The following is a 144,179-nucleotide window of genomic DNA, read 5'->3' as shown; positions in this document are numbered from 1 at the left end:
CTTGTATAAAGGCAACATTTGTGGGACTTTATCATAGTGTCTCAGTTGTCACTCCCTTATTATTCACCTGATACATTGTTTTATTTTTTCATTATCGAGCCTGATAAATTAATATTTCTCCCAGCGCTGTCGGCTGCATGAATTATCATTAACACGATGAGTGAAATGTCAATGGTGGCGCATGTGAAGTGTGTCCCGTGATTTCATGAGGCTAATAAGAGCATCGATATAAAGAGAGATGAAGAGGGTTTGGGTTTGAGAGTCTCTCAACTCCGTTTCAAGTCTGATGAGGTTAAAGTCGCTCATGTCCCAATCCACAAAGCCGGGAACTAAGCCTGCAAGAAGTCATCAAGGAAAATCTCACACCGTGTCACAGCCAGTGTGTGTCATGCTGGAGCCTGTGCCAGTACATAAAGAAAATCTTGCGCTTCGACTCTTTCCATTTGCTTTGTGATTCACCCTATTAGCCGCATTACTACAATGACACATGCTTGGACACAAGCATAAGTATTCCATGCTTGTTTTATGGGGTGGCACATTCAAAAGTAATTATGTTATGTCATTGTTATTCAATCTTATATTTGTTCTGGGCTTCTTTAAAGCTGCTCTTTTAATTGTAGTATCCATGTGATCAAACAGCCAAAGGTCCAAAGCAACATTCTGATAGTGAATTTAGTCCATAACTCAGTTCAACAAAGCTAGTGACTTGTGGACACCACCTAAGAGAACATGATAACCAGATCCTGGATAAATCGTAGGCAATGAAGGACAAGTTACTAATACTGAGACTATGACTTTAATTTATAAAACTGCTACTTCAGCTGATCTTTAAATTTCAGTAGGGATGCATCCACGGGCTACATCAACACATTCTTTGTGAGACATGTTTACTTTTTTGAGCCTGAGCCAAAAAAAAAAAAAGAAAACTGGGACACTCGCTTCATTAGACGAGGGCAAGAGATAAAAATGCTGTGCAGTCTGACATAAAGTGTGACACCAGATCACTTGCAGCTACAGCATGTTAGCAGCTCTACAAAGCTGCATGTATCATTAACTGCTGAGAGCGGTTTGCTCAGCTAACATGCTCCAGGTAAAGTTTACAATGTTCTCCAACTAATCAGACTGCACGATAGCCTGCTAACGTTTGCAAATTAAAAGTAAACAGAGCTACCGGGTGATGGGAATTGCATTTGGTTTGTAGATATTACATTTTCCCAACGGCAATAGTTAGTTGCAGTGCAAGTTTTTTGAACAACCAAAAGTGAAGTAATTCCATTCAAAAGCCACATGAAGAGCAGCAGCCATTCTTTCCTGATAAATGGTCTTGATTATTTAAACAGATTGTTACACAGTAATTCTTTATGAATCAAGCTGACAATGCCATATTTCCAAACAACACCACTGCATTGGAGCAAGCACTTTAGAAATTACATCATTGCTAAACACAATGATTCACATGGGCTGGTCCCTTTTATTGCCACTGTGGTTGACTCAGTAAACGCAGCCCAGTGAGTTCTCCCAAAGCTTCCAGCTGCTTTGTGTTCGAGTACCACTCAAACATGACACCGTGGACTGTCATAGTGTGTATCATGTTATTCGCTCCTGGGTGCAGACAGTGCAATCTTTTAACTACAGTACGTGGCGATCCATGGGAGATGTGCACTGACTTACTATCACAAACCTGATCTGCTCTGAAACACCACCAAATGGCTCTTGAGTAAGGGCTCTCACTGGATACTCGTCGTCCTTTGTCAGTGCGCTGCACTTTAATGTTTCTATACCACCAAGCAGCACTTAAACACTTGGGTCAGGCAGTTCATTTGTGAGATACTTCAGTAGTGTGTGTAGCTGAGGAAGAAGTGAATGTTGTGAAACTCAAAATATTTCACTACAAACTCATACAGTAGAAGTTTGAAGCAAAACTAAAACTGGAAGCACTATGAACCAAAAGAACTGGTTCCTCATTTATAGGGCACAGCTCTCCAGACACGACGGAACACCCAGCTGTTTTAGCTGCACGACAGCACACGTCAAGAGAAACGAGTTCGCTTGGAAAGCACACTGTCTTTTTCTGCTTCACTTTTCAGCACGAGCAGCCTTAAAATCTCAGAACACAGACATGATGGTGCAGCTCTTGGTTTCAACATCCTCTATTATAAATCTGGAATTAAGAAGTGGTGGTTTTGACATAACCAATTCATCTTGTTTGTCTGAAGTGTTACTCAGATGTCTCCAAGCCCTGAGGCTAACTGATGAGTTTGTATATTGTTCATGAGTGTGTGTGTGTGTGTGTGTGTGTGTGTGTGTGCGCGCAGCTGGGATGAGAAGGTTTTGATGAAAACAGCAGATTAGAAAGGAGAACAAAGAGCAGGATGTGTGAGGTTTTGTTGACTGTTTCTTTTCTAAAAAAAAAAAAATATCATAATTAATCAAGCCAAGTAAAGTCTTCACAGCCTACGTCAACTCTGCTAAAAACAAATATATGACAGTTTTGAAATAAAATTGTGTAATTTGTCTTTCCTCATTTTTATTCTGTACTGGAAATGATTTATAAAACTTCCTGTTCCTGCTTTTGAACCTTACGCAGCAGTTTCACCATGCACATTAGTAATTATTAGAACATTTCTGCGTAAATACTTTTACTTGCACCATACTCACACTTCTTGAGAGCCTGCAAGAGTTTTGACATTCGAAATAAACCGGTTGTGGTATATGCTCTGAAAGCCTTAAGTGGGCACGTGAGTGAGGTCAGCGCCTCCTGGAGTGAGTCTGGTTATGAAACAAGAAAAAGGCCCAGTTTTCCAAAGAAGGGACAGCAAAAAAAAAAAAAAAAAAACAGACTTTTCCTGGCTTAGTCATGTAAGCCTGAAGTCATCACTCACAACAAAAAAGCCCTGCCAACACATTTAAATGAAGCAACAGAAGCTTCCAAATAACTCAAACCCACACATGGGCAATGCAACAGTAAAATGACTACACTTTCAAATCCAGGAGCTACCACAAATATTTCAAGAGACCCTTTCTTTTGAGGCTTTACGGTAAACAATTTCCTCCAGCCTTATATGAAAAATATGACAGTTCCTTCCCTGAAACTGTGGTTTGCTGGGAAGTAGAGGAAAAATTTGATTATCCAAAACACTGAACTACCTATGATGTCTGCTGCCCTCAAGTGGCAGAATACATTCATTACAGTCATCAGTCACTATAAAAATGAATTAGAAAACCCCCACACTACTTCTTTTGTGAAGCACTTTCCACAACACATGACAACTATTTAATAATAGCATGTAATTGCAACACACTGCTAACTTTGTCTTTGTGCACCAAAAATACTACACATGTGCATTTTTGCAGCATGAGAAACCACCACAAACTCCTCCAGCAAGTAATTCCAAATAAATTTATTTTTAATTTCATCCCCTGTACAAAGTAAGCATGGAGTCTTCTGGACGCCGACGTGACTGAGCTGGAAACACAGATGGGCTGTCGATTTCCATCCAAACAACAGAAAAGATTACCTAGGAGGGAAAATAAACAAGAGCTTGATGAAAATAAAACCTAATGCTGTTAGTGGTCAGTAATTACCTGTTAACGTTTCCACTTTTGATATTATTAATTGTATGCAGTCCTGCATAATTATCCTGTTAAACCAAACAAATTCCAGGACAATAAACAGCTCATGTTAGAGGAGTTGAAAGGTCGTACCACAAGTCTACTCCAGAGCCTTGACAATGGCTTCATTGGCCTCTATGCCGATCTGAACTTCTGCCCTCGCTGCCTCGTCAGTTGTTCCAGCCAAATCAGCCTGGGCCTTCTCTAGGTTGGCTCTGGCTGCCTGAAAATAGAAAAATAGAACGTGTGACTATTTAAAAAAAAAAAAAAAAAAAAAAAAAGCAACACTATAAGATAACAACCAAAAGTCCAGCTGCATATTTTTAGAAACAGTTATAGATTATTTATTTTTCCATCTTATACCACATTATTACAGTAGTGTGCAATATCAAATACACCCTCATCATCTGTGACTATGAAAATACTTCAAGACAGGTCATCACCCTCAAAAAAAAGAAAAAAAAACATAATAGAGTATGCAAAACTCTAAATCATCCAACAAACCCCTTTGAGGATGACTGGGATGTCAGGATATCAAAATGGGGAAAAAAAAAGAGCTAGTCTTAAGTGAGGAGAAAGACAAGCAGGGAAAATCCCCACTGCCTCTTTGCTCTGAAAGCGCCATTTGTCACAGTCGCGATTAGAAACGAGAAATGCCAAACATAGCTGGAAGTTAGGGGATTTGACACATCTGCTTTAACTCAACAGTGACTGACCTTTCCCTCCTTATTAACAGACCAGACCCATGTGCATTGTTACTCCAGAGTGGGAGGCGATGAGGAAAAATTAACTCATTTACTGCTATGAAGTCAACTTGACAGTGACTCTGGCACTGCCCAAGGTCAAAGACGCGACACCTTCGAGGCGAGTGCATGATAACGCAGCCTAGCATTAACAAGACTGACATTTAAAAGAGGACTCAACACTGACGTCCGACTGAAACGCCGATCTGATGGATAATCATCAGCTGGGAGGTGCCGAATGACCCAGCAGATCAAATCAGAAGAAAATAATGTAGCGTGGGATCAAAGGATGGTCTCTGCTGTCAAAGAGCACGATCTGGGTGGATAATTAGGAATGATACAAGCCTGAACAAATCGAATATATAGATACCCATCACACAAACCTCATTAAAGCATAAAAGAGACAAAGAACTGACAACCCACTTATGAATACCACTGTGTCAATACTGGTGACACTGTTAAAGAGTAAAGAGTGTGAAAAGAAAAGGAAACCTATTTTAAAACAAGGCTTTCAAAGCTTTCTCACTTTCACAGCTTTTGACAGCGTTTTAAGAACAAACGACTGGCTCCCACCATTTGAGCTCACAGTGTAACACCTGGTCTCCTGACTTGCAGCTGCAAACTTTATTCATACACAAAAGGAGAAGAAAAACAAAACAATCTTTTATTTATCCAGCTCCATAAAAAAAAAAAAAAAAAAGTAAAAATCCAAATAGGGCTGGGCCATATTATACCGTTCACGGTAATACCGGTATAATGTTAGGCAACGATAGGAAAATGAAATATCGCGATAGAATGGGAGTAAAACGCGCATGCGCAGTGCCTTTGTTTTCATACGCACATGGCCGATTGTTGAGTGAAACAGATGAACCAGAATTGGTTTGTAAAAATGGTGCAACTTCCGTGATGTGGAACTGGTTTGGTGTTTGTCCGTCAGATACACGACAAAGAACATTTTTTTGCAGAACATGCAAGCAGCTGTTGTTATTGTCATATTTGTCGGACTAAGATGCTCTTAAATCTGGGAGTAATCTGGGTCCTAAACTCCGTGTGCTTCAGGTCAAACAACACTGCAGCATCACTTAGAGTTAAAAACTGTCTAAATTCTTTCATCTTTAATAAAACGATCAGCATTGCTGCTTTACCAGGTGTAACTATGAAGTTTAACTTCCAGGCATCCATGAAAACTAAAGTTATTACATTTAACGGAGTTAGACGTTAGCAGGAAGCTAGCGGAAGTTAGCTCGCTAGTTTCGCTAGTTACCTAAGCATGATATAGCATGTTCTGACTGAGAGATTTCTGAAAAAAATCAAACGTACAGTTCTGCTATCACTTCCAACATAAATGAAGACAGGAAACTAAACAGCAGTGACGTTTGTAGGGTTACTGAAGTTGGGCTAGCTGGTATATAATGATGTGCTACGTGATCGCTAGCGACACAGCTATGTTAGCATAACATAAACAGTGAAGCTGGAGGACGAACACTAACACTTTTCCACTTATAAAAGTTAACATGAAGGTTCTTCATGGTTAGAGACAAATGCAATCGCATGGCAGGATGTTGTAAACGGACCAAACTTCAGTCAGGAGAACAACTGAGATAATCCATCCACAATATGAGGTTAGTCATTAATAGACTGCAACAACATGGGAATAGAGCAGCTGCCAGAGAATTCAACATTAATGAATCAATGGTACAGAAGTGGAGGAAGCAAGAAGAATGAGTTTAATAAAGTTTGATTTATCTGACTGCTTTGTTTCGCTTAATGTGCCTTATAATCCCGTGCACCTTATGGTCCGAAAAATACATACTGCACACTGCAGTTTAATGTTGCAAAGCACTTCAGTGGATATTATACATGGTTATGCTCAGGATATGTCAGCCCATTTCTACTGGAAATGCCTTTTGGTTAAACTTTCAGCAAGGAATTTGCATTTGCACTGTTACATTTTTATAAAGCTTTAATGTACATAAAAACCAGCTTCTTGTTTAAGTGAAAATAAATGGAAGGTTGTCTTTTTGCGCTAGTAATGTTGTGGAGTTGTATTTTGTCTCGCATCAATTATATCGTCGGTTATATCGTTATCGCAAATTTTCAAATATATATCGTGATAAATATTTTTGGCCATATCGCCCTGCTCTAAATCCAAAGTCAAACAGAAAAGAGCTGGTGAGGATTACAATGCTCAAAGACAATTCAGGTACAAAAATAGCTGCTGCACAAAATCAGAAGCAAAACTCAAGAGTGCAAAAGCAATTCAGAGTGTAAAGAAATAGCAAAAACAGCAACCTGTTCATTTAAACAACTTATTTAAGTTCTAACATCTAAATAAACTGTTAGAGCAGGCACACATATTTGTCTTCAATGAAACCAATTTCAAAAAATACTGAGTGAATTAACACCAGAGCACAGAGTGATCATACAGTTCAAACATGTGGGGGGGGGGTTTATATTGTGAATAGGGCTGCCACGATTTGTCGACTAGTCACGATTACATCGACTATCAAAATCGTCGACGACTGATTTAATAGTCGACGTGTCGTTTGAAGCTTTGTAAGATCGCAAAAGACGCAGGAATAATAGCAGGATTTAAGAGTGTAATAACGGACTGAAACAGAAGATGGCAGCACTGCACGTACAAGGATTCCAGCTGCCGTTAAACCCCGAAGAAGAAGAAGTAGCTGTGTCCCAGAATTCATAGCGCGGCCCAGCTTAGTTTCCAACAATGGCGGTAGCTAGTTGTGTGGATGCTTTAAGCATCCACACTATTGAGTTCCTCTTGGGACTTCCGTACACTTTTTGGCACTTAACTACTTCCACAATTTTCAGTCGATTTTCACCGTTCAAATTTTAAACTATTCTGCTATTTCTGCTAATGTGTGCTATGTCTTTTGGTATTTTTCACTATTATACTTTTTAAAATATTAAGCTTAATTTGTCCCATTGAAATGAATGGGAAACTTCTGCAATTCTGCTAAAATTTGCTTGTTTTCGAAACTTAACTACTTCCTCATATTTTCACGTAGAACAAGCATTCAAACTTTAAAATGTTCTCAAATTATTGGGCTATTCAGGTATAAATCAGCTTTTTCAAATCTTTTACCGTTTTACTTTTATGCCTCTTAAAGTTTTCAGTTGCAAAATTGTGATTTTTCACAAAATACATGCGTTGTTATGGTTGCTATGCACTTGGCTTCCAGTGTGCCACTGAAGGTTTTGCAGTCTTCTCTTCATGTCCGAACAACTTCTTGCTACTTGCTCAATTTTCACTCAACTTCCACAAATTATACATCAAAACGTAGGTATTTTTGCTGGCTTTCCGAAAATGTCACTATCATTGTTGTGGGATTTATAGAATTTTGGCAAATCTCCTCAGACCAACACAAAGTCGCAAAACTCTCCATAGAAAGTCAATGGAGAGCTTGTTCAAAATCACCGCTTGATTTCTGTAATGAGAGGCATATTCCAATCGTCATATCTCCTTAACGAAGCAAAGTTAAGACATAAGGCTTGTCCCAGTATATCTTCAGACACTCCTGACGCTCACAATTCAAGAATTTTTTTCTCACCTATTGCCGTTCTGAAATGAGTTAGACTTGTTTGAGAGTAGGAAATTTGTCCTTCGCTCAGATTTCTTCAGATTTCAAACTCTGGAAATGAACCACTTTTTTCTCTCGTCATATCTTTTTAATGGATTTCCACAGAGACCTGAAAATTTCCATGATTGTTCACCAAAGCCTGCTGTCTCTTACGGTGAAAGAATGATATCGATACTCCAAATAGATTTAGAGTTAGAAAGCGTTGTTTGAGGGCAAGTCAAGGCAGTTTTTGCTTTGCTCTACTCAGTTATGGTGCATTAGAAGTCAAATATCTTTAATAATTCATATTTTAATGATAAATTGTCAACACTTTAAGATTCCCCCATCTCTTCTGAACAAAACGGTGTAAGAATGACCGTTCTAGCCCCTACGGTTAGGAAATTATGGTCATTTGTTTGAGGGGAGTCGTCATTACGAGAAATAGACTGCAAAAATCCTGTGTCTCTTTGTGCTGCGTGCACCTGTTTTGGCGGGAAAAAGTGCACAGGCTCTCTGATTGGTGGATTCAAATTGAGCAGCTCCCAGGCTGCTTGACTGAGCATGAAACTTGCTTCTCTCTCCCTGTGTGTGTGTGTGTGTGTGTGTGTGTGTGTGTGTGTGTGTGTGTGTGTGTGTGTGTGTGTGTGTGTGTGTGAGAGATAGAGAGAGAGAGAAAGCCTTTTTATGGGATGATCTCATTGTAAGATTCAAATTCAATATATTTAGACTGGTTGACTGAATTGGATCTTGTGTGTGTGTGAGAGAGAGAGAGAGAGAGAGAGAGACCCTCTTTAGGGCAGCATCTCATTGTTGGAAAAAATATAATATATTCAGACTGGTTGACTGGCATAGACCCTCTGTGTGTGTCTCTCTCTCTGTGCATTTGTGTATACATATTTGATTTTGTGTGTATCTGTTGGCTGTTCCTTCTTGTTTTTTAAATTTATTTTTATTTCTTTATTTTTTTTTCACAGGTGAATAACAATTAGTTTTGAGGGAACTTAACCATGTTCCGTTTTTTTTTCAGCTTGTCATCTTACATTTTCCAGTATTTTCACTTAAGTTATTACTATTCTGTTCAATCATAGTATTTGTTCTAAATCATTGTTATTATGCTATATTGTAGTATTTCTGCTAAATCATACTATTTCTACTATACTATATTTTTCTTTCTAAATATAGCATTTCTGCTATATAATTGTATTTCTGCTATGTTATAATATTTGTGCTAAACCAGAGTATTTGTGCTGAAACATGGTATTTCTGCCAAATTATAGTATTTCTGTCAAATTATAGTATTTGTGCTGAAACATAGTATTGATTTAAAATTACAATATTCATAGTTCAACACAGTGTCTCTGGTAAATCACAGTATTTCTGCTCTGTTGTACTATTTTTCTAAATCATAGTGTTTCTGTAATGCTTAAGTATTTTTGGCTAAATACATTCTTTCTGTTATCTTATATTATTTCTCCTAAATTCTTGTATTTTTGAGAAGTTATCATGTTTCTGGTAAGTTACAATATTTCTGCTAAGTTCTGGTATGCTATTGTATTTCTGCCAAGTATTATGTTTCCTCTAAGATATTGCAGTTCTGCTAAGTTATTCCATTTTAGCAAAGTTCCTTTGCTTCTGCAAAGTTTTTACAATTTCTGCAACTTTTCAGCCTTTTCAGCTAGTTTTTGCATACAGCTTCAGCTTTAAAGCATCCACACTGCATTTTCGCAGGAAATGCTAATTTTTCTAGTTAGTTTTAATATTACTCTTATTATTCTTTCTGGGTCACAAAATAAACGTTTAACATATTTTCAGGCGAGAATGTAGCTGTGTAAACCTCAAATATCGGCTCAGTTTATCAGGACACCACATATTTTCAAAAGCACTCCGACGTTTTCGGAGACGTCTGTTACCCACTAGCTCGATAGCTAGCCGGGGGCTAGGTCACTAGCGCCGTGAGAACACCGGACTCCCGGCAAATTGTTTTCAAACCCACCGCCGTCTTTCGCGACTCAGGTTAAATAGATATGAGTCACTTAGATAAATTAAAAATGTTGTTGTTTGGCTTTTTTTTTTTTTTTTTTTAGTATTTTATTTGTTCCTGAGTAAATCGGTTTGGCTGAGATTAAAGTTATAGTTTTTACACAGCTGAATAAACATCAAGCAGACAGCTGATTATCAGAAGTGTGAGATGCTGGAGAATTTACTCCGGTGTCCTGTTATATTTTAGATAGCAAGGAGTTTATTAAACTTTACCGAAACAATCTGCAAATTTCATTAAAATTGAATAAACTATCATCTTGTCTTTATTTTTAGTTAGCACCTTAAAAGCTTAAAGCTGTAAGCTAATGATAGTTATATAAGCTGTAGTTTTACGTCCAGTAGATGATGATCTGATTAGTCGACTAATCGCAAAAATAATCGGTGACTAGTCGACTATCAAAATAATCGTTTGTGGCAGCCCTAATTGTGAAAAAGCTTGATGGGAAGGCAATTTAATGAATACCAATTATTTGTGTCGAACTGAATCTCAGTCCTTATACACAAAGGCTGACTTTATACTCATTACATGCCACAAACATTGATCATTTTTATTTATAACTTGTTAAAAGTCTGAGATATGAGGGGAGCAATGCACCTATTGGATAATTGGTCATTAAAGTAAATACAGAGCTGCGGATTGCAATTATAGGATCACCTGTGCAATGTCACACAATCAATCAATGAAGCTTCTTTAAATACTGACCTTTGGGAAATCTTGTGAAGCTCAATATGAGCTGGCTTGCAGTGGTGACAGTTTCATAATGACCCTTGCTTTTGTGGCATTTATTATTTCAAAGCACAACATTTACCCATTAAGCCACTGACTGACGTTTTCCCATTATAAAGACCACCTACGTGATACAACACATTACCTTTATCTGTTTCATTCTGCAGACTTCTTGGTGCACACAGAAGTATCCTCACTCAGCTTCCCAATCGAATTTCAAGTCAATTATTGCATTATCTTCTTCAAGTACCAAATCACAATGCGAGTCACCTCGAGGCACTTTACACAGCATAGTGAAGAGCTTACAGTGCTACAGCAGGAAACTCCCACAACACTCTGCTGAAACAGAGTAATGGAGGGCAGATACTCAGCTCAGTGGAATAGCACAAACCATACCCTTCAAGGCTTTTTCTTTGCACTGTGAATGAAATGTCACAGTGAAGGTCACATTTAACATGACGCTTTCTATCATACGCATTCTTGCATAAGTGTAATTTCTCTTGGGTACATTTGTGTACCCAAGAGAAATTACTCTTGGGTACATTTGTGTACACTGTGTGCTAAAATAGTCATTCATTGATGTGCAGCTAGAGCTTGAGAGATGGGGATAAAAATGGTAACGGTATTCAGACTTGTTCAGTTTTGGAAAACTAGTGCATTATAGCATATTATATATAAGGAGAATTGAATCTGGCTTCATTAATCTGCACTCAGTAATGTAGAATACCAAAATATTCTAGGGTTTTTTCCCCCTTTCAAATTTATATATAATTAAAAAAAAAATCAGGATGAGCCTTCTGTTGATTGGACAAAACTGTGTGTATGTAAGGCTCCCACAGCTTTAGTCCAGCATAAAAATCTAACACTAAGTGAGACCAAGTCAGATCGATATTAAAGTAGTCAAATATAGAGAGGCCCTTACAGAGAGCTAACAGAAACTGGTTCACCTATCAGGATGCAACTTACTCAAAAAAGTTGAGAGAAGAGTGGATTTAGGACAAGTGACTGAGAAGCCCAACCAAAGCTCATACTTGAACCTCATAAAAGATATGTGAAGAACCCCGAAAGTGACAGTTCATAGTAGCATTTGGCCATCTGCTCCATGTTCCAATTGTCTTGGTATCACCCAGGGTGCCAGAGGAGGTTAACGTACCCATAATGCACATGTGGCATAAACACACGTACATATAGAACAAGTTTACATAGAGTGATGAATTATTTAGTATTACAGTAAACAGATAACATACATGGACTTAATACTATTGAAGCTGAGCAGCTGCAACAGTATCACATCTTAACATTTGCTGGTTCTTTGCCGTTTTTTCACCTTAGACCTGTAGTTCTACATCATCCAGTTCTTTTCCATGTATAAAAATCATCTCACCTGCACCTCTTCACGCTGCATCGTCCCCTCCCGACACACAAAAGAATTTTTCCAGAGGGGGAAAATTGAAGATGATGAGACTAACAACTAGGGATGGGTACCGGTATCGGTTCTGACATAAACGGTAGTAACCAGACCGAAAAGCAGCGCACATTTCGGTGCTTTATTTCAGTGCTTCTTTTTCCTGAGCTGTGATACACTTTAGATTCTAGCCAATCATTTTACGTTTCCGAGGATAGTAGGCGGGTCCAGGTACGTACGTTCTTTTAGAGCAGAGCTACAGATTAAAAATGCCCAAGGCGAAGCGGTCAAAAGTCTGGCTGTACTTCACAGCAAAAGATGCAAACTCAGCAGCCTGCAACAAGTGCTTTAAGCTGATACTGTGATACTGTCAAAGGAGGTAACACCTTGAATCCGATGAAACACCCGGCGACGCATAGCGGTTTTTTTAAAAGCCGAAAAATGCGCTGTATTTGATAGCTTGCTGTGAGACCTCACACCGTGCACATCTACTGCGGGTGTGGTAACTGTTATCGGACCCGGAGTTAGCAACATCCCCCAAAAACCGGACGAGTACAGTCCTGGCCCCTAGCCCTGCCAGTGTAGCAGAAATGATGACGGATGATGATGGCAGCAGCAGCCGTTCTTCTCTGCGTGAGTAGCTTAATGTTGTTCGTGTATAATTTACGTTGAGTAGGCTAATCACGTTATTAAATTAATGCATGTAAGGTGAACTAGCAAACATCATCATAGCTACATGCTGCGGTCTTCTTGTTTGATGGCAGATACTCCCTTCACCCTGGCCAAAAAGGCTAAAATGACCAAAGAAAAAGTGGAAAACATGAGAGGTTTTTGGACAAAGTTTGTGTTTTTTCCATTGTTTAAGCACTGCTTCCAGCCAAGAGTGATACCATATATGCCCTCTAGCTGCAGAAAAGGCTAACATTGTTATCTTTTTACAAAAAAAACTGCTGAACATGAGAGGTTTTTGGACCAATTTTGTGTTCTCCATTCTTTAAGCACCGGTTTGAGCACCGTTTAAGCACCGGCACCGTTTCAAAAGTACCGGTTTGGCACCGGTATCGGATAAAACCTAAACGATACCCATCCCTACTAACGACTATTATGCTCAAATTCAAACCACCAGTCAGGAATCTCCTCCTGTTTTCTCTCATTTGATAATAATGAGGGGTCAGTGTAGCAGCTCCACACACATTAATTTCAAAGTTCACATTATACTTACTGCAATGTCCAGCTGATCGAGGGGAAAAGCTTCCTCGGCAAGCAGTTGCACAGAAGAATCCGCATTGACCGTTACGGACCCACTGCTTACTGTGAATATATACACGCACACACACACAGTGTAAGTATCCACATGGAATTTGTAGTCACCTCAACTACATATGTACCATTATACTCAATGCAGTGTGGAAGAGCCCCATAGCATCCCTGATTCTTACAATTTTCTCTCGACCAGTTTTAATCACCTCACCAGATTCTCAAATTTTTAATCCCATCATACAATTAGCTGGTTTATCTATAATTGTAACGTTCTCCTCAGGTGTAATGTCAGCCAAGTGCACTCCCACATTAATAGTATTTTGTTTAGATGTGATAAAACACTTTGTTGTTGTTTTTGGCATCAACAACAGCCAAAAAGGAAAAAAGGAAAGCAGATCTTTACCCCCCCCCCCCAAAAGAAAAGAAAGTGAACATGGTTGACTGTAGTGCGGCACAAGTTGCTTTCCCTTTATGCTGGACGCAGGCTACAAACCGCTTCATAGTAGACAGCCTGATAGTGTTTTGTTAAATGCTCACACTGTACAAAACAAGTGATCTATGACCAGTGGGTAATCACAATAAAGTGTAAGCCTTCACTGTAGCAGTCATTAATAACATCATATTAATTCGATAAGATGGTAGTTCTTCCACCGAGAGATTCAGTGTTACTGGGTGCAATAATGGAGATAAAACTGTATTATTGCCACAATGGTTAATTTAAAACCACTAAAGATTAAACAACGGTCATTATATCTGGGCATCTGTTAATTCTCTTAATTTTGTACTTTTGAGATAATTTTCTTTTCTGCTTCAAAAAATGAGACTAAAACCAAAATAAATTTATTACTATGACTATAATCTCTCTCTCTTTGATTGGATAAGTAGGATCTTGATCCTTCTTTGTGGGTCTGTCTGCAGTCATTCACTCATTTTTCCAAAGGAAAATCTTACCGAAGTATTTGGCAGAAGAGCCATCATCATTAAAGACTGTGACAACACCAGGCCGGAGCACCTGCAGGGTGGGTACGTGGGCAGGGAGGATACCGAATGCACCGGTAAGCGTGGGGACATCCACCTGTTTCACACTGGCCTCTTTGAAATAAACCTGCAACACACAATAATAACACTTTTAAATTAAAAAAATAAATAAAATGAAACATTACACCACCACTTTAACAGAGAGCTTCAACCCACATTAACTGACAACAATTAAGTAAATATCCAGATGCAAAACTAAGAACCAGACTTTTGAAACGAACAGAGCATCACAATAACCACAAGTCTTTTTAATCCATATTAACGCATCATGATATAACAAATTTGTCTTTGCGCTTGACTTTACCTGTTGGATCAAAAACATTGTTTATTCACATTCAGAAGGTGAAGTGAACTGCACTGACAAGCTCGTCCCACCGACATGCACTTCAAGGTTACAGTTTAGTATTTAAAACACAAGGGCTCCTTAATAGTGTCACTGAAACTTATTGCACTCCTAAAAAATGTAAATGTGTTTTTAAAAAAATGGATCCGGAGTCTTAAGTAACCGTGAAGAGAGCAATGCTTTGTGAAGGACCACACACTGCTTGTCAAATACGGTGAATGACGGCTAGGCTAGGCTACACCAGCTTAACCTCCAAACACAAACGCTAATTTAAATGCAACCGTGCATGTACTGCTCGGGGACACAGCGAGGCCAAGGACCGGCACCAATCTGTTACACGACCCCAAAGGTGCAATTTCATTAAAAAAAAAAAAAATTCATTCGGTGAGCCGATTAAGCTAGCTGGGCCTGAGAAGCCTAGCCGTTATCGTTAGCCTAGTACCTGTGTTGGTGAGGCGAACGTGAAGGACATCTGCGGGGCACCGGAGGCGGCCTCGGCGTAGCAGCGAGTCTGCCTCAGCACAGGCAGAGCACGGCGGAGAAATCTTGCTGCCATCATCCTTGAAAATGTTATTTTTGTGAAGCACGAGTGAATGACAGGGATCCCCAAGCCCTTGCGTGAAGGCAGTCAGTGTGCGCTTGGTAGGACAAGGACGTCGGGAGGCTACCCATCAGGCTTTGCTGCGACGTAGAGGATGCAGGGTAGTGTAGTCTTGGGGGGAAACAACAACAACAACAAAAAAAAAACCCCAATTGCGTTAACAAATAAAGGTCTCCCAGTTTATCCATCGTTTAAAAATACTTTGAATCACCTCCTTAGTCCCGTATGCTTTCAGTTCTAGTTGGGTAAGGTACCCTGTCTTTTACTATGCAGTAACACACAGTAAAACAGATTTATTCGGTTTGTTTTATTTGATTTTTTTGTAGTATATTTGTTTACTGTTGATTTAGCACAGTCAATATGGTGTATATTTAGCATAACATGTATAGAACTGGGATAAACTGAGGTTGTTTTGAATGTGCTAAATGTGTATTTCAGCCTTTCAGCTGGTATTCTTGCTGGAGTTACTCGGGGAAACATTTCGAGATTGATTGGGGAAGAGTGGTTAATGTGAGAAAAATAGTGTTTTCCATATTTACTCATTAATAAATATATTTATCGTTCAATATTGTTAAATATATGCATCTATCAGTATTTATTGACAAATAAATGTAATCCCCATTGCGTCAGGAGATGGCGCCAAACCCCTGTAAAAAGCCTGCAAACCGGTGTGTCGCCAGTAAACGCCTGCCAGTGTCTCTGTGTGTTTTTAATGTCAAACATATTTACATATATTGATATACAGAATGTAGTCAGTATGATTTATGAAGGGTTATACATAAAATTAAATAAAAATGGGTCGTTTTGTAAGTATCTTAATGATCCTGCATTAGTTTACCTCTGTGTCCTTGATTATAATATATCCAGTCCTTTTTGGCCACTATGATATCTTCATAGAACTGTTATGTTATATTTTTTGGAATTTGTGCTGCCCTCTTGACCAGGTAGTTCTAGAAAAAACATATTTGCAGTGTCAGTGAGACTTTTATCTGGATATATGAAAGTCCCTTTGCTATAAACTGATTGCAACTTCTGCCTTGTGAGAGGACAGTTCTTACTGACTCAAAATGAAAGATATGACTGTCTCAGCCACATGTTTGACGATTAAAGGCCAACGAGTCATTATCTGGCAAATACTGTAAATCACCGAAACCCACCGGTAGCTTGGCCGAGGGATAAAGTTTAGTTGTAGTATTCCACTCGCAGGGTTCCACAAACGCAAGCACACACACACACTCGCGGGCGCGAGTAAATGAGATCATATGAGCCTACTTATGCTTCAATAATTTTTCTCACTCTAGAGGTTCAGTGAGTGCATTTGCCAAAAAAGAAAAAAAAAGAATAAGTAAGCATAAGAGACACGTTTCCTTGACTGTGTGACATGGTTTATATTAGCACAGAGCAGAGACACTCGGGCTTCCCTGACTCCTCTAACGCAGCTGTGGAGACTAAACTGTGCTTCAGGATATTTCTGACATCCGTCCCTTGGGCTTTACCTCACTCCTTTAGTCACGTGATGCGCCTCTGACTGGGTGGTGGGCGTGTGTTAAGCGGTGGGGTTTCATTCATAAATACTTTTAGCCTTAAAGTCCACATTAAAGTGATCACGGAAGAGTTCCGCGTTATTGACTTCGCCCCTCCACTCCCGCATGGACCAGGATAGTTGGGTAGGTGAGTGCTTACCGTCGCCGCGTGCCTACTTTTGTGTGTGCTCGTGCACCCAATTCAAAATCGTGAGCTGCCTTTCTCCTCTCTGTACACCAAGATCTATGTAAACGGCTTTGTTGTTTTCTAACCAGTTTTTAAGGGTGGGCTTCATTTCCTTCGATAATGTGATTACACTTAGAAAAAAAAGAGAGCGAGATTGTTATCGCTCAAACCTTCAGTAGGAAACATCTGCCAGAGAAAATCCCCATTAATTTGTTCCAGGGAAAAATATTGCCCTTTGTAGCTACAAGAGACAGCATTCTTTATGCTTTTTCTACTGCGGCAATCTATTTTAATAAACTACTTATTACATGATTTAAATAAAACGATATCCATGCTTTGTTCTATGGAGGACGGAAACGAGTTAATATTTTTTAAAGATTAAAAATATTAAAGTGAAAACGATGCACTGTATGATAGCAGTATTGCACTTGGTAATGCTTGAATTTTGTTAAGCATGACTGGATACTGACTGGTATTGCTGGGACACCTGTGTCTTGCCATCTGCTATGGGAATACTGCTATCATCGGGATTTGCAACAACGCAAAAGTAAGCAGTCCTCAGTAAAGTGTGAGGATGCACTGATTTTCAGCTTACCTTCATGGATTTCTTAATTTTTGAGTGCAGGTCAATAAAAGTAGTATATCTGTTGTTTACTTCCTGTTACCAAAGACGTGCTGGGAGAGGTTTTCATTGCATTTATTTTAAATTGTAACTAATTTTTGATGATGCTTAATGTTTTAGGAACATCCCAAGAAGATGTTTCATTAATACGAAATCCCTACTATTTGTGTCTTGAACAATGTGCATCATTCTGTGTGTTTGTTATCAGCCATGCAGCACTACCGTCCTGTTGCTCTGAGGCCAGTGGGTCGGCCCTGAGGGGGAACACCGCTGCTCAGGCTCAGTTGGCTGGGTGCGCTGTGGTGGCTGAGGATGCAGCAAGGGAGCTGAGGAGGAGACTCCTGAGCTACAGCCTGGCACACACATTCAGAGCTGCTACTGCTGCTGCTGCGTACTGCCCTCCACCAGGGTAAGATTACTGTCTGATAGGAAGCAGGATGTGGTACAGTACTGCAAAGGAAAGCATTCTGACCACAGACTGATGTGCTTTCTGTAAAACTATTCATGCTTGGACAGTGGACGCAGGGCTTTAGATGGGCTGGCAGAAAAGAGCTCGGCTATAGCTTACAGGTTGTGGTGCTGAAGTTGAGCACCGCAGTGACTGGCAGGCGAGCAAGGCGTGCTGATTGCTGCTGGCATGTTGCTTCTCCCTTGCTGGGTGAGTAGATCCATCCAGGGTTAGTGTGTGTGCGTATGCGTGGGCGTCTGGTGCAGCAGTAGCAGAATTAATGGCTGTGATCTGTAAGAGCAAGAGCCAGCAGCGGTAGTGGAACTCAGCTGCGGGAGCCAGTATTTAGTAAGAGTTGCTGTTTCTCTCTGTTCCCTGTGTGTGCGTGTGTGTCTGTGTGTGGGGGAGGTAGATAGAGTCTTTGGACTGATATGGAATTATGGGTGATGATTAACAGCCAAGATGCTAAAGCTTACATGTTCTGTTGGACTCGACGCATGCGTACAAGAACAACATACCCATTTGGTTTCTTCCTCTTCTTCCAGTCTTTCATGACTGTTTTGAAAAGATTGTTATTTGCTGTCACTGGCTGTCACACAGATTACACATTACAATAATTTCCATGTTATTACACACCAGCCTACATGGCTGTTTTAGGCTTATATGCTCAGTATTTCTGGATTTATTGACACAGATAGAAGGCAGCACATTTGGAGGCTGACTTTGTGATTTGATGCACATCTCCAGTTACAGTCATTTCCTTTGTGTATTTGTGTGTGTTTGTGCATGTGTTATCTCTCAGGGGGACTCTCTAGTTGGCCTGGACCATGAGCAATGAGTCTACCGTCTGGAACAGCCTACCAGAAAACTCCACAGTAAGTCTGCCTTTCACCAATGGCTTATTCTCAAACTTCCTGTATGTCCTACATGTGTGTGTGTGTGTGTCTGTGAGACGCCCAGCACCAGAACCATACTTTCCCCCCATATTCTCTTCTGGCTGGATGACCGGCTAATGGAGAACATCCTGACCTGGACCTGAAATAATTAAATCTCTGATCTAATCTCAGCTTTGATTTCCCCTTGCAGAGAAATTACAGTGTGACGTCAGAGTCTAATGCTCATTAACACTTGCAGAGTGTTCTCCATCGCAGAGCTCAGAACAATACTCCACCTATTCATCATGTTTCTGAAATCAAGTCTATTATCCTTGTATCATTTTGTCATCTATCACTTTATTAAAATACTTTAAAGTACCGTTATGCAGCTGACATGAGCCAAATCAAACTTACGACGGGAACACATTTTTGCTTTTAAAACAGAAGGAAAAAAGTAAAATTTAACTTCAGTGAAGTGTCTCCTAATGTACGCTTAATTCACTCAGCTGCAGTCCTTGCTGTGAGAGCTCTCCCATAGCTAAAGGTACACTGTAGACAGGTTAATAGCCCTGGCATGTATTGATTCATTGCACTGTCGTATTTATAGATTTACTTTATGCAGACCAACCAAACAGCAGGACTAAATCAATCCCGTGGACTCCACGGTGCGACTGCGAACGTAAAACGCCTGCAAATCTAGTCTACTACTGAGGTGTCAGGCTTTTCATGTTTCAATGTTTCAAACCAAAAGACTGTAAAGCATTCAAAGTAAACCTGCACGGTGCACACTTCTGCATGGCGTTGCATATTTGGTGCAATTTCTGCCATCAGGCATGATCTGTATGACTTTATTTTAGAAAGAGTAAAAATAAAAGGTGAAAAATCATAGTGAGAAGAGTGGAGGTGTGACTTTTTTTTCCCTTTGTACCTCTGTCTATCAGCCCAGAACGACACAGCATTAATCATCAGTGAGTGTTTCAGTGCCTACTTTGGCAACACAGGAAACTTCCCTTCTCTAATTTGCAACATGTTGCTCCCTCTTTTTAGACTCAGGAGATCCCACTCGAGGTTGAGGAGCAGCAGGATGGTTATGTGCTCCTTCTGGTGATCCTCTCCATCTTCTTGGTAGGAACACTGACATTCATCTCTGTCTTCCTCTTCGCTTGCCGCCGTGGAGGGAAATGCTGTGCCAGGTGGGACACAAAAATTATGTATGTCTTTTCTCGTAAAATAAAATAAAAAAATCTATCTATCTATCTATCTATCTATCTATCTATCTATCTATCTATCTATCTATCTATCTATCTATCTATCTATCTATCTATCTATCTATCTATCTATCTATCTATCTATCTATCTATCTATCTATCTATCTATCTATCTATCTATCTATCTAAGAACTAATAACCTTATAAGGCTTGTGATGCCCACACTGTATCTCAGTGCGTTTGATTCACCTGTGGTTATTTTGAGTTTAAATTTTATTATAATATTTTAGGCTGTTGCTGTTGTCACTGTTAGCACCAAGCAACAATACCAAACTCTACATCCTTGAAAATTTCCAAAAACTTGAAATCAACAGAAAAAAGAAAAAAAGAAAAGAAAAGAAAAAAGATTCAGGTGCACAGGTGTTGTTTTACCGAGCAGCATAAAAGTATTTTGTTCACAGAGACTGCTCTCATGCTTTCATGCAACTGCTATTTCGAGACAAACCAGTTCTTCTATCAAATCTGTATACATGCATAATAGATAAAGCTTATTGCAAATGACGCTAACAGCATCCTGTAATATTATCCAGTTCTTCACTGTGACGTCATTAACAGGCAAAAAGTGAGCCATCAAACAAATGAAAGCATCTTTGTAACACAAAAAAGCTATATTGCAGTAGGTGGTAAGAAAATAAATGTTGCCCTACTGTGACATCTCAGCATGTTAAAGCAGAACAACTCATTATACGATGTCTTCCATTTGAGTGTTGAGACTCCCATGAGGCTGCTATGAGAACACCTTAGTGGAAAGACATTCAATATTCATGCTTATTTATTTGCGTGTTTATTGTACAGCAAGATGGCTGACCCTCGAGACTTTTTGTCCATCTCTACAGCAGCACACATTATCACGTATACTTGAATACATGAGTGCACAGCACCTAGATGCAGATAAACAAAGAGCTCAGAGGCTGAGGCATGAAAAGCCTGGGAGAGAGCAAAAGGAGAATCGGACAGACCAGTACAAATGATGAGTGTAATAAGATTTCATAGCCGCCATCGGCAGTGATTAATCTTACGTTTCAAACGAGTGCTGTGTGTGCACCGCTGAGAATATGTACACACAAACTCACGGGCATACCCTGAACGGGAAAGGAGGAGCCACAGAGGAAATGAAAGACAAGGAGAAGCACAGATCTGAGTGGAAAGAAAATTCCCTTAAGTCACTTCACACCCACACAATGCACACCAACATACACCCACCAACATACACACACACACGCACACATACAACTTGCATCTCTGCACCACTCTGGAACAGCTTTCAGTTTCTTTTTTCTGCCTCATCAACTAGACCCTGTGTATGGGATTTAAGCAGCACTGTGGAGGATTATAAGCTACTAAAAACAAAAATTATAAGCTGTTAAAACAAAAAAGGGCTGCATAAAGATATGCTTATAGAGTAATAGACACTCTATCTGCTAAACAAAATGACCTTTATTGTGCATCTCCTCTGTGTCCTTAAAGATGAGTGTAAGTGTACAATCCAATAAAGCATCATGCTTTATCAGTTCAAGAAGTCCCCTGGCTCTGAAGGTTATCAAGTTACTGGCAATGATTTAGGCCTTCATTGATTACACACTCGAGCAGGCCATTTATAAAAAAAGCACAGTGGACTTTCAGTCCTAATAACTTATTCTGATAGTTCTTTGATCGCTGAATTTGTAAGCTGTTCACATGCAAGTGTATTAATAAAGCACAAGAACTCAATGTATAAATGTAACAGTGACTCAAGTGAGAGGCGTGACACTGAAAGAACTTTGCAACAGCAATGATGATGGAGTATAACTTCCAAGGAGAAAAACATTGTTAAAAAACATATTTTGGGACCAAAAAACACCATTTTAAGCAGCTTGCATCAGATTTGACTGGAATCGCAGTTTTTCTGTCCTCCACACAAAACCATGCGTACGCATCTTCCCACTCCAGCACTGTTATTTATAAAAGAAGTACATATGTATGTTTTTGAAACAGTATCAATCCTTTCATGGAAATGTGTAATATTTCCATGAAAGGGGCACTCTGTCAGTGCGCCCCAGGGCAGCTGTGGCTACAATGTAGCTTGCCATTGCCAGTGTGTGAATGTGTGTGTGAATGGGTGAATGACTGAATGTAGTGTAAAGCGCTTTGGGATCCTTAGGGACTGAGTAAAGCGCTATACAAATGCAGGCCATTTACCATTTACCATAAGGGAAGCAGAAAAAACCTATTATGCTAAATTCCCACTCAACATTTAAATTCTTGGACTCTTCTAGAGTAGTTCTCAATAGTCCTCATTTGTCTTATAATGTGTCTTGGAGCAGCTTCTTACTTGATCATCTGTCTGAAATCAGCTGCTTTAGCTTCCTCATCCCTTTGAGCTACCTTGTTTCTGATTGGATGACCCTTACAAACAGAGTGTTTCACTTCTGTAGTCACGGCCAGAGCTATGTGCTTTGGTTGACCATATTAAGTATATCTACTCTGACCAACATCACACAGAGCCAAGAAAGAGAAAACTGTCAGAAACAGAGGGGATGGAGCAGCCTGAGAATTTGGTGCACAGGGTTTACTTGCACATGAACAGATGCTTATTGCTTAATATGAGCAGCCATTGTAACAGCATAATTGTGACAAAATGAGGTAAGCCATAATATGTTACATTTAACATACACAGAGCATGCATTTTTAATTTACACCTGTTCAGACACATACCTCTATTTCAACAATTAAAATGTACCATTAACAAATGTTAATGTGAAGAATGCAGTATGTAATAAATTCTGTGAGGTTCTTATTTATTTATTTATTGGAGGGATAAACTGTACATATTTTAAATAGCTGCTTCTGTAGAAAATTGTTGAGCATAAGGATGAAGGATCTCTGTAGTCTCAGAAAAATTCCTTTTTTTTTCCTTTTTTTTGAACTTACTGAGTTGACAACTTGCATTACTTTTCTCCTTTCAGAATTTTGTTCTATTTGTGATAGCAGAACTGGGACCACCTAATATAACACAGGGACTTTTCTCTGAATTTTACATTTGGTGAAAATATGCTTCTTCTTTGCAGTTGTCTTATTAGCCTTCGTCTAATAATCTGCAGTGGAAACAGCGCTTTTACATCATGAGTGTTTACAACCTTCCATGGATAAGGACGGAGCGAGGCTTGTGCACACGTGACCATTTATGGTGATGGACTTGTATAAAGGAAGGCCACGCATAAGTGCAGTTTCATAAGTCTGACAAAAAAAATGCAACATTTCTGCTTTCGTGCAAAGACACAGTTTTAAGTGTATCACCACAGACTGCCACGCATGTGGCCCCAGGTGCATTATTTTGACTAAGCTGAAGGTCAGATAGTAACACTGATCATAAGGCCTTGTTCTGTGGTGTCCAGAGTGCCTGCCTGCATCAGCGGGGTCCATCAGATGAAAGACAGACTTCAGGGGTAATCATGTCACTGCATTGATCTGAATGTTTTTGTGTGCCCCAGGGCCAGCAATGACCCTGAGAAAACCAACAACACCTACTTGGAGGAGTCTCAGCCCACCCATGGTAAGAGAAAAAAGAACTAAAAAAAAGGAAGGAGAAATGTGAGGGAGGGCTAGAGAAGGAGACAGGAGAGAAAGAGGCGAGTAAGTGAGTTAGGGAGAAGTAATGGAGATGGGGAAGCTGTGAACTGGAGAGATGGGATGGTGGCATGGATATTTTTATCATGTCAGCACAAATGTGTAATGTCTATTCCATTAAAATATTGTGATCTCATCCCAATTAGCTGAAATGGCTGTGCAATTCCAGGAACACATTTTGACATTGTGTTACCAGTGAATGCTATCTGTGTCAAGTGAACAAGATATATTAGAGGTAGCATGTGTTTTGTACCACACTACTTTTGCAGTGCATTTAGTTTTCCAGTATTTGGGGGGCATTTTATAGTTTTATTACACAGTGCAATAGAGGAAACGAGTAGGAAGAGAGGTACCCATGGGGACTTGAATCAGACACGTTTTCTTCAGCGCTGTAATATGCTGTGTATTCATCCTGATGTAATATTAAACACCGCTCGTTACATGAACCCAGCACACGAGTCTATGTAATTCATCCCAGGGAGGACATGAATGCTTTTGCAAAATTTGAAGGCAATCCATTAAAATAACTGCTGAGACACAAAACCACACTGACACATTTCACAGAGGTCTAAAAAACAGGAGATGAAAGTGGGAACTTCCTCTGGGGAGCATGATTCTTACAAAGTTTGGCATCGGCCCATCTTAGGTAGAGAGCAATTTTCAGTGAATGAATTAAAGCTGTATCCTGTTAGTCAGATTGGAGTAAAACACACCAAAGTCAGTGGGATCCATAAATGGTATTTCCATATTTCACTTTGTACTAGTGCAGTTTATTCACTGACTGACAGACCAGCATTACAGCTGAGCTCACACACTTACTTCTATTCTTCTATTGTTTTGTCCTTGTGCTCTTGCTATTTATGTAATTATCGTTCTCCTCTTCCTTCATTCTGGGCAGAAATCACCATCAGGGTGGATGAGTCAGACTGCCTGTCCATGGCCAGTTCTCATGACCAAGAAACAGAGCGTTTCCTCTCCACGGGCCCCACAGGCCGTCGCGTCTCCTTCAATGAGGCTGCGCTCTTCGACCACGGCAAGAAAACCCAGGAGAAAGGCCGCAGGTTAGAAAGCCAACACAAACAAAGCAGCCCACATTTGCAAATCTCTGTGTTGTTGAATCGGCATTCACCACTCACTGATGTAGGTTCACGCCAGTGCTTAATTCTTTGTGGGCTCAAAGTATCTAAACCTTTTACTGTGTCCCACATGCGTTTGTTACTTTAGAGTTCAGAATAAAATCAGTCTGCATTATGTATGCTTCGGACACAAAAAGCTCTCACCCTTTGTTATTACTTCACTGCCCTACTTTTCCCTTAAAGCTCCGACTCTAAAATACTGATTTTTCTTTAAGCCTAAATCTAGAAATCACGGTAGTTCTAATGGGTTTGAAGTCAAATATCTCCCCTTGGTCGTTTCCCTCTTATACAAAGATAAGCTTCATGATTCAACACTCATGAAGAATTCATGCAACTCATGTCAGCAATTTATAGTTTTTTAGTAACTCAGCGTTCTCCACCTCAGGTACACTCTGACGGAGGGTGACTTTCATCATCTGAAGAATGCCCGGCTCACAAACCTCCACATACCTCCTCCGGCCCTCAAGATAGTCACCATCCACGAGTGCGACTCTGCAGAGAACACCATCACGATGACAACGCGCCCTGTTGCTAAGTCAGCCCTTTCCATCTTCCAGGTGACAGCCTTGACCTGCCATTCGTACTGATGTAACAATAGTCATTAGTATTCACCAGGGCCAATTAAAACATCTTTTATTTGGTTCAGGTCAAGAAAATCCGGCAACCTAATGAGTCCAAACATAGGGTTCAGGGATCATTTCAACAGACCCAGCATTAATTTTCCATTTAGGTAAAGCTGGGATGACAGCCTAGAAGGAAATCTGTCCTTGAAATTAATTGATATTTGTTACTTTAACACAAAAAATAAACTTTTCTAAAAGAATGTAAATGCACAGCAGTTATGCATAAGATAACAAAGTCTAGTTTTATTTGTGCTTTCCTGCAGCCAATGCTGTGTCCCTTGCCACAAACAGCGTTGACCAGCCTAAGTGTCAGTCCAAGCTGTGCCCTCCCTGGAGATGCTCTCAACTCTGTGGTGGACAGCACCAAAGAGCCAAGCTCCACTTCTGTGAGTGAAATATATCAATATATATTATTCTACATCACCTTGTTAATATGTTTTTGTACAAAGGATGGTGTCACACAACATTTTTATTGCTGAGGAGCCACACAGTAAAGATACATAAATCCAAAGGCCTTCTAGATGCTGAGCATGCATATAAATGATTTGTAAGAGGTCGTGCGATGAAAAAAGTAAACAAGGCATTAGTTTAGAATCTAGGTCAACATGGAGTTTGTGGAATGAATATTTAGTCATTTGTAGAGTGATACATTTTCTTAAGTCAGTCAGTCTTTACACCCACAAGCCAGTCAACAAGTGAGTCATCCACACAGACGTTAGAGGGTCACGTAGCCTGAGGGAGGACCAGCAAGAATGATGGCTGATGGGTAAACAAGGAACATCACTGTCGGATAGGATTTTACACAGACTACTACTCTTGGCAGGTTTTCTCTTTGACTATGTTTTTCTCTGCTCAGATTGAAATGATGGGAGTGGGGCCTCGGGGCAGAGGCAGCAGTGTCAGTGTGGGAGAATCAGCAGTGCTGGGGAGCGGTGCCTCTCCTGCTGGTGGCGGTGCAGGCCAGAGGCCCGTGTTGCAGTTCCTTACTAAACTGCGGCGCCATGCTAGTCTAGAGGGGGCCAGTCCCTACTTCAAGATCAAGAAATGGAAGCTGGACAGCAGCCAGAGAGCATCGAGTCTGGACACCAGAGGTAATGGATGGTATCTCTGTGATATTCTTTTTGAGAAAAATCAGTACCAATGCAGCAAGGAAGTACAAATAGTTCTTCCTGGTTCTGGACTTTTATTTTTTTGGTTTATTTGTGTGTGAAGTATTTGTGCCAGCTTTCTCTCTTGGTAAACATACAATGGTTAAGCAGCAGGCTTTAGCAACCAACTGTGAGCTGCCTTTTGACTGAGGTGGAGATGTACACACAAGCATAATAGACAGATGGCTCAGTGACGCAAAGATTGGTTGTTCCAAATCAATTTGAGCCCCTGAGTAAATCCTCCACACCGATCCTCCTTATTCTATATACACACTTGTCTGCACGCGCCTCTTCTGTCATACCAAGGTACCCAAAAACCCCCAAAACATCACAAAATCTTCTCCGCAGTTAATAGAAGCTTTCTGCTGAATTAAATGTTACTTCACTCCTGCTGTCATACACCTATAACTCACAGCTCTTTCTTCATGTGTGATGCGAGCCAGGCTCTCCAAAGAGGAGACAGTTCCAGCGCCAGCGGGCCGCCAGTGAGAGCATGGACCAGGATGACAACGATGCACATCATATAGACCTCATCCAATACATTGCCCGCACCCATGACGTCACCTATCGCCCTAGCCAGCCCACCACATGCCTCCTCTCGCCTCCTTCGACACCACCCCCCTCCCTCGGCAGGTATCTTTAATTCCCTTGCCATTCATCCCGTCCACTGCTTTGCTGCCTTGCACTCATTTCTTTATTTCAGCAAGAAAACCTGTGCTAACTACTTGTAGTAATTTACAACTCAAAGTCCTAATTCTCCACCACAGTGCGTTAACACAAAAGTTCCTAAACTAAATAAAACTGTAACTTATCATCTTGTCTTTTTTTAGACTAATTGTTTTTCTATGATCCTTAATTAGATGATATCAGACAATGCAGAGTTAAGTGTGAACACTCTGTAACCAAAGTCTGATCTGTCTTTTCAAACAATGCCATCAGTTTGAGCCACATGGAGAGGATTCCTTGCGGAGAATTGGGACGTGGGGTTTATAACAGGCACACGAAACCATTTCATTGCTGACTTGATAATGTAATGATGTTTTCAAAAGTACGATTATAATATAAGTTTGCAATTATAGCAGTGCAGGTTTTTTTAGGGTTTTATGTTACGCAACAAAAACTGCTAATGCTCATACATATTTTCTTACATAACTATTTATTTTCTTACACTGAATATGAAACAAATCAATGTTTTTGGTGTACATTTGTTTTATTGCTGAAAATAAAATCCATTTCTGTGAACAAAGAAATGCAATGATTCTTATGCTCATTTCCTCAGGTCATGTTATGCTCCGTGCATTACGTTTATTAAAATTCCCTGCCCTAAGATGAAAGCACCTTTCCAGAGTTTAAGCAGTTTCAGCTGTTCAGCTAAGATCACTTTAGAGACATGCAGCTGCAACCATTGCAAGTCATGATAATCATTCTGTGCTCTGTGAACACGACCATGTCTCAGATTAACATCCTATTTAGGTAAATGCTCACTGACACTTGTGTTGCATGTCTCTTTGTTTCTCTTCTTCCTCGTCTCTTTATTTCTTTTCATTTTATCTCATCTCTCCATCCCTGTGTGGATACTGCAGGGTAGAGGTAGAGGTGATGGTGGAGCCCAGCTGCAGCCATGGAGGACCAGGGGTGATTGGCCTGTCCCCTGATCCCCAAGAGGAAGCGCTGTCCTTGGCTAGAAGGGAAAGTGCAAACCAATCCGACCCCATTGATCCCCAGGATTCCCAGTCACTTTACAGAGACATCTGGACATTACGTGCAACTCTCGAACAGTACGCAGCCTCTGACCAGAGCAGCAACAATGACAGGAACTCAGTCTGCAGTGATGCTGACAGTGTGTGTTCACTTGGTGGACGAACAGACACAGAAAGAGGTCTCCCCAGCTACCCATCCCAGGATTTAGGGGATGAGGGAGAGTGTGGGGAGGATGACAAGGACTTCTTTGTCTATATGGATGAGAAGATGGAGGTGAAGGAGTCAAAAAAGAAGAAACAGAAAAGCACAGACTCAGAGCGAGGGAGCAATGATGGAGAAACGGGGACTCGTAAATTACTGCAGATGGACAGCGGCTACGCGTCGATAGAGGCTCCGTCTCGAGGTCCGGAAGATCTGCGACTGTTTGGGAGCAGCAGCATCACCAGCAGCCCCAAAGACAGAACAGCCCACGAGAAAAGGCATCATTTCACCAATGCAGGGCGAACTGGCACGATAGGTGAGAGTTTTGAATCTCATCTCTTCGAGGAGGAGCCTGAAGATGAGTTGTTGTTGGGTGCCAGTGGAGGAGTTTCCACCGAAACAGGTGCTGGTTCACTGGGGTGGTTTCCATATGGTCATGTGCTCTCTCCTCGAGAAGCTGCACAGCTTCCACCTCAGCATTTAACCCTGCACCGCCGAGACTACAGCATAGATGAGAAGACAGATGCGCTCTTCCATGAGTTTCTCCGCCATGACCCTCAGTTTGATCAGCAGGAGTCCCCACTAAGAAAGCACCGGTCCCGAATCCACCTACGCAAGCAGTGGCAGCGCCACAAGCAGTGGAGCGATCCTGGTGTCAGACACTTCCAGTCCTCCTTTGAGAGACAGCGGACGCCTCTACGGAGGGGTGACAGTGTAAACTATCCCCTGGACACAAGCTACCACAGTACGCTGCCCCGCATCGTCAGTGCTCCTGACGAGGAGACGAGCGATGGGACCAGCAGCACACCTGAAACTCCAAAGGTAGAGCTCACAACATCTGAGGATGGAGAAAAGGTGCAGGGCGCCCCTGTCAGAGACACTGAGGACCACACAACCTCTTCCCCTTCACCTCTTCATCCCTCCATTTCAGAGAAAGACGGAGGACTGACTGAGCTGCCTGACCCTCAGGATGACAGCAGACAGTCTAGCCACCCCTCTGAACCCCCAGATGAGCGTTCACGTCAGCTGCTCGACTCGTCGGGATACGGTCCACAAACCATCACAGCAGAGCTAACAGACAAACTGAGTGCTAACCTGGATGAGAGGTTGTACACGGGCCTTCGCAGGACCAAGGACACGGCTACAGAGTGTGTGACCGTGACAGCCACACACGCTTCTCCAGACCACAGCCCAGTGTAGCAGGGCTCCAATCGTCCTCCTCATCAACCTCCTGTCTGCTAATACACTCATTTCTTTCTGTTTGGTTTGTCTTGCTTCAGTTTCAATTAAACACCAATTCCCAGATAACCGTAGATACAGCTGATCCACCAGAAATGTATCCACTCTCTCCCTGCAAGTGTCAGCATTACAAAGCTGTTGAGTCTTCCCATTTTACAGCTCACTAACATCAACATATCAAAAATCATACAATTTTAGAAATAACTGCTTCCTCATTAAGTGTTTCTTTGTGTGTGTATTCTCTTTATGCCTCTTTTGCTGTCTTTCTGTCTCTGCTCTCCAGTAAAAGTAAATCAAGCTGAGAGCTGCTATGGCCTCTGTACTCCTTGATCCACTGTGAAACCAGGTGCTATTAGACAAGTAGAAGGCTAGTGAAGTGGACAAAACAGTTACCTACCAGTGCTGTGAGAGTAAATACTGTAGTAAAAACATAGTTGTGAATTCAAAGATTGCTTAGAACTATATGAATCATAAATTATCTTGATGTGGCCTATTGCAGGGCAACACAGACCCTTTAAAAAAGTTAAATTAGTTTAGTAGGCTTAGTTCCTTTAAAAAGATTGACCCAAATAAGGAAGACGCTACGCTACATGGAGTTATTCAGAGTGGTTGTTTAGATCAGTGGTGTCCAGCCTGTTGGTTGACCGGATGACAGAAAAGGTCAAATTGAGGACATCCTCTATCACCAACTGTGTGATTGAAAATGCTTCTCGGCTTTGTGACACATTTCTTGTTTACTTGTAACTTTTTGTTTAATGAGCAGTAATATATTTTTGTATGTCTAGCTTGCTTAGATGACAGCGAAAACTGACAGTGCGGCAGGTTTAAAAATGAGACGTCCTGCCTGCCAACAGGAAGAACTATCAGACTAGACAAGATCCAGCACTCTGGTGCAATGATTCTTCATCAGTCAAAGATCCATCAGCTATGACTTTTATTACTTTGGGCATCACTGCACTAAGAATGAGAACAGAGCCAGAGTTGTGTTTAAAGCCATGATAAGAGAAATTACATAAAAGCTATTAGATATGAAGCTACAACTGAATTAATCAGGCAGGCATGTTCTCTCATGCTTACAAAACAAGCTTTATTTGTCAACATATGACATTCTAATTTCTGCCCCCCCTCCTCCTCTAATTTTCTTGAGAAAGTTGACAGTGCAGCAGATTCCTCCCTCGGGGGCTTTATGGCTTCCTGAAAGGTCATAAAACTATCAGAACAAAGTGTCTGTGTTTAAGTCGACTTTTTCTCTCTCTTATTTAGCTTTTTTTGCAATAAAAAACAAGCTGTAGTTGTGTCTAAATTAAACAAAAAAAAAACATCATCAGATTAAGCTTTTTAGGCAGAGAATTCAATGCAGAATATGCATAAAAGGGAACACTGTAGATGATGGTGTTGAATATTAATTGTACAAGGAAACGGGGAGTCCTCCTCGGGTGCCCCGTCTCCCTTTACTCCCTTCTTTGAGGTTGGTGCCATGCAGGCAGTTGAAAGGACTGAAGTGAAATATCCGAGCAGACAACATTATCCTCCTCTGTTTGTTTGGGTGGATGATGATGATGATGCTCCTTTACAGTCTGCCCAAATTAGATCTTTCTCCTCTGTGTGACAGGAGTCTCCTAAGTGGACTCTGAGGCACAGGCTGAGTTTCCTATTACAAGAACAGTGACTGAGAATAAAGGAGATGAACTCAAATAAAGAATAGGGAGCCTAGTGCTTTTTTAATTGCTCTTGTCTTCCCCCCACCCAACCACCCACCCTACACACACACACACACACACACACACACACACACACTGAACAATTATGTCACAATTAAAACCACAATCCCCTGGAGCAATTTTGTGCCATCAATTATTGTTCTTCCTATGTTGGTGCTAGTTAGTAGGAAGGGAAGAAAATATCAACAAATCCCCCTTTCAGTTAGGATGGAAATGACACCTCCATGCTGATAATTATTCATCCCATCCTGACAGTTAATCTTAAAGAGGAAAACCGCTATGTTTTCCACAAAACGCCCCCCAAAAAGCCAAAATGTCTCAAACGTGAGTCAGTTTGAGACAACAGCAGCCACAAAAGAAAACGGCCATAAGGATTGAACTGAAATCAGTGCATCTGTACAAATATTACAGTTTGCTGTGTATACAAGCACAATATCACAATATCTAGACTGTATCAATATCCTTTATTAGGTTTAGGCAGATATTATATAACTGGGGACACTGTGGTAAATGGTGTTTGTATACTAACCAGTAGCCTGACAAATGCGTTGATGCATAGCAATGTGTTGGTCTGCATGAGTTCAAATTTTAGTGCAAATCTTCATGTTTTCTCAGACTAATGGTACCGATCCAGTCCATATTTAATGCTCAGTTGTTTAATGCAGAAGTCAAAACACTGGTGTGACTAGAGATTTTGTATTTTATGGGATTTAAGAGTCATTCTAGGATGCTGTAAACAACGAGATTTTGTGGAATTTATCTCTTTGAAAGTAGAAGTATTTCTGTATTTCTTGCTTGTTAGTAAACTGCTTATTTTCTCAAAGGAAAAAAGAAAAGATACATTTTCTTAACAACTTTGCTTTTGATGATCTGAATCTATTGAGCCTTGAGGGACCAAATAATTTTCAAAAAGTGTTATTTTAGGCTTGTTTTCCAATCTGTGAATAAATGAATGAAGCAAAATTGGTTATAGCGTGCCTCATTTCTAGGGAATGGTTGTTAATCAAGGCATGGGAAAGGATTGCAGATAAGGTTCCCTCTCATGAATCTCATTTCATGTTTTTTTCCCTGTTGCTTAGGCTCATATTGATTTCTTGCCTCTTCTTATCACTTCCTCCAAATAATTGGGGAGTAAAGCCAAATCCTCTCTGTGATCTACAAAGGGAACTTTTCAAATGGCTGCCTTCCTCTTCACACCTTATAATCTGTCCTTCTGGTATACAACGTAGACTGGAAACGGATCAGTAAAATACAAAAAAAAATCTGTCCCACTGCTTGGTGGTTGGGTGGAAGACACAAAAGTTGATCACAACTCAACACGTAGCCCACACAGCATGTTAGAAACATACTGACGGTACAGAATAACAAAGTTGAGAGATCGCAATAGTTGATCTGTTACTGATATGTCCATTCAAAACCCTAAATGTCTACCTCATGGTGCAACAAAAGGAATGAGCAGAGTAGAGCTGCTTCCACACACGATTTCCAAACAGTGGGGAGGATCACTTCTGAATATTTTCAAGAGGTAGTTTCATTGATATGCATGATGACCGGTGGAAATATTCTGTGCAGACCATGTTGGAAGCAGGACAGATGAAAAACAAAGGGGCTACTAACTGCAATATTCTCACACTGGCCTGATCGGACATTAGTTAGATTATGGACCAGGAAACTGGCAGGTTAAAGGCCATTTCGTGTCCAATGCTTCTAAATTGCACCTTTGTGTTTACAAGTGCTGCTCTATTAAGTAAGTTCAGGCCAGAAGTGCATCTGTGATTCATCCACAACAGCACAGTCGAAGAATTCTCAAAAAAATAATCTAATAACTGTTGAGATGTTTCAGTCATGCTCACCAGATGACCTTTCATGGACTGACGCCACAAAAACAAAATAGTGGCATAATATTTTAATATTATAGTTTTGTTTTTTTCTGTTGCAATCTTAATTAAAACCACATGACAACTAACCATTGCAAGTACTGCTGGAGGAAAAGCATGGCTCTGTATACATTTTTGAGGTTGGGGTTAACTTTAAGGAAACCTCCGGTGAACTTATAAGACTGGGAAGTGATGAAAAAAGAGCGATCCAGATTAATGCAAAGTCTGTCTCATCCTGTACAAGCTGGTCAGAGCAGAAGTCACAAATTATCTTGTCAAAGTTTGGGATTCCGCCAACCCACCAATCAAACCATGTATCACAGTCAAAGTAAAGCAAACTGCAGAGTGTTGCTGGCTGAGGTGGAGGAAACTGCAGGGAGAAGAGCAAACAGGCTCCCAGTTCCCTGCTTCAGTAGGCATGCATCTTAAGAGGCATGAAGAAATAACAAGTCAGGGGCTATATGAGTGCAGACAGTCATATTCTCATGATTAAAATGTTCTACAAGTACTGCAGTAGATATAATGCCATCACTTTAAATAAACACAGAAGAAAATAACCAGTCAAAGCAATAATAAACTGAGAACCAGTGTGACTGTAGTCTGTGTTTTCCTCCCTTAAGCAAGATTGTTTCATGTCATTTGTCCTCGTGGAAAAATACAATTTTCATAATGTACTGTCCTTAGTCAAGTAACTGTCAGTGTGTTGATTTAATACACATCACTTTGTGCTTTATAGTGACAGACAGCAGGGAGAAAAGCACAGACTATAAAAAGTGACATTCATTCAGTAAAAAGTGGGAGGTGAATGTGAAGCTTTGGGGAGTCTGACATTAATCTGCTCTGAAAGAGGGAGACAGCTTTGGTCTCTGACTGCCACTCCTCTGCGCTTTTTTCACTCTTTTGCATCATCCTAAAGCTTACCACCACGGTCCCCCTTATATTTGAGCCATTCACTGAGCCAGACATCTCGGGGTTTCCTTCCGTAGGTGTAGACACTTCATCTTCGATGCAGTGTGGCTAATCCAATGAAACATCCTTTGAGGTTGTTCAAATGGAGTATCCATTTCCAAATCTATGCCAAGTCACCAGCCACCAAGGGAAAAAAAACAAACAATTATGCATTTGTAGTGTCTTCATGTACTAAATGATTGTTTCACATTTTGCAGAATGAACAAAATTCATAATCAGCTAGGCAAAGTGGGACAGTTCATCCAAAGCAGTCTAAAAACTAATCGAGAAGTTCAGTGTTAGCTCTTTGACTTTGAAATGCACTACTATGTCATTTACTCTACACTCTACTTTTTACTTTGCCAATCACATAGTAGCAACTCAGTGCATTTAGGCATGTAGACATGGTCAAGACGACCTCCTGAAGCTCAAACCAAGCAGAATGGTGAAAAGAAGTGATCGTCAGTTCTCTGGGCAAAAAAGCCTTGTGATCAGAAAAGAATGGACAGACTGCTTCAAACCACTCATTATAACCAAGGTTTGCAAAAGAGCATCTCTGAAAGACCAGCACACAGAAAGCAGAAGAAGAACACACTGGGTGCCACTACATATAGGAAACTGAGACTACAATTTGCGTGACCTCATCAAAGTTGGACAATAGGAGATTGGGAAAACATTAGCTGGGCCCCTTAGTACCAACTGAGTGTTGTTTAAACACCACAGCATACCTGAGTTGACTGTGCCCTTTTATGACCACAGTGGGCTCATCGTGTGATGTATGCTACCAGCAGCATGACACATCAGAAGCCTATAATCATACCAAACTGGTTTCCTGAACACAACAGTGAGTTCACAGTACTCAAATAGTCTTCACATATCACCAGATCTCAATCCAGTAGAGCACCACTGGGATGTGATGGAACAGGAAATTTGCATCATGTGCTGCCAACAAATCTGCAGCAACTGTGTGATACTATCATGTCAACATGGACCAAAATCTCTGAGAAATCTTTCCAGCACTTTCTTGAATCTGTGCGACCAAGAATTAAGGCAGCCAGTCCGGTACCTGCAGGGGGTAACTAATAAAATGGCCAGTGGGTGTACACTGAACTTAAATACCTTCAGATAGACGCAGGCGCTGCTGTGGGGAAATAACTTGTGACCTTGTGTGCAGAGGACTGTGCCTCTTGCTTCTGTGACTTATTTTTCATTCTTGCTGTGTAAACACGAAGCTGGGTTTGATATTATCATGGAAACCTGTTGATTCTTTGTCACTGGGATGTCTAGCAGACTGACAGACTACAACATGTGAAAAAAGATGCTATGAGATGTTTCAGCTGTCACAGTTTGTTTCAAACTGGTGCAGTAACTTTTCGTCCACAAACACACAACTAAACACAACCATACCATCTAGAACCACAAATAGTGACAGCAAATAGCGTTCCTTACTTTGTGCCCTTGCTTCACACATCCACCCACTCGCTGCACAATTACCTTACACACATGAATGAACACATATTGGCCACCACAATTCCCTCAACCTCCCTGCCTGCTCTCTCACCAACATAAGAAGCCTGTCAGGGAGATGCTCAGTATTCAGGGATGGTGCTAAGAGGAAAACCCCGTCTCTTCCTCCCTCCCTCCTACCTCATCGCTCCCCTTCATCACCACCGCCACCATCACCTGCTCCTCTGTTCCCCCTCCACCCACGCTTTCACCCCGCCTTTCTCCCTCTCACCAGATTGCCTTTTAACAGAGCGGCTCCAGGCATCATTCGAATGTGCGAGCGATGCCGATGACTCATCGGGTTACTCTTTGCTCACGATTAGACGAGTCTTCTCCTTCTCACTTATTATATGTGGCTAAACAAATGTGATGCCAAAAGCTGATAAGTGTGAAATAATATTGCCTGAGCAGACCCTGGCGGTGTGTTAGACAGCCATGAAGCTGAAAAAACAGGTTTCACTACTACAGTGTTGTTTTGTGAATTACCCAGTGAAAAAAAACAAAAAAGGAACAGTGACATTATCAGTTTTATTGTAATAATTTCCTTTTTCTTGCAATTATACAAGAAAAAGGTGTTTCGATATGAATATAACCGCTCTCTGAAGAATATGAAGCACCTGCTTGAAAATACAAGCTTGGATGATTTATCTCTGAAGCTTAAGAAGAAGCACATACGCTTGTGCAACAAAATGAGACATTTGAGCGAAAATATTTTTTTAAAAAAGATAAAAGAAAACAAGAAACCAATAATAGCAAGAGAGCCAGGCAGACAGGGAGAAGGATGATGGGAACGAATAAGTCGGTCAAACCAAAAAAAGTGAAGAAAGTAAAGAGGAGAGCAGGAGAAAACCCTAGAAAGCTTATTATGCACCATCTCCGTCCCACGCATTCTGCCTACGCTCCCTCTCTCCACCGCCTCCTCTTCCTCCTCTCCTTGTTCAGGATTCTGCTCCATGCATCCCTCCCTTTCCTTTCTCAGCTGCGTCATCCAGCTCTTCATTGTGTGCACACCCCCACCCTCCTCCTACCTCTCTGGGGACGGAGCAGAACTCTCCACAGCTTAGCTTTGTTATTACATGCTGGCTGAAGCGTTTGGGCTTTTTGTTACAGCCGCTATGCTTCATGATGGGTTGAAAGACAAAAACACACCCACACACATGCAGACATTATTGCACACACTGGAGAGGCATTTATTTATCAACCGGCATGTAAAATCCGTTTAATTTAACAGTAGTCATGTGTTTCGATGCTTGGTGAAAGATCCCACGCGAGCATTTGGATGCATTTTTTTTATGTTTGTGTAAAATTCAATTTATTCCTGGAGGGCGGCTGAAAAAAAAAAAACCCTGAATGTTGATATTTTCATTAAATAGTTTGAATGAGAGGGTCTCATCATCTGTCCTCTTCATGTGATGATACAAACTCTTTTTTATACTGACCTTGAACCTGCATCTGCAGATTGAGCTGTTTTTCTCTCATGATTATGAGTTTGGGCTTGGTATATCAGCCTGTAGACTTCTGAGTAATCCTCACTATTTAAATATCACTGCTTGTATGCTGTCTTTGCCTCCTTTGTCTACACGACTGGTGCTTCCAAAACAGCTCTCACTTGTCACTTGTTGGGGCATGAATGAAGGGTCTCTCAGGGTGTCTGGCACAGGCTGTTGAAAACAAATTCTCTGGGTACCGTGGGTTGCAGAGTGGGACCCCACTGGGATGTGGGGAGGCTGGAGGCTTGGCTTTATTATGTTTCCTATTTTTAGCATAGCATGCATTTGGGTGGGTTATATATGTAAAAGCAACACCCACAATATGAATGCCAGGACCTAAAGATGTCCCATGAGAAAACTACATTATAATAGCACAATCAGTGCTATTTATTTAACCTATCACACAAGCCCCAAGGCACCGAGTATGATATGAAACCTGCCAATAAGAAATTAATTTTTCACTGCCCTCAAACAGACAAGCATACAAATGGTATTATTACTATTTTTACATTTGGCCAGTGTAAAGATATTTAACATAATGATGGGTATACCTTTACAAACTGATCTGATGAAGGTTCGCTTGGTACCCAGTGTGAGCTGCTACCCAGTTTATTCCATGAATGTGCAGGTGTGAGTCTCACATGCAGAGCAAAATCTAGAGTTTCCGGTTCAAATAAGGTTGCTGTGGACATTCATTAGATGGCTTGAAAATGTTAGAATTCATCTACAGCAAAGTGAAATCCAAGGAAACCTGATGGAGTAAATGAGACTCACCACTGGTCTTTTACGCACCAGGTGAAAAGAAAAAGGAACTGACATCATTAATGACAGGCCACAACTAGATTTTCTGTTATATTTAAAGCACCAAGCAGTGATGTCATTTGGTGGAAGGACACCTGTTATTGCTCTTAGATAGCAATAAAAATGCTAACAGTGTTTTGCTTCAAACAGGCCAAAGTTTAACCCAGAAACCACACTCCTATCTAATTTACATGAAGCTGATTTATGCCTAAGTACAAAATGTGCTATTATAATTTGTAGTATTCGCAAATCCGTTAAAAACACTTTTGCCACACAAACGTAAGCAAACAAGTCAAAAAGAATGGACCAAAACCAAAAGTAATTTTCTAACACCAGGTGCAAAGTATGAAACCAGACAGCATTTGTGAATCACCTCAGCTCTCACTATAAAAAGCTCTTTTCCAAAACAGCATGTCTTCACCCAAGCTCTGCGACAATGAAGTGACAATGAGGCGTTTGATGATTAATTTCTAAAGCAGGGGTGTAGTGTTAATATTCAGAGACGCAGCTGTAAACTTGCAAAGTCCTTTTATGGGAAAACAGGAAATAATTTCCGGTAATGGATATCAAACAAAGAAAAGAAAAATCTCCTTTCCAAAAATCATCTTTATTCAATCAGAGATAACAAGTGTTCTTGGACTAAAATGAGTGTTAGGTGCCCCCTTCCTCTTTCTGACACCACCCGCCTCCTTCACAGTGTGCTTCTCAGCTGTGGGTTTACTGATTAGTCAGATCCATAAATAAATAATCAAAGAGTAAGCGGCGACATTCCGCTCGCCCTCATCATCAGCCTGTGCTATCAATCATGCACATCACAACACAAATGACACAGTGGCCTTTTTAGATCATAATTTTAAGTATATTAGAATACTGGTGACAACTGAGACATTTAGAGACATTTTTTTCCTTATCTGGTGAATTTTTAGAGTTGGAAGAACTCGAAAAGTGTGTCTCAGTGTACGTCCGTTGATGGCGGGAAGGCAGAGGGACAGTGGGATGAGGGGAAAAAAAGAAGACAGAGGAACATACAGTCGGTGTGAGTGTGACTAAACTGACTGCAGCAGAATGACTCACCCTGTTGCTATGGCAACCTAAAGACACGCTCTCCTCTAATGTGCGATTTCAACAACTGGTGGATTGACGGCTAACAGGGGCGGGGGGAATGTACATTTATGGAAATCACTGAGGGAAAAAGGGTTGCAAAGGGCAATGCATGGGTGCAAGGAGCAGACATAAAGCCTCTACTGCAAAAAAAAGCAAGCGATATTAACAAAACCAAAGGCAAAATGCCCGGCACCTCTCTCTCTCCCTCTCTCTGTGAGTCTCTCAGCACTGCAGTATGAAACCCAGCGGCTCCTTCTCCTCCACTGTAGTGGACTGCTGTGTGTGGGTGTTAAGCTTGAATGCCCTTGGTAAGTAAAAGTCATGTAGGATAAAGTCTGGCCTCCCACCACAAAACTAAAACCCCTTTAGATTTCATTTCCAGCCAGAATTTTCTGGTGATTTGTAACCACTGTAGCACTTCCTCTAATTCACATTCCGTCACCTCTGGTGATGCACAGACGAATTTAGCTCAGTAAAATAGCAAATATAAATATCCATAAACGTATTACTTAAAGAGAATGTAAAGAAAAACAATGGTTAAACATAATAAGTACTGAGCAGAGGATGTACTCCTGTCATTTCAGACACCAGACTTGCTCAGTTGACAGAGTGATAACAAATGACAAAGGTAGGAATGTAAATCCATTCTTATATCACGATGTTTTAAATTGCTCATCACTGACTTCATGAATATTTTACATTCCCCCCACCATAAAAGCACAAAATAAAGCACACAATTAACAACAAAACAGGAATAAGATGATGGAATCTGATTTAACAATTTCTAAACAGCTACCGGTGCACAAATATACCAAAATGTTTAACATAAATTATAATATGGCACAGCCTCTTGAAGCAAAGACTTTCTTCTTCTCTCGACTGCTCTGTTTAGGAGTCACCACATCATCTGTCTCCCCCCAATTTATCCAGGCTTTGGATCGACAGTAGCAATACGCTGGGTTATGGGCAGCCTCAAAAGATACTTTTATTTCTCAAAGATATAACCTTCTGGGCTATAATTGATGAAGTTTTCATGTTGCAGAGAAAGTTGAATGGAGAAATAAATAAAAGAATTTATTCCAGTGTGATGCGTGAAGCAAATCACAAAGTCCAGTTTTTGTCCTCAGATTCTTTGTTCTCTTCCTCTGCCCTCCCCTCAGCAGGAAAGAAGAAAACCATGATTACTCTTCCACCTTAACAACACACCCCTCCCCCCAAATCATTTCTGTACAATCCCTAAATTGTGTTGAAATAATGTGTGCCCTCAGTTCAGACTGAAGAAGAAGTAATCTAATTTCCTACCACCACATAAACAAGACTCCAGTCTGACATACTTAACCTGCAATTAATTGGCAATAGAAAATGAATCAGACCATGTCCCTCTTCACGTCCTACCATTCTGGAGATGGGGGCGAAAAGAATGATGGTCCTCATGTTTAATTTAATTGGTTCCTGTGTGCACACAGTCACATTTCCAGGCAGCTCATTAAGCTCTCCTATGGAAAAATAAATGTTCCAATTCAAAAACTAACACAATAAAACTAGACAAGATCATAAATAAATAGATATAATTTCCCATGTGACCCTCAAGACAGGTCTAACTTCAGCTGTATACTGTAATGCAGTGAGGCAAACATGTAATAACAGCAAATAAAAGGATTATTCTCTATGACTTCTGCCCGCCTACCACAAGAATACGCTGCCTGGATCTGTGATTGAGGACGCTTGATTATAAACGAATCTGAAGAGACTGTTGTAATGTAGCCTTTCATCACCACGTTTGACTCACCGCAATAAAGAGTCACTGCAATAAGAATGCTGAATCAGAACGCTCCTATAAAAGCATATTTGCATAAAATCAAATAAAGAACAGTGTTGAAGCTTTTTGATGGAGTATTCAGTCAGAGATGATTGATGGCTGTGTGTCTACACGTGCTTGAACGTGCGCTTGTGAGTTCGTGTTGGCTTGCTTGGAGGGCTGACACCGGCACCATGCTGTAATTAGCCAAACAAGAGACAATGACATATTGAGCACTGCTAGCACCTTCTGTTAGTCAGCCTACATATGTCTCTTCAGGCCATAGCTGCTGACACAACTACATTTAGAAAATAATTCAAATGTAACCCAGTGCATGCATCAAAGATGCTACGCATGACTGTGATCTTTTTCATTAATCTCCAAGTAGGTTTCCTAAAGAGAAGACTTTAGCAAAGACTTGGTTCCTTTCTTATTAGTTAAATCAAAATAGCTGCAATCATAAACTGAGCAGCATGCAAATGTCTGACTTCTTTTCTATAGGCAAGAATAAAAAAGTGTAATGACTTCAATGATTGAAGGGAAAAAACAATAAACAACATCTGCTTAATGTTAATCGATACATGATGGATTTTTGTAAGTAAACAGTGTTCACCTCTTTTGTTTAGAAGTGGTAAACTCCTGCAATCGTCCCAGCATGAGCTTATTTACTGCAAGCCCAAGCAGCTCCTTATTTCGAATTATCCACTCCTATTTAAGCCATTCCTAACAGCGCGTATAGCTATTATTAACCATTGTGGGTTGACGGTTATTTGCATACTGCTAATAATCAAACTACAGGCCTTAATCATTTCTTTTAAATGATCTTGAAGCCAGAATAGCCTGTAGACATACAGGTAATCAGAGACAAACACATCATGTCTCTTGTTTCTAGACACTGAAACAGATAATCATTACCAACTTGTCATTAGACGTGCTCCTGTGAACCTATCTCCTTCATGATGAAGTGTCTCATCACGAAGCGGTGGGGGTGTGGGGGTAGAGCCATTTTCCTACAAGAGCTCCTTCGTGTGATGAGAACAAAAGGTAGCTGCAAAAGCTAGGAAAGCATGGCGGAGAAAAGGTTAAAGGATTTAAGTACAGAGCAACAAAAGTGAGCCAAGGAGTCGGGAAACACTGAAAAGGGACTGAGAGGCTGCGTGTGCGACAACTGAGTGAAAGATGAATGAGACAGCTGAATACGTGTGGGGAGACACATTTGGAACAAGACTCAATTCACTGCATTTATCTGTGCAAAAAGGTCTGGCACAAACAGCAGGTCTAGACAGCTCTCTGCAAAAATCAGGTCATATTATGTAACGGTGACTGTTGATGTTGAGTTCATATATTTTCCTCAAAAAATGCTTTCAAATATTTTTTGAGCTCTTGTGGTTTTCCTGTTTGAGTTAAGTAATGCGCAAAAGAAAAACAAAAAGCTGAAAAAGGGGAAATTTTCTTCTATAGCATAAATAAAAACCAGCTACAACTCTTGTAGCCTAGACATGAAGTGGTTTGTATCAGTGTAAGTAATAATGAATAATAACCATAATAAAGACCTATTATGCACAGTTTTGATTACAAGCTATGAGAGACAAGTTATGTAACAGTTCCTCTTGAAAATTTATTACAAATTAACATTACAGTGGTTCAGTGTTCAGCGCTGCCACCTCTCAAGAGGGTCCTAAGTTCGAATCCTATAGGGGCTTTTCTTTGTGGAAGTAGCGTGTGCTCTTCCTTTGTGTGGTCCGACTTGACCCCATCCAATCCACAGACATGCGTATTAGGTTAACTGGCAATTCTCTGATTCTATTTCTAATTCCATTTGCTGTGGGTGTGAATGTTAGCGTTTCTACATGTTAGACCTGTCCCATGATAGCTGGGATAAGCTACAGTGGCAGCAGTACTGTGGAACTATCCTCTTAAGATTCTCACCAAAGAACAGCTTCTTTTCTTCCACAAAATGATCAAAAGTATGAACAAAGACTTAGAACAAATAGATATTTTATTCAGTTTTAAGAACTCTGTGATTTTCACTTTTCTTTCAGAATTTTTTTTCACAAAGCAGTTTTATAAATAACACGTCTGCAGCACCGACAGCACATCAACTCTTTGGCAGCTTGTTAGAAGATAAAAGTCAAACTTACAGGTCCATAAGGGCCATACAGACAAATACGTGCTCGTGTGTGTGTCATGCAGTCACCCCGTGACAAATAAAAGAAAGGTAGAAATGACTTTTTTTTTTTTCAAACAAGGGTCGTGACTGGTGTCATCTCATCATGAAGTGTGCTCTTGCTCTTTTTTACACATTTCAGACTGTCCGCTCACGACGCACCGACATGAATGAAGCAATGAAGCTTCTGTGGTCTTAATGAGGGGCTTGGTAGAAACAATTGGGACCCATTCAGATTCCTCCCCCTCACTCATATGAATATTAACTTTGTCATTCATGATCATCAAAAATACATTTGAAATTCAGAACGCTGTCACTATACGACACGTGTGCTCTGTAGGTGGCTTTCTCCTCTTATGTATCATTCAGTCAAAAAATGGCCTGCCTGTCCTTCCTCTTACCAGAAATATCGAATAAAGAAGACTACAACATGTAACACACAGCATCCTCTCAGTGCGAGCAGTGAGTAATGTTTGGCGATGGAGGGATGTAGACCTTTAGTTTTGTAACAGCTCAGAGAGCATGAGTGATGCCAGCTGAGCCACAGGGGCATAAGGTAGGTAGCTGCGAGTGACTGTGTGTGTGTGTGTGTGTGTGTGTGTGTGTGTGTAGAGAGAGCTTTTTTATAACAGTGTAAAGTAGTATGTGTGTATGCGTGGGCAAAAGCGTGGAAGGTGTAAGTGTAGTGAAGAGTGTTTGATGCGTGGGAGGAGCGTGTGTATGCTTTCATGTAATGTAGATAGTGATGTACACACCAAGCAACGTTGGCTTCTTTGTGCTGCTGTCACATGTACAGTCCATGTCTCCTTGCTTTGTTAGAGTCGCCGCTTTATTTCTTCCCTCAATTGTCAATACCTATTATTTCCAGAAATTACTTTTTCTTCCTTTTTCCTGAGACTAAGAACTCTTCTTCCCACTCCCATTTCCAGAGTTAAACAACTTACTCCACCACCTCCACCACTGCAGTTATATAAAAACATTTAAAGGGGCAATTATGTGTGACTTTCAGCAAGTTCAACAATGAATTGAAAATATTTTCAGCAAAACGATCGTTGGGCTTATGTCATACTGTACCTGGCGCTTCAAGGTTTAGTTGGCTTTTTTCTCTTTCTCTCTTGTTAAAAAAGGATTTGAGAGACAAAGGCAAATTTTCACCCTTTCCATGTCCATTTCAGGATCTATATTCTGTGATGCCACCAATTAAGAGCTTTCAGATAGCCACGTGAGTCCTAGCACGCTATTTTTAGATTATGTTTTCACAAGCATGGATGCAATTTTTTGGAGGAAAATGAGATTTAGTCATACTGTACTGTTTTTAAAAGAAACACACAAAGAAAAAGATTGCTACCGTCATCAACAGCTATGGAAGTGGGGATGAGCAAATCTTTGCCAGGTGAAGCTCTGATTTGTCACAATCCTTCCACAATTTCACAGACATATGGTGGTTTGTGGTGGGGGTCAATCTTGAACAAAATTAAAATGCTTTTCACTAGAAAAAGCATGCTCTTTTATCCTAGAAATGTACATTTAAATGAAGCAATTCTTTAATGCTTTTGCTAAGTAAAGCAAGTCTTCTTATAGCTTCTGGTTAATAAGTTGCTGAGATAGATGGTGAACAAACTGACTGTAAGCAACCACTGCTGTTTTGAGCCACACCTCCACCATGACTAAAAATACCAATCCTCCATGGTCAACAAAATATGTTTGGCAACCACAACAACATCTTCAGTGTCTCACTGAACACTGTCTCGCTATGTAGTGGATGACCCACACATTGGTCCATGCAGTAAGCTATTATCAGTTTTAGAGGCTTTGTGCTACCCTGTCTCTACATGAAGTGACTCTACAATGGGTTGTGATCATTAGAAGGATTGTTATTTCCTGCTGAATCTTCCTTTACTAGAAAATACCAATTAAAATGACATTCCCTCTGATAGCAGTGTAACACTGAAGGCTTCTGTCTGTAGCCAGCAAACATTTTCCACTTTAAGAGGTGAAGGGCTTTTGCTGCCAGTCATTAATACTGCATAGACTCCAGCATGGAGCCTCTACTGATGAAGTCACCCCTAACATTCATATTTACACTGAATGGGGTAATTAATTCTAAAGACCCATCTGCCCTTTTGCTTGTTTAAATATTTATACAGCAGTCAGTAGTTTTTTTTTCACCTACAATTTATTCCCGTCCACTGTTGCTTGCTCTGCCTACGTCTGCAAAGAAACAGCTCCCATATATGGCAGACAAATTGATTTAATTCTCCGGAATAATTCATTGTTGTTAATGACCAGAGAAGTAGCCAAAGGAAGTTCATCGATCAGCTTGTCAAACATTATTCTGTAACCAAAAACAAGCTGCAAATATCAAGAGCTGTAAAATTAAATCATGCTGGCAGTGACAGTAACCACTGGTAATATCATTGTACACATACTTGACTAATGGATGTGTTTGTTTTCGTGACTTATTCGTGTTCAGACTGAATGCAGTGAATCAAAGTTTCCGAGCTGTCACATGGCTCTCAGTTCTGAAAGTAAGAATCAAAATCTTCCCTCCTCTGTTTCATTTTATTTATCTGTTTCTGACAGCTCTCAGCATAAGAGCAGCAATAGATACACTTCAGTCATTTGTTGCCATGGTAACTGCTGCCAGCATGAGCATCAGCTTTTTTGCAGTCAAGAGTCTTTAAAGGGATAGCTCGCAGACACGGGCTTGGAAGTTGGAAAATTACAATGTGAAAATGAATGTTTAGATGCAGTTGGACAAAATAATATCACCCTTCATGCCAGTGTTTGTTTGTTTGGAAAACTGATAAGTCCCTACAGCACCTGAAATAGTCTTACAAAAGCATTTATATGAAAAAAATAGCTAAACTATAATGTGTAATATTCCTTACTACAGCTTAGTTAGCAGTTTATAATCATGCAAAGCTTTTGGGAGAGATTTCAACATGTACTTAAATAACATAATAGGCTGATATTTCATATCTCCAACATCTCCAACACTGATTAACATTGACCAACAACTACAACGTTAAAATCACTAATGGGCGAGACGAATAGCATTGATTATCTCATTACAATGCAATAATCTGCTGGGAAACTTTAAGTCCTGCCTTTTATGGAGATGTTGCAGAGCAAGTACACCTCCAACAATAGTGAACTGCTCCAACAGGACAGTGCATCGCAGAATAGCCAAGAGTGGCTCAAAGAACTTAATAAAGAGCTTAAAGTTTTAACCTGGTTTTAACCAGGATGCACAATTGGACTAGGAGGTGGTAGGTTTGAGGGAAGGCCTCTGTGTATCAGGATTCACCCGCAAAACAACAAGGATCCACTTCCAACATCCCACTGCCAGACATTGTTTTAGCATGAGGGACCTTCCCAATATTAGGCATGTGGTTTTAATGAGATCCCTGATCGGGTTAATGAGTGTATACAGACTACAGATGCAACTTATGAGTGTTTTCACATTTGCACTGCTAGCGCCTTTGGAGCAGTGTGAAAACTGGCAAACGTGCATTCAGAGGCAGAGGGACGAGATTAGCACAAATCAAAAACAAGACAGCCACAAGACCTACGTTTACTGTTTGGTTAATTTAGGCACCTGAGGAAATTGGAAAGCTTTAGGAAAATAAGTTAAAATAGACCTCCATTTTTTTGTTATTATTACCACAGTGCAACCAATCCTTCCATGAAAAGGCGATGCATATTATATGTAAATACATGGATTTACATAACAATTGCCTTCAAAAATCAGCCACTATTTTTTTCTCTGGTGAGATCAGGCTGAAAATTTATGTATTTTTTGGGGGGAAGCCAATAGTGTCATGCTTTCATGTTTGAGCCATGGGATCTTGCAGAGTCTGGCATAATTTGCAGCGTGTGATCTAACAAGTGGTTCCTGCTGTGATACCAATACACTCGATTTCAGCAGAAAACAAGCAACACAAAAAGACACCAAAAACTCCAATAAGCCCCTGTTTACAAAAGCACACACACACACAGAAATGTACCGAAGTCTGTCATTTTTGGAGCTTTTGACTCAGGCCTGCATGAGGCTGAGTGACATTGCTGCTTCAGAGGCAAACAGGAGAATGATTACTTACTTATGCTCTGTCTTTTCTTGAATCACGAACCTATCTGCAGGGTCATACTGGAGCATCCTAGAGCAAAGGAAAGAGGACACTATTTTATTTCTGTACAAAACCACACTTTGAGTTCTCTTTTAAGAAGTTTCCACATAAAGATGTTTTATTCTGGGTATATTATTATGGCTACTACATACTTTGTGAGAAATGTATTTCATAATGTGCAGGTATATTGCTCACTTATGTAGGAAAAACATGCAATGTGTGAGACTGAAGCCTTCACATTAAAGACCGCCAACAGTTCTGACTCATATCTAGCACCTAGTGATGACACTGATGGAAATTAATATATTCGCAGCTAAAATTAAAAACATTGATGAGTACTGAAATACCACCTAAATATCCACAAGTTATTTATGCTATAAAATGTCTGAGCACCTCCAGATGACTGGATCCTAAACTCACAGAGGTATTGACTTCTGGTCCATGTTTGATCACCTGTGATTGATTAAAAAGGAGGACATTAGGGAGGTCAGAGAGCAATTTAGCTTAAATGACAGCGCTCCAGTCCTCAGGGATTTTATACTCTGCTTTAATTTGAACTAATGAATGTTACTATTTCAAAAGTATCCGATGCCATGGAAGAAACTCATATTGCACATCATTTCAACAGTGCTTTACTTTTAAAATCTGGTGAAGCTGAGAATATTATTATGACTGTTGATGCGCTGTTTTCATCAGGAACCTGAAGTATCTTTTTTATCAGTACTGGAAAACAGTTAATCCCCCTTTTTTTAATGTGTGCTTCCTGTTGTTCTTTCCTAATTCACTTCCTGTGTTTGGTATACATTGCAATGAGTTTTGAGACTTTACCCCTCTTCGCATTACATAATTCTTCACCAACAGTGCAGGAAGTGACTACAGTAAGTGGCAGTTAGCTGCCTACAGTAACTGAGTCATATTGAGTTGAATAGCAATTAGCTGGACTGAATGTGGCACCTTTAAATGAGCCCTGACAAACACTGTTTGTTTAAGTGAGCTCTCAGTGCAACATAAGGCAACTTGAAGTGTAAAGAAGGCAGATGGCTGCTAGCACATCAGTTGCAGTCACAATCAAGCAGGGTATGTAGATCAGCACGTTTGTGCTATAGCTGTGATCAGTACCGGGCTGGAATTTGACATGTGTAGTGCAAAAATTTACTTTGAAAGATTTTTTTCAAATAAAAACATTAAACTCTGTTCTATTATTCTTGTTGTTGTTATTTGGTTTATTATTTGATTCGTGCATACATTTTATTTATGCAAGGGTTTTTGATACACCAGGGGTTGAGTGATATAGTGTAAAAATGGATGCTTTAAACTCTGTTTCACTCCCTGTTCACACAATTACAAATCAAATTTAGGTCAAATAGAGGCCAAACAAAAGATAAAGGACCGGTTTGATTCTTTAAACATTTATGTGAAGGATATTCTTCACATACTAGAATCTTTTTCTTGCATGGACTAAAATAGTTTGCAGACACTTGCTTTTATTGATATCTAAATAAGAAGATATAAAAAAACAAATCAATCTTAATAAAGAGCAATATCTGATCAGCTGCAGCGTCATCTACCATTGTGCAAAGAGTGGAGGCCAGAATAATGTCTGGCTGTTACAGCATATGTTCTCCAATATATGCCGAAAACATATGCTGTTCTTTGCACTTTGTTATTCCAGATGGATTTGGCAATATACACTCCTGGAATAAAAATGATTCTGACACTTTATATAAACACACACACACATATGTATATATAGATATAGATATATACACATATATACACATATATACACATATCATCCCCATGTAACACAGTTGAGGGGAGTTTTGCCTTAGCAGAAATACTCAATGACACTATCTAAGTTCCAGTAATCCAGTAAAACAGTACTCATTTTCATCACACCATGACAATAATTTGACACAAATTATATTGGTTGTCTAATATTTTGGATATATTGCTGATAATATACTGGCTAAATTAAGTATTCAGTATCAACGGTGGAAAAGGCACTCAGCTAAAATATTCTTCCAAAAATGTCTTTACATGACAGATCAATCTGAAATGTGATGTCAGGGGCATATAAGTCTGTTTTACAAGCTTTTATAAGTCCTTTTGAATACAGAAGCATATGACATCTATGGAGAGTATAAAGATTTCAGGTTATTAAAGCCCTCGGGGTAAAAGCAGAGCCATCCGGAGCTGCACAGAGTTAGAGCTAAACAACAGCTACTCTGACACCGAGGGAGATCCTTAGTCACGACTGCATCAGTCTCCGGTTCTTGCAGAGTGAGAGGGCAAAGAGAGGACTCAAGTGAGTGGAAAAGGTGACACGGGGGCAGGAGGGAGGCCAGGGGGGAGGGAAGGAGAAAGGTGAAGAGGGAGCGAGTGCAGTTTATATGAGCGGCGCGTGCACCAACATTAACTCGCCCCATTAATGAAACGCTGGAGGGACTTCTCATGGGCAGCACTGAACACAGGAAGGAAGCAGAGAAGGAGAGGGCTAGAGCGGGGTGGACGAGGAGGAGGAGGAAAGTTGTGCATGCAGACGGACACAAGGTTTGATTCTATCCAGCCTTGTCACTGTTCCTGGCCTCATTGCCGGTTCAATCAGTAACAAACATTAGGAGTAAATTGAGTGGATAGATGATGCAGCTGCTTTCAGCCAGTCTGGGGCGAACAGAGCAATTACCACTGCTGGGCTGTGTTTAGCTGTGTGACGTCCACACCAACACTGTATGACTGAAGACAGGGCAGCGGGTGGAAGGAAGAGTATTGGGTGCATTTCTTTCTACACATCTGATTCGATATGTGTAATGGCAAGAAACAACATGAGTGCCTTCATTTATCCACACAGGAAAGTGTTCTTCTCAGTGACTCAGGAGTGCATGCCCTTTCATATGTAACACGGTACAGTTGATAAGTTGGGATGCAGCTCACGCACTGACTGTAATAATGTCACTGAAGATCAAATCGTGGAATTTCTGGGGGGGGGGCACAATTCAGAGACAAAGGCTTCTGAACCTTAGCCATAGTCCCCATGTAGAGAGTTATTTTACATGTCCCAACCATTAATTAATGACATGGATGTCAGCTGTCTTCCTCCAGGACAGAAACTGAAACTGTATGGTTGGGAAAGTCAGCATGTGGGACTTGACAAGAAAACCAATGAATTTAATGTAAGACTGCTTTAATTTCCCAAAACTGCTGCCTAACGGCCATTTTAATAGCCCAAGATGAGTGGTGAACCTTACAGGCAGAGACAGAGGCTGAAAATTTAAGACACATGTGAGAAGCGCCATCTTGTGGTACTTTTTATCAATTACCCCTGTAAATTACTGGCTAAAGGAAGAAAAATAGAAAAGACAGCAACAGCTTCATTTAATCATATACATATAATATAATAATACATATATTATAATAAATTTGGTCCTAGAGTTGATCACAACTTGCATTTCAGCAGATAAGAGGAAAAGCTGTCTGCTTTCTTTACAATTTTCCTCATTTATCCCCACCTCAACTCCTTTACCTGAAGTCCTGTCCTGATTTTCTCATTGCTGATTGGTTCCTGAGTTTCTTTGTTCCTTAACTGAATTCACCACAGGCATTATATAAATAAGGAGTGCATCCCTTCCTGTTCCTTTTCACTCCTAGGTGGGGCAGCAACTGAGGTGTGTTTATATCCTTGGTTTCTTTAGTTAATTAAACCTGTTTTTGAAGAAAACAGGTCTCACTTTGTTTTCTCTTTCAGTCTAGCAGTCCATGTGTGACTTTCTCTTAACTTTGAAATAACTTCCTGATTAACACTACTAGTTAGTCATATTTCTCAAAAAGACTCATGTTTCAAATGCAATTTGTAATATATATTTTTGGGCATGTTGTCCGACACTGTCCTATCAAACATCGGCTAAGGCTGGAAAGCTGGGAGAAAAGCATAAAGAAGACTTGTAGAAAATGGCCTCAGGGTGGATTTGGAAGCAAGCTTCCATATTGGCCTTATGGAATAAGGGTTGTTCTCTTTGCAACCCAGTGAGCTAAAGTGGTATCAGTGGAATGCGTTTTTAATTACTTTGTTATTAGTTGGACATGGGGATACTTAGGCTTCCTCCTTTTTTAAATAGAAAGTTGTTACTTTGTTGCATATTGTTTGTTATACAACATAACACAATGTCATTGTTGCGTCAAGTGTAAAACAATATTGAGCAGAACTGAGTATATGCATCAGAAAAGCCAAAATGGGATGTTTCTCATCTGGGGATGGAGGGACAGAGGAGGCTTACTCTGTGGTCATATATATATATATATATGTGTGTGTGTGTGTGTGTGTGTGTGTGTGTGTGTATGTGTGTGTGTGTGTGTGTGTGTGTGTGTGTGTATACACATTTTTACAAATTAAATAGTAAAAAAATAAAATAAAATAATAATAATAATAATAATAATAAAATATATAAAATATACAGAGTTGAATATGTGCAAAACAAGTGGCATTTATATACAGTGTGGAGTGCATAATGTTGAAGTTCCAGTAGTGAAGCTGAGGTGTCTATGACGTGTTCAGCAGTCTGATGGCCTGATGGAAGAAGCTGTCTCTCAGTCTGCTGGTACGGGACCGGATGCTGCAGAACCTCCTTCCTGAGGGAAGCAGTCTGAACAGTTTATGGCTGGGGTGACTGGAGTCCTTGATGATCCTCCCCGCTTTCCTCAGGCACCGCTTCCTGTAGATGTCTACACACACATATACATATAGAACATCTATGTACACAAAGCACTTGAAACAGATGGGCTACAGCAGTAGAAGACTAGACTGGGTGCCACTAAGAACAAGGAAACTGAAGCTAACCCTTACCAAATTAGATACAATACAGTAGAAGATTGGGGTTGCCTTATCTGAGTCTGGATATCTGTTGACATTCAGATAGTAGCATCAGAATTTGGTATAAGCACAATCAATCCCAGTGTGGTGGTGTGGGTAGAATTGGTACATCTTGAGGCCCATTCTACCAACTGAGCATTCTTTAAACTCCACAGCCTGAGTATTGTTGGTGACAATGTACATATTTATGACATTAGTGCATCCATCTTCCTATTTACTGATTCTGCTTCCAGCAGGATAACGCACCATATCACAAAGCTCAAGTCATTGAACATTGTACTCAAACTGCCTCCAGTCACCAGATCTAAATCCTATAGAGCAGCTTTCAGATGTGGTGCATTGAGAGATTTCCCGAGAAATGCCTAGAAATCTGCATCTGTGCGATACTGTCTTGTCAATATGGATCAAAAACTCTGATGAATGTTTCCATTACCTTGTTGAATCTATGCCACAAAGAATTAAGGCAACTCTGAAAGCAAAAGGGGCTCCAGTGAATGCATATCCCTAGTTACAAGCTAAATGTGTGTGAGCAAAGATAAAACCCTGCTATATTATATACACCAAACCACTCCACTAGATGGCAGTGGTGTGTTTTTTTAAAAAAGATTTTTTTTGGTGATCTACAGAATGACACCGAACCCCACACCTGCCTTGTCGGGGATGTGCTGACAAGGCAGGTGTTGACTGTTCCACGATGGAAACAGTCTACGCTGGATTTTTTTCATGGTACTCCAAAGAGCCCTGCCACTTGAAAAAGACTAGAATCCCACAAAAATGGGACACATTAAATTCTCTAATAAAAATCATACAGCGGATGCTCCAAAATTCCCACCATCCTGTATTCATTGTATCACTCAGCAGTGATGATCCAAACCATATGAGGGGCTCAGTGGATCTGCAGAAACCCAGCAAGGAGGCAGGCCACCCACAGCCATTACTTGCTGCGCTCTTTTCGTCTTTCCTCCCCTCCTAGGTCACGCAGCATTCCTTCGTTGCCCTGGGGATCTCCGTTGAAGAAGCCAACATCATTCACGAAGACTCAGATACTGCAGCATATGCTACCTCCATTTCCCCCTCAACCATCAAAAGGGAACATTAAAAATAAAGCTGTGACAGACAGATGGGCAGACTCGCATAACTTTGTCATTACCTCTCAGTGTCAGGGGGTGAATGAGTGCAGGAAAGGAGGAAAAGCAGAGCAGATGTCCTGATCTGACACAGTATTAATATAGATTAGGCTCTACTCGCTCCTAGTGTGCCATTTCTAAAGACTGGGTGGTGTTACATGAACATTGTTGTCCCTGCGCTTGACAGATATTGTATATATGTCCACATTTTTTAAAAAAAATTTATTGAATGTTTTCAGTCTCGCTGCTTGTGGCTGTCTGTGTTTGATCGTAGATTAGCAATGAAAGGACAGACATGTATGTCATAGTTTTGTTTATTGAACTTGATATATTGCCCAAGGGCAGACCACCTTCACTCCCACTCTTTCCTTCGTCTCTCAGTATTATTCTAACCGCAGCTGTACAGCGAAACATAAGCATTCATTGATAAACCCAGACAGTCAACAAAATAAGGAATGACAGTGCTGGCGAGGCAAATTGCTTCATGTATTCGGATTTGCTAGATACATATAATTATAGGCACTGGATAATAATTTGTAGCTTTGTTGTGGGGAACTTTTGCCTTCTGCTGGATTTACACTACAGAAAGAACAGTTTAGGGTCACTTCAAAAGAACAATGAGATAAGAAATAAGTGTGTCATTTCAATGGGCCATGTCCCAAAACCACACAGAGCAGCCGATAGAAAGAAAAAGGAGAATAAGTATCTCCAAGCTGTGCCCCATTAAAGGCTAAATGAAATTATACAAAGTAAAACATATTGGACCCCAACGGGCAACAAAAAGGTTACATCCAAAGGTTCATCTTTTAATTAATAGTATATAAGGAAACACTGCTGTCTTTAGAAAAACTTAATGTTTTATAAAGAAAAGGCTATTAAAAAACAAGCGCTTTTCATGATTTTTATTATTTAGTGTGGTGTAAAAAGGTTTTGTGAGGTCATATAAGTGCCCTCCGTCTAGTGCTGCAGGGCATGGATCATTTCCCGACTCTGGAAATTGAGTCAGAGTCAAACTGTGTCCTGCCCTGGCTTATTACTGGCTGAGAGGATCGCCCATCCCAGCAGCATAAATATTTATACAGAGGGGGAACGACATCACTTATTCACAACACATTCATTCACTTAAGGCAGAGCTACTTGCAAAGTTAACTCAGAGTGATCAGCTCTATTTGCCAAAGGACCATCACCTTTTCTTCTAGGTGTTTGCTGAGACAACCTTTTGAGAAGAAGTTTTTAAACTAACTCAGAATACACAATGAACGTTTTGATTTCAGTTTTGGGGGTGATTCTCGCTTTCTGTCAGATTGGGAGGAATCCTGTTAGTGGTGAGTAGATGTTTTCCATTTTTTCCATATGTTGAACAAAATGTCCTATGCTTTAAAAATCATAGCAGAAATGTTGGTAAAATGATCACTGTGAAAGAAGGATTTTGACAAAACCCCAATCCATTTTTCTCCTGTTTTGCATGTACATTTTTGTAAATTCGAAATAAGCTATTTACTACTGATATGTGTTAAAAAAAACCCTGACATATGTAATATATAGTGTTCTAGATGGTATAATATTTTTAAAAAGACAAAGATTTGTGACAAGACTTATGAAGTGTGATTGACAATCGTTCATAATAACACGATACACTTCCTAAGTGTTTCTGTAACAAAGATAAATATTCCTATAATAATTAACATCTGTTATGGCACCATCTCCAGCTGGGATGTGCTGGCTGCAGCAGAGTCAAGATCAAAGGTGCGACATGGTGCTGATGAGAGGGGTGACCAGGGAGGAGTGCTGTGCCGGGGGACGCCTGGACACAGCGTGGTCCAACACCAGCCTGCCCATGAATGAAGTCAGCCTGCTGGGCTTCCTGGGTATTGTCTCCTGTAAACCATGCAAAGGTAAACAAACCATTAAGAAAGTAATGAGTTGCATCTGCCAAGTATAAGAAGCAAGTTGCATGTACTGCTCTTAGTCACTGCCATTAACTGTAAAAAGATGCTGCCTAATTCTTAACAGTCATATTCTTTCGAATATTTACTGCGCTTGGTCTGCTACTGTAGTTAGTTTAAGGTGAGTACATGGAATAACAGCTGATACCCTAGATATAATTTGCGCACTTAAAAACAAAGCTTAAATATCATTGGGTTTCGATTAATACACTGGGGATTCCATTGCATAATGTAACAATTGTGTCTCTTGGAGAGAGAAGGTCCATTTGAGTCATTTGTGAGATATTTACACAATGAGTTCCCAGTGCAGCTTTCTAACAAATTGCAGACGAGGATCAAGGAGAGGCATTATACAAAACTCCAGCTGTCCTGAGAAGCTTCCTGCCATGGAATTTCTGCAAGGTTCATTCAGGTTCGCTTGCAGATAAATTCTGTTTTCATAAGCAGAACTTGTATGTGAACAATGTTTTTTTCTTTTCTTTCCATGTTTAATAAGTTCCACTAAAAAGACAAGACTAGCTACTGGCATTTTTGGATACACTCAGCCCCATGTTTGCCTTGGTGTGTCACATGGGTCATCATGGAGAAGTTGAGATGTGAATTCTGTTTAGATAAATTTTAAATAAGCAGAAAGAACACAGTTAAAGCTTTGTTAAAATGCCTCTTGCATAAAAATAAACCGCTGTAACTCATGGGAAATTAATGAGGCTGGTGGAAACCAAAGCTAGTTAAAAAGGAGTCCTGTTTTCTTTCACAAACAGGAAAATGTTTTCCTGCATTCTGAAATTTGCCCAGACACCTGGGAATCATAATGTCCTGCGCTATTTTGATAGTCTGGATTTCTGTAGGAGGAAAACATCAATATTTTCAACCATGTTGTGTCATGCCAAATAAATAACAAGCAATAGCTAGCAACTCTGGACATTAGTGGCATATGCAGAGGACATGAAGAGAAGGTGTACAGACAGCAAGACAGAAAGGGAGAGATTGAAATCAACCATAGAAACAGACCAGGGGAGCCGAGCAATGAAAACACAGCTTTGAAATAAAACAGGATATTAAAGTACTGTTGGAGACAGGAAATAAGTTCCCGATTGTTTACAGAATCCTCGGGACTCGGAGCTCATCAGGAATCATCTCCACAGACTCAGAAACCCGGGAAGAGACCTGTATGCACTGTTTCATGTTGATTTTGCGCTAGGATTACAGATCGTCCTGTGCTTTGACATTATGAGGTGTCGGAATAGCCTGTAGCTTCCTCGTTTTTCAGCCCGTAAACTTTCCTGACAGCTTTTTGAACTCCTTCCTCACAGCCTCCGCACAGTCTGTGTGCAGCCATACACAGATCTGTTATGAAAACACGCCAGCCTCACATTCCATCGGGCGAGACACCTCTGTGTGTAACGGTCAATAAAGAGATGTGATTATTATAAATATTGTGCAAGGTGGGAATTGTGTTGTGATCTGGGAAAAAACCCAGGTTTCCAGCTTGTTTTGTATGAAAACGCAGGTGAATCACCTGATGTCTGCAGTCTTGTTAATACGGTAACATTACACTGTGCTTTTGTAGAGACATGTGAGGGAGTCAGATGTGGTCCCGGGAAAGTTTGCAAGATGAAGACAGGAAGGCCTCAGTGTGTTTGCTCTCCAGACTGCTCTCACATTACCCGGAGGCATCCTGTGTGTGGCAGCGATGGGAAGACATATAAGGATGAGTGTTCTCTGCTTATGGCGCGCTGTATGGGACACCCAGACCTTGAGGTCATGTACCACGGAGAGTGCAGAAGTAAGTTCATCCTTCCCTGGAAGCTAAGCTGTTTTGTTCTTAAGCATTCCAACAATTCTGTTGCCCTAATGCCTTTTATTTTTCTTTATTTCCCCAGAGTCGTGCTCCAGTGTTGTGTGTCCAGGAACTCACACCTGTGTGACCGACCAGACCAACAGTGCTCACTGCGTCATGTGCCGCACTGCACCTTGCCCAATACCCATGCCGTCTGAGCACCGTATCTGTGGTAATGACAACGTCACTTACCCAAGCGCCTGCCACCTCCGCCGGGCTACCTGCTTCCTCGGCCGCTCCATAGGAGTCCGCCACTATGGGCACTGCAACAGTAAGATTGCTCAAACACCTGCCAGCTTCTACTTTTTACCTGTCTTTACATTGCTGTGACATTGTTTGCTACAATAAAGTCATTTATGGCTCTTTTTTTGTTTGTTGCAGGTCCATCTCGGAAATTTCACATCTTGGATGGCAGTGAGGAAAACGCAGTCTAGATGGTCGATTCCTGACGCAGCCCCTTTTTGTAGGATATGACCCGATCAAAAAACATTTTTGCTCCACTAGCTTCCCATAAGGAACTTTTTTTTTGACAATCACTCCCCCCTCCCCCCTTTCTACATATTAATGGTAGATGTGATATGAGACACCTCTGTTGGAAGAGAGGTGTTTAATAACACACACATGCCTCTAAAAAGCTATTTTTTGTTAACTATGTTTCAGTTTGGAAAGTGGAGGCAGATGAATGCGTTTGTCATGAGACAGATATATCTCATGAGCTCTTTGGGAGATGTGTGCATATTGTAAATAGAATACCAGTACTATTTATTGGAGAAGGTATTAAAACTCTATTTATGTTTTTTAGCCTGGTTAAAAAAAAAAAAAATGAAAGTAAAAGAAAAAACAAAAATAGTATACTCTATGAAAGCTCTTTGTGGCGGGGCGTGGCCTGCGATGCTGTGCAGGGAAGGTGGACACACCTGCATGGCATGGCAGGCCACGCCCTGCCACACTCATGCAAAAAAAAAAAGTATTTATTGTTTGTTTTTTAATGTACATATATATATATATATATATGAAGTCACTGGGTTTGGCATTTTACAAATATTTTACAGTTTTAAAGACTCCATTCCCCACAAACAAACATTTTCCCTCAAGTTAATGGAAAGCAAAGCTAATTTTTTCGAAAGCTGATGCTATTTTGTCGTCTGTTGATGTGGGTTCAATTCACCACAAACAACAACGTGGCAACTACAAGTTCAGCTGCATATACTTCATTTAGGGTGGTGAGGACGGGGTTCAGTCTAAACAAATCTGTATAGTCTCTATTCCCCCCTACACATGTTTACTCTGAATCCCAGGCCAAACTCTTGGCCACCCGCTGATCACCGAAATTAACAGTTTTGTTGTGTTTCTGGGAGTCTCACAAGGCTGTTGGTACAACCCAGAGCCCTCTACAATACCTCCTCTGTTGAATGCTTTTTTTTGTTTTGTAAAATATTTTTTGTACGTCATGCAAGTTAGTTCTGATGCTGTTTTGCTGCTTTGATTTGTTTTGAATTTTTTTGTTTTTTGTTTAAATAACTTACAGGACAGACACATGTAATTAGCAGCGCCTGACTTAAAGGAAAATTAAATTTGTCTGGGAATGAAGTACAATTTGGACCAATTGAAAATACCTGATTATATTGCCATCAGAGTCAATCTGCAGAGTCAAGTAGTCAAGTGATCCAATTCAACATATTAAACTCAAAGCAGATGCCTGGATACTCTAAACAGCCTTAATAGTGTACTTTGAAACATGTTAACTTTCCTTCTGTAAATAACAATCTCAAGTGTACCACCTACCCGTGTACCTACTGTGAACTTTGAATGACAAATGCATTAACATATTTTTGTACTGCCGTTGTAAAACAACTTAAAGTTTCATGTGTCACAGTGCGTCTTCTTTCTTTAAAAATCAAAATGTTCTTTTCCCAGCTGCCTTGTTATACCTTGTTATTGCCTCAATTGTAATTTAATAACAATACTTTACGCATGTGAAACAGCATCTGACATGTATTTGATGATAAATAAATTTTTCTTAACTGTGTCACCGTCTTAATCACTTCAGCCAAATGAGATCATACTTGCACCCTTAAACAGAACTCATCAGCTGGGGTTTAGGGTGGTGGATCAGGCTCCAGCAGCCAGACAGAGGCTGTCAGTTTATGTGTGCTGTGGTTAGACCTCGTCTTCTGTGCGTGCAGTGGGTGAATTGCCTTTCTGACATCCCTCGCAAGGCCACATGCGAGAGGAAAGAGAATGAAATCCAGCCTGTCCAGCTTTCCTCCCGTCTCCTCAGGGATATCCCCCGTCCTAGAAAAGGCGGGACGGGTCAGGGGGATGAAGGGTAAAGGAGCTAAGGTTTGAATGTTTCGAAGCGCTGAGGCCTTGATACTGACTCACTTTCCTGTATAAAGTACCTCCCTTGTTTTTCTGTTTCTAGCCTTCCTCTTCTGAATCCTGCACTCCGCCATGCAGCAGCATCTGGTTCAACTTTAGGCAGATGTTTATATTCCTGTCCAAGTACCCTTTTATTACACTGGGAATGGAATTAGATGTTTTGTTAGTCCAAACAGGGCAAATAATAATGCCACAGCAAAGCTGTTGCTGTGCCCACTCGTAAAATGTGTTGCTTTTTCAGAAATGTACATTTTAACATCGTTAGTATACTGTGTATAAAAAAGACCCAAACTAATTCAAATAATTTGACTCTGGCATTCTTGCATACACATATTGGTCAGTGTAAGGAAGAGGACTCCCTTACTGCATTTATTTATATTGTATTGTCTGTATAGCACTTTAGAGCACACCTTTCACTTTATTAAAAGCACCTTATCAAGCACTTTATGAGCATTGCACTTTAAGCATGGATTTGCACACAAGAAGTTTAAATATTTATTGACTATTTATTGGGAATTTTAAAATCAGTTGGTGGCCTTGTTTCAGATCCTGCACAGCTGCTCCTCGTCAAGGAATGTGGTGGTTGTCTGTCAGGAGAGAAGAATGGTGATTGAGATTGTGATTAAGGTTTACCAATAAGGAAAACTAATGCAAATGTGTGTGTGAAATCTAGGGAAAAGTGTTGCAAATAAGCGTTTGTAAGTTAATGATTACTCACCTTTCTTGCCTGTGTCCTCTTCAAGGTGTTTGGGCAAATGTTTCCCCGGGGGTCCAGACACCATTTAAAGGTTCCGGGAGAGACCATTGGTAAAGAGAGTGTGGTGAATCTTTTTGTGCTTGGGTTTCTGGGTTTTTATAATATTGGGTTTGGTGTAACATTAAAGTGTGAAATATTTATTAATATGTAAATGTGAAAATGTATTTATGTATTTATTTATTCTTATTGATATATTGTATACTGTGGTGGAAGGTTGGGATTTAAGAATTTACCTGAGAGTGGAATAATGGTTAAGTCTGTGACAGCTGAACATATTTAAGGCTGCCAGTTGTCATTAGAGGATGGATTTTTTGTGCTGTGAAGAAGCTCGACAACTTAATTGTTGTAAGGAGAGCCGTAGAGCAAATAAATACTTTGTTCCACTACACTTGCCTTGGTCTGTCTCACTGTGTTTCCAGCCGCTAAGGGCTGCCCTGTTACAGTCAGCTTTTGTCATCGAGCAAACAGCCATGATCTCACTATGGTTTACTAGAGTTTTATAGACAAAAGAGGTAGCTAGTGTAGCTACTAAGCCAGTTTAGTTTTCCATTATTAATGTGGAATTCACGTTGCCGTAGCCAAAGTAAAGTAAAGTCTATCCCCAGCTCTGTATGGTGTCAAAAAATTTGAAAATATTCTTAATACTGTCATCCCAGGTGAAAAATTCTGCCTTCTACTTGCGAAGAAAGTTGGAGTGGAGCTGAAACAGCTTGCATTTTCTATATGTTAATATATTATAACTTTTAACCAACTAGTAACATATTTGTGTAATAAATATTTTTTTAAAATTCCCACAAATTTGCCATCTATATTATTTACCCCACCAAACTAGTCTCTTTTTTTAAAGTTTAAAATATGGCACCCCCACAAGAATTTGTAATGAATGTCTACCGCAATAAAGAATTTGCCACACTTTTGAGGTACATATGTTGACATACCTGTGGTCTCCCCGTAAAATACACAAGTGGAAAACACAGCGAGAGAGGAGTTTTGGTTCACGTGTGCTGACTAACTACGCTCATTTAGGTACATTTTGTTTAAAACAAATTTTAAAAAAATGTTGTTGTCATTATGACTGTGTAACATCTTCACCAGGAACAGCCTGGACATCATTACCACGTAGGCCTCCAGCTGATGTTGGATATGATGGGCCTGTGTCATAGCAGTGGTGGTAATAACATAACCACAGAGTAAACCTATGAGCCATTTCAGAGCAATTCTAATTACATCTACCGCTGACCTCAGGAATGCTGTGCCCACTTTGCTCCATATTTCATTCCTTTTACTACATGTTATGGTTTGTGGTATATCCAAAGAGGTGTTAGCCTTGCTTCCCCTGGAACACGGTTTTGTGTGTGTGTGGGTGGGTGTATGTTAGTGTGTGTGGGTGTGAGTATGGATTCATCTCTGCTGTTGAAGCTCACCTGTTATGACCAAGGGAAAAGTCATACACGTTACATCAGAGCCCCTTGGTGAGTTGTTTATATCCCTCCAAACACATGCGGCTATAATGTGACGCCCACACTGAAATTTGAAGGATGCGTCATTATCCTGTTCTGATATGTCGAGCTTCTTTCTCAACGACGTCCACATGGTATCATTTCCTCCAACTTGCATTACTACTTCCAGTAACAGCCAACATTTAGATCTGAAACAATGTTGTGATGAAACCCAGTGCTGTGGAGTGTTTTGGAGACCACCCACTCTCTGGATCGCGCCACTGGATTGTAAACATCTCCATCCCACAGCTGAAACTAATAGATATCAGATCCATCACTCCATCAGAAAATATCTGCCTCACACATTATTTCCCAGAGTTGTTCTGTTACATGACGAGTCTTTCAAATTTCCACATGTGCGCAATATTTTACGTCTGACAATAGTTTATTATGCTGACACAATAGCCAGTGCATCAGCCTTTTAGTTTATACTTTTAAATTACAGATGATGTTTTATATATTTCTTGGGAAAGCTTTTTGCTTTTTATTGCTTATCTGGAGTAACATGTTCTTTAGAAGCAAAATAATCTATCTGTCAGGGAACATATCACTGCTGATTATAACTCACTAAAGAGCCTTTATAATAAACAGCAATTAATAATAATTAGGCAATGTTTAGAAGTTTTGTTTCATGCCGTAGAAGTGTTATTTCAAAGCTGATTTTCAGAGATTATTTGTGGATGTCAGGTAAAGACAATGATGTCCAGAAAAATTCCCCAAAAGTTCTGAGAAACGTCTGCGATCACCAAAGCCACTTTCTTTGAGTCATTTGAGGCAACAGTAATGTAAAATTGCAGGCAAGTGTAGTGCAAAACAACAGCGTTATCCAAGTACTGATCATCAACAACAAATCAGCAGAGTTAGGAAGTTGTGTAAATGCTAATTGTCCCAAATTATTCCTGGTGAATTGTTTCACTTCCTCATCATGACCTCTGGCTTCTCTGTGGGCTCTGCGTGTGGTCCGGCCCATATGTACTAGGAATCACAGGGAGAAACCGGACAAGCAAAATATACAGTAAGATTCTCTGCAAAATATAATTCCAGACATAATTATGAAATATTGATCCCTGATGAGTTCACTATTATATTCAAAAAACTATTGAGGGAATGTCTAGTCGTGGTTTTTAAAGTCTCTGGGAGCATTTATGCTGGGAAAATAGGCGCTTGTTGTTTCTCTGCCTTGACATTTGACAAGGTACGTAAATTAGCTCTGGTTTGGGTTTGTGCTGAAATATCACACTGCACAAGTGAAAAGTCAGTCAAGTGTGATAATGGGGCTCTATTACATTCCTAACCTTGACTCAAATGAAGTCCAATTGTGCTGTTTGAGGCTTGGAGAGCTACCAGACCACGGCCAGTTTCACATCAGCTTTTCAGGTGGCTCACTTACAGAAACAAGAGTGAAATACCTTTTTTTATTAGCTTTGGCCAGCTACCTGCTTGTTTATCATGGAAAGTTGGATAGTTATGATGGAAAATTGCTTGAGCATTTATGTGCTGTCGTGTGTTACAGCATACCATGTAAATTCAGTAAAGATGAGAATGGAAAAGTTGCCTTTTCATTTCATTTCTCCTGCTCATTAGGAACTTCTGCAATAGCCACCAGGACACACCTAATTAAATCACCTGTTCAGAGAACCTTTGTTAGCTGAAGAAAAATGTACCAATGACAAGCTCAGGAGATTCATATGGCATCTATTCCCCAGAATGCTAAGCTTAACATCTTATAAACAAACAGATGGTTTAAATGAACTGACACCGTGTTTAGCGGACACTCTAGTGGTGTATAGCATACGCTTTTGCTGGTACGAGACACACAAACATTGTTGATGCTCTATGAGTATTATGGCACTCTGTAGTTTCATTCATGTAGTTTCAGACATACAATACCTTTACACATCTATACAAAACATGTAAAAGCCATGGACTTTTCTACATAACAGAACAATATAGTGACCTTGATGTCACCCACTGGTTTGTGGACTCTGCATTTAAAGTTTGGGGTGTAGCATTATGGCTGACACCAGCGGCTACATTTGAGCGAGAAGTGAGGGTGCTATGTTTTCTATGCAATGGACTGGTTAGCAACATTTACTATGTATGGGTGAAAATGCACCTACTCAGATATTTTCCGATTAATACTAAGTAACACACAAATGAAATGCTTACATTTCCATCCTTCCTTTTTCTTCCAATTATTTAATTCAGGTCACGGTTGGGTTACAGCCTATCCCAGCTGTCATAGGGTGAGATGTAGGTTACGCCCTGCACGGCTCGCCAATCTGCTGCAGGGTTACTTGAATTTCACTCACCAGATTTCTTGGATGAAGAATCTGTGCAATCAGGCAGCACACTGGTATTTGCCAGCTAACTGCATTAAATAAGCTCTAGAAGCCATTAGCACCAATAACACTGTCAAGATATCCAGGTTAGCGGCTTCCAATAGCTGGGGTGACTATCAGACATAGGTTTTTTTGTTTGGTTTCTTTGTACCAAGTATTTTAAAAAAAGTTTTAAAAAGGTATAGTGATATTCTTTATTGTGGTGTGGGGGGATTAACTTGCTTTATGTCTCAATGTCTCAACTCTGGATTTCCCACTTTACCCAACTCAAAACATTTAGTCATTAAACTAGAACATCTAGATGATGTATTTGTACTGTCTCTTTGACAAACTTGTTAAACTCCAGCAGCTTGAGTGATTCACACATGGCTTATGTTGTCTTTGTAGCACATTCAGTGGTTCTGAGACTGTATTCAGCAACCTATTACTTACATGGTTTCTTTATTGTAAACTGTAACTGTAGCTTATTTCCTCACGGTATCAATACCCACTTAGATTTGAATATACTCTTCATTCCTCATGGAGAATGAGTGACTCAGTGACTCTTCCTTTCCAATCATACGAGCAAACCCAAAATTTCTATGTTGAAGTTTATGCAGAAAATGATTACAGTTTTTTTTTCCTGTGGTAACACTGATGTTTGACCAGACAAATGTATGACAGTTCAGCCAGTGGTTCTTAAACAGAAAAATAGAAATAAAAATGTAATGGTGGTTCTTGAGGAAAAAATCAGGAGGATCCAAAGTTAGATGGCACTGAAGCAAATACAAAAAGATACTGATTGGGTCAAGGGCATAAAAAACACACTCTTAGTGATCAGGACTGATTACCACGACTTAATGCAACAACTGCTTGATGAAACCAGACAAAATCAAAGTTTGCCAAAACATCTGCAGTTACCACAAACACTCCACTACAACAAGTCATTTGAAACTAAGTAGCTAATTGTACACATGTGTTCCTCTAGCAACATCTATATTTTGTTAGCTGCTCAGTGATGTAATCCTAAACACTTATGTACTAACGCTGTACCATGGAGGTTTATCCTGAAACATGCAGAGTGGAAAAACATCGCTGGGATGCCTGCTGTGATTCACATATGATTATAAGCTGTGCATATCTTCATGTTCTTAGACGTACAAGTTTTATTTTGTTAAAGAGAGCTTTGACCATCACTAATGTTTTGGCTGTATGTGTGTGTGTGTGTGTGTGTGTGTGTGTGTGTGTGTGTGTGTGTGTGTGTAATGCACAAGTTTTGTGACACATGGCATCAGACAGAGTATGTCTGGAGGAAGAGAGAGTCTTCGATGGGTGGGACTGAAAACAAGTGACGCATGACTAAGAGGCCCAGGAAGTTCCAGCAGGCGGCTGTTATTGCTGAGTGTCTGCATGTGTGTGTATTTATGTGTGTATGTTAGTGTGATTCTGGGGCCCCGGGGAACAGTGTGGGGCAATCCTGGCGGGAATGTCTGGAAAAACTTGATGGAGTGACAAAAGCAGCAGTGTCCCTTGCACCATATCTGTCTGCTCCCTTGGCTGCGACACTTTGCCGTCTTTTTGAGTTCAATATAAATTAAGCTATTAAAAGTAGGTCATGAAAATACCAAATATTGTATTTAGGAGTTACTTCATGTGAATGTAAGCGTGCAGATTAATCAGACTTAAAAAAAAAAGTCTTATTAATTAATTCATTAAAAGTCTGACTTAAAAAGGTAAAAGCTGCTTTATCGCAGCTCCATGAAAAAACAGACTAAATTATTTTCAACTATTGCAAAGTTTTAGGGTAAATATCCAGTGTTTAAAAGAAACTTTAAACTTCTATACCTAAAACTATGATGTAGAAGGTCTCTTGGTAGTTGTTTTCTGCTGCCCACATGACCTCATTCTGACCCACGGTCACTCAGTCCCCAGATTGCATTGCTACAATGAGCATTCAACTGCAATGGCAGTGACGCACTGGGTTCAGGGAGACAATAGCTTACCTCAGTCTGGCAGACATAGCAAACCTCGGTGCTATCAGACTCTCTCTAATCTCAGCCCATGGGACAGTCGTGTCTTTCCTGCTCCCACATGGCCAGATCAGACACAACATCAACCTAGAGAGCACATTAGGAACTAACTTGGTTACATTGTTAGCTTTGCTGTGTGGCAACATTCAGCATTTTTTTTCCAGTGATTCACTGTGCCATACCATACTTTAAGCTATTGATTGGTTTACTGACTTTTTTTTGCATAACACATTTACAGATATACATGGTTATTTGTTGTTTGTGCAAAATAGCAAACACTAAACACAAAAAAATACCCGAGGCTGGGTGCATATAGGCCTGTTGTTACCAAGAGCATGAAAGCAAATGTTTTCATGTAAAAATCAGGCCAGAAGGGTTTAGAAACCTGATTGGCCAATGGCTGGTCAGATGGGAACTCCTACTTGCTGTCAACATGTGATGTGACTCCAGACTTATGTGATATGTTTATAGCCATGAGTCTGCTGTTAAGGTAATCTCATTAAGGACACCTGTGTATAATAAAAATATTGCTTAGATTTTAGCTGACAACCTCAAAAATAAAAACAGACCTGAAAACAAAGTGTAATCAATCATTTTGCTCTCCAGCCCTTATGCAACTATGTGATGTCTGAGACCTTTCACTGCTATCTCAGGGCCACCAGATTGATGAAGAATTTAAAACAACACAACCTTTTTTCCTGTGTGAGTGACTACTTATTTTACTGTCTTCTGTCTCAGGTTTGACACTTGATGATATTCCAATAACTGCTGTCAAACACTGACACATGAAAAATACAAAATCCACATTTGATGAAATAGTTTTGTTCAAAAACAGATGCTACAAAACCTTTAAATACTTGGAGCATGCCTGTTGGCTCATAAGGTGGTTGACAGTAATCCAATGGAAAAGTAGCATGTGTCAAAATAAATCTAGTGTGCTGCCAAATTGCAAAAACACATCTCTGGTTGTCATGTGAAGACGGTGAGCAGGGGGGCAATGAACCTGCAGGGATAACACGAGTTCAGTGGAGACACTGTGTGGTGATACAGATTCACTGGGGGTAATTATATTGACCAGTCTCCAGTTCCTTAAGGCTTTTAAGCTAACATATTAGTATGAATCCTCATTTACAACAGGCAAAAACTAAACTGCATATTTATTATTTATCATGGGACAGAAATGAGAAACTTGTCAAGAGTGAGTAGTATCTTTAGTCACTGGCTACACTGTGAAATACCCTCAAGTCACCACTTGATACACAAAAGCACCACCATGTGGTGGCATTTTGTAAACCACATGTGTGATTTTTTAAAGCACACATTCTAATTGTAATGCATATATATATATTTAATAACCAATAAGTGTCAGATCTATTCAACCCAACTGCCATAATGATATTTCAGGAGCTCATTCCTAGCATTCTTCATGAAACTATACAATAACTCTTTTTTTGTGTGACAGGCACAAGATTTCACACTCATATTTCTGTATCATACCTTCTTGTAGCTGTTTGTCATATTTATTGTGTACATACTATTTATTAATTCAAATTCTTTTTACTCTCTAACTTGTGTTTTTGTTTATTTTTTGTAATCATTTTTGTATATACAATTTTTTAATATCCCACTGCTGTAATGCAATAATTTGCCTTGTGGTTGTGGAATCTATCTATCTATCTATCTATCTATCTATCTATCTATCTATCCTTCCATCCTGTCAGTAAGGGAAACTGAATGTTGAGGTTTACCAAGGGCAACATTTATGGCACCATCCACAGTCACTATTAACTTAATTCTATCTATGTTATTTTTGTTTTTATTTTTGTATTTTTTATGGCAAAGTTTTTATATGACAGTGTCAGCAGTTCACTGTGATCTACAATGTTTACGTCTAATATTTTTTGGAATATCGAAGTCCAGTAACATGAATTGTCCCTGTTAAATAAATAAAATTTAACAAATCCATGTAATCTATTACAAAATATTAAACTGACTATAACATTTCATTGCATTCTATGTCGACAATAGCTTTACTAAAGCCTCACATTGTAATATTAAGTGTTTATGTTCACTCACAAGGTCAGCGTCATTTCTAGCAAGTTCGCGTGGTGTCCTGATTGTCCTTTTCGGGGCTCCGTAGTTTTTCCTCTTTACCTGTTTAGTAGCTAATGATGGCTGAAGCTCCTCCATGGCCCAGCCGGTTTTTCTGTCATAGATGCTCAGCAGAGATCAATCCTCGGCTTCCCGTAAGTGTAGTGGATAAAAATTGTAGAGAATAAAATTTGGACAAACTGAAAACGCGATGGGATCGGCGGTACTTTCTTATGTATTGTTTTAGTAAGAGGACAACAATTAGCATGCTAACGGTATTAGCAGATTCCTACGATGTAGCGTTTATCTCGCCAACCCTGCCCAGTTAGTTAGCTACTCCTCTAAATAGAGGATCGGCTGTTATACAACGTCAAACTGCGTAAGCCTCACTGACAGATGGATTTCTAATTTGTAATATCTTTTGAAAAAATTGCTGGTCCTTATTTGATGGGATTTCGATGGGTATTAGCCTGACCGCTAGCTACACTTACTAGCAGTAACTAACGGTAGAATTGGAATCTTTATAATTATAGACTTCGGGACTTTCATAATTATATCGGAAAATTCTTTTCAAACTGAACAGTTTTTTTTAATCGCTTGTGTGCATGTTTCTGTCAGTCCGGCTGAAAGGATCTGTCACAGGATGCTAAACATGCCGTTTAGAGTGTCAAATATCAGCTAACGGTTTGTGTAGGGTAGTGAAAATGACTTGGAATGTGCTGTTGTGTATGTCTCTAACATGTGAACAACTAGCGACTTTTTATTCTTGGCTTTTTTGAAGAACATAATTCAAGTGTAACTGGTTGCAGTTGTTATTCATTCCACTAGTGTTGGTTGATAATATCGAAAATTGTACATATTTGTTTTGATATTACTGATATTATATAAATGTATATATTACGATGGATTATATGTAAGCTATATGTGATAAAATTTCATTTTGACCAGTCAGACTTCCACTTCTGTTTTTGATGTCTTCTCAGTTAACTGAGATAAAAACGGGGCACAAGGGACAGAAAATATCTTGAACAGTATTGGGTAATGCAAATTAAACTATACTGAAAATGTGTAGGGAATGACTTTATTCATAATTTTTCCTATTAGAAATAGATTTGTAAATGCGATTTTTTTGTAACAGATGTTATGAACTTCGTTTATCGTTTTTGTAAACCGTGACAAATGCATGTCAAAAACTTAAAGGGAACTCCCGCTATTAAGACATGTTTGCGCTAAAATATGTACTGTGCTTTCAATAAAACATGTGTGATATTAAAATACACCAAATGTTTTCCTTTTAAGCACATTTTATATAAAACCGATTTACCAGTAGGTCGCCATTGTTATTTACTTCTCAATGCACTCTGGGTAGTGATGTCATACGGTTGCACCGCATCCAGTTAGCAGCACACTGGAAATGGCTTCTGTTCAACCTTTCCAGTTTGAACCAGAGCAAACCGAGAGAGAGAATGAAAATAGTCAACCAGCACCTAGTTTAGATGAAGATGAAAACAATCCGCCACACGAGGACGAGAGAGTGAGGGAAAACTACTGGTGCCTATGCGGCTATTGCTTGCCAATGGCAACAGCGACTGAGAGCGTTTGTTGTAAAGCACCAAAACTTTTTGAAGCCGTATGTCTTAATCCACATGTTCTTTGGGCGGCCCTTGTTAGCCTCCATGACCGGTATCCGGTCTTTAAGTGATGACATTATGACAACACAACATTATGAATCGTGTTTCTGGGCCCAAAGTAGTCTGCATTTAATAAGACTGTTGTGTTTTTAACACGTTTCAATGCTTTGTATCTTATTCGATTTAATCTCAACAATCCCCTAAAAACAGTCAGTGATCACTGTCGGCTTCTCACGGTTTGTATTACCGCTAATCACTTTAAAGCTCGGTTTTTAAACCCTTACGATGTAACTAGCCCAGCCGATGCAGCAGCATTATATTAATGACTAACCTTATATTGTTGATGGATTATCTCGGTGGTTCTACCAAATCGTAACCAGGTCACTAATAGGCAAGTTAGTTAATACGGTTGCTACACTTTAAAAAACAAAACAGGTTAACTGAACGAAAGCACCTATACTACCGACAACCAATACACGTCATCGTCCCAGAATGCATTGTGTGCGAAAAAACATGGCTGCTCCCACGGCTCCAAAATAGTTTTAAATAACAAAGATTTAATGAATAACAAAAAAAAATGTAGTTATTCTCAAGTATGTTTTTATGTAGTGGAGATAATTTGTAACATATTTAGAGTAACTTGTAATAATAGTCGGGGTTCCCTTTAAAAAATAACCCCCCATCCCAATAATTTTTAAACCATGGAACTAAACTGAAATGACCAAACCTACTCCAATTAAGTGAGAAAAACTCTATCTATCTATCTATCTATCTATCTATCTATCTATCTATCTATCTATCTATCTATCTATCTATCTATCTATCTATCTATCTATCTATCTATCAATCAATCAAAGAGACATCTTCTATTTTTTTTAAGCTGACCTGAAACAGCTCACCTAGGAGGGATCCTACTACGATGCTCATCTACCGTAGCTAGCTTGTTTTTGATATGGAGGAGTAGTGGCTCTGACCCCTACTTTAATGACTGAGCTCCTCATCCTGTCTCAAAGGCTGACCCAAGCCACCCTTCGAAAGAAGCTAATTTCCGCCTCTTGTACGCATGATCTTATTCTTTCAGGCTCTATACCCACGTGTAACCATACACAAGTTAATATATTTATTTATTTATTTTTCCTTTTAGAAACAACAGCAGCACATAGACTGCACTAACACGTCCCACCACATTAGAATAAAATACATTTAAACAACTGTTTTATTTACAGTCCATCACACTTTAAACAAAAGTAATCGGTGAAAATACTTGCAATTGATTTTCTTTTTTTTTAACCAAAACCCTGAAAGTAAGCTTTTCCAGTCTAGGGTATATGTTAAGCATAAGTTGCTTAACATATACCCTGATGTAGCCTGTGGAGTCACTTGCAAATATGTAAGATTTAAATGACAAGCAGTTATGTGATCATTTTTTGATTAAAGGTTAAAGTTGCCTTTTGTCTGTTTTCAGTCTTTTTTTTCTGGATAGCTTGAATGAAAAATAAATTGTATTAATCAATGCTGGCTGCAGATGCATTAACTCTTACAGTTAAAATAGTATGTAGCATTTGCAGATAAATCAATTTATCTCTTTGTAAATTGTGAGTGAGGAAGCAAAGAAAGTATTTTGTAGGGAATAATGTTACATGAATGGCAATAATTATTACACTTCGCAAAGAATGTACATCTTGTTATTAGAATTGAAAGGGTTTTTTTCCTCACAATCAGAGAACAACATTATGTGTTTGCTCATACTACTGTCTTGTTTTACAGGAGTATACATGTCCAAGATGTGAGTCAGGGTTTATTGAAGAACTGCTGGAAGAAAGAAGGTGTGTAAAAAGTGTATATTGAAAACAGTTTAACCCTGTGTAAAACAAATTTTGTAGTTTTTGTTGATATATGTCTGTATATTTCCTATTTCTCGAAAGGAACAAAGAAATAAATCACATCATTTCCTAAAGGGATTTTTAAAGTATTCTGATTCTGATTTTATATACATATATATATATATATATATATATATATATATATATATATTAGAAAATCAGTAGGATGAGCATTCCATAATTAGTTGTAGATGATGAAATTTAGGAAACCTCCAGTAGCAGAAATAGAAAGCAAACTAATTCACTTGCTTAAATATAAATGTTTCCGTATATGCTTTGCATATACTGTGAGATGGAAGATTGTGTTATTTTCTTCCATTAAAGGGTGGCCTAAAAAATCTAATAACTAATCTGATGTAATCAACATATGGCCATGAGTTTTTGTCCTTTTTTAGGTGTCTTTAATGATGTTATCCTCTAAGTTGTACATGGTAACAGTTTGCAAAAAGTAAATAATCTAGAAAACAAAGTGAAATGGCAGCAAAACATTACAAATATATAAAAGGATAAAAACGTTGACACATGGTCATTTCCTTTGATGTCACTGGGTCTAAACATAACACTCTCAATGATGTTCCCCTGTTTAGTGCTGACAATGGCTCCATGTCTACCATCTCCAGCAGGCCCCAGAATCAACAACCATTTGAGGTTTCTAACCCATTCTTTATTCAGACTCTGTCTTTATCATCTAACCTCCCCCTGTTTTGTACCGCTCTGCCTCTGTTATGCACACTATTGTGTAACAGAGTCAGCATTTCTTAAAACTGCTTCCAGTGACGTTTGTGCTAATATGTTATCATGCATGATGAACTTTGTCTTGGAGTTTGCACTTTAGCTTTTGAAGCTGCAGTTTTGAGCTTTACAGTGTATTTTATTGAATAATTTGTCTAGCTTTACTTTTCCCTGTTAAAAATAGGCATCAGTAATCTAAAGATTTTTTTAAAAGTGATAGTTACTCAGGCTTTAATGATCAGTAAACAGGGAAATGCTGCAAGTCAGCATTCTGTGACTGTACCATTGGTGAACCTTGACCTAATTATCAACCAAACCATTAACTTTCAAAGTGTTTTTGTATTGAATGTAAAAGTTTGGTGTTTGTACTCCAAAAGCTTCACTTGTTTGTACCAAGTCAGTGTGTTTGCTTTCATTTATTTGTGTCCCAGAATGCGGACCAGCACCTGTTTACATTCCCTTCAGGCTATGGCCAGTTTGCCCTGGGTGTCTTTGATGATAGCTTTGACTTTGGGGCTGGACTCACAACAGAGGATAACAGGGATGCTGAAAACCGTCGGGAAAGGGAAGCTGCATCTCGGCAACGATATGGTGCCAGGCAACCAAGAAGTCGCCATGGTTCAAGACGACAAGCAGGGAGACACGAGGGAGTTCCCACTTTAGAGGGGTAAAGAGTGCAGATTGTGAAGTGAAGCGGTGTTTTGTTTTGTTTCGTTTTGTTTTGTTTGTGCTTGCTGGGCAATTTATTAATATTCCTGCCTCCTACTCTGTCATATCTTTTTATGTTCTTTTTCATAGAATCATTCAGCAGCTAGTAAATGGAATAATTGCACCTACGGCAATGCCAAACATTGGTGTTGGACCCTGGTGAGTTTGTGAAATAGATGTGTTAAAATAGAGTGGGAGTTCACACCAAAATGTGCTTACTTTGTTCTAATGTCCCATTCTTTTTAAAGGGGTGTTCTTCACTCAAATCCTATGGACTATGCCTGGGGTGCTAATGGATTAGATGCTATTATAACACAGGTATTCTTTTAGAAACTTTGTTTTTTAAGTGATTGTATTAACATTGTAGATACTGATGCGAATGAAATGTGTCTTTCAATTTATCCTCCTTTCTAATATTCTCCTTTCTTTAATGTTTAGTTATTAAATCAGTTTGAGAATACAGGACCACCACCTGCTGATAGAGATAAAATAAAAAGTCTTCCTACAGTACAAATTACAGATGAGCATGTTGGTAAGTTAAAAAAGTTACAACAGCTTTGCAGGCTATTGCAAGTATGTCATCAGATTTCAGTTGTTTGACTTATTCTTTTTAATCAAGTATGACTATTTATTTGTAGATTTAAGTAAATAACTTTAGGGTATTATAAGTCACTATTTTACTTTAAAAATACTAATAATGGGAATATACTTGCTCCTAACTTAACAAATGTTTCCACTGGATATTAAAGAATATGGAGCTTTTCCTGAAAAATAAGTCCTAATGCTATTTGCCTGTCAGTAAAAGTTTCATCCAGAACTAACTGTTGACCTATTTGCACCATATTTAACTATATTTTTTGACATTTCAGCTTCAGGACTGGAATGTCCAGTGTGTAAAGAAGATTACAGTGTTGGTGAAAATGTGAGGCAGCTCCCATGCAATCACATGTTTCACAATGATTGCATAGTCCCTTGGTTGGAACAGGTACTAGACATCATCTATTCAGTATTCTTTACCCTTACAGTAAATATTCAGTTGTTGCTGACTGAAACATTGGGCTAAATGGGACTCTAAAAAGGTTTTATATTTTTCTCCAGCATGACACTTGTCCAGTGTGCAGGAAAAGCTTGAGTGGACAGAACACAGCAACAAACCCTCCAGAACTATCAGGGATGAATTTTACCTCCTCCTCTTCCTCTTCCTCCTCCTCCTCCTCATCATCCTCCTCAACACCCCAGTCCTCAAGTTCAACCAGCAATGAGAACTCCACAGATAATTCGTAGGAAGAACATGTGTCACCCCATGAGCTGTTTTTAGCTCTCAGGCTGCTGTACTTCAGAGCAGTGACCTCCATCCTCTCCCTGCCGAAGGGCCGAAACCTGAGTGCATCTCCCCAGGAGCACTCACGCTGATTCACGGATAAGTGATACATGAGGCCCATGTATTTCTGCCCATCCTGTTGCTCCCACCTTCATCAGGATTCTGAACAAAGGAAGGGCAGAGGCCTGGAGTGCACCTTCAGTCAGGGAGGATGCATAGAAGCATGGATACTTAAAGAGGCTTGATCTGCCTGAATCACCTCATACAAGAAGAGAAAAAAAGAATCCAAAGGTAGAAAACTAGAACAAGACAGTTGCTGTTCTTTTTTTTATTTCTCATTTTTCAATCTCTTGATTTGTTTGTTTTATGATGACCCACTTTTTTCAGTAAAGCAAGAGAATAATAAAGCTATCCCTTTTTAAGGAGCATTCATATCTCGCATATTAAATGACCCAAAATGCACTATAGTGCACTGCTTAAGCGTGCACTTTGAACTTACATTGAAACAATATTATATCTGACCCCTTTAGCTCTTTAAAAAAAAAACTGACAATAGTTTCTATAATTATTTTATTGTCAACCTGTACTTGCTATTTTAAGATTACCTGAATCACACAGGTACCATTGTTTGCACTTGAAATGATCTGTTAAATTGCAGTAAATTTTTTATCAATTGCCACATACTTTATGATTTATATTTGCAACCATAAAAGATGTTTCCACATATGATACACGTGATACATTTTGAAACATTTCTGTGCATTTTAATTTAAACATAAATATTTTCAAAAGTTGCCAGTTGAATTCCTCTTGATTTGCAGTATGATCATGTACAGACAAAACTGTCTAACAGATGAAAATAAAGATGTTTGGGTGCTAGCACTCATTTCCTGTAAGTCATTCTTAGGGTGTGGTTACAATACTCTAAAGGCTTTCCAATAAGTCTTACAACAACAGTGTTTTACGTGTATTCATTTTTTTATACTCTGACTGTGGTGCTGTGGTTTAAAAACTAAATGGTAGTGCAGTAATCATAAAAACTGGGTCATTTTAAAAGAGGAGAGGTTAAAACATACCCTCTTGATACCCTTTTGTTCAAGTACCAAATAAAAAAAAAAACTAATGATATGGTGAACTTTTAAGTTGTTTTGGTTCCCAGTCTAAATTATTTGTTCCTGTCATGACGCCTTCAAAGCTGTCCAGAACAGCCAAGCATCAACCAAGGAACAATGACCCCATTAGTGAGCACTTCTGGACCTGTTTTCAATGCATAATAAGATTTTGTGATAATTTTGTACTTTCAAAGTAAGGCCTGGTCCAAAGGCATGCAGCTAGTAAACAGATTCTATATTAAATCCTTCACTGGTGTACTTGCCTGTCTAATGTTATCAAGAAGCCAATAAATTCTGTTTCCTTTAATTGTTTAGCCATATGGGTGTATTTCCTCTACATTGTACTGCACATCAGGGGTTTTATGTTCAAAGATGGCATTGTTATGGACAGAACACTGATCTTACTGGAAGACAGATGAATACATATAGCTCAGAGTTTGCTCTCACAAGGGGAAATTACAGATTCATAATCTTTCTTTAAAAAAAACAAACAAACGATACAAAACATTGTTGACCTTGTTGTTTTGCCTTCTGGCTGTGAAGCTGGAATATATCAGGCTTATTAAATATTTGGTTGCTGTAGATTCAGTGGTTCTGGTGCCGGTTAAAAGTCTAGACTTATGATTTTTAAAAAATACATAATGTGAATATGTATTGGCTTTATTTTTCTAGAGCTGCAGGTTTTGCAAATCTTTTAATAACAGAAACCTGAATAAAATGAAAATATTTAAATATTTCATGTTGGAGTATTTTTTATATTTCCAGAAGAATTATCTTATTTAACCCCCGCGACCCTGAAAAGGATAAGCAGAAGCGAATGGATGGATGGATTATCTTATTTAAATATTATTTAATATTCATTCCAAAACTCCATTTGTTTTTACTCTAGCCATTTACCTGTGAAGAACAGCCAACGTTTAGGTTGGATGTGTTTTCCCAAACAAAACTAGTTGAAATTTTTTATTCTTCTTCTAATGTCCTTTCCTCTGTGTTTTTTTTATTTCCTGCTTTTGCTTTAAATTGCCTCATAGGCACCGCAGTTCTATTCATACTTCTTTTCTATTTTCTGCTATTGATTCCTTTCCTTACATTTAATTTATGTAAACATCTCCTTAAAAACACTGACATACTTTGAACGTCTAATCTAGATGAGTTTCCGTTTCAGACTGCGATTCAGAATGGTGGCGTGATTAGCTTTGAGCTAAACTTCAAATGTATTAAGATATTGTGATGCTAAAACAAAAATAGAATTTTATTAAATGGAATATAAAAATGGAACAAGGTTTTACTTTGGGTTGCATGAATTATACAAAAAAGTAGCCACGCCTCTAAAAACGTCACGGTGTACGTGCTGATCAGGGCGTGTGCGTGAGGTGAAAACTGGAGGACAACCGCATCGGCTCAGCTCCGGGCATTCAGTCCGTACAATCAGCGGAGAGAACATTCAGCTAAACGCGGTTAACGTTGAGGTTATTCGACGACCTAGTAAATATTTATTATCAACAATGAAGTTATTGTGGGCTGTCACTGCCCTTCTGTTGAGCTGTTGGCGAGCCGATGCCTCCACAGGTAAGAATTCTGTGTCAGCCATGTTGTTCGAAGATGTAGACTTTGCATTGACTGCGAATATTATCGTTATTAATTTATTTGTTTAGATTTCAGTGTCCCTACTTTGTAAAAGTAATGTTTGTCGCATTTGGTATTTTATTTTTCATTCTCGATGTTGAATACCGTTCTATATAAAAACCTGAAAGCTGTCCTTAAACGGTTAGAAACATGATGTCGAAAACATAGGCGTAGCATTGTTGCTAGCTAGCCGATTTGCTTCTGTGCGATACATAAAAACCCTTCCAACCGCTTCGTGACACATGGTATATATCGCTAGTATTACAAATCTCCTTCGCCTCGTTCTTTCTTGTTCATTTAGAACGCTCCTTGTGTCGAACAATTTCTGGGTGATGTTATTTTAAGATTTTCCAAACGTTAGCTAATAGTAAATGTGAGGTCACGTGGGACATGTTAATTTACAACAAATGGTGGAAAATAAGCTTGTTTCAAGTTGCTTCTAATCTTTTACGTTGCTCAAATGTAACTGGCAGTTGCGTAATGTTCTAAACATTTGCTAACAGTTCGTACTGTTCGTTATCTTGTGGGTTTTTTTTAACAAACACAGGACTCGGTTTTCTCAATCTACTGAAGACTAAAATTGCCCTTTCTGTGTGTCCCTTAATGATCGGCCATGGCTTACAACATCAAAACTGCTCAGCTTGAATACCGATAGCATGTTCATACTAAATGTAGACGATCAGCCGGTTGACCCAGACAGTCTCCAGTATTGGAGGCGTCACAAGACTGTATTTATTCGATGTGTAGCATTGTCATTATGAGCTGGTAATTTTAGGTGAGGCTCTTTGGAAGACTGAACAACTCTGGTCTTGAAATTTCTTTAATGAACTATCTTAAATGTTGAATTTTGGCTCACACAAATTTGATCAGCTCTACTTAGTAGAGATGACTAATTTTCCGCTCAGAATTTCATCACAAAGGCAATCCAGAGAAATGAGGAACTCCGTGTACTGAGACCTTGTAAAATGTTAGTAATTTGATTACCAGTAGAGGATAAAACCACTGGAACCTTAAATTTTGTGGAGCTTGTACCGGTGCACAGTATGTTTGGTTGTTATGTGTACATGCACTTAAGCCAGAGCCAGAAGCCCTCATGCCTTTCATTGTTTTCTGCTTTGGAAAAAACAGTTCTGGAGCAGATCACGAGTAACACTAGACCTCCCATGAGTTTCACCTCCTTGTTAGTTGTTAGTTTAACTTTGGCATGAAAAGTAGGCTACAGAGTAGACGGGTAGATAAGACTGTTGTTGTTTTTGTGTGAGTGAGAAGGGGAGCAAGCAAGCATTAAAAAAGCAATTTTAACACATCAGTTGTTCAGTATTCAGTTCAAGTAATTTTGTGAATGGTGTTCAAAACACACCCATTTTGTTATTGGCCACCATTTTGAGTCTGCTTAACTTGCTCTCAGTAAAATTATGCTTTAATGATAAAAGCGTCTAAGCATTAGTGCTGAAGGTGGCAGATTTTTTTTTTCTCTCCTCCTATCCATTTGAGTGTTCACGTTCATCCTTTATGGGTCTCCTGTAGCCAAATTATTAAAGAGGACAAAGTGTTCTATTTGATTAGTGCCCTCTAGATCCATAGTCCAAAATCTGGGTGGTGGGTGGGAGTGAGACCTATTTATGTAGGCATATGCTACAGAGGGCTATTTGTATTGAAATTATTTCCAAACAATTTTTTTTTCTTTAATACATGCTTAAACAAAGACTTTAAACCACCTGTGTATTCATTGTAGCCGTTTAACAGTTTTGTGCCCATTTTTATTTTTAAATTATTGATGATAATAATAATAATAATAATAATAATAATAATAATAATATTAAAAAGATGTTACTAGAACCACCACCTTCTATACATAGTTATTACATCAAACCTCCAAGTAAAGTACAAAGCAAGGCTGGGTCTCCCTATTCTAAGCCAGTTAATAGGTCGAATAGCTATTCAGTTGGGACTAGCAACTCGTTTTGTTAACGACTACTAGCAAAATGTAGAGTATGACAACATTTCTGTGTGTTTAGTGGCTTTTTGCATTAGTCCCCATCTATCAATATATTACTGACTTTTCACAAGTACTCGGTAAAGCTGTTTTGATCCTGCAACTAATTGACTCTTTGTTTGCTTTCATTCTGATGTATGGAAGGGGATTCTTCACATAAGTATCACCAAACTGGGATAGACTACTGGGAGGACTGTTATTTTTAGTTGTTGCAATACTTGGGTGAGAGCTTTCTTTAGATTGTAAAGAGTTTTTTTTTTCTTCTTTTTTTGTAATATGTTCTGAGCTCTCTTTTCTTCAAACAGATGGAATATTAACCTGAGGTGCAGTACTATGGAGTGTTAAGTGATCACATGCTGGAATAATGTTGTGGCCTCAAGGTCTCCATGATGGTCACGTGACTAAAAAACATAAATTGGGATGAACAGTTCAGTGTAAAAGCGTCAATATATTTATGTGGCTATTGAAAATAGCCTAACAGGTTTTAGCTTGTTGTCAAATAATCCTCCACATGTCCTTTTTTTTTTTTTTTTTTTTTTGAGTACACAGAAATGTAGCACGTCAGACTGATTCTCATGTTATTAGTGCAGAGGGCTATTTGTAGTGAATTGGATTAACATTCATGTTGTCACTCTGAGGTTGAGGCCTAAACTATATTTAATTTTGAACTTTTAAAAAGCATGTGCTTTTAAGGTGACCTTTGGTAATCATGGAGAAGCCATTCTAAACTAGGAAACTGCAGCTCTTGTTACAGCGTCACAGATGTTCTTCTTCTGTCTGGTCTATATCTATTGTTAAATTGGAAATTTTGTAGTTTTAGTTGAAGAGAATGTAAGCCTAACTGCATCCAAGTGGTGTCTGGGTAATGATCACATTTAGAGTCCAGGGACACCCCTTTAGACATAGCACTTTTTGCAGGTGGCTAAACTCTGCCACTCTTGGCAGTGGACACTTGAAATATACCTGTTTGGAAAAAAAAAAATCTGTATTTCATTAATGTACAACGAAAGTTAAACATGTATAAGATCCAGCAGCTCTTGACACCATTAAGTAGGTCAGCGGCTATGCAAACCCATGCAGTTAATTAGTACTTCTAATGTTGAGATGAGCAGTTTCATACAAGTTGGTTGGGCATAAACTGACACATAACTTCAACCAGGGCAATGCATAACCACATTCTGTACAGGCTGGTGGACACTAACCTGCAAGAACAGCAGGCTCTGAGCGCTGTTAACATTAGCCAAACTCGGCAAACTGATTTAACATGTGGTATGTGCAGTGTTAAATGAACATTTCTGTGACAAATGTGTTTATGACACTGGCAGGGGTCATGTAGTTGATATTTTCAAATTCCTGTGTTGGAGTGCTTTAATTGCACTCGAGTATGAATAGTAACACCACATGTCCATCTGCTTATCAATACTTTGGTACTGACCAGCCTGGCAGAAGCACCCATTTGAACTGTTGTTTGAACCTTGTGCAGCAGATGGGTTATATGCCCACAATTTAGTTTTTTCATTCATTCAAAAACATTTTCATTCAACCTCATCTGCTTTTTTTTTTTTTTTCCATGTTCTTTCATTCATTGTAAATTGTGTTAATTTCATCAAAAGCTTCTGCATGCTTCTTTTGTGGTTTTTTTTTTTGTTTTTGTTTGTTTGTTGTTTTTGTTTTTTTTCCCACCTACCTTTAGGGATGACCTGGGAAAGCTTTGTTTTTTGTTTTTTAAAGACGAAACGTTCCAAGGTATTGTGTAACTGCTAATACTTAATGCTGGCATTTAGTCTATGTAATCCAGTTGTACACTGGATTACAAAGACTACACTTGATATTAACAGAGCAATGAATCCTATAAATTAGATTGATCAAAAACAAATGGAAAATACAAAAAGGACTCAAATTTTATTTCAACACATTTCGGCAGTCTTAGAGTCCAGACAATAATTTAAAAAAAAAAAAAATTGACAGAAAATTTGTTTGGCTGTGGCTTGGCTTTACATCAGCTTGGTCATCCCTATTTGCCTTTAATTAGATCTTGGAGATATGGCTTAAAAAAAATCACATTTCAAAACTTTTCAAAAGTTTTTCCTTTGCAGTGGTGCAGTTTGACCCCCATTTCAAAAGCCTAAACATGGTCACAGTTAATTTCAGCTTCCACCAGAATGATGAAAACACAGCCTTTGGCCTGAAGGATTGAAGGATCATTAACGGTTGTCTGCACCTACCTTTGTCAGCCATTCTTGGCAGTCTGACTGAGAGATCACATACTTGGGAAAAGCATTCTTCCATAGCACAGTGGGGGTCATAATTTTATGCTTTTTGTAGCTTAATTAGATGTTTTTGAGAGCGGTGACACAGTGTCCCTCAAAGCATTATCAGAGATTTTTCTTTTTAATTAAATAATTTTCCTTAAATGTAGCTGAAGGAAGCATTAATGGTTAGCAATCATGCTGTAAATGGTAAATGGCCTGCATTTGTATAGCGCTTTTCTAGTCCCTAAGGACCCCAAAGCGCTTCACACTACATTCAGTCATTCACCCATTCACACACTGGCGATGGCAAGCTACACTGTAGCCACAGCTGCCCTGGGGCTCACTGACAGAGGCGAGGCTGCTGGCGCCACCGGGCCCTCTGACCACCACCAGTAGGCAAACATGGGGTTAATATCTTGCCCAAGGATATTTGGCATGCAGCCAGGAGGCAGCCTGGGATCGAACCACCGACCTTCTGATTAGTGGCTGACCTGCTCTGCCACCTGAGCTACAGCCACCCCATAAGTACAATGGCAGGGGTTACACTAATCAAACTGGACTTTGCTCATGCTCGACACAGAGCCTGTGTGAATACATACAAAGTTACTCAAATTGGTTAATAACCCACTGGGGCCCAGGGTGTAATTGGCTGTTTTTGACTACTTTTTATTTTACCTTTATATTTCACATTTAAAAACTATTTATCTTGCCTTGGTTAACATTACTTTACTTGATCTAAAAACCACAAAGTAGGAAATTTTATTTATTTTTACTTTTAATGCAAAATGTATAACAAATTTTAAAGACTTTTTTTTTTTCTGTGTGTACAACCATTTAAAACTGTTACAGAAATTTAAATTGCAGAACAATTAGGCGTCATAATAAGATGCCACACAAATTATCTGTGATACTAGAGCAGGGCGATATGACCAAAAATAATTTATCATGATCCATCCATCCATTCGCTTCCGCTTATCCTTTTCAGGGTCGCGGGGGGCGCTGGAGCCTATCCCAGCTGTCATAGGGCGAGAGGCGGGGTACACCCTGGACAGGTCGCCAGTCTGTCGCAGGGCCAACACACAGGGACAGACAACCATTCGCACTCACATTCACACAATGGCAATTTGGATTTTCCAATTAACCTATCCCCTCAAGCTGCATGTCTTTGGACGGTGGGAGGAAGCCGGAGTACCCGGAGGGAACCCACGCAAACACGGGGAGAACATGCAAACTCCACACAGAAAGACCCCGGCCTGATGTTGGAATTGAACTCAGGACCTTCTTGCTGTGCGGCAACAGTGCTAGCCACCGTGCTGCCCTTTATCATGATATACATTTGAAAATTTACGATAACTATATAATTGACACTAGACAAAATACTTTGCAACTCCACAACTTTATTCGTGCAAAAAAAATAAACGTATTTGATCAGCTGTTTTTTTTTATGTGCATTAAAGTTATATAAAAAGTTAACAGTGCAAATTCCTCGCTGACAGTTTAACCAAAAGGCATTGCCAGTAGAAATTGGCCGACATATCCTCAGCATAACCATGTATAATATCCAAAAAACTTAAAAAGAGGTTATACACACAGAATACTGTAATATTATGCTGAAGCACAGTACGTATCACTCTGCGAGGCTCCGGCCTACGATAGCCGCAACGCTCCGACAATCCATCAAGCGGTGCAGGTTCGTAGCTTAGCAAAGTCGTACTAAAACATTTGACAGATTTTTGAGCGCCGTGTACCACATAAAATCGTTTCGGGGTCAGTAAACACAACCAGAGTTCATACATAAAGCACATGGGATTATAAGGAGCACTGATTTTCAGAAAATTCAGAGGATTGATTTCAAGTGTGCCGTATTTTCCAAAAAACACTGTAATAATGATGGCCCGCTAGCATGCTCTACCAAAAATAGTGTTTTGTTGTGTATCTGATGGACGAAAGCTAAACCAGTTCCACACCACTGAAGTTGCAGCATTTTTACAAACCAGTTCTGGTTCATCTGTTTCATTCAACAATCTGCTTTCGCCCTTTTCATTCTGTCGCCGCCATGTGCGTATGAAAACAAAGGCACTGCGCATGCACGTTTTACCCATATTCTATCGCAATATTTCATTTTCTTATCGTTGCCCGACATTATACCAGTATTACCGTGAACGGTATGATATGGCCCAGCCCTATGTGATACCCCCACAAGATATTTTTTTTGTCCACCACAAGCACAGGAACACATCACAGGCCAAAAACCTGCCAGCTTGACAACAGAAGGTGTTTCATTCATCCTGTTTTCTACCTGGAGACAGATTTGCATTGAAATCTGCCTTTATGGGGCTCTTTGGCAACAACTTTGGCATTCACTAGTGTCCTCTTTGTTTTGAGACAGAAAACAAAACAAACGAATAAACTACACAATAACTATATACTGCAAACACACCAAATGTCACACATCTTTCACGTCTCAAAACTAGCTTTTTATACTGCTCTTTCACTTTATGTAGCCTATCAAGACAACTTAACAACTTGTATATAGTTTAAATGGAGACTCGGAGTGGCTGCATCTTGTTGCTTGTTCCTCATCTTAAATCGGTCATGTGTTTTGGACACGCCAGTGCGTCTGGGCACCCCAGAGGGTTAAATCTCTAGATGGACACAAGATTAAGTGTAACAGTTATCTAAAACTTGATTAGCTTAAGGGAGTGTTATACTCTATTTCCCCTAGAGCCAGCCCAGTCAATACAAGCTAGTCAGAACCTACAGACCTTATATTGGATATCAATGTTTTCATTAATCTACCCAGCATTAATAAGAGGACAAAATGATTACAAACATTTCTACAGAAATTGGGTGAACATGATGCTCTGATCTGTTTTATTTTTTTTTTCTCTTCTGAGTGTGTGTGCTTACTTTCATGTTTTTATTTCATTTGTGTATTAACTGTTTTTCTTTCTCTTTCCTGCTTTGTTGCTTTTTCACCATTGCACTCTACCATCAATTCATTAAATCATTTGGTTTGCTTTAACCCCATCACATTCAAAAATGTTCAATTTGTTTGCTGGGCTTACTTTAAAACTGTGCTCAGCGGGTTTTATCAAGTCCCCTTTGTCTCAGATGAAGCTAACCAATGACAGTGGAGAGCTGCATTGCGAGGTTGTAGGGAACCCTATTCCTGAGGTGCAGTGGTGGTTTGTAGAGGGCGAGGAGCCAAATGAGACTTTTACTCAGCTGTTTGATGGGGCACGGAACGACCGTGTGAAAATAAATGCCACATATATAGCACATGCCACTAGCACCATACACCTCACTAGCCTGACCCTTGAAGACTCTGGCACATATGAGTGCCGTGCTTCCAACGACCCTGACCGCAATGAACTGAAGAAGACGCCAAAAATCAAGTGGATCCGCTCGCAGGCAAACGTTATTGTGATTGAAAGTGAGTGGCAGAGTGAACCTGAGGAGACCCCCCAGTCAAAGTAGATGACTGTTACCTCCTCATTAGTTAAGTCCCGGACATTAATCTCCTGTTACATACCTCTGCCGTGTTTCCCGGACCAGAACTTTCCATCCTGCTTCACCCAGTAAACACACTCCTCCTCCTTTCCTGAGAAGGTCCAAGGTTGTTCCCTAGTAGAAAATGAACCTCGTCTTATGACATCCATAGCTCCCTAACCCTGTATTATCTGACACAGTACATATGTTCAATCTGATGCCTTTTTTCCCCTCTCGATTTAAGGCTTGGGTAGTATTATGGTAGGTTTTCTTGTATATAATACTGGTCATAAGGTTGGAAATATGCAAATGGCTCCTTCAGGATTATTATTGTACATGAACAAAGTAATATTTGATCGGTTTAACTATTTAGTCATAAAACCAAAAAAGGGGCGTCAGATTAGCTTTGCTTCTTGTTAGAAATTTAATTTGCTTGCATTTTCCTTAATTGGTACTAACACTGGCAATGCCCCTATTGTTCATGCTTGTAGACCATCCCTGTGGCTTATAGCCTACTGAACAGTAGGTACAGAAGATGGCAACTAACTGTAAAAATGGATTCTCAGCCATGGGGCATCTTTCTGCCTTGTGGCCCAGTATTAATTATTTATTTTCTTTTTTGTGAACTTGGAGTAATGTTGCTTTATCCAATTGGAGCTTCATTTTAAACATCTTTAGTTCACCATTATCACAATTGGCTGTTAAACTTACAGTTTTTATTGCTGTTGCTTCTTCTGCATGAATTAAATAATTTTTCCCCATGACCTTTCTGTAGCTCATTACCTTTCCAGTGTAATTCCCATTCTCCCTCCCATGAGGGGAGCTCTCCACCTTTTTCAGAAAGTTCTGTGCACCTGTATAGAACTTGTTCGTGTGTCACATTGTTTTCATGGTTTATTTGTCATCATGTTTTGTTTTATTTCTCCCATCTTATTAATCTTTAAACTTGTAAAGTAGTTTGAACATGTTAAAGCTTAGTTGGAAATCATTGGATTTTTCTTTGACCAATCAACACTCAACAATTGTCTTAGCAAAGCTGACACATAAATGTGTACCTGACAACATTGAGGCTAGTAGGCAAGTTGGATAGTTTGCCTCTACATTTAATTTTAAAGTTTTTTTAATTTTTTTTTATTTATATATTCTTTTTTTTTTTTCCACTCCTTGCTCATTGGTGAATGAGCGCATAGGATTGTCATATACATGGAATTTCTACAACATTTTTATGTTGTAGCCTCTAAATTGAGATGTGGAGTTATTTGACTCGTTAGAATAATCCAACAGAACCACAGGGAATTTTTCACAGGATGTGTATAATTTTTTTCTTTCTTTTGAAGAGGTTTTCTATCATTTTTCCCTCCCTGTGATGTCATCGTGTCAAATAGAATTTTTTTTTTTTTCTTTTAAAGACAGCTGTTGAGTGTCAAGATCTAAATGTAAATTGTAACTGTATCTTATAAGCAATCAGTGGCAATGATGCATTTGAAGCCAATGCTGTTTGTTACTTGGTATATTTATAAATAATGTGTTATGTTCAATTTTTTTTTCTTTTCTTTACTCAATTTAAGCACCAAACATCCACACTGAACCTTCTGAAGTCACCAACCAAACCTCTGCTGTGCTCAGCTGCAACCTCACAGATGCCGGCATGTCCAGTAAGGGCTCCCACTGGACTTTTAATGGCAAAATCATTGAAGGCTCCAAAAAGGATGGCAACACACATCACACTACCCACAAGTAAGCAAAAAAAAAAAGCATCCATGTGCCATGTAGGCAGGTCTGTCCTGCTGGTCTTGCAGAATATTATGCTGTTTACCATATGCTGGTAAAGCGAGAGACCTTTTCCAACAGAAGCCTTTTGTGGGCCAGACATATTTAACTAATTAGAAACACTGAGTGACTAAAATGATTGGCTAAGTATAATTGGCTTGTAAATATTTACCATTGCTGTGCCTTAAAGTGCTATGTTTGGTATACATGCCTTTTGCTATCCTTCATTTTCTCGTCTTTGTCTACGATCTCCCCCTCTCACTACTTTCTCTTTGGCTTTAGCAGCAGAGCTAGGGGCACCATACAGGCATTTCACTGCTCTTGATTAGCAGAGAGATGGACTGCATAGACGTGCAGCTTTACTGGTAGTCTTGGCAGCCGTGAAAGCTGTGTGCTCACTTTGCTTGACCTTAATTCCCCATTGGAGATAGAATGCAGGATTGTACAGGATAGTAGCACCAAACAAAAGGTCGATTGTAATAAAGGGGGAAAATATGAAATATTTGCTGGGTGGATAAGCAGCTTTAGTTTTACCACGCTCTTGAGCATAAATGGAGATCTATTGTGAATTTTCTACTTGGCAGAGTGGAAAACTAATCGCCATCATTAAAGGGGTTTCAGCAGTGGTCCTAAGTCACTTGTTGGCTACTAATGTCTTAAAGAAAAAACAAAGCTTGTTAAACTATTCTCAAATAAATGATTCTTTTTCTTCCCATAGATTGGAGAAGATCACTCATGCCAATAGTGGAAAGTATGAATGCGTGTTCTTGACTGATCCAGAAGTGAAGCAGACCATTGAAGTCAGAAGTAAGTAGAGAGTTGCATATCAAAGATGTTTTCAGAGATAAGTTAACATTTTTTGTTCAATTTCAAATAGTTTTTAAATAATACCCTGCAGATTAAAAATATAGACTTGTACTACATTGCAATATCTTGAACTATTGGTTTAGGTTACAGGAGTCATGTGGTGTTACGTTATGTTGTGCTCTGGTGAATGGTCAAAGGGTCTTTATCATGAATCCATGCTGTCATACTGAATGCTTGAAAATGTGAAATTGACATTAACTGTGTAGTGGTGGGTTTTTTTTGTTTTTTTTCTCCTCCCTGACTTCTAGAGGAGCTTTGCAGGTTGGGGAGGGAATACACGTTTCCTGTTATTTCTGACTATTTCGATGATGTTTGTTGATGATTGTGCTTTGCTAATATTCACCATAATTAACACAATTATTTCAATTGTTTTTATAAAAAAAAAAAATCTATATTGTTGGAGCTACAAACTGGGTGGATGTTACTTGCATGTGAGGGGAAAAAATCAGTTTCCACATAACAGAATTATTTGAAGAACTTAAATATGTCTGAGAGCATTTTAAATGATGTATTGCTTTCTGTTTTTAGGTGTCCTATAATAATTATGTGAAATGGGGTTATTTAATCTGCTGTTTACTGTCATATTGTAGTTTGAATTAATGTACCATTTCTTGCTGTAGCACTTCCCCATGTCGCTGCCTACAAGCACTCTGAGCACGGCAATGAAAATGACAAAGTTGTGCTGGTCTGTGTGAGTCATGGATATCCACTACCTACTGATTGGCTCTGGTTCAAGCAGAACGACGAGGAAACCCAAGTTGTGAGTTTCTGTCACACTCAGAATGATATTAATGTTCACTAACACTTTAGTTAATATTGTCTCAAGTTGAAATTTCTACAAGCTCTCACAGTGCATACCTGAGCATTACGATTATATTTTTAAAAAAAAACCTCATTATCATCAGCAGTCTTAATGTTTCACTGTAGATATGGTCTTATTCCAGTTCACTAAACTGTGCATAATTCTGGCTTAGTTTGCCAGTGAATGACAAACATGTTTTGGGTTTTAACCACTTTGTTATTCACTAACCCTCAGAGTATCACCAATGGAACTGAGAAATATGAGATCAAGAATACCCCCAACAAGACCAGTCTGACCATTAACAACCTGAACATCGACAGTGACCTCGGGCATTACATTTGCTCTGGAAGTAACGAACTCGGCGTAGCTACTGACAAAATCAACCTGCGTGTCCGCAGTCGCTTGGCTGCTCTCTGGCCCTTTCTTGGCATCGTGGCAGAGGTCATCATCCTTGTCACGATAATCTTTATCTATGAGAAGAGGAGAAAGCCTGATGAGGTCAATGACGGTATGTATGCTATGTCCCCTACACCACTCATTACATCCTTATTTATTTCATATTGAAATTGCAATTAGCACAATGATGCAACACTGCCTTCATCTTTGATTTTTAGCAATGAAGAAAATGCTGGGATTTCAACAGTTCCCTTGCAAATATCAGCATAAGCTGAAGTCATTATGTAGTGACTCCTCACAAGTATCTTTGCCGGTTGGCTGCAATAGTTGGTGACTTCCAAAACCTTTTGGGCCATTTTGATATTATTAGGAATTCTTAGTAGAAAAAACTACATACCATTTTATTATTCCATGGTTTTTGTGTAATACCAGCTACCGGCTGTTTGTCAACCTGCAGCTCCTCTTTTTTTGCGGGAAAGACTTGTTCTTTTTCATAAGTCATTTAACTACAATTAAAACCAGAACACTTCAAACTGTAGACCTAGTGTACTAAGCAATGAGATCAGAAAATTGAATGCCCTTTGAGACTATGAAAGCAACTTGTTGGTTTTTATGGAGAGATGCAGGATGTAGTTGAATTTTTTTTTTTTAAATTTATTTATTTATTTATTTTTAACTATTATTTTTCATTTTGAAAATAAAGATCAGGAAATAGCTGCCACCACTGTGTAAAGAATCTGTGTTAGAAATTTTATTTTATTTTTTTATTATTTACATTTTTACTTCTCTGTTCGCTGCTGATTTTGCATTTTGGTAAGTGAACAAAACTGCATGTCAGACTGAAGTGGTTGAACTGAGATGACCGCGTGGAAAAGGCAGTGGGAGTCTGAATGAACTGCTTTCATAGTAACCACTTCTAAGAGGAATGCGCTCAAAGACTTGTTCACTCTTTCACTGGCCCTTAATCTTACAGCGCAAGCTTCAAATATTTCTTTCACTTTGTTTTGGTTTTTAAACACGTGTGTTTGAGCCAATGAAAGAGTCAAATGAGACACTTAAACTGCTCTAATGGTTTGACATGAATTTGGGTAGGTTGAAAAGAGGTCTCAACTATTTGTTTGCATGCTTTGTGCATCTTGTACTATATGCATGATACATAATAGGCAACCTTCTCAAGATCAGTATATCATATACCATTTGTGTCATTCATCATTTGGCTGCAGAGGTAGCCTACTTTTTGCCATACTGTGAATACATGCTGTTCGGGTGTGAATATGGCCAGAGGACGTACAAGGATGTGTGTTAGCTCTGCCACTTTAAAGGTGTTTACTGTTGTTACCACAGCAGTGCACTGTAGTCTTCCTTTGGTCTTCCTTTGCTTGAATTGCATGAGCCTCTGTGATACAAAGGGGGGAATCAAGCCAGTGCAAAAAAAAAAAAAAATGTTCACGTTAAACATTATTACACGACATGCCAAAAGCCACATTATATGATATGACTAAGAACAAATGATTGTAATTGTTAAATGGGTTTTATGTAAATGTCAGAAATGCAACAGTTGGGCATGCTTCTATTTGTGTTTAGTTGGATTTAATCATAACACCATTGCAGTCATGTTACCGATTAAAACGTTTGCTACTATCATTGTGGGCTGGGGATGGCGTGGGTTTCTCACACCAATCAGAGAAAACATTTTAACTTTGTTTTTGTTTTTTTTCCATTTGTCATTGATCCTGTTTTGCTGTCCAGATGATGACTCAGGATCTGCTCCTCTGTAAGTGAAATCTTTGCTAATTACCTTGTGAAACACTTTGGTCAACTTTGTTGCTTTTAAATGTGCTATAGCAATAAAATTGACACAAACGCTGCTGTTGGAGCTCATTTTGTTCAATGTGTTTCAGGAAGAGCAATTCTAATGCAAACCACAAAGACAAGAATGTGAGGCAAAGGAACTCTAACTAACTAAAAGCTGAAAGAGGTGAGTTAATATAATTGTTAAAATTAATAATGCATTTTGTGGGCTAGTCTGTGTCTGCAAATTTATTTGTAAGGAATGGGATATATATATTTATTTTTTTCAAAAAATAAAAGTTTCTTTCCCCCCCCCCTTGCATAGATGGATGTCCAGACGACACTCCAGGATTCAGCTGCTGTGTGGCACAATATACTGTGCACCTTGCAATTTTAAGTACCTTTTTGTGCTTGGGTGTTTAATGTTTAAAAGAATATGATTTCCTCTTGGTTTGGTTTCTTCTATATCCCTCTCCATATTGTGCAGCCAGAGAACATAGTGTGAAATTTCTGCTTGAGACTATGGGGCAAATATTGCATGAGTTTTTAAATGCTGTTTTAGCCACGTGTGTTGTTGCAAAAATCATTAGTGTTCACATGAGGAATGCGTAGTTTGTGGTTATTTTCTGTTAATGCTGATGCTTCCTGCACTGACCTCAGTCATCAGTCATTGGTTTTATATTCTCCGATCTGAAATGGTGATCTATAAATCGAACCAAGATGCAATTAAAGGATCTGAGCAGTTGTTTTGATCCTAATGAATCACTGCCACTCTGAATAGAAAATAATGAAGGGCATTTGAATTCACATGTTCTGTCCCTTCACCACAAACCTCCCTTAGCAGAGTTTTACACTTTGCCTTAACAGCCACCATTTCTTGTCTTTTTTGCATTTTGTTACCTACCACTAAATTTTAATGTGTTGCTGCAGAAATAATAGCTAAGATTCAATGTGTGCTACCTTTATTACCACAAGAAACTAGTGTTTTGAATAGGATTTTTTTTTTTTTTTTTTTTTTTTTTAAGCTTTTCCCTATTTAAATATTTTAGATTGCGTTTCTCATCGATGCTTTTGTTGCCGACTTCACATACACGGTTGAAGTTTAAGGACCAAGTGCAAGAGATGTTGCTTTTGTCAAATGCAACTTTTAATGCTACACACTTATACAGGCAAATTGCTGACAAATATTGGTTTTTAGTTTTATTCGCTCAGTGTGATCAGAACTGGTTGTGTGCGACTGTTGGATCCTTGTCTCTTCCCCTTCATTGTATAGATGACTCAGAAGCCATATATTCCATTTAACCAAGAGTAGTGTTGTGATTGGATATTACCATTTCGGAATTGCACAGTTTGAGAGACCTAGTCAACCAGAATTGTGTCAATTGTTGTACTTTCCTTCTACATGGAACAACAACATCTCTGTACAACTTGCACAATATAAATTAAAGGTATTAAAATTTGTCTGGTCTTGTTACTCAACTACAGCTACTCAAGTGGTTTAGAAATGGTAAGCTACAATAGAAAGCAATCCTAAAGTGAAAATACTTGGTCTTGCAATTTAATGGAAACGTATTTAAGTATTTTATTATTGTCGTATCCAAGTTTTATTCTTTGGGGTTTGTAAATGAAATTAACAGCATTATAGCTTAATTGGTTACACTAAAATACATTGAGATTATTTTGGACGGTAAGGTTCATTGAACAAAAAACAAAGAAACAAATTTTGATATTTAAATGTCAACTTTTATAATCAATTTTGGCAGCAACTTCCCATTATAACAAAAAATAATCAGTTTCTTTCTAAACCAGCTCACTCACTGAAACAAAGTACCTGTTCTTAAGGCATTTACTCTTCACAGAATTCCAAGCTGTCCCCACCAGGGGGCAGCATTTCACTGTTGGGTGTGGAGGTTACTTGATTTTTTTTTTTAATTTTTTTTTTTCAATCATGATTTGAGTTTTCCTGTTGTTATAAAATAAAATGAAGGTATTTTCTTAAGAACTTAGGTTGAATGAAAATTGACTGACCCCTAGTTCAGCTTTACTTATTCCCTTCAACACTGACTTTAAAGTCAGGTTATAACCTGAACAACATGCTATTACTTTGCAGAAATGTACAAAGTCAGTTTGAATGTGCTTAAATTACCAACAAATTGAAACTTACAAAAAGGGGAACTCAGATATGGCAGATACATGAAGCAGATTGTCCACATGGTTGACCTCAAATTCCTGTTCCCAGCTTTTTTTTCTTTTCCATTTTTTTAAGGGTAGTCAAACACACTGGGTCTCCTACCTGCTGCATTTGTAACAAAACAGTAGTGCATAGACAGACACACACACAATTGTCATGAGTGTCTGTGTTTAATCATTTGTCATGGGCTGTGTGCCAATTAAGAGACCGCACGCTTAAAGTACGCATACTACGTACGAGAAGTGCGGAAGTGAGAGGCTTGTGAAATGGGACGGTCTAGCCTTCGTCGCGTTACTCAGGTTGCCTAGGAACCATGATACTAACCGCGAGAAACGTTTCATACAGCTTTGTGTGACATAAATGAAGGAGAAAAAATGTTTGGGGTTTTTTTTTTTTTTTTTTTTTTTTTTTTTTTTGGTCAATCATTTTTGTCATGACATCACTTTGAATAGTTGAGCCAATATTATATTTACTGTCAGATTATGATAGATATAGATATATCTAGATGTGTGTGGATGGATAGATAGCAGTGAGCTTGAACTCTGGGTCAAAGATTCAAGTTGCAGTTATTTATATTGCCTATCACCTTAAATCTTCACTCAAAGACAAGTATCTTTGACAGTGTGTATATATAGATGCATTATACACAAAAAATGTTCATTTAATATGTTGGCATTACATTACATTTGGCTTAATGCTTACATATGTGTAAAAAGAAAATGTATGAGCTGTGAAAACTTTCTGATAAAATGAAGAGTAGACTGATATGAAATATTCCTTTATTGGGTGAGAAAATCAGACCTTGTCATAACTGCTTTAAGTCACACAGAATAGATATCAGAGCCTTAAACAGGCTGACTTCTGCTAAATGGCAAAACTGAGCAGAAAGTATACAAACACATAACATCCTTATAGAATATGATGTAACACTATAGATCAACTTACCTCAGAATGTATAAACAATTACAGCAATACTCAAAGCTTCATAGAACTGAAACAAACATTTATTTTGAGGTCCATTCTGCTGCTGATACATACTTTAGGTTTCTGAATATTAAACATGTTGCTGCCTTTCATAGTGTGTAACAGAAAACACTGGAATGATAAAATTATTTGAACATTACCTAATAAGACTGATTCAGGACAGACAATGAGTTATTTTAAACTTTCCTAGCAGTCCTTCACAAACAGGGAACAGTCTGTCTATTCTCTCCATCTGTCAGCTATTGCTGGCTCTTCCTCCTCCTCTTCCTCACACACTGCTGAGTTTGTCCTGGTGGATCATCAGGCGTGCAAAGCAGTCGGTCCTCACTCTGGACACTTGCACTTGGAAATCAAATGTGTGATAAGCTGCAGGATTCAAACATAAGTTTAACTTATAAATACATGTTCATACTTTTATTCCACAATCAGAGAGAAAGAAACGGAGAGAGTGCAGGACAGACAGACAGGTTAAAGTCTCAGGTGTATACACTGCTACAAAATAGCACAAGAGAAGGAGGATTTAGTGTCTGTGTTATTACGAGTGCTAAACAAGAGTTCCCAGATTGTACAGTGGACACATGTGTGACTCCTGTGATTAAAGCATCTTTCTTTCTTTCAGCTTAACGAGTGAACCGTCAGCTCGTTCAAACACACGTTAAAGTCCGTTTGGCTCGACACCACCGAACAGAGACCGCGGTAAAGTGAGCCGTCATTTGTGAGCCGCGGTCAAGCCAGCCGCCTCTTATCCGCCGCATAAATTTCCTTGCGCTTTTACACCAGTCTTTACGGTAGCGCCTTTTCGCTTTATGTGCCGATTGAAAGCCTATACCCGCGCACACGTGCGCGCGCGCGCACACAAATTACAATGAAACAGCCCGATACAGTCAATACAATTATGGAAATGTCAGAAATTCATTAAAAATCATCCTGAGTAGTTGATGTCCAACTTTCAACACATCCCTCCTCTGGGACACCTACTGTACCTGTGTGCCAAGTTTCATCCAGATGTACTGTAGAATTCCTCAGAAATTAATGGAAACATTTATTCAATCTAATACAGTCAGTACAGTAGAATTATGTCAATTTTCAAAAATTCATTAAAAATCATCCTGAGTAGTTGATGTCCAACTTTCAACACATCCCTCCTCCGGGAAACCTGCTGTACGTCTGGGCCAAGTTTCAGCCAGATTTACTGTAATATTCTTCAGAAATTGCAGGGAACTTATGTTCAGTTCAAGAAAGGCTGAAAGACGACCACCACTGAACACAAGCTGAAACGTCAAGACTGGGCCAAGAAATATCTCAAGACTGGTTTTTCTAAGGTTTTATGGACTGATGAAATGAGAGTGAGTCTTGATGGGCCAGATGGATGGGCCCGTGGCTGGATTGGTAAAGGGCAGAGAGCTCCAGTCCGACTCAGACGCCAGCAAGGTGGAGGTGGAGTACTGGTTTGGGCTGGTATCATCAAAGATGAGCTTGTGGGGCCTTTTCGGGTTGAGGATGGAGTCAAGCTCAACTCCCAGTCCTACTGCCAGTTCCTGGAAGACACCTTCTTCAAGCAGTGGTACAGGAAGAAGTCTGCATCCTTCAAGAAAAACATGATTTTCATGCAGGACAATGCTCCATCACACGCGTCCAAGTACTCCACAGCGTGGCTGGCAAGAAAGGGTATAAAAGAAGAAAAACTAATGACATGGCCACCTTGTTCACCTGATCTGAACCCCATTGAGAACCTGTGGTCCATCATCAAATGTGAGATTTACAAGGAGGGAAAACAGTACACCTCTCTGAACAGTGTCTGGGAGGCTGTGGTTGCTGCTGCACGCAATGTTGATGGTGAACAGATCAAAACACTGACAGAATCCATGGATGGCAGGCTTTTGAGTGTCCTTGCAAAGAAAGGTGGCTATATTGGTCGCTGATTTGTTGTTGTTTTGTTTTTGAATGTCAGAGATGTATATTTGTGAATGTGGAGATGTTATATTGGTTTCACTGGTAAAAATAAATAATTGAAATGGGTATATATTTGTTTTTTGTTAAGTTGCCTAATAATTATGCACAGTAATAGTCACCTGCACACACAGATATCCCCCTAAAATAGCTAAAACTAAAAACTACTTCCAAAAACATTCAGCTTTGATATTAATGAGTTTTTTGGGTTCATTGAGAACATGGTTGTTGTTCAATAATAAAATTATTCCTCAAAAATACAGCTTGCCTAATAATTCTGCACTCCCTGTAGGTCTGTTGACAGAGCTCTGTACAGGTCTGCTCGAGCTGACCTGAAAAGGGGTCCCACCTGTCCAGCAACAACACATGGCATGGAATAACAGACATCATAAACCACAGAGGCAGAACTGTGAAAACAGAAAACCTGAGTGTGCAGCTAGCAGAGGAAATAAACAGCTTCTTCGCCCGCTTTGAAACACCACAACAGCAGCATTCATCTGCCTCAGCCCTGCTCCCATCCTCATCCTCACCTGGTTCCTGCACCGCTCCATTCACTGTAACGGAGCACGATGTCAGATGTGTGTTCCTAGCAGTGAACCCCAGGAAGGCGGCCGGTCCAGACGGAATACGTGGTAAAGTGCTAAGACCATGTGCCCACCAGCTCACCCTCATCTCCACCAGAAGCTTCAACCTCTCACTGGATGAAGCAGCCATCCCATCCTGTCTAAAATCAGCCACAATCATCCCAGTACCAACGAAGTCTCCCATCACCAGCCTGAACTATTATTGCCCTGTGGCCCTCACACCGGTAATCATGAAATGCTTTGAGAGACTAGTCCTTCAGCACACCAAGGATTACCTCCCCCCAGAATTCGACCCCCACCAGTTTGCATACCGTGCAAACAGATTCACAGAAGATGCCATCACCCTCCACTCGGTGCTGAGTCACCTAGAACAGCGGCAGAGCTACGCCAGAATGCTCTTTGTGGACTACAGCTCACCCTTCCACCACTCGCCCATTGAGAGCCTACTAACTTACTGCATCACAGTATGGTACAGCAGCTGCACTAAGGTGGATAGAGCCACCCTCCCAGCATGTTTGCAATGAGTAGGAGATGCTCTGTATCTCACTGTACAACTGTATAGTGACAAAGGTATTCGATTCTTTTCTAAAAATTGCTATAAACAGAGGAACCCAAACTGATGAAAAGTGGCAAATATTTTTTTTCAAACGACTATTTTTAGTGGATTTTTGATATAGAAGCAGAATGACAGAATGTTAAAAGAAGTTACTTTTAGTCATTCTAAGCTGGGCATTGTGTTCTCTGGCTGTTCAAAGCCATGGAACTTTAGACTTTCCAAGCAAATAATGATGGCCATACTGATGTTCTTTTCAGTACATTTTACTTTATGTTCATTTTCATTTTTATGATGTTTCTATTTTTACATAATTCCTCCCACATAGCAAAATTGGTATGGCCTGGATCTGTCCTACACAATGTGCTTACACATGGCCTGCGTACCGCAAAGAATGACGGCCCTATGGTGGCCCAGATCTGGTTTACCAGAGGTGGCCCACACATGAGCCAGCACAAGGCCAGTTGCAGACACACTGCTGGCCCTGTGCTGGCCCAGAACAGTTTCAGCTCTGGCCCCAGATGTCAGCCTAATGTGTACCTTAGCCATGTAAGCCATGTAATAACAACATGTGCTGGAACATAATAGTGCAAAAGTAACATGACGAAACTCTGTTCAGACAGTGAATGGACTGATTCTTATACAGCACTTTTTTACTCACCCATATTACTCAAAGTGCTCTATACAACATGTCACATTCACCCAATCAGGCCAAATGTGGCATGCCATCACATAAACAGTGCCATCTTACCATGCCAGAAGTCAGCCAGCAGTGCCGGCTTGACACCAGATCCAGGCAAGACCCGTCTGCTATGTGGGATGACTTGTTCTTTCGGCACTTTAGTTGTGGATTATGTTTGGGCTGTGTCTCTTGCCCTTTCAGTATTGTTTTCTTGTGCTTCTAAGTGTCCCTTTGTTTCTTTTTAGGTTATGTAGTATGGGTTAGAGATATTTTGTATGTTGTTTTTGTTTAATAAATCCGCCTTTTGGATTATTCCCTGATGTGCCTGAGTTCTGTTATTTAGTGTCACTTTGAAAGGACACACATCCAGCATTGACATATAATTGTTCTTTCAATTTTTGATAAAGATTACAGTGAATTGAGATGTAACTTGGCCCAGAGGTACGGTAGTACGCCCAGAGTAAGAAAGTGTTGAAAGTTGGACCTCAACTATTATGGATGATTTTTAATGAATTTTTGAAAATTGACATAATTCTATTGTATTGACTGTATTGAATTGAATATAAGTTTCCTTTAATTTCTGAGGAATTCTACAGTAAATCGGGATGAAACTTGGCACACAGGTACAGTAGGTGTCCCAGAGGAGGGATGTGTTGAAAGTTGGACATCAACTACTCAGGATGACTTTTAATGAATTTTTGAAATAAACATAATTGTAGTGTTTTGACTGTATTGCACTGAATATGAGTTTACTGTGATTTCTGAGTAATATTACAGTAAATCTGGGTAAAACCTGCCCCAGAGGTAAAGTAGGTGTCCGAGAAGAGGATTGTGTTGAAAGCTTGGCATCAACTTTTAAGAATGATTTTTAATGAATTTTTGAATATGCAACCAGACTGTCACGATGGCTGTATTGGGCTGTTCCATTGTAATTTGTGCGCGCGCGCGCGTGTGCGCGAGTCTAGGCTTTCAATCAGGATATAAAGCGAAAAGGCGCTACCGTAAAGACTGGTGTAAAAGCGCAAGGAAATTTATACGGCGGATAGGAGGCGGCTTGCTTGACCGCGGCTCACAAATGACGGCTCACTTTACCGCGGTGAACAGAGGCAGCAATATAACATAGCTAACATTAACAGTGCAGTGAATCCTGCTTGTGCTGTGATATTCAGGACTGCAAACCGAGCAGCATCACTGACTTTCAGCTTGTTGTGTTTGTGGATATATGACTGACTTTAATTATCCATAGAATCATCACATTCTCTGTAAGATTAAGGCCGACTATTGAATGGCGTATATTTCAAAGTAAAGGCTTTAAAACCAAGTTAACGCTGAAAGTACAAACATCACTAATGTCACATAACTTTGCCGACATGTGGCCAACAGTAATGTTTTTCACTATTAAACATTCGCACATAAATAAGTGACATGATATTGAGTACTTACTTTTGACAGTTCACTCTTCGGCCGCTCCCTTCTGCCGTATTTTGCGGTAAAATTATCCACACCCACCGCCGCGCTATGAGTTGAGGGATATATGGGACCACGAAGCGTGCACCGGACCACGCTTGATATTTGGGGAAATCGACGGCGCATTTGGAGTACACTTCGGATTGGGACAGCCGCTGTCGCGTCGCTGTGATGTAATAGGTCTCAAAATGCGTACTTCGAGCGTGCGGTCTCTTAATTGGGACACTAGGATTTAGTACAAAAAAGATAAGCTAGTAGCAAATATGATGGGGGTTTTTTCTAAATCTTCACACTGTTCGTGGGTGCCTTGGCCCTAGATTGTGCCTTTATCCACAAGGTGGAGTCATTTCACCATTAAAAACCCCACAACTTGGGAAGGCTGCCAGAAACCAAAGCAACAGGCAGACGCTGCTGCCAGACTCCGAGAAAGTCTAGATAGAATTGAGCTGATACTGGGTCAACTGAGCATGGCAGCATGGGATACTCGCTGATGATTCCTTTTGATGTAAAACTGCTCAGGCCATCACTGCATATTAAAAGTTTTTTTTTTTTTAAATCATCATAGTTTTCCATTCACACAAGTTTGAGTTATTCTAAAAATGTATTTGTGCGTTATTTAATTCGTTAGTAAGAATTCACTTTTAAAATCGCATTCACTGACTTTTTGTGTCCAGGTCTGACAAAACTGTTTTCTTCTGTGCGCACATTTTCTTCAGTAGGCTGAAAGCTACCTGTAGGTGGTTGAAGCCCCAGGGTAAAGCTGTTATCTCTCTCCCTCTCTCTACCACACACAAACACAATAACAACAGCCAGGTTGCAGCCATAGCAACGCCACCGGTACGCCGTTAAGTGATGTGAATGGAAAGCAGACGGAGGCTTTGAAGTCCACACTCCTTCCTCTGCCTCCGCCCAGTCTCGCCCGGTTTAAGGTACGGAAGTGTCTGTTTGCCTGTAATGGACGAGGCGGAGGACAGCGAGGAGGAGCCCAAATTCCAGAAGGCTCGACCCCTTCAAGTAGCCAGCTCGGCTGGATGCGAGGATCATGGGAGTAGCAGGGGGACCAATATGAAGAAATTCTCGCCAGGAGGCGGAGCCGTCTCTCCTGTGCGAAAAAACTCCAACAACAATGAGCTCTTCCTCTTGCGAGGCGAGGACTCCACACCTTTTACTCCCAGCGGCAGCTGTGCATTTGCTCTGTTGTGCCAGAGGGATGCTGCTGGCGGCACAGAGTCAGACCACAGGAGTGCAGGGGACACAGTGTCTGAGGCGGGCGTGATAGGAGAGGGGGGCATCGGTATGATATGCAACAAAAACGGAGACTGTAGAAGAGACCCGGCCAGTTCAGGCAGTCTTTCTTCTCTCATCTCAAGACAGGAGAAGCAGGCAGATGGAGTAGTAGCAGCTGAAGACGATAAGGAGCTGGCTGCGAGCATGGACGGCTCTGTCACTTCAGCAGGGTCCCTGACACAGGGGCCTGGGGCCGAGGTCAAGACGACGGCAGCAACGGAGAAAAAGGACTCCAGAGTTTCCTTCTCCAACCCCCCGAGTAGTAAAGGACTGGCTCAGCAGCCAAGAAGTTCTGTCACGTTCAGCAAAGCAGAGGACGGCTCTCAGATAGTGCCGGATGATGGAGAGTCCAAGGGGAATCAGACATACATGCAGCGGCAGTTTAGTGCCATGCTTCAGCCTGGAGTTAATAAATTCTCCCTGCGCATGTTTGGCAGCCAGAAGGCAGTGGAGAAAGAACAAGAACGCGTAAAGTCAGCGGGTAATTGGATTATCCACCCATACAGCGACTTCAGGTATGGGTCAAATTGTGTTAGGTCAGTGAAAGTGTTGCTGTAAAGAAGCTAAAGGGGTGTTTTTGAATGTTGCCCAGCGCCCATTCTTTACGTCAAACAACATTATATGTGAAGATTGTGGGAATATGAACATAAGTATGCTATTTTTAAACATTCAATGGTTATCTGGGGGAAAAAGTTGAACCTTACCCTATCATAAACAGAGCTATTTCTCTATTCCTGAAGCACCGAATGATGACATATGGGAGATTTTGTGTTTACACAAAAGCTCCATATTCCAGAGGTGTCACAAAGTTGACTCTAAATGTGTCTTAAAGTGTGCTTGGTTTCAGCACCGAGGACAGCTCCTCTAATAAAATGTGGGGAAACCAGGTTTCTTGTCTTTCTTATTTGAGTACCATCAAATATGTAAAGCCTGCTGTTTATTAACAATACATGGCTTGATTGTGTTAACTTACGGACAAAGCTCAACAGCAGGATGCGCATAACAAGAGTTCAAGTCATGACTCAGCAGCCGCTTCCATTAGTTCCTCTAATATAAGTAGCCACAGTGTCTTCCTCTTATCCTGCAACACTAACAAACATTGTTCATAATTAATCTGCCAGTTAATAATAGGTAAGTTGAGTAAAGCTATATAAAAATACTTACACAATTTTCTTACTTTAATAAACAGAGGAATATTCATAGATGCCTCGCATGGTCAGTTCACCAGCTGAATTATCTTTAAAACACAGGTTCTCATAATTCAGCACCTAATGCTGTGGCGTGACTGGCTATTGTGTGAATGTTTGTTCAAACCAATAAATGTCACATTAACTAACTACTGGAAATAGGTGATGGTGCACAACACCACAGCCGTGAAGGCTGCTTTATTGATTTGGGCTCTGGTTGTTGTTTGTACTTGACTTGTTTGGAGGGTATTCTGCTGTTTTTGCTTTAGTTGTCTTTTCTTTGCATGGTTGTGGTTAATGGGGTAAAGTGAAGGAACTATCAGGCATTTCATAAAATTTGAAAGATTTATCAGTTTGGATTGGGTTAGTTTTCTGAGTGTGTTCAGCCTGTGAGAGTGCATTGCTTCATGACACAGAGAGGGCCGGAAATATGCTTACCCCGTATCATAAATCAAGCAGAATCAGCTTCTTTCCTGATATGTGATATCCATAACATGTAGCAACACTGTCAATGTCTGGACATCAGATTTTAGACATGGTTTCTCTTCTCATATGCATAGCATCAGATTTTTCTCCTTTATTACTTTATTATTACATCTTTTTCTCTATCAGATTTCAGAGTTGTACACATGGCCCTATACTGCCCTTTGTTTGCGTGTGTTGGGATTAAACAAGCGCCTTTAATCATCTTCTACTCTTTCGTCCTGACAGGTTCTACTGGGACTTCACCATGTTAATGTTCATGGTTGGCAACCTGATCATCATCCCTGTAGGCATCACCTTCTTTAAAGATGAGACCACCACACCCTGGATCATCTTCAATGTGGTCTCTGACACCTTCTTCCTCATGGACCTAGTACTCAACTTTAGGACTGGTATCGTGTTCGAGGACAACACCGAGATCATCCTCGACCCCAAGAAGATCAAGAAGAAGTACCTGAAGAGCTGGTTTGTGGTGGACTTCGTCTCCTCCATACCTGTGGATTATATCTTCCTCATCGTGGAGAAGGGGATTGACTCAGAGGTGTACAAAACTGCCCGGGCACTCCGCATTGTCCGCTTCACGAAGATCCTCAGTCTGCTGCGTCTGCTGAGGCTGTCTAGACTCATCCGTTACATCCATCAGTGGGAGGAGGTATGCTGAGTTACAGCATTTCTATACGAACAGGAAAGTTTTGTTCAGTATTGAAGTTTAGCTTGGATAAATACTGGATAAAGTAAGTATATGGGACCAGATGGGGTTCTAATGCACAGTTTATGTAACACTTTTATATAAACAGATAATACTGAAAGGAAACACATAACTTCCACACTGAACATCTCTATTTTAGATTTTTACTCCGTGGTTCTCAAACTTTGTAAGGCTAGGGGTCGCTCACAGGGAATCCACTTTTACAAGGACTATCTCATGATCCTGAAATAGATCAAGCATATGCTGACTACCATTTGGTCCTACCTACTTTTTAAACTGTTCAAATAAACCCTTAATCAATACTAAATACTTGATGCATGTGATGTGTCACATCTTGGGTTTCTACTGGTCCAAACATAATGTAGGTCAGTCTGTTTTTCATATCATTTTCTCATCATATGCATCCCCTGTGGTATAAGGTCTTTTTTTGTTACTGAAATCTTACAGAGGAAGACTTTTTTCCCAAAAGCATCAAAAGAAAATATTAAGTTTTTAACTTCTTCATACAATTATGTATGTTTTTTAATGAACTACTACTACTGCATAGCTTTAATGTCTAAAAAAAACTCATTAGCATCACGTTTGCTACACCTGACAGACACTACAGCTGCATTGATTATTGCTGTAATGCAGAAGTTAGTCAATTATGATCAGATGATCTGCTTACTATTACCCCTCCACTTTCAAATGTGCTCATTAATAATGAGAAACTAATCTAACTGGGCTCTAATTAAGAATTGTGCAGCAGTTTCCAGTGCAGTGGCTTGTTCTGTCAGTATAAGTCATTCTAGTATCACAGGAGAAGGCACAAAAAATTAGGTGTAGAGTTTTCTACTGCAGCAAGCCAAGATGAGTGGATTATAGGTCATCTTACTTGATCATCACATTGTTGATGCATTTAAAACTGTATGAAAGAAAAAAACTTTCCACATAGTAAAAAATGTTTTGTTGCAGCATTTCAACCAATTAAGGCATCAAACAGCTGCAACCACATGCTGAAAGACTTGCTAATGCAAACCCCCTTGCATCTCTAATTGCATCAGGAAATAATGTTCTAGAGAAAAGTGCATTATCATCCATCATATGGCCCCATTTTACATAAACACAGCATTCCACAGCTTGGACTGTGTGTGTGCTTCTTTGTGCTTCCTTATTTGGCCTAAACAAGCATCTTCCAATCAAATGAGTGTCCCCTCACTCTGAAAATAACCACTGCTCTTCTGATTACACAGTGGTAATTTGGGTTTGACGAAAACCCTAATTACTCATTCAAACACAGACGCGTACACACACACACAGAAACACACACACGCGAGTGCTCCTTTGCTTCAACTTGGCCCTGCCCTGATCCTCTTAGTTCAGCTGAGCTCTGCTCTGCTCTGCCTGATCCAAACGGGGGGAACTGTTTGCCTCTTCTGCCCAGCTCAGCTCAGCTCAGCTTAAGTCCGCTCGCTGCAGCACTGTTTCCTAAAAGCTTGTCTTAGTATTGTGATGATTTCACCATATAGATCTATTGAAGGCCAGTACAGAGGTGAGGTGAGCACTGGGTAACAGTCGTGCTAAAAAACCATTTATGTGGAATGATCTCAGAATAAATCGCTTATGCATCTATGTTGGTGATACAGAAGCAGAGAAAAACAATTTGCTGAAGCAGGAAGCTTGCGTTGATGCCTTTTTCATGAGCTCGACAATGATGGGGAATGGACAAGAGCAAATGCACAAGCGTCAGGGATGGAAGGATAAAAAGGTTCATATCCGTCATACGCACTAGTTTTACTCTAAAAGCATTTTAGCAGTCTGACAGAAAGAAGCAGCAAATAGTTTATCTGTGTTTTTCAGGCTGTGACTTGTAGTCACAGTACTATGCTTTGACCCAGATTGTGGTGTGACAGTGACACATGGCCAGGTGCTGTTCTGGTGTTGGGGGGAACATTAGTCCTAGCTCATTAATCATAATGGGAACGCTTTCTAATCACAGGGCAGGGCCTCACAGCATGTTTCCCTTTCTGCGTCTTCTAAATGACCCAAGGCCATTAGCCAATACAGGATATACACAAAATGTGCAAAGAAAGTAGTTTCTTTTGTTGATTTTGATTTAATTACACATGGACCCAAAGCAGGCCTGGGGAAGGGATCAAAACTAAATTACTGTAAAGAGAAAAAATGAATATATATCAAAAGAGTGAAACAACCAGGTGCTGATGACATTTTAGAACTGGATAAGGAAAATGTGATGTGCAGCATACAGCTGAAATGCTACATATTTCTGAGGAAATTGTTTTGCACATTTTATAAATTACATTTAGGAGGAATTTAAATAAACTTTGATACAATTGCCATTATCCATCCAAACACAAATCATATGAAAAGTCCAAGAGCTATTTAAACTAGGATCATGCACATTAACAACTGGGGTATAACATGTGTCAGTTTTCCATATTCATGTGACTTGTATGTTTAGGACAGCAGGGCCTCTGAGGTGTAGAGACAGCATGCCCTGACCCTGCTGCTCCCAAACTGTAAATTCTAAACAGAAGCGGCTCCTTCATGTCATCACACGCACACACACATACACACACAAACACACACAAAGGCCTAGTTCACATTTAAGATGAATTTCTCAAGATCTAATCCCCACATACTTGTAAACCTACCCATACACAAACACACACAAAAACACACACGAACCACGATAATTTGGCCTGGCAGATAGCCAGCCAAGCCATAGTGAGTGGTGTTTACAAGGCTGTGACCACATCACCAGCTCCACGCAAATTAGCCTTCTTACCTGGGGTGAGCTTCTTAAGAAACAGCAGCGAGAGCCTGGCCTGGGCTGCTGATCAAAGCTTCATCAGCATCTAATGAGGTTTTATCATGAATGCACATTGCATGCCCTGTGGTCTCACACCTGGTTATAATGGAGAACCTCAGCCTGGGAATGCGAAGCACGTTTTTTGCTGTTTATAAGTTACTAAAAAACTGGTCAAAATTATACCACCTGTTATCATAGTTCATTAAATTGTTCAAATTTTATATAACAATAAATTTAGTTGTTAACAGACACGTTACCTATAAATAAACTGAGATATCAAATCCTAAAGTTCTTCCTCACAGGTCGTCATGTTACCTAAAGCTGCCCTAATAGATATTTGTATATTAGCAAGAGATGAATAACAACCTCTGGTGTGAAAGGTTCCTGTATGAGTGTGAAACTCACAAAAAACTTTCTCCAAACTTCCTTTCAGTTTGTGGATATTGTAGCAACCTCTCCATTGCAAGAACATGGGCAGCTTAACTAGACTTTGGGCTGCATGCCATGGAGGGAGAGAGAGAGCGAGAGAGAGCGATGTTTAATAACAGAGATGTTTCATTGTCAACCAACTTATCAACAGAAAATTTATAAATATAATGTTAATAATATTAATAACAATACAAATATCTGGCGAACGATTCCCTGCCAGACAGATATATTGAGTGATAGATAGCATGTGGTATGAAAGATTGCCTATATCCTTCCTTGTGGCAGCAGAGCTCAATCAGTTTGTTAGAGAAGTTGCTTTGCTACCTGCCTAGTAAGTGTTGCTCATAGTGGGCAGGATTGTCTGTGATGGAGAGCAGTTTGGTCAGTCACCTCTTCTCCATCACAGCTTCAGAAGTGCTATATTTTACTATAATAATTCACTCCCACTGCTCTCACATTACTGTGTTCAGGTAAACCTTTGAGGTTAGCACATAACTAGCATTTAAAACATGGCTAAATGTGAATATTAATTTGCCAGCGTCAACAAAAAAACTACATATGAAAACTATGTTTTCCTCATTTCTGGAAATTTTACAGCTTGTTAAGCTGTACCACGTGCCCAAAATGAATCTGCTAAATTTGCAAGAGTATGATTTATTTTCTTAAAAAAATATAATATAATAATTGTCCTACAGAGTGGATCAGGATTTGCAACTGTGCAAATTGTGCACAAGTTAAAGCTATTTTATATAGTCCCCACAGCATCACTGTTGCCAGTGCTATCAGCAGAATGATAACATGCTGGATGTGCTGTTTGTGAGAGCCGATAGAGTAGTGTTTACCATTGTTTTCAACTCTCGCTCAATCGCTATAAACACCAACTTTTCATTCTGCTCACACATCAGTTCTGGCTTCATTCTGGCCTCCTCTCCAAATCTGTAACCCTCACGTCCCATCTCTCCTCCTCCTGACAGATCTTCCACATGACCTATGACCTAGCCAGTGCCGTGGTGCGAATATTCAACCTGATTGGTATGATGCTACTGCTGTGCCACTGGGATGGCTGTCTCCAGTTTCTTGTTCCCATGCTGCAGGACTTTCCATCTGACTGCTGGGTCTCCCTCAACAAGATGGTGGTAAGAAAAAAATGCTCTGTGTGTATGTTTTTGTGTTCAGTGCGATCGTAAGTTAGACAATCACAGGAAAAGTGTTCACTGCACAACTAGCGTGGTGACACAGCTTATTTATTCAGACTGGAGTTGGGAGCTTTCGTTCAGCTTCAATTAACCCCCCACTAGTCAAACCCAGGAGACACGCCAGTGTACGGCAAGTAGGAGGTGGATGAAAGAAAACATGCTGCTGTCACTCAGTTCATATAGAAGCTCATGCAGTAATTTAGGTGTGCTCTTCTTTCTTTGTCCTGTCAAATGTCCTGTCCTCCTTCTGGGTGGCAGGTGGCTTCTAGCTGTCTGTTGGAAGACAGACCATTAGGAGAGGTTTTCACCAAAATTACTGCTGGCATGCATGAGAAAAAATTAATTAATAAAATGAATGCATACATAAATGTAAAAAGAAATTGATAGCTAGTATTGAAACACACTATCTTCTAATCCAACTGGATAATTAATGAAAAGTAATCATTAAAGTTTTGTTCATTTTGGAAAGCACTTATTGTCTAAGCTATAAAACAAAACCTTATAACATTGACTAAAGAACAGCCTCTGTTTGTCTCTATTTTATTTAAATTGCACGATTAATCACAAGTGTGGACAAATAAAGAGGAGAAACACCCAAAAAATACTGTTTGGGTTTTTATCATTTTGAACTTAATCCCTTTATCCAGTCTCACATGTCATTCTGCTTTGGAGATAACAGATTGGAAGGTGGTGAGTGGCAGTGGCCGGAGGCACAGACAAGTCAGAGGATACAAATACCTTTTATCATAAAACTGTATTTCACACATATATTCACTTTCACACATACAGTATGTTTGTTGGCAAACAGAAAAAGAATTGTGGTGGTTTCAAGGAAGCATTAGTGTCAGTGTCAATCCTGTTTGTCCCACAAAAAAAGAGAGAAATATTAGAATTGGTTTAAATATTTTGTATGAAGTACTCAAGGGATATTTTGGATACGGCAGCTGAGATGATAAGCTTAATGAATGGCTGTGACTCTGCGATTTGTACAGTGTGCGTGCAATGTTGTTAACAGAGAGGTGATGATTGGTTTGTGAGCAGCTGTAAGTAAACTGGTGAAGCAGATTGCATGCAAGCGCAGGAGGAAGAGATCTGCTCTAATGGGTGTAAATAGATTGAGTTATAGAGGACAGTTTGCATTGCAGGGGCTGACTACAGGAAGAAAACAGAAAAAATAGTCTTAATCTTAATTAATTGACAGCAATATCAACAGTCCTAGAAACCATCGAATTATCTGACAGAGCTAAAAGACGTCATTGGTTGGCTGCCGGATGCTTATTTCTCCACATAACTGTAACTGTCTTGAAACCATTTTTTATGGGGAACATTACATCTTTTGCTCCTTCTCCTAAGGAAGTTCAGCATACCGGATAATTCCTTCTTTATGCTTTTGTCAGGCACTGGCTGACTCTGCTGCAGCTGAGAAATGCTTGATATGCTGGAAGAAAACCTTCTAATTTTGGCACAGAGATTTTTGGCATTCAGTTCCCTGAAATACACTGTGTACTATGGTGCTATGGTGTTTACATGAATAGGTGTGTTCTGTTATGAGTGTGTGTGATCTCTAGGAACAGATGGATCTCACACCAATTGACCCTAGGGGAGATTGTTGTTACTTCTCTGTCACTCCATCCCTTTCTTTCTAGTTTCATCTCTGGCCATCCTATTTCCTCTATCTCTCTTTCTTGAATGTATGGATTTGTATGTATGGAAAATTGCTTTATATGTTGCTTTTTCAGTGACTCTTTTATCCTTCATGCCCCACTTCTTCTTTCGCTGATATCTCCTTCCTTATACATTCAGTTTTCCAGAGTGACGTGTGTTGTTTAGGGCTTGTGCCTTTTTCCAAGCTCGCTGCCATAATGCCAGCGAGCACACATGTGGGTGTGGCTGCCTGGTGTGCCCTGTCACTGCCATTTCAGGGTAATCAAGGTCACATCTTCTTCAGAGCTGCTTTGAGTAAGAGATCCAGCGTTAAATGATCCTCGTGCCTCCTCGGGCTGACAGGCTGCCTGCCTGCACTGGACATTTATTGGACTCCACCCTGTTTTGCTCTCTGCGTCATGCATGCACTTAGGGTTATGGAAATAGGGCAAGAAAGCCATTCCTGAGAAAAACATGGGACTCGTTTCTTCAGTAGCTATTCTTATGTGCATTTTTATGCATGTCCCTTTATATAGATGTGTTGTGTTTGGCTGAGATTTGTGTGCATGTGATATATAGTACAGTATAACTAAGTGATAGTCAAAATATCCTCCTTCAGACTGTTTTTTTTCTGCAGTGTATTCATCTCTGCCTCTTAACACTCAATAAGGGAAAAGATACTCTTGCAGCAGACAGTGGTGTTTATTGTAAGTCGACAATCAGGCTCCTGCTGCAGAGTGATCAAGAGACCGGATGATCGTGGTCTGTTATGTAAGTGACTCTCTGTTATGTGAAAGATGACAGGTGGTTTTGTCCCATCTCCCTTGGCCTGATTGGCTGTTATATCAATGGCATTAGAATAAAGACGCTCTTTTCCTCTCGACTTCTTTCTCTGCATCAAAAATGAACTGCGTTTCTTTATAACTGGAGAAGCAGAAGAGCTGCTGTAACTGCAACAGAACACCAATTTGTGAGAACCTATTTATGCATTTGCACTGTATTGAGGCACACAGAGATGCACTTCAAGAAACATTCATGCTTTGGAAGTTGATAACGAGGCCCTCCATTCATTCTGAAGTGACCGAACCGGCAAACAGGCCTGTCAGTGCATATAAAAATAATGGACAGTTACTGTGTGAGGTCTGTGTGTGGAAATGTTGCATATGTGTGTGAATAATAACTGCTGTGTATGACCTGACAGCCACTCTCAGTGCTAATTTGGTACAGATTTTTAAGAAAAGTTAAAGTGGGTGGTGCTATTTACAGCAGGCAATACAACAGAGAGACTTTAAGAAACCAATTGACAAAGTTTAGCTAATTAAATGCATTTTTAAGTCAGAGTGACTGTTGCAGCCCACAGACATGTATTTTTGTTGAAGAGGATTAAAAATTCTTGCAAGGTCAAGTCATGTTGTAGCTAGCTAAAAAAATAGAAAAGGAAAAAACAGCCTCACGGGCTGGTTGGGGCTGCAGTCTTTGTGGGCCAAGTTGCCCCGGTGAAACCAACCCCATTTTATGAAGAAAAGTTGTCTTGTCATTTTTAGCCGTGTAGTAAAAAGCAGTGAATGCTCTTTGCTGCTTTACTTTATAATGAAGGCAAACTTCAAAATAAATACATAAATACAAACCTCAGTGTAACCTGAAGTGTATCCCATAGTTGGTTAGAAATCTAAATGTGGGAGGAAAAGCTTTTGAAATATGCTTAGGATGAGCAATTGTTGGAATACTTATATTTTTCTGAAACCTATCTGCAAAAAGAGAGATGAATATAAGAAAATTGCACACCAAAATGAGACTGATTGCTCCTTTAATTCAGCTCAGTTTTTAAGATCAGTATAAATAAGTAGAATATGCCTTCTATAGCATCATATTGTACAATGCATGTCAGAGACTGAGAGCTGAGTTAACTAAGAAATCTCATAGGTTTGAGAATGTAGTTCCTTTTGTGGGGTGGGGAAGACAACTGTGGCCCAACCCATTTGTTAGAGTGACTAATCACATTGTCATCCACAGACTTGTGTTGCTACCAAGGCTAAAAAACAAAACAGCAAAGCAAATGTCTCTTAAAAATGTCTCGAAGCCCTGCAGAATTATTCTTCCTCTCCTTTTTATTGTCAGTGTTTAAACAACCGAACTTGAAACTTGTACTTGGTCGAGAACAGAATAGATGCTTTTGGGCTTGACTCATATGGCCACAGCTTGCATCATTAACTAGACAGAATCTCTGGATGCACATGGCTGCACACAAACAGCAGTTGTGAATACTACAGCTGCATCTCACTTTAGAGACCGGATCCTCCAAATGATACAGCCCACGCAGGTGGGGTTTGTTAGAGGACCCGATGGTCTGACTGAACCCTTATTTCTTTTCAGCAAAGACTCCGTGCGAACTTAAAGTACTATCAATCACTGTAGTCCACCTGTAATTTGTAACCTCAGAAAACTTAGACTTGCATGGCAAGTTTTTCAGTTTTGCTGAATGCGCATAGATGGCAGCTGTGATCTTCTCCCGTCCACATACAATACAAACATTATATCAGTTTTAGATATATATATATATATATATATATATATATATATATATATATATATATATATATATATATATATACATATATATATATATATATATATATATATATATAGGCAACATTGCAGACATAGAGGACAGTTACAAGTACATGGGGATCCCGCAGGCGAATGGGAACCATGAAGAGGCCGCTAGAAAAGCTGCAACCACCAAGTACCTGCAGAGGGTCAGGCAAGTCCTGAGGAGTCAGCTGAATGGTAAGAACAAGATCCGGGCCATCAACACGTACGCCCTACCCGTGATCAGGTACCCTGCTGGGGTAATAGGCTGGCCAAAGGAGGAGATAGAAGCCACTGACATAAAGACAAGAAAGCTCCTTACCATGCATGGAGGGTTTCACCCCAAGTCCAGCACCCTGAGGCTGTACGCTAAGCGGAAGGAAGGGGGCCGGGGACTGGTGAGTGTCAGCACCACAGTCCAGGATGAGACAACGAACATCCAAGAATACATTGGGAAGATGGCCCCAACTGACCGAGTGCTCAGTGAATACCTCAGGCAGCAGAAACCCAAGAAAGAGGAGGGAGACGAGGAACCATCATGGAAGGACAGGGCCCTGCACGGTATGTACCACCGGCAGATAGAGGAGGTGGCTGATATCCAGAAATCCTACCAGTGGCTGGACAAAGCTGGACTGAAAGACAGCACGGAGGCACTAATCATGGCAGCACAAGAACAAGCTCTGAGCACAAGATCCATAGAGGCTGGGGTCTATCACACCAGGCAAGACCCCAGGTGCAGGCTGTGTAAAGATGCCCCAGAGACAATCCAGCACATAACAGCAGGGTGCAAGATGCTAGCAGGCAAGGCATACATGGAACGCCATAACCAAGTGGCCGGCATAGTGTACAGGAACATCTGTGCCGAGTATAACCTGGAAGTCCCGAGGTCAAAATGGGAGATGCCCCCAAGGGTGGTGGAGAATGACCGAGCTAAGATCCTGTGGGACTTCCAGATACAGACGGACAAAATGGTGGTGGCTAACCAACCGGACATAGTGGTGGTAGACAAACAGAAGAAGACGGCCGTAGTGATCGATGTAGCGGTTCCGAATGACAGCAATATCAGGAAGAAGGAACACGAGAAGCTGGAGAAATACCAAGGGCTCAGAGAAGAGCTCGAGAGGATGTGGAGGGTGAAGGTAACGGTGGTCCCCGTGGTAATCGGAGCACTAGGTGCGGTGACTCCCAAGCTAGGCGAGTGGCTCCAGCAGATCCCGGGAATAACATCGGAGATCTCTGTCCAGAAGAGCGCAGTCCTGGGAACAGCTAAGATACTGCGCAGGACCCTCAAGCTCCCAGGCCTCTGGTAGAGGACCCGAGCTTGAAGGATAAACCGCCCGCAGGGGCGTGCTGGGTGTTTTATATATATATATATATATATATATATATATATATATATATATATATATATATATATATATATATATATATATATATATATATATGTAGAGAGAGAGAGAGCTAAAGAGAAGAGATTAAATATTGCTTGCATAGCCAGCAAGTAAGTGGATCATTTTTATCTGTGTGGAGGGTTTTTCATTGTGAATATGATTCTGAATCTCTCCCTCCACATATTTGTCAAAGGAGAAATTCCACATAAAGGCTAATAAACCCAAAATCCAATAATAAGAGCTTATTGAGCAGGAAGCTTCGATCCACAGAGGCAAATTCTTCTTACAGATCATTTCAATTGGACATATAATTTACAGGCATTCATTTCACATTCAACAAAGTCAATTAAACAATACACAGGAGTATGACTTCAATAAACCAGACTGAAACATAAAATCTGAATTATTGACACATACATCACAAGCGTTCCTTTAATGGGCTATTCCTATAAATTGTAGCCGTACTAGTAGATGGCTAGTATGGCTTTGGGGGATGTCAGTCCCACCAGTTTGGTTTACACTGAAATATTTCAAGAATGTTCATATGGATTTTAAAAACATTAAAGATACTGAATCATATTTGCTGTGCTTGTCCGTCAGCTTTTTACATTTTTACAAAACAAAATTGGTGACGCCAGTTTAATTTTGTGGAATAGCTGCATTTCCCCCCAGAAACGTCAGGCTTTAATCGTGGAAAATCTCTGAATATTAAAGTAAAATCACAGCATGTAAGTGAAGCAAATAACAGAAAATAAAAAAATACTGCATTTGGTTCACCCTTAGGTGACTTGCCCCACACCTGATGCTGAATGAAAAGCTTGTAGTTTAATTAAGGAAAGAAATTAAATAAAATTAGAAATTAAAACCTGTGATTTAGCGTTCATCTGATCTGGCGTCTTCCTCGTTAGTCCATCATTTATCTCTGACACGCTGAAGCTACAGTAGCTTTATGCATGAACACTCTAATCAAACACATTACGCTGTGCTGTTACAGTCAGCGTTCTTAATTAATACTGTTACGTAATTCAAGCAGACACCAAAACATCTTGCAACTTTCTGGACTCATTTGCATTTGAATAATAAATACAAACATGGACCCACTGCTTCTAAATAATGAATCTTTACATTGCTAACAAGCACTTTCATGGAACTTTACATATTAAAGTTCTAAATGTAGGCTCTTTGAACCAAACCAAACTCCCTCTGTCACTTGTAGACTTTCAGAGAGAGGGACTGCAGTGTGTTTAAGAGATGTTCAGCACTCATACAGCTGAATAGATGCTGTGAGCCAAACACCTCGTACACCCAGCCGGGTGTGCCAGCATGCACGTACACCCACTATTCTATAATTACGCCATCGTGCATCATAGATGTCCCATACTCCCTTTGTGCTCTCCTCTAAATGTATTATGTACAATTAGCGATCATCGCCGTTGCTCAGTGAAGACTGATAGCGAATAAAATGAACACAAGCGCTAATTTAATTCGTCCCACCCATCTCACTCCCCACCCTCACATAGGGTGGTATCTCTGTAGAATTAGTTTATTGTGTTATTATGAAGGTTGTAATTTTCAATAGTAACAGACAGCTGTGCACTGTGTCAGTTTTAATCACTTGTTATCACAAACTTGAACACATGCTAACTGCTTGCAGCTGGTCAGTGTGTGTGTTGCTCTCGTCTCAGAGGGTTTTCTTGGTCATGCAGTCACATGCGAGCGAACAGTTCAACACTGAGGATGCCATGATTATTCACTTTCTTTGTTCTCAAGACTGCAAAATAGCACGCATCACGAAATGCCACCTTTATCTCTAAAGCATCATATGCCTCAGAATGAGTTTTGCTGTGTGTTTAGAGGACCCACGATGCTTCTCCTAATTTTCTGTTTTCACTGTTACCTAGGAGGATTGTCACGTGTCAGCATATGTACGAGTAAACCCTGTGAGCCAAAACCTCAGGCATACGTTTAACTTTCATAGATTTGTGATCAGGAGTTTACATCCACTCATGATGGGCATGAATGTCAGGGTAATGTTTGGGCTTTTAACGATTTCTTTGAAGTGTTCTTTTTCCAGGATGGAATAATTGAACAGCATTCATCTTTAATGACTAAAAAAAACCAATGAATCTGGTGCACAAGTCAGACAGTTTTGGTAGCCATCAACAAGTTCTGGCATAAATCTAGCTGGATATTTGAGCACCCCTCTTGACTGAATTGACAGGGTTCATTCTTTGGTCGGTTTCCTGGCACTGATCCGGGTTTTAAGGATAATCCACAAGTTTTCATTAGGGTTGAGTTCGGGGCTTTGGAGAGATCATTCCAGAAGGTGGATGAGCCATTTTTAAACAACTGCAGATTTCAACATCATCAGTTTACACACAGCAAAACTGTGTATTTTTTTGTTTACCTCCCTCTGTTTTGTCTTTCAGGTGTTGTCTGTCGTTACAAATGCAGCAGTCGGAGACACTGCATGTCTGATTGCTTCATCCCCGACTTTTTTCCCCACCCCCATACTTCTTCTTCTTCTGTTCCTCCACTTTCTTCTCCTATCTTTAGCCAATGTGGCCTTCACTTGTGTTGTTTACATATACCATTCTAATGTCACAGCAAACTCAGGGTCAGTTGTAGTCTCGAGTGGCACCTGGTGCGGTCTTCTGCTGCATTAGCCTCTCTGCTTCAAGGTTTGACATGTTTTTATAATGAGTGGTAATTTAAGTTACACTTACCTTCCTGTAATGTGGCCATTCTCCTCTGTCCTATGACATAAATAAGGGTTTTTGTTCAGCGACCCACTGCTCACTGTATAACTCATTTTTTTCAGATGATTCTGTATAAACCTTATTGTTGGTTATGATTGAAAAGACCACTAAATCAGCGCTTTCTGAAATACTTCTGGTATTGCCTGTCTGGCACCAGTAGCCATGCCACATGTAAATTCCATTTGATGACTTAACGCTAACCAACAATTATGCATATACATCCTACATTTGTGCTTATGTCATGTACTTGTGTGACAATCAGATCAGAAACAGAAAGCTTACCTGCAACATGAGCCATGACGTCGCCCAAATCATTTCTGGGAACACGGCATGCGCTAATTTACACCTGGGCTTTCAGTAACAGCCACATGGCCATAATGAAAGACAGTCAGGGTATTGCATCTTCCACCCATAGATGAGTTATACTCTCACCCCTTGTGCTTGTACCAAGATAGTAACATAAAAAACTACTGCCAGTGACTGTAAATTTATAGTAATGATGTCTTATAAATGTCACAATAGCATGCTGCAGTAGTAGATAAGCTATTTTATCATCAGGAGTTGTGGTATAGATCAAAAAGAAACAGGCTAGGGGCAATTTCATGATTTTATAGAATGTGCTCATGAACTGATGTAACCCAGGAGTATGAATGGATGACTTTGTAATTACTTATTGTATACAGTATCTTTTATACAAATAGTGTTTATTTATATGTTTTTATTCGTTTTTTGAGCACTTTGTATCATTAAAAAAATTGTAATATCATTCAATGTCAATATCAATATATTTATATTGCGGTGAAGCTCTGTCGGTTGAAATACAGTGTGTACTGTATATTAATGTACACATGTATTTGACTATAGGAGAATAAGCTGGAAACAGGCAGATACATGCAGCTGACTGAAAGAGGGTGTTTATTTCAACACCTTGGGGCTCCCTGCTCCTGCTGCTTATTCACCAGCAATGTGGCCCACATGCTGATGGCCACTCCACGTCTGTTCGCCACCTGTGGCAGTCAGGGGGACTTATGCTTAATTTATGCTAGCCTGGTTGTGTCCATTTGCAGAGGTATTTGCCTATGAAGCGCTTACGAGAGGGGTTTTCAGCAACTGCAACCGAGCTCCTGTGCAGTCCTCCAAAATCCCTTGAAACGGATGATGCTGTGTTGCAGTCAAATGCTGATTGGTTGAGAAGGGAGCAGAGGGAAGGGAGCAAAAGGAGAAACCATTAAGGATGAAATTAAAAAATCTGTATTTACAGCACAGACAGTCGCTGCAGTGGACACTTTTTATTGTTCCCAACACTTGATTTTACTTTGATGGACCAATAGAACAAAACATAGCAGACAAGTTGTAGCATATATATCTGACACTGGGGGCAGTCACTGCAGGAAGATGACCAGTCTGCTCACAGACTGTCAATGGACTGCCTACACACTACCTCCATAATTTGTCAATTAGTCTCAAACTCTGCACTTTCATATATTCTCAGGGTTTGCAGATAATATTTGTTATTTTAATGTGCTTAATGATTAATGTTTACGAATTAAAGTAAAGGAAGTATTGTAGTTGGAAGGTGGTATTGTGTAGAAATAACAAAGCTGACATAGTGATGGTTCTTAGAACTGCTGCTTTTAGTATTTTGCATCAGATTATACAGCTCTGTTTATTTCCCTAATCAAAATCAGCAGGCCGAGTGACACAAGGGCACAAGAGTTTCTGGTAAACCCCATCCCTTGAGACCAAGTGCCTTTGAAATTTCATCTTCTTTATTTGCATTCCTCCAAATCACCTTTAAAATGCTAAATTATAAAGACCTGACAGCATTCCTTCTCCAGTACATCCTTTTTTACCTCTTCCAAAACTAGCAGAACTTGAATCTTAAATTTAATGCAAATGCCAGAGAAAAATATGTGTAGTCAATCAGTGGCTGACAGGTTGAGGAGCCGCAGAAGAAACACACATACACACACATACTGTGGTACATGTGTGTATGTGTGAGAATACAACCATTTGAGGGGAGGATGTGAGGTTCAGTAGTGCCTGTGGAGGGCTTTCTAATGAACCCTAAGGTAGAATGAGTGTGCCAGAACCAATCAAAGACACACTGGAGTAGGTAGATGTATGAGCTCCTCATTAACCAAACACTGTGTTTCCATCTTCTTCTGCGTAGCCAAGGTGAGAGGATGTTTTTCAACGATGATGATTGGGCTAAACCTGAAACAATCACCACACACGGAACCACAGACCACAGGAATGTCTTACTCTTTAGATGACTCATTCTTTAATTCACCCTCTCTTGCATCAGTCTAATGTGTATGAACAGTATATCTTCAGCAAAGAAGATAAGAAGAGTGTTTCAGGTGTCAAAGCCAAAGCATGAAACCAAAAATATGAAAGTGGAGGTTATTCTAGGATCTTGATTTCTCTTATTTCTTTCCAATCTCTTCAATATTTTTTTCTTTAACTTATATTTTGTTTACTAAACTGATTCTTACCCTCATATCTCTTTCTACAGAACGACACATGGAGCGAGCTGTACTCCTTTGCCCTCTTTAAAGCCATGAGCCACATGCTGTGCATTGGATATGGAAGACAAGCCCCAGAGAGCATGTCGGACATCTGGCTGACCATGCTCAGTATGATTGTAGGAGCCACCTGCTATGCCATGTTCATCGGCCATGCCACCGCGCTCATCCAGTCACTTGACTCATCTAGACGTCAGTACCAAGAAAAGGTAGGGCTCTGACTCACCGTTGGTGTATCACCATTTAAAAAAGGAAAATCTGGAATTCAGGTGAAGCAGACATGTTTGGGACAGTTAGTTAAAGCTGGTATTAATATTAATATTTTAACAAAAGTATTATTTTCTTGTTTGTAATGCCTCTGTTTAATTACTGCACGAAAGGTGAGACACTAGATTTTTTACTCATGTGTGGAAGGAGACGCAAAAGTGAGATAAAAATGCATATTGTAGTCCTAGGATAGACAAATGTTTCCCAGCGCGTTTGCCAAATCAGCTTGGTGATGATATATAATGAAGATTCTGACCCCCTCAAAACAACTACTTTTTTGCGAGTTCACAAAATAATTGTTTTGCTTTTTATTTCCCTTGATATTCGATCTGAGGCATCGTATTTTCAGGACTTTAAAACATTTTATTTTATGTCTTTTAAAATCAATAATCCTCAAACCACACTATCTGCACTCATCTTTGGAACAGTTTCTCCCTTCTGAGGAAATAATCTGCCTGAGAACAGTGGACTGTGTTTTTGTGGATTATCCTGGATTACTGGGACCCCTTTTCTGGAAAGGATTGCTGATGATATTTTTTTCTTAAATTCAATTTATCCCAGGTGTTAGCAACACAAGCAAAATTTAATTTAGTTCCACTTTACCAGTGTGGTAAATCTAACAGCATAACTGAGTTAGCAAGTTGTACTGCAAGCGATACTGTAATTTTTAGTATTTTGTTGAAATAAACAACAAAAAATAAGGGGGTTGAGTTTATCACAGTCTATCTTTAGCTCACTGGTGGCATAGATCAGGGGGTCCCTCTGTTCCTTTCTGATCTCATAAGGAGACTCCAAAATTCACAGTTTGTGCCTTACAGCAACATGGATAAGGTTATCACATACTAATGAACAGAGATGGGTCGCTCATTTGGCTCCAACCTATTTTGATAGGAACAGCTTCTGCTCTACCAGTTCGATATTCATGGGTTCAGCTCACTGGGCTTCAGCCAGTCTGTCGTCTCTGTACAACAGCAGATCAAAGCTTTAGGACTCTGCAGACCATGGAGGGGAGCTTGCTCCTGCTTTTTCTTAATGGTGACAGTGTTATTGGTGCTCTGTGTCTTGTTAGTTTCCTTAGATACTGGGTGATGTGAAGATGTCTCATGCTATCTGATCCCATACCGATCCATACAGATATGATAAACTGCAAACATTGCACGGTCACAGAATTGACCCTATTTAGTAAAATAGGGCGATCGTGGCTCAAAAGTTGGGAGGTTGCCTTGTAATTGGAAGGTTGCCGATTCAAGCCCCGGCTCAAACAGTCTCGGTCGTTGTGTCCTTGGGCAAGACGCTTCACCCGTTGCCTACTGGTGGTGGTCAGAGGGCCCGGTGGCGCCAGTGTCCGGCAGCCTCGCCTCTGTCAGTGCGCCCCAGGGTGGCTGTGGCTACAATGTAACTTGCCATTACTAGTGTGTGAATGTGTGTGTGAATGGGTGGATGACTGGATGTGTAAAGTGCTTTGGGGTCCTTAGGGACTAGTAAAGCGCTATACAAATACAGGCCATTTACCAAAAGTGAAACAATGAATTATAATAAAGAAATGATTTGAAATCAACAGTTTTATTCCTTTATAAAGTGTTTGGTAACTTTGTTAAGTGTATCAAATGAAATTAAATCATTTTCACTCACTTTATTAATTGATCATTAGGAAGTGCGAGGATCTCTATAAACACAGAGTTTTGGCTGTTCTGCAGAATTCAGACATGTTGACACAAAGTGATGGAGGAAAGATAATAATAATAATTTCAAAGAATCTGTTATCGCTGCTGCTGCTCATCAATATGGAAAGTGTTGCAAGGCCATTGCCAATTCTGAAGTTAATTACTCTACAATGGGAAAACATTCAACACAGCTGCCAGTCCTCCCAGGAGTAGACGCCCTAGGAAATTCAACCTACACCCAGGTAAAGTGCGAAAAGCCCAAGAGCTCGGAGTCTACAAGCCTTACTTAGCGTGTTTGAGTTGGCGTATAATGAAATATGTATTGCATGAATAAAATTGCCATTGCCAACAAGGCTGAAGAAGTATAAATGATTATTATTATTAGGAAGGGTTTCCAGGAGAAAGCACAGCTTATATTTGTAAAGCATCATCTGAACTAACCACAACACTTCTAGAACAACGTCGTTTGTACAGACAAGACTAAAGAGGCCATAACGCACACCTCTCTGTTTGGCAAAAACCAAACATAGCATATCATACATTAAAAAAACAAGTGCAGCTATGGCCTAGACCTCAGCCAGATTGAAATGCTGTGGTAGAGAGCTGCGCAAAAATGAATGCTCACAAACCTAGATAAAAGTTGGGTACAATTCCTCCACAATGGTCCTGAGTCACGGCTGCTTCTGCATTTTAGCTCAGTGCTTTGTTAAATAAATAATGATATGGTGAAACGTATTGCATGTTTTTGTTCATCTCATTTATTTCCTTTTAAGACGTGGTAAGCACTGTCTGCACATTTATCTTTAGGAGACAAAAACATTAAAGCAACACTGCTATGAAACTGACCCTTAGTGATTTTGCCACTAGCTACATCTGGACTGCCCTGTACCTCCTATCAGCCCGAGCCAGTTGCAACATCAGCACAATGCCAACAATTGTTTTAAAGCTACTTACTGAAGCAAGCAGATATAGTTTGCTAAAAGTAGTGATAAAACATTTAAATACTTAAGAGAGAGGTTAGAACTTTAAAACAGGTAAACACTGCTCACATAATCCATAAAACTACTTATAGATATAAATATTGGTTGAAATACTGTTCATCTGACAGGGATATGCTGTAAAGAAAGAAAACATTGGGAAGCACTGATGACCACTTTCCCATTAACACAACATCCCCCTCTTATCTCACACATACTGTCTCTATTTATGATCCAAATTATAAACAGACCAATAATCAAACAATATATGTCAGCTCTGATAAAAGCAGAAAAATGCCAGCATGTCAAACTCCATCCCACGGTAAACAGATCCACATCTCTCTTTGGGCAGTGCATGCAAACAGGAGAAGATGCTTAGTGTGGAAGTTATGACATTTCTGTCTTGACACAGCATGCAAGCGCTAACTGTTGACTTTGTGTTATGTCAATACAAGTTCATGCTGTTGCTAGCATTTAGACTATCCTACAAAAAGAATCTGTTTTGTCAGCTTGGCGAGTTCCAGCTCATAGCTCTGTCTCCAGCCTGTTATCTGTTGGCAGGACGTATTATGAACCGCTGTGATGCACTGTTTAGTTCAGTGGTTAATGATGAACAAACAGTCACGAATGACTGGATGTTGGATAAGTTGGCTCGGTCCAGCCTTGCACTGTTTAGCTGTGCTGTTTATTATTTCACTGTTCTGCATCATGGAAGAATTGTGGATCTGAAAGACGGCAGGAATTGAAGCTACAGACGTCACAGCATTAATAAAACACAGAAACATATAACTGACACAAAGCAGACTGCAGCATGGAGTCAGACTCTCATTTCCCCTTTCTGTTTTTTTCCCCAGTATCTCTTGAGTTGCTGTTAGAGAAAGGGCTGTAATCTGTGTTTAATGCAAGATGGCCTTATTTAGATTTATGGCATTAATGAAAAAACAGCCCAACTGAAACCCAGTCACAATAAAGTAGCATGTATATGTCTACCAAATAAGCTCAGTAAAGGGTGAAAAAAGTTTAAGGTGGTCGAAGATGTGTTGAGGTACAAATGGGAGTGGTGTAGTACTGATTCCAATAAGGCAAAAAAAATGCAAAGCAAATTCAATTGAAATCACCTTTCTGGCTTTTTGCTAACAGACAAACATGGGCAGAATCAACATAACCTCCTTTGAAGAGGTAGTATAATGACAACAAAAATGAGAAACGTTGAAAATAGCAATTGCCCAAATGTAGTTCACAAAATTCATAACAAGCAAGCAGAAAGGGCAAAAATTAAATAATGAAAAGACAAATGAATAAAGAATAAAATGCAGCTGGGAAATAAAAATAGAAAACATGATCAAAAGGAAAAACAACTCTGTGAAATGAAATTAGATTTTTTTTTTTTTTAAATGCATGGGTAAGCATCGCAAGGTTAAAAGTTGGCAAGATCAAAAGGCAATCACATAAAAGCAAGTCTACGGGAGTGTATTTTGAGAAGTGGATTTAAAAGATGGTGCTGAATTAGTGATGGATTTCTTTGAGTGGGGCAGTCTACAGATCTAAGGTTGCTGGGTGCAAATGGCAACTACAAAGTACCTTTAATGATAACCGCTCACAGCAAAGACTATGGATCCAGAGAGCCATTGCTTCTGTCAGGATGTTTGAATTCAATTTTTAAAACATTAATTTTGGTTTAAATTTAGTGTATCTGCCTATTTCTTTTCATAACTTCACTGAGGTGAATTTCTGGCCACGTGATAGTCACATGATGATAGTCCGTCATGTGTTTGCAGTACGCAGTATGCAATACAAACTCCCCATTTAATCATTTTAACATAAAAAAGGATCTAACTCTTGGGATGAACCAATGTTGTGTCTACACATAACAGACAGCTTAGCAAAGAATTAACTAGATGCATCTGTAGGGCAAGGTCAGGGGAGAAGTACAACAGTCATCTGTAAAACACGGTGGAGGCCATATCATGTTTGGGGGCTGCATTTCAACTAGAGGCTTTAGAGATATTGTCAATGTAACTCTGAATGCGCAAATGTACCATCTTTCTTTGATCCACCATGCATTCCCATCTGGAATATGCCTACTGCACCTTCATTTTCTCAAACACACTACCAGTGTTGTAAAGTCATACACAATGGAACACTATCAGTCATGGACTGGCCTTCCAGGAGCCCAGACTTCAACTTTATAGAAATAACGTGGGATCATGACAGAGAACGGAACAAAAGGCAGCCAACATCCTAAGAGCTTTTAGACTGTGTTGAAGAATAAAGGTGGTCAAACCAAACATGGACTTTCATGTTTGTTATAAGAATTGCGCAAACCAAATACTGTATTTGTGTTTGCTTGTATTTCAATGTATCACTGGACTCACTGACCATTGTTCTTGCAAAATATAACAATATGGGGGGTTGCTCAAGACCTCCGAACAATGGTGTCTCATTCTTTTACAGATATTTGCTGTTATTTTAGAGAGAAAATAGTAGAATATAAATATTTTAGAACATGTTTTAATTTTTTATTTAATTGTTAGATGATATTCTTTTGACTTTTACAGTGTCAAATATCATGAAGTGTTCTTTTGGTGCTTGGACCCTGGATCTTTGAAAACCCTCTTCCCGTCTTCATTCTTCCATCTCTCCCCTGTTTTATGTGTCCATTCGCCCTTGACTGTTGGGCAATACACCATCTGGTAGCGGACACCGCACATGGACAGAGGGCATTAGCCCTTATGTAACTGTACTCCCTCTCCTCCTACCCCATCACTTCCTCCCCTAAAGAGCCACGGAGCAGTGTGTCCAAACAGTGGTGAGAGGAGGAAGATGTGACCCCTGGGGACTCACATGATGAGCAGAGATGCACTTGGCCTTAACACATCAAACAGCGACTTCAAGAACTACTCACTTTATAACCTAGACAATCACTTGAGTCCTGACCTGGACAACTTGGGACCCATCTCTTGCATGTGATAGATCAGATCTACATCATCTGAAGTTTGACCCCCAAAAATATTTTTACTTAGCATCCACTTACTTGCCCTTTGTGGAGCTCACAGCCACTTCTCAAGGCTTAAAGTGAGAAATGCCAGACTCTCCTTTGCAGTTGACGCTCATTATCGAATGTTTGGCTAAACAGCGACTTCTGCTGGTTCCGTGTTAAAGTCTTTCTGTAATCAATTAAACATCCATGAATACACCTAAACTTGTGTAAAAATCCATGCGAATCTGTGTCAAAATGTAAATTATATCCTTTGATATAATCATGTGTAATCCTATTTTGTTAGTCTTATGTGCCATTAAGAAATCAGTGTTATCGGTGTAATTTTTGAAATATGTTAAAATCTATTATTATAGTAACAGTAATAATGATAATAACCCATGGGTCTGTCTCCACTCTTCAGTCAAAAGCTAAAAGGGTACAGCTGAAATTGACTTAGGTTTTATAGACTTAGAACAGCTCACACACAGACAGATATAAGACCGTCACATCTCATGCCATGACTCTCAGTGACATGGCCCATTAATACGAGCACCAATTCAATTTCTCCTTTCCCTCTGTGGCAGCTTACAGTGACAGCCATGCATCATGCTTGCAAGCCACCAACTAGGGCTTTATGGCCAATCAAAAAAATAGAAAATCTGTGCAACTTCTGCAGCTATGACCTCCAGACTCTCTGACTTAATTTTATAAAAAAAAAATACTTTGCTTCATACAAGTCCTACAGAAGAACCTGATTTCAGTGTCATCTTTCTCCTTGGGCACACTTTGTAAATTTAGAGTCCATTATTACTACAATTCAGAAGCATATCATCTGCACCTGACGTGGATGTATTTGTTTGTACAATCAAAGGCAATTACAATGATGAAAGAGCAATCTTTAAACAGATGCACAGATATATTTAGGGAAACTATAAATACACACAAGAAGTTGAATAAGGGATAAAAAAGAAAAAGAAAAAGGTAAAACTGACAGAGACATGCAAGGAAAGTGATTAATCCTTTAAAATTATGATGATCTTTGCTTGAGACTTGAAAACAAAACAAGCCCTGTTGTATTCAATTTTTTTAAAACTTGCTCTCTTAAGTGGCAAGTATTACATTTGTAAGTGTGCATTAACTGGATGTGGCTATGAACTTGGATTTTCATACACCTTCTATTGTCTCTGTTATCCAGCATGATTGACAGCATTAACCGAGTTCAAACAACAGCCACCGGCCATCTTTCCCCTTTGTTCTTTTGCATTTCCACAACATCATTTCCTAATATATCCTCATGAGAGACCATCAATTGTTTCTTGTTCACTTATAAACATCTTTTTCTTCAAGCATGAGGCCTTTTGAACATCACTCCTGTCCTGCTAACTTTGACTGACGTAGTCACTAATCTGAGTCTAATGCTGCGAAAATCAGAAAGGCAGTAAAGCTCGGCTTCTTCACCAACCAATTTCAAGTAGTAGGAGAACGAGGAAGCAAGCTCGCGAGAGAGTTGTCATTCTAGTTTAATTGAAGCTGTCACATACTGAATCACTGGGCAGGCAACACTTAATTGGAGCCATCCCGTTTATCCCTGCGCTTGACTGAGTGAGTCAGATATTATGGAAGTTGGCGTAATCTTTATTGTTACTGACACATGGTGAACGGGAAGGAATTTGTCAAGTTAAACCGTTTTTTTAAATCAGGTTCATGAAGGGCACATTCATTTTGCAGGAATCCCCCTTCATTATGTATATACCATTTTATAGATACCATTTTGTCGTTGTTTGGATTATGTGTTGACTTTCAGCATATGCTCAAAATCTGAGCAGATGGCTGAGGAAGACAACCTGTAAGGTTTCATTTAGTACTGGCCTTTCATGCTAAATTAACCAAGACCCAAGGCAATTAATTAAGACTGAAAGAGATGGAGATTAAAATTAGTTTACATAAGAAAGAGGAGGAAGCATCAAATTGTTTTTGCAGGTGTAATTTCATTATGCTGTTCATTAAAGTGGGCGATCTACCTAAGACATGGCATATATTTTATCATGTACCTATGTAAGGTAATTCATTACTATATGTATGTACATGTATCTATTTGTGGAGTACCTGCATCGCAGAACAGTATAATACCAGACAGTTACAAGGAAAGAGAATGAAAGAGTATTAGGGAACTCTGAAATAATAAACAGAAATATTGTGAATGGATTATAGCAGATGGAGCGGATTTAGAACAGTCCAACTGCCTCGAGAACTTTATTATGTTTTCCTGAAAACAGGACCAAAGGTGACTCCTTTCTGCCATTGTTGCAATTCTTACATAAAGCCACGTTTTTTTTGTCGTTGTTGTTGTTTTTGTCAAATCCATTCACTTTATATTTGGAGAGAAAACAGTTAAATGATGTCATACTGAGACAGCTAGTACAGTAGGTGTTGCATAAAGTATCTTGTGATTTGCTGTGACACCCATGCCACCAGGGTCAAGCCTGCGTTTTAGTCACAAAGCCATATGTCACTTCACAATGTGGCAAAATGTAATTTCCTGGAGAGCAAGCCATCCTTCCCAATGCATGTGTCTTTGACCACTACAAGCAAGGTCACTGTGAGTGCTCCTGCTGCTGACCCTCCATACATGCTGTGTCCTTTAAATCTAACTGTGAGCGTCAGGCTAAAATCTACTACTCATTCCACTGACAGTTTATTCTATAGAGGTGTGACTCACAGTGTTTATTACACAAAGTTGGGAGGGAAAGAGAGAGGGGCCTTATGTAACATTAAGCAACCCCATCCACAGGGCCATACTCTCTTTAGCCAGTATTGATTACAGTTCTAGAGCAACTTTTCTGTGAGATTCATTAATATTATTCTTCACTTTTATGATTTTCTTTGAGTCTTTTTTTCTCCCTTTTTGTGTGTGCATGTTGCATCTTTATGCATCATTTTGTGTTGGTGTGCCTGCTGATATAACAGGAAGTGAAGTGCACTGCACTGGTTTCATGGGTAATCTTATCGGCTTATTTTTCAAAATCACATGGTCACATTTTCGCCCTCAGGGTGTTAATAGCGTGTGTAGTGTAGAGATTTACATATTTTTTATACAGCAAGGAGGGAAGAGAGATCTGTTATTAGATACATTTTTATATTTTTTTTATTTGCTAGATCAGTTAAACTTCAGAATAATGTGTATTCATGGGCTGGAGACACATTTCTTATCTTTTACATTTCAAATATGCAAACATATTCATTACTCAAGCTTCTCATTGATCATAGTATTAGACTTGTACTTTAGTTATATCTTTGATCAAGAGTAAAGATGATTTACTAGGAAAAGCACATATAGATAAACACTTTTAACATTTTTAACTGGATGTTTAGACTTTTTACCTTCTCTGATGCAATGAGTGCTAAGCTGGGGGGATTTCAGTTTCTTTCATTCCCACCATTCTCAACAGCTGGTATGTGAAACTCCATGGGATCATGGATATTTGTGATATAAATAAGTAAAGCCAATCCAAAAACTGTCTGTGTACAGTGAATAACATGCCTTTCAATTTCACATTATAGGAAAAGCTATGCAGTAGGTCCAGCAGCTTCTGTTTTCACAGGGAATCCAGGCATTAAATGTGTTACAGAGCAACAAAGTGGACATTCAGGCTGCATTTGTTTCAGACAAGCATTGCAGTGCCGAATACGCGATGGTGTGAATCAGTGGGTTCAATTTGACTCTACAGTGAACAAACACGATGTGCCAAAGCCAACCTCTGTTTTCACGTGATTATTTCTAGCCACATAATTACATATTAATCAAGCAAAGGTGACAAACATCTTCCTTTCTCTAAATAGAAACTCTTTCCACTCAAATGCCCAGTTCCACTTAATTATTTACCTATTTCCCCTCAGTCTTCACAGATCATGGAAGATTTGTTTCACGTTTTTTTTTTCTTCATGAAAAATGAAATGCACAACAACAAAACACGTTTCCTTGGTGAAAACCTTGATAGTATTTTCTGTAAATTTGTCATTTAAAAAAAAAAAAGCATTTGTGAAAGCAGCATCACTAGACAGAGAGAGAGAGAGAGAGAAACTGGCTTTAGTTGGCATGTATGATCACAGCGTCCTTCTTCTCTGAACACATCAGAGCGGGAGGAATCCTCATGGGCTTTACAGAGCTGTCATGTTTCCTTAACTACTTCATCACAATTTTCTTCCCATGGCTACCAGGTATAAATAGGTCATAGGATCCCTGTGTGTGCAGCGCTGTACATCTCAATTGCTTTATTGGTCATGCACAGTCTTTTGAGAATTGTCTTTCCAGCTGCTGCAACTTCTGTATCAAGGCCGTGGTGATTCTTTAAAGTCGGACGTACTTTGCAAAGTGTCAAAATTAACAAGAAAGTTGCTGAATCCTGTTTTCATTGATTTATGCTTCTGTTCATTCTCATTAATATTCTCCTATGCCTCTCTCCATCTTCCAGTACAAACAAGTGGAGCAGTACATGTCATTCCACAAACTCCCAGCCGACTTCCGACAGAAAATCCATGACTACTATGAGCACCGATACCAGGGCAAGATGTTTGATGAAGAGAGCATCCTGGAGGAGCTTAATGAGCCTCTGCGCGAGGTATGAAAAAAAAAAATCCCATACATTTTCTGTGATGTACTCACTCACCCGTGAATACACACATGCCTCCACAGATGAAATAAGATGGAATAAATTCAATAAAATAGTCATTTATCCTTGTTTCATCTGAAAAATGTAACCCCGTGTTTAAAATCGATTACTTCCAGCCTTCTCTGTATGTATTTAGTTATAAAATGGTCTAATTCAGACAGCTATCACCAAACCCGTGTTTGTATCTTTAACTGTAAATCCCTGTGCTAAAAATCTGCGCAGATTAACCATTTGTATCTCCCGTTGCCATTTAGGAAATTGTCAACTTCAACTGCCGTAAGCTGGTGGCCTCCATGCCGCTGTTTGCCAACGCAGATCCCAACTTTGTGACAGCCATGCTGACCAAACTGAGATTTGAAGTATTTCAGCCTGGAGACTACATCATCAGAGAGGGGACAATTGGCAAGAAGATGTACTTCATTCAGCACGGGGTGGTGAGCGTCCTGACCAAAGGAAGCATTGGCATGAAGCTGATGGATGGCTCCTACTTTGGAGGTAATCTACTCAGTTCTATTCATTTCTGTTCTTCTATGGGTTATTTACACTTTACTTCCCACTAGAATCCACTGCAGCAGGGATGTAAAACTCATTTTACATCATGGTCCACCTAAAACTCACTTTGATCGTAAGTAGGCCAAAGCAGCAAAACTCCCCTTTCTGTCTGTGTAAAGATAATTCATTACAAATGTAATCTCATTTAATGTGCAATTTCAACAGTAAATCTCAGTTTTCCTACACGATAAAGAAATGCTGCTGTAGCAAATGACAGAAATCAGTCGGCACAAAAATTAAATATGTAAAATTACAGAGAATGTTTTGCCTAGAAAAGGCAGTGAGCTTTGTAGTTTAATTGGTATTGTTTATCTATTATTCAATTACTTTGGTGTAGTGTGAATAACAATGTCTTTATCAGTAGGAAATACTGTAAAACCTATGAAAATACAGTTAAAAGTCCAAAATCTCTGCTCTCTTTCACATTTTCCAAAGCTGTCCAATGGGCCTGATTGGCGTCTTTGTCAGGCCATTTCTGGTCCCTGGGCCTTGTGTTTGACAGCCCCACACTTCAGTAATATCACAGATGTGTGTGTTAATTTTGCAGTTTGCAGATAAACAAAAAACTACCCCAATGTTTTATTTGGACTTCTTGTTCAGCCTTACGGCGACTTCTGTCCCACTTTCCCGGGTTGTTGTTCCTCTGTGGCTGTTTAGAAGCATGTGGTGCTACTATTGCCACGCATAAACCCACACACACACCAACATACACTTTTTAGGTCCTGTAGCGTGACTCTTTGGGCTGCATTTTTAACATCCGATGCCCTCTGCAGAAGCTCTGTCCACTCACAGTTTCGTTGATGTGCCAGCTGCCCAGAGCACTGTTGTAGTGACATGACTGCACAGCACGCACATGCACACATCCATTCACACACACACACACCTAATTAATAACACCTAATTAGCACAGCAGAATGAAGATGATGGGGCCATTTATAAGATAAGATAAGATAAGATAAGATAAGATAAGATAAGATAGAACTTTATTAATCCCTCGGGTGGGTTCCTCTGGGAAATTCGATTTCCAAAAAAGCACAGCACCGACAGAAGTTACAGAGTTATACACACACACATATATATAAATACAGAGACAATATAAATAAAATATACGAAGGGGATAAATAGAATAAATAGGAATAAAAATAAAAATACAAGTGAATTGCACATTTCAAGTATTGAGTCTATTGCACCGTTGACTATTTACAAAAGTATTGCACAAAAGGTATTGCACAGTGAGGTGAAGAGGCACTACAGCTTAGTTATAATGTCAGACATCGAGTGTTTGAAGTCATGCCTGCGACCAGGGAGGAAATCACAGGTCTCCATGCACACAGCTAGCAGTGAGCTAAGAACCGAGGGGACAACACGGTTAAACTTCCAGTGGGGTGTGTATGTGTGGTAAAATCTCTGAATAAGTCAGTAGCACTAAGTAGATGGTGATGTCACCATCACCAACAAGCTAATGCACAAAGTGTTTTTTGATTGGATTTACCTGCTTTTAAATTTTAGTATCCGACTTAACCTTAGCCACTGGTAGATTTTCTAACATTAAGGAACCTTTTCGTGGATTTTCTCCTTTCCACACCACACTACATTTTGTACAGTTATCACACACAGATGGGGTAGATTGCACTTTGAGGAACGGTTTTTCCTCTTTTACCCCTATGCCCTTTCCATAAAGTCCACAGTGAATACAGCCAAACATAACCTCATAATCATCATCTGTATTACACAGTGTGTGAGCAGATCCTGTGGACAAGCAGTTTGTAACTCAGATTCTTCTGGTGTCCCAACAAAATCCCAGGGGAACGGGTTAATTCCTGTCAACACATCAGAAAATGAAGCCGTAAATAAGAGAATTTGCAGATATTACATTAACTGAAACAGGAAACAGAGCTGGTGATGCCACAGAAACAGGTTACAATGATCATGATCCAAAATTGAAGCAAAGATCCAAATTGCCACAGTTCACATTAACCATCCAGCCTTTCTCTGTTCTTTCAGTATATTTAAGGATGGCAGTTTCCCCATCTACAAGCCACAAATGGTCACCCAGTGGTTTGGAAACCCTTTTAATTCAGTGGCAGCAATTTCATTGGTATTATTATCCTCTGTCTGCACTTCCCAGTAGACACTATTGATGCTACCAGTATCTAAATGGCTGCGTTTTGTGTAAACAGGGATATTCCAATTTCAAGAGAGCTTTCTGAACATGATGCCTTTTCCTACAATTCTAACAAAAGTGGATTTCAAGCAACTGCTGGTAATCACTAGCAGTTGCTTTAATATGATGTCAGTGAATTAATATGAATGCACTCTATTGCACACTATAGGTCACTTGTCTAGAAATGTGTAAGTGCATGTATGTGTAGCCTTACATCAGTACCTTTGTTTGGTGGAAAAACTTTCTTGCAGAGAGAGTCAGCCGGTATGAAAAGAAGCTTATGCTAACGGAGAATCTAATGGACTGTATATATTATAAAAATGTGTATATACACATATATGTGCTAATTAGTCCTCAATAACAAAGTATTAAAATACTTGAATTTCATTCAACTAGCAGACAGGTATCAGCTACAGCTACCTGTGTCTGCCACACCTGTTACTGTAAGCTTTAAGACTTCCCAAACTGACGGGTAACAAAAAATATATAATTTTTAAAAATTACTCATCGTAGACACCAAAACGATTTTTCTACAGGGGTGTAAACACAGATGTTATTGCTGTCTGGTAGTGGATTTAACAGATACACATGGAAATATAACTAACTTTGTGACATTAGAAAGTAGATAAAATAAAATAAAGTGCGACTTCCTTGGATTGCTCTGAGTTCGTGAGAAACCTCATATAAACAGACAGGAACAGTCCAGTGCAGTGCCTGCTCTTAATGGAGTATCCTGGTGCCCCCACATCCCCTTCCCCCTTCCCCAGAGAGTCAGAGGAGGTCAACCTTTCAGGGAACGGAAAAGGAGGGAATATGGTTGTCAAGACAACAGTCAGCTCCAGCCAATAAAAGGGAAAAGTAATAGAGAAGAAGATACTAAAGAAGGGAAGGGAAACAACTGAATGCAATGGAGCACATCTCTATATATGCTATACACTGCTGTCAGTGTAGTGCTAGTGAATGAGGAAATACCTAGGGTTACATTCAGCGGGTCATGCTGATGACACACAGCCTTTGTTCTGAGCACACATTTTCTTAAGCCCAGGAGTTTTCCACAGCCTGTGCGGAAACATAATAGAACATTTTAACATTTAATGTACTGTAACAGTGTTTTGGCTGAGCGTCGCACTGCTTAACAGACCTCTTCTCTTCTTTTCTCTATTGCTGTCTAACGCACTGAAATCTGTGGGTTTGCCATTTTCTGTTCTGACCGTATCTCTCACCCCTCCAGAGATCTGCCTGCTGACCCGTGGCAGACGGACAGCCAGTGTGCGTGCGGACACCTACTGTCGCCTGTATTCTCTCTCTGTGGACAATTTCAATGAGGTGCTGGAGGAGTACCCCATGATGAGGAGGGCTTTTGAGACAGTTGCCATTGACAGATTGGACAGGATAGGTAAGAAGACTGCCATTATGTTCAATATAGATTTGGGTAGTCTCCTGTAGGTGTTTTACTATGATGTGATTAAAAGTTTAGAAATTTAAAACAAAAGCCAAAAGATTAAAAAGATATTTAAGACCACAGCTTTCAGATACTATTCATCTGTTGTAGATAGCTTTTTAAGGCTTACCACTTCTTCCTTTTTTTGTCCTCCATTTGTCCACTTTTCTCAATTTTTTTAAGAACATACTGCACACCAATCAAAGCTTTCAGCTCATAGCTCTTGGGGAATCACCTTGTTAAGAATTTGGAACAAATTATGTGTTTTTGTGAACGGCTGCTGATAACACAATGTCTAAAGATATAATTTAAAACGGGTTCTTTGCTAAGCTGCTACTTGAGTTAGGAGGCCTTTTATGCTCGAATGATTCAGTGTTAAATGGTTCAGCAAACCAAAAAAGAACAATCCTCTGAAAATGGTCAGGTACATGGACAAGACTGAAAATGATAGAAAATGAAAAAGACCTTTAGAAACAGTAGAGAATAAGTATTCAAAGACCACTTTTAAAAATGCAAAAAGGTCAGTTTTTTGGAAGCAAATTTTAAATAAATTAAGGGTGTTGTAAGGCTTTTGTGCAGTACTGCAGCACTCAGGCTCCTCAGTCCAATATCGTCTCTTAAATTTATGCAGAAACATGCTAGGCTACAATAAAGAAAAGAGAAAAAATGTGCGAAAGAACAATAAACAGTAAAAATGTATTTATTCTGACATGATTTATGAACAGAGATATGAACAGAGATTTAGTTTTGGATAATTATGCCTCAGTGATAAAAGCCACGCGCATTGCTGTCTTCATAAGCTTATGAGTCATTCACAAGATGAAATGAAGCATAAGGAAAACATACTCATTCATTACTGTGATGTCTCTGTCAAAACACTGCACGGTCTGACAGCTGGGATGTAGTCTATGAATGATCCTAACAAGGGCTGTGTGTACGGCTCAGGAAAGAAATCAAAGGTGAATATGTATCTTTGTATGTTATTAGGTTCCTTAAGCTCAGTTGTTTTAGTGCAGTTTAACTCTTTTGGTAGATATTTGCCATTTTGGGAAGAAAAGCAAAGCCAGTTAAAACTTTTACTTTACTTGAAATGCATAATTCTGATTTTTTTTCCAGCGATTGTTCAGTAGCCTCAGTCTGGAGTGAATGTATATAAAACAAATATTAAACAAAAACACACAAAGATGTGCTCATGAATGCTGATTGACAGTTTATATTTTCCTTCACATTAAAAACAACTTTCCGTCTCCCGTCATGCCCCCCAAGGTCAGCTAATGTTACATCCCTCATCACATGACCACACCTCATATGTTCACGAGGCCCTGAATCTGCCACCTGCCAGCTGTTGCCATAGCAGCCAGTTTCCACACATGAGCAGACTTCAGTCAGGCAACTCACATATTTAAAGAGAGGCTTGGATTGTCTGCTTCAAGACCAAACCTCCAATCAAACATTCCCACCGGGTTCCGTGCATACTTGATGCATACTAGTCACTAATGATGAGCTCTTTTAATTGGCTTTCTCAACAGTCTTTCTCAGAAGAAAACAAGTGGATCAAAGACACAGAGATCTATAAAAAGGTGCCTTAAGAACATAAGAGTCTAAATAAAAGACACATGCTTTGTTGGTTAAATAGCTTTCATGATTAAATAAATCTTTAAGCTTAATTGTCTTCAGTAGTTATGTATTGTTTTCTGTGAGGGCATTTATGACTAGAAGTTTGAATGAGGAATGCTGATTCAGCCATCCGTGCATTTTAATGACAACAGTGTTTGACCTGTGTAGGCCATTAATGGAGGCCATAGAGACACTTGTGTGACCTTCTTTGTATGTGTCATTATTCTCTACTAATCAATGGCTAGTAAAAGAAACTCTAGGTGTTACTTGGCAATGGTATTGCTGTGGAAACAGTGACGTATTATCCGTGCTTTATCTCTGAATTCTGCAGATGAGGGTGGTCCAACTTGCAGTGCCAACTTCTTCAAAAGCATGATAATCCCCAACCAAGTTTGCACTTTAGAGGATGCAATCAGATGGTTGTATGCCTTTTCCTCTTTTTATTGTCATCCATCGCTGCTATTTATGATGCACATTTGATGAGCAGAGCCTGGCATTACAGCATGGCCAGTTTACAAGCACCCAAGGAGGATGTATGACAAGAAACACCACCATATCTATGAGAAATTCCATCTCTCAATGGCTCAGTCACACTAGAGAAAAAACATGGTAGCAACCTCCTTGTGACTTAGACAAATTGGTGGTTCCCTGGTGAATCCATTGAATTTTTTTTTGATTTGGCAACTGATTACAAGTACTGTGGAATACACAACTCTTCTATGGGTCTTTTTCCAATGTAATGTTGCACTTAAATTGCTGTCTTAGAATAAGTACATTACTGTCTGTGGAGGAATTCTACGATCTATGAGGTTCTGACTGGAATGTAAGTAGTTGATGTAAATGTACCTTTAATGTCAGTTTTCTGTCAATCTGCCAGTTTATCACAGTTCAACCTGTTCATCTGTTTGATGTCATTCAATCACAAACTGATAGCAGACTGACTCGGTCTTATTGCTGTTTTATTGCCAGTCTCGATGCACCAAAGTAGCTTTGAAGATCGCAATAGGATTGCGAGTAGATGCAGACCTGATCCCCTTCAATGCAACCATTTCAAAGGCAGCTAGATCGCACATTCATTGCACACTGATACAATAATTTTGTGTGATGCCGAGTTCTCCAACTGCTGTTTTCCTTAAGAGAATTTCCAAGGATGCAAGCCAACAAATATGCATTCCTTTGTCTCCTCTTTCCAAGCCTCCAAACACCTCAGAGAGTAGCTCTGTGTTATCAGCAGATAAAATCCCCATAAAAGTCAGTGGGAGGAGGAGGAGTTCAACACAGAGCTGGAATGAAGCAACAGTACTTACCAGGAACACCCACACTTTTGATTAATTTTCTCCAAGCCTTCTGATTTTTTGTGTGTCTATATAAAAGCTAAATTGAATCATACCTTTCCAGGGCCACACATGTTACAGCGTGTCCCCCTTTTCTGATTGTTGGCATTATCAGGAGAATCCCATCTGTGGGAAAATCTTGCTTGATACACAGAATCAAGCAAAACTGCTGACGTTTAAATATGATCAACCTGTATAGATGTGTTTGCACACTCTAGTGCAGATTTTCATAATCACACTGTAATTCCACTATTAAACTCCCAAGCTGTGAGTGTTTTTATTCCACACATGCAGCAAATGTATCATGCTGGTGAAGCACAAGTCACCAAATCATCATCAGCCTTCCCCTCATGTTCTCCTTCTGGCTTAGCAGCTGGTTGTGGTAGAATAATAATCTTTGTTTGTGATGTACAGTAGATCTCAGGCTTTGCACTTACAAATAACCTAGCTCTGAAGTCAGCTTTCCAGGCTGCCATCCGCACTGGTGAATCGAGCTGACAATACTACAGTTTCCATATGAACACACAAACCTCTCTACATGCTGTGCTCTGCTGTGAGTCCCTTTTTGTTACCAGGGCACAACAGATGTTGGGTCATCTGGATTTTGCTAGGAAGGCTGCCAACATCTTGTCTTTGGTCTCAACATGTCCAATCCCTGCAGCAACACATCACAGTGTCCATCTTTTTTTCTCATACTTCATTGCCTCCTGTTTTAAACAGTATCTAATGCTCACCTGCAATGAACCTTCTACTTTTCTCCTTGAAATCTGACATATTGAGGATTTGTTCACCTGATCTCACCGTTAGTTGCCTTCTCCTCACATGTAAGCCACTGGTTAGAGTGAATAGGTGTTAGTGTTAGAGAGAGAGAGCCTGTTTACTGACTATCAGCCTATCTGGGCCTCACATCAGAGGGAAGGCACTCAGCAGGTATCATACACAATAGTCTCTAACACAGTCATCTTACTTGCCTGACAGCAGTGGGTTTGAACTTGTGCGATCCCATTATTCTCTTCTCTGCAGTACTACTGTGACCCAGGATGGCCCTCAGCTGAAATGCACACCTGCTTTCACCTGAATTACTCTGTCTTAGTTTTATCTGTGCAGACAGTTTTTTCAGGACTAAGTGGGATTCTGCAGTTCACTCCTCAGTGGCATACATCATAATGCCTCGTACAAATCTGCCTTTATAATCCCAGCTGGTTTACTGTTTTACTTTTGAGTGCTTTCAAGAGGTTTTGCTATAAGAAGCAGTGCATTTCTGTGAGTCATTTACAGTCTGAGATCACATAAACCAGCTTGATATTTTAAAGCATTATGACCACCACATGAATTTATAACACACAACTGAATTAAGGAATGAACTGGTGCATGCTGGGATGGTTTCTAACTCATTGATTCATGCCCTGTGCATTCCATGTTACTGTAGATCAGAGTGCATATACTGTATTTTTCTTTCCTTGGACAAATTGCAGTTTTTAGTGTCGGATTCATCACGTGACTGTTTTTTTACTTCACCAAGTGTATGCTTCTGCTAAGAAAATAGATCACACATCACTTGTTCAAGTGCGTGTTTTTGGCCACCGCACTCACAGCTGAGATGATGATGGGGAAAAGCCTCAAGTCGGCTGTGCAACTGCTTCTGAAATTGGGGCCACTCATCCAGCATTGGATCCAGCTGTGCTTTGAGCTGGCAAGGCTGGATTCAGTGCTTTGCTGGCAGCTCAGGTTCTCTCTTTTTTTTCACATAAAAATCAGAGGTTGGCTTCCTGATTTGGATGTGGTCTGTTAGCATCTGCCAGCAAACACAAGGCGAGACTCCCCATGCCATATAAACTGGGACACAGACCTTTTCCTCAGATGGTTTCACTAATCTCTCGTTTGCAGTTTATGATGCTTGCGATCATCAAATTTAGCAATAAAGGCATCAGTTGGTGCTGTTTACTGATAACCTGTTAAATTAGCAGTTGCAATAGCCGTCAATTAGCTGCACATATACGTTAGAAATACGTTGAAGTAAATAGTGTTTTCTCCTGTAGGGCTAATATATTGTCAGTGAAATGCTCCCTCTTACATCATATGCACTGAGGTCACTGCAGAAATAATGGTTGCCTGCACCGCTGCATTACCCTACAGTAGGCAGAGGGTGTTTCTGTGTCTGCGTGTCCATCAGTCTTGGATTGCTTGTTTGCAAAAAATGGATACAGGCAGTATATTTGTTTATATCAGTATATATGTGTAAATTAAGCTTTTTTCTGTTTAGCATATTATTAACAAATTGTAGGGTATGGAAATATAGCATTAAAGTCTGTTTTGTTTTTGCTTTAATTTTTTGCATTGTTTCTGTTTGCTATAGCAACACTTCTTCCTTTTTCCATGTCTTTACAGGCAAGAAGAACTCGATCCTGATGCACAAAGTTCAGCATGATCTCAACTCAGGTGTTTTCAACAATCGTGAGAACGAGATGATCCAGGAGATAGTTAAATATGATCGGGAGATGGTTCAACAGGTGGATCTGCCACGCCCACGGGCCATGTCCATGACGCCTCCACTGACCGGTGGGATCTTTACGCCTCCAAGTTCCTCTGCCCACAATTCAGCAGTTGCCACTCTCCAGCAGGCTGTAGCCATGAATTTTTGTGCCCCGATGCAAGGAAACTCTGTGGGATTGGGTAACCTGCAGTCTCCCAGGATGATGAGGAGATTTCAGGTGATGCAAAGTGTATCGAGCCCTGTCTCAGCCTCTCCACTTCAGTCTCAACTCCTTGTTTCTGGTGCCTTTCCTCCGGTCCTGTCCAGCCCCCCTGTCCAAAGCCCACTAGCAGTCGGTGGGCGATCATTCCAGTATGGATCCAGTGCCCTGGCTGGTCCCACCTCAGGCTCACAGCTTTCTCTAGTCCAGCAGCACATAGCCAGCCCCGTGCACAGGCCCAGCACACATAAGAGCACCCATTCTTTGCAAATGGGAAGTCTGAGCCAAGATGCCAGGGCACTGTCAGCTTCTCAGCCTTCACTGCCTCACGAGATGGGACAACCAGCTGTCCCTAGTCCACCCCAATCTACACGAGTCTCTTCTACTTCCATCGAGCCCCCTCACACCCCACTGGGTCACACAGGCATCCGGAGCGGCATACCACACAGGGTGGTTCTCCCACACCAGATGTCTGTTGGGGCCTTTCCTGTAGCATCCCTCCCTGGTTCTGTTCATGGTTTTGCACCTGTTGCAGGGGTAGCAGTAGGAGGAGTGGGAACTGGTCTGGGAGAATCGGGACTCCCCAAGAAGGACTCTTTAGTGAGCCTTCCTGAGACAGACCACATCAAAGTCAAATCCAGGCTATCCTCAAACTTGTGAACCTGATTAAAAACACTTGGAGAGTGACTCAACAAGGATCTTGACTACAGGAACATGGGGAGATTTCTGTTATCTCTCCTACAGTTCCTCTTCTCTTTATTCCAGTTTGACTATCCGATCGTATGAATGTCGAATGAGATGCAGCAGGGAGGATCTGATAGGCGACCGTTCTAATATAATAAAGTCAGTATGGTGACTTTTAAAATTGCAGCACTCAGATGTTTCTACTCACAGAAGTACTAGTTGCACAGATTGGTAATGGTACAGTAGTGTTTTTAATTCACAACATAATCCACAACACATGGGAGATTTGCTTCACTACCACTTCCTTCACCTCATTTTATGCAAACTTGGGGTTGGATGAGAGTTAAAGAGATTCAGGGATGTGCTTAAAGTATCAGAAGTTGGCACTTTAGTGGGATCTTATTGCTATATTTGAGCAGATTTTCTCAGTAGGTTGGCTGCAAAAGGCCAAATTTATAAGAACAAGACTACACAATATTAATGATGATATTTCAAAGTATACAGTCTAAAAGCAGTCTACTTTGACTTTTTAAAATCAGACTAATAAGATCTGATAGCCCTTAACTCAGATAAATAAGTCCCAGATCACAGACAGTTAATATCCTCAATGCTGAAATTACGATTGTATTGTTTCTTCAAGCCAAGCCACTGATTTCTACAGTATATGTCTGCCTGTTTGTTTTATTTAAAGCTGCATTAATCACTATACTTTAAATTAGCACTGACTCTAATCAGGTGTTTTTTTAACACCTGCAAGTTTGTTGTACTGTTCAGTCTTTTTCCAGCAAATGATTAATATTGAAATGACCTGCACAGCAGCAACAACAGAGACAAATTCAGCAACAAGCTGTTGAATAATGTTTTAATGACCTTGTTGAGACCAAAACAGAGTTAACCAGCATCCCAGTAAAAAAGAACTGTGATGCAATAATATGTAGTGTAATACTGCTCATGTGAGCAACTTTCTAAGGTAAGTGACGTCAGACTTTTGCCCTCAAGTAGCTACAAACTGATTCATGCGGCTTTAAGTAGATCATAAAGACGTGTAAATATATAATTCCTTTTAATTACATATATATGGCCTCTGATGGAGGACCTGAGCTTGACGAACACACACATCATCCCCTGGAGTGCAGGTTTATGGACTAAAGTCATGTAAGTGGTAATATCCCACAATTGTGAAAATGTTCTGTTTAACCTTACAAATTGTAATTCACTGCCAGCCAAGTAAAATAAATTTTATAGTTAAAATGTAAATTCCCTCATCAAAATGTAAATTCATTCTTTTCCTAACCCCTAATCTCACTTTTCTTTAGTTGCAGTTTGGGCCATGTGTCACTACGCCAAAGTCAATTCACACCGATAATGAAACTCCCGCGAAGCTCAATGCCGCTGCTGATGCTACGGTTTTGGTCCACAGCCAAGGACCGTGCCGATACTTTGCAGGATGTATATTGCAGTGTGCCTCTGTCATTAAGGCTTCAATAAGAGGTCATGGAATACTGGCAATTTGTGTCCAAAAGCATTAGGAAGGGAACCTTTTCTCCTGGACCTGCTATTCTATTCACCTCATCTCACTAATGCCTGAACCATTACTGGGTAATGAGTGTGGAAATTGGAATCCCCCGGGTCTGTTTGGACTGTTATTGTTCTCGTTCAATTGGATTTCATTATACAGTGCCAATAATGAGTTCCTCTCCTATGATCATTTTGCATTTTCATTTTGTTTAGTTTCAGTTCAGGCGTTGTTATCCACCTTGAGAGTTCTGAATGGGACAAAGTTGAAGGTTTATAAGTATTTTTGTATCGTGTTTTTGAGGTCTGTTGTGCTTTTGTTTTATCCCCAAATTATGCCCTGTGGAACCTATTTAGCTACTCCAAAATAATTAATAGAGGCTTGTTATGAGAATGGTATTTTGCTGAACTTCACATTGTTTCCTGGAGGCACTCTGTTAGGACAGGAAATGCATTTGTGACTAAATTAGTTTCTAGATATTTTTACTCTAGTGGAAAGCACACAGTAAAGGATGATGGGGTAACAGAGAAAGAGAGTAAACCAGACTGAGTCAATACCTTTACTCATATCACAAGATATTACTAGCTCAGTTTTAATAATTATAAATAAACCCCATGTTTTAATTAAGTGTGGAAATAGTGAAACCAAAGTTCCAACGATTGCAATTCTTTTGTATGCAAACCTCACAGTGATTTAGCATAAAAATCAGACAACACTCATTCAGTCCTATTGTCTGAAAGTGATGTTTATCACATGAAGCAATAACTGTTTGAAATGGAGTGAATGACCACTGTATGCAGAAGATGTTCTGCCCTTGAGGTGTTAACGAAGATGCAATATTTCATATTTTAGACTGCGCTCCCAAACTTTACTGAGAATTTGTTGAACATCTGTCTTTGAAAACAGATACGTTTAAACCGCGCTTACTGTCCACTCAAACTAACTTGACAAACATGGTATTTCTATGTGTAAACATAGTGTGCATCATGTAAACCAGACTATTAATTAATGTAACTTAGTTTACTGTAAATGTAGATCTGCTATAAAAAAAAAAAAAACAGATGAAGAAAATGTTTGAAAAAAAAGAATCTCTTTGTAATCTCTGACAGAATGCATATTATCATCTGGTATGAACTGATATTACTTGAAAATAATAATTAAAGGAGAGAAAAGCTGTTTGTATTACAGAGGATGCATCGCTTGTTTTTCTACAGTTACCACACAGAGTTTGTATATACTCACGTGCCAGTTGCTGTGAGGTCTGCATGGTTTCTTCTACTGTTTGCGTTTTAAGTTAGTTTTGTAATGTCACACCCCAGTCAACTTGCAAAGCCTGGTTCTTTTACCAGCGCATTTTGGGGTTATTTTTTCCCCTGATGAGTCAATAGCGTGCTCCCCTCAATCCTGTAAATGCACTTTTTCTTCTTCTGCAACTTTACAAACATATTTAGTGTTATGTAAATGTTACAAAAACTCAGCTGTTCGGTTTTTTCAGTACACGCTCAAGGCTTTGGTAAGTCAGCTGTGCTTACACACACATGCACGCTCAGACACGGCAGTGGAAACGGCAACAGAAGCATCTGTATTTGCTTCTTTTTGTGCTTTCTTCATAGAGCCTCGTTTTTCTTAGCTTCAGTGCTGCTCTGACGCTAAACTACAGTATCTACCATTCCAGTTTTTATTTCTCTGAGGTCATCAATAGGAGGAATGCGTGGGGATTCAGGGTGTTTAAAATGTTTACATACAAGGGCTGTTCATAACAACCGAGCGACGATATGATTTTGTGTCATCGACATTATCATAGATGTACAATTATGCGAACGAGTTTGGATTATTTCACTCTTACTGACCAATAAGCAACTAGAAGGTAAAAATATATGATGCAAATTTTATACTGGCTGTTTCTGTGTTTTATGGGATTTGGTGTGACATGATTCGGTTTCTATTTATTATTTCTTTCCTTGTTGTCAGATCCCTGACTTGTGAGTCTAACAACCTTCCATATTACAGTGACTCGGTACAAAGCCAATACTTACAGCCAATCAATACCTTAAATCTACAGACAAATGTAGACAACCTCTTTTCTGGGAAACTCCCTCGAAGCAAGCCGACAATCTCCAGCCGTCACTTTAAGAAAAATCAACAGTGCAGTGCAGGCGTTTCTGAGTCAGGGACCTGAATTTCTTTTATTGAGCCACTCTGCAGTTGTCATGTGTCCTAACATGTACTGTGCATACCTAGTGCCTAGCAAATATGGTAGTTTCCACATACATATACTATATTCTTTGTGTGTGGCTGTAAAAATGCGAGCTCCTCAGAATGCAAACGTCACTGTTACATATATCCCACTACAGAGTTAAACCAATAAATTGTATTTGACTACAGTATGATTCCACTGCCTCATGTTTAGGTGATTTATTTTAGATTAGCATGTTAGAAAAGCACAAACATGCAAAGAGTCAATAATTTTGCGTTATAATAGATTCAGAGCTTCTTAATACAGTAAAAGCAGATGATTGTCTCTGCTCGCTGTAGGTCTTGAAGGTATTTTTTCATTTATCAGAGCTGTTATTGATTTTTACATCTAAAACACTGCAATAGTTTTTCTGCAAATTTAAACGCCTTTCTCTAGTTTCTCTCTCTCTGTAGCTTTTATTTTAAAAACACAACTGGTTAAGATTTCTCTTCAGAAATGTGATGTTTATTAGTCCTTTTTTGCGCCACTCAACCTAGTCCTTTCCTTCTGAGCATTTGGGAAGTATCAATAATTTCAATGAACCTTGGGGTTATTGATTCCTGCTGCACTTCCACCTACCTTGCTGGCTACATGTTGGTCTGAAAAATTCATGATGAATCCAGGTTGTATGTGGAAGTAGGCATGTACCAAATTACCACAGACGCATCTCGCATGTACAGGGATCTTAACGTTTTTACCAAGAAATCTGTCTAGAAGATCCTGTAGCAAAAACTTTACGTTGAAAGTAAAGTTATTATTTACAATTCAAATAAAGGTTATCACCTACATATAGGGGTGTTTTAACAGATTTAATATCCATCTTATTCTGCTTTTCTAGCTGATTTAGCAGAAAACCTTCTAGAAAACAGAAAGCGATCATCAAAAATCTTTTGCTCAGTCATATAGTGAATATTAGACTTCAGCTTACTTGTGGTTTTGGTGGCATTCTGAGCGTTTTGACCATGGGCTGGAAGAGGCTCATTTACTTGTGCAAATATTTATTTAATTATGCAAGATATCATTCAGCATGAAGGATTTATTCCACACAATGCTTGTGCTGAGGTGTGCTCCCCTTTGGTAGTCTCGATTAAAAGGCAGATTCATTAACATCAATAAATGCTACCTGTCTAATATATTGTTTTTCCATCTACAGTGTTTGACTTCCACTGAACTACAAATGTGTTTCTGATACAAATATACATTAGAAGACTGTGTTTAATATAAATGCTCTCACAGCTCGTGTGGGGATCT

The 144,179-nt window shown here is 39.7% G+C and overlaps 6 protein-coding genes and 1 long non-coding RNA gene across 15 annotated transcripts; 5 read left to right on the top strand and 2 right to left on the bottom strand.

Moving 5' to 3' along the window:
* Positions 1 to 3,386: 3,386 nt before the first annotated feature.
* atp5f1d (ATP synthase F1 subunit delta) lies at positions 3,387 to 15,431 on the bottom strand. The gene is made up of 5 exons (XM_082523992.1): positions 15,192 to 15,431; positions 14,320 to 14,473; positions 13,331 to 13,419; positions 3,706 to 3,835; positions 3,387 to 3,518 (listed from the first exon to the last, which is right to left on the bottom strand). The coding sequence occupies exons 1-4, from the start codon at positions 15,306 to 15,308 to the stop codon at positions 3,713 to 3,715; spliced, it is 483 nt and encodes a 160-aa protein (XP_082380118.1). The 5' UTR covers positions 15,309 to 15,431; the 3' UTR covers positions 3,387 to 3,518; positions 3,706 to 3,712.
* Positions 15,432 to 15,506: 75 nt separating this feature from the next.
* On the top strand, positions 15,507 to 32,600 carry cbarpb (CACN subunit beta associated regulatory protein b). Of its 7 annotated transcripts, none has more exons than XM_082523975.1 (11): positions 15,507 to 15,595; positions 17,891 to 18,091; positions 18,933 to 19,005; positions 20,053 to 20,198; positions 23,744 to 23,805; positions 24,778 to 24,940; positions 25,401 to 25,572; positions 25,902 to 26,024; positions 26,495 to 26,729; positions 27,230 to 27,419; positions 28,370 to 32,600. In XM_082523975.1, the coding sequence occupies exons 3-11, from the start codon at positions 18,958 to 18,960 to the stop codon at positions 29,886 to 29,888; spliced, it is 2,658 nt and encodes an 885-aa protein (XP_082380101.1). In that variant the 5' UTR covers positions 15,507 to 15,595; positions 17,891 to 18,091; positions 18,933 to 18,957; the 3' UTR covers positions 29,889 to 32,600. The 7 variants fall into 7 exon arrangements, with proteins under 7 accessions (XP_082380101.1, XP_082380100.1, XP_082380099.1 ...); XM_082523974.1 differs by lacking the exon at positions 15,507 to 15,595 and adding an exon at positions 16,753 to 17,017; XM_082523973.1 differs by lacking the exon at positions 15,507 to 15,595 and adding an exon at positions 16,753 to 17,021.
* A 21,944-nt stretch (positions 32,601 to 54,544) lies between these two features.
* Positions 54,545 to 59,278, top strand: fstl3 (follistatin-like 3 (secreted glycoprotein)). The gene is made up of 5 exons (XM_082523522.1): positions 54,545 to 54,788; positions 55,173 to 55,358; positions 56,980 to 57,195; positions 57,293 to 57,520; positions 57,631 to 59,278. The coding sequence occupies exons 1-5, from the start codon at positions 54,719 to 54,721 to the stop codon at positions 57,681 to 57,683; spliced, it is 753 nt and encodes a 250-aa protein (XP_082379648.1). The 5' UTR covers positions 54,545 to 54,718; the 3' UTR covers positions 57,684 to 59,278.
* Positions 59,279 to 68,346: 9,068 nt separating this feature from the next.
* On the top strand, positions 68,347 to 76,448 carry LOC309701153 (E3 ubiquitin-protein ligase RNF126-like). Its single transcript, XM_082525190.1, has 9 exons — positions 68,347 to 68,484; positions 71,728 to 71,786; positions 72,431 to 72,491; positions 73,007 to 73,242; positions 73,374 to 73,442; positions 73,532 to 73,601; positions 73,722 to 73,815; positions 74,153 to 74,268; positions 74,382 to 76,448. The coding sequence occupies exons 1-9, from the start codon at positions 68,407 to 68,409 to the stop codon at positions 74,565 to 74,567; spliced, it is 969 nt and encodes a 322-aa protein (XP_082381316.1). The 5' UTR covers positions 68,347 to 68,406; the 3' UTR covers positions 74,568 to 76,448.
* A 604-nt stretch (positions 76,449 to 77,052) lies between these two features.
* Positions 77,053 to 92,169, top strand: bsg (basigin). Of its 2 annotated transcripts, XM_082523984.1 has the most exons (9): positions 77,053 to 77,285; positions 84,676 to 85,026; positions 86,651 to 86,819; positions 87,571 to 87,659; positions 88,340 to 88,479; positions 88,756 to 89,029; positions 90,667 to 90,691; positions 90,819 to 90,895; positions 91,034 to 92,169. In XM_082523984.1, exons 1-8 carry the CDS (start codon positions 77,222 to 77,224, stop codon positions 90,877 to 90,879), a joined length of 1,173 nt encoding a protein of 390 aa, XP_082380110.1. In that variant the 5' UTR covers positions 77,053 to 77,221; the 3' UTR covers positions 90,880 to 90,895; positions 91,034 to 92,169. The 2 variants fall into 2 exon arrangements, with proteins under 2 accessions (XP_082380110.1, XP_082380111.1); XM_082523985.1 differs by lacking the exon at positions 84,676 to 85,026 and having other exon boundaries at positions 77,060 to 77,285.
* On the bottom strand, positions 91,620 to 99,570 carry LOC309700468. The gene is made up of 2 exons (XR_014274674.1): positions 99,096 to 99,570; positions 91,620 to 94,249 (listed from the first exon to the last, which is right to left on the bottom strand). It is a non-coding gene; the product is annotated as an uncharacterized lncRNA (long non-coding RNA).
* A 399-nt stretch (positions 99,571 to 99,969) lies between these two features.
* On the top strand, positions 99,970 to 143,076 carry hcn2b (hyperpolarization activated cyclic nucleotide-gated potassium channel 2b). 2 transcript variants are annotated; one of them, XR_014274672.1, is made up of 9 exons: positions 99,970 to 100,921; positions 102,305 to 102,728; positions 107,001 to 107,162; positions 118,124 to 118,342; positions 128,494 to 128,640; positions 128,946 to 129,186; positions 132,639 to 132,803; positions 138,188 to 140,331; positions 140,493 to 143,076. XR_014274672.1 is itself a non-coding variant. In XM_082523972.1 (8 exons), the coding sequence occupies exons 1-8, from the start codon at positions 100,074 to 100,076 to the stop codon at positions 139,150 to 139,152; spliced, it is 3,171 nt and encodes a 1,056-aa protein (XP_082380098.1). In that variant the 5' UTR covers positions 99,970 to 100,073; the 3' UTR covers positions 139,153 to 143,076. The 2 variants fall into 2 exon arrangements, 1 of the variants encoding a protein (XP_082380098.1); XM_082523972.1 differs by having other exon boundaries at positions 138,188 to 143,076.
* Positions 143,077 to 144,179: the final 1,103 nt, after the last annotated feature.

Source organism: Aulonocara stuartgranti (assembly GCF_965226115.1).
Source record: "Aulonocara stuartgranti genome assembly, chromosome: 23".
Lineage (NCBI taxonomy): Eukaryota > Metazoa > Chordata > Actinopteri > Cichliformes > Cichlidae > Aulonocara > Aulonocara stuartgranti.
Note: the sequence above shows the minus strand (reverse complement) of the source record. Positions and strands in the feature narration are given on the sequence as shown.

What these genes read in the sequence shown, in the direction of transcription:
- atp5f1d (XM_082523992.1), bottom strand. Translation starts at nt 15,308, where the DNA reads ATGATGGCAGCAAGATTTCTCCGCCGTGCTCTGCCTGTGCTGAGGCAG. An exon ending in CTCTTCTGCCAAATACTTCG is followed by an intron (nt 13,420 to 14,319) that starts GTAAGATTTTCC and finishes ATATATTCACAG; the next exon opens with TAAGCAGTGGGTCCGTAACG. An exon ending in TCGATCAGCTGGACATTGCA is followed by an intron (nt 3,836 to 13,330) that starts GTAAGTATAATG and finishes TTCTATTTTCAG; the next exon opens with GCAGCCAGAGCCAACCTAGA.
- hcn2b (XM_082523972.1), top strand. Translation starts at nt 100,074, where the DNA reads ATGGACGAGGCGGAGGACAGCGAGGAGGAGCCCAAATTCCAGAAGGCT. An exon ending in TTAATGAGCCTCTGCGCGAG is followed by an intron (nt 128,641 to 128,945) that starts GTATGAAAAAAA and finishes GTTGCCATTTAG; the next exon opens with GAAATTGTCAACTTCAACTG. An exon ending in GGATGGCTCCTACTTTGGAG is followed by an intron (nt 129,187 to 132,638) that starts GTAATCTACTCA and finishes TCACCCCTCCAG; the next exon opens with AGATCTGCCTGCTGACCCGT.
- bsg (XM_082523984.1), top strand. Translation starts at nt 77,222, where the DNA reads ATGAAGTTATTGTGGGCTGTCACTGCCCTTCTGTTGAGCTGTTGGCGA. An exon ending in AAACGTTATTGTGATTGAAA is followed by an intron (nt 85,027 to 86,650) that starts GTGAGTGGCAGA and finishes ACTCAATTTAAG; the next exon opens with CACCAAACATCCACACTGAA. An exon ending in GCAGACCATTGAAGTCAGAA is followed by an intron (nt 87,660 to 88,339) that starts GTAAGTAGAGAG and finishes TTCTTGCTGTAG; the next exon opens with CACTTCCCCATGTCGCTGCC.
- cbarpb (XM_082523975.1), top strand. Translation starts at nt 18,958, where the DNA reads ATGAGCAATGAGTCTACCGTCTGGAACAGCCTACCAGAAAACTCCACA. An exon ending in GCCTACCAGAAAACTCCACA is followed by an intron (nt 19,006 to 20,052) that starts GTAAGTCTGCCT and finishes CCCTCTTTTTAG; the next exon opens with ACTCAGGAGATCCCACTCGA. An exon ending in GGAGTCTCAGCCCACCCATG is followed by an intron (nt 23,806 to 24,777) that starts GTAAGAGAAAAA and finishes CATTCTGGGCAG; the next exon opens with AAATCACCATCAGGGTGGAT.
- LOC309701153 (XM_082525190.1), top strand. Translation starts at nt 68,407, where the DNA reads ATGATGGCTGAAGCTCCTCCATGGCCCAGCCGGTTTTTCTGTCATAGA. An exon ending in AACATTGGTGTTGGACCCTG is followed by an intron (nt 73,443 to 73,531) that starts GTGAGTTTGTGA and finishes TTCTTTTTAAAG; the next exon opens with GGGTGTTCTTCACTCAAATC. An exon ending in TAGTCCCTTGGTTGGAACAG is followed by an intron (nt 74,269 to 74,381) that starts GTACTAGACATC and finishes ATTTTTCTCCAG; the next exon opens with CATGACACTTGTCCAGTGTG.
- fstl3 (XM_082523522.1), top strand. Translation starts at nt 54,719, where the DNA reads ATGAACGTTTTGATTTCAGTTTTGGGGGTGATTCTCGCTTTCTGTCAG. An exon ending in CTCCTGTAAACCATGCAAAG is followed by an intron (nt 55,359 to 56,979) that starts GTAAACAAACCA and finishes GTGCTTTTGTAG; the next exon opens with AGACATGTGAGGGAGTCAGA. An exon ending in CCACTATGGGCACTGCAACA is followed by an intron (nt 57,521 to 57,630) that starts GTAAGATTGCTC and finishes TGTTTGTTGCAG; the next exon opens with GTCCATCTCGGAAATTTCAC.